We start from the raw sequence: 139,647 nt of genomic DNA on the forward strand, positions 1-139,647 counted from the left end.
TCAGCGAGTCCTCTGGCTGCGCAAAGCAGCGCATGTGACAAAATCCAACTGTCAACAGGCCCCCTCGTGTCCTCCTCCCCTCCCTATCCCAGGAAAAGGCCGGGGCCTCCACGGGCTCTCGCCCAAGTTCAGACAGGGCCCTTCCCCCGGGCTGGGCCCTGCAGGAGGCTCTGCTTCCGACTGAAAGGGAGACTGGGGGAGTGGCCAGACACCCCCCGCCCCCCCCCCCCCCCCCCCCCCGCTTCTACCCAGCAGGCCCACCCCGCCCCCCAGGCCACGAGCTGCACCAGCGCCCCTCCTCCCCTCATGGCCACTCACTGGCAGCCTCCCCAAGCATCTCCCCCTGGTCCACACAGGCCAGGCTCGGGTCCCCGCTCCAAGGCCAGTAGATGGACACTGGGGACTGCCTTTGGCCAGAGGTTCCGCACCATGTGTGCACACGTGACCAGGGCGGCCCCACAGATGGGCACTCCAGGACTTGCCAGGCCCCTGGCTACCCAGAAGGACAGCAAGGCCGACATCACAGCCATTCACACCCTCCTCCGGGAGGGTCTGCTGGGCCTCTGGCCCAGTGCTGCTCAATGAGGGGCGGACACCCTGGTCTTGCCCTTACTGGGAATGTGCCCACACCCACCAGCCGCTCCGGGCCCTCTGAAGCACATGGTTAGCCTGACGGAGCTGAGAAGAGGCCACCGGGCCCGTTAGAAGCGAAGGTCGTCAGGATTGAAGGGAGCCGAAGGCAGGTCCAAGGTGATGTCACAAATGCTTCCGGAAAACCCACCAGAGCCAAGCTTCCCATTCTGCAACCGCCCGGCACACAGGTTGCCCCACGCTGACTTTTAGATTGGCAAACTGGTTACCACGGGTCCCACTCATTAAAGGGCTGCCGGTCCCAGCCAGCTCTACAAGCAGAAACACCTCAAAGACGAGGCGGAAACCTTCAAGTGGATCCGGAACCCTCACTCGCCCTGTGGGTGGCCAGGTGGCTGGGTCAGGGCGGAAGCCCCTTCCTTTCCAGGCCTCGCCCGGAAATCCGGCACAGCCTCAGGGCCTCTCTGCCAAGGGAGGAGACGCCGGAGGAGGGAGAGGTGACGGGCCTGGGATGTCAGACCACCCGTCCCAGGCCCCCCTGCGGTGACCCCTCCGCTCCCTTTGAGTCCCCCACAGTCTGCTTTCCAGCTGGACCCCAACCCACAGACGCAGGACGAAGGACAGCGGGAGTTGGGCACGGGCCACGGGCCTCGGCCGAGCCCCTCAGGGGTCTAGTCATCTCTGCGCCCAGGCCCAGCAGGGTCCAGAACGTTCGTCAAGGGGATGAGCGAACGGCCTGAAAGCACTGCCTTGAGGACGGACTTCTGACCAGGAAACCGTACGATCGTGTGAACAGAGGGAGTCGGGACGGCACCACGGGGTGGCCCCGCGTGCCAAGGGGTGGCGGCTGCTACTATGGTAGTAACATCGGCATCCTTTCTGTGATTTCCTGGTGGCTTCCATCACCGACTTCAAGGACCGAGGGAGGCAGTAGCCTTCAAGCGTGGGCCTGTGGTCAGGGTGAGTGGGCCTGGGGCATCATGTAAAAGCCAAACACAAGGGCGCTGTCCCACTGACCCTGGGGGACCCCGCTGAGCAGGGTCCTCGCTGTGGGAAGGGAGAGGGTGTGAGGGTGAGCCACTCCATGTGACGCGGGTCGGTGCGGGACAGGGAGGAGGGTAGGACGAGGACACCCGTGAAGTTGTATAATCTGTCACGTAATTGTGGCGCCGGAGCCCTGCAAGGCCTTTAATACTAAGAAAGTTTAGGAGCGCCTGGGTAGCTCATTCGGTTGAGCGTCCAACTTTGGTTCAGGTCACAATCTCACAGTTGGTGAGTTCGAGCCCCGCGTCAGGCTCTGGGCTGACAGCTCGGAGCCTGGAGCTGGCTTCGGATTCTGTGTCTCCCTCTCTCTCTGCCCCTCCCCACTTGTGCTCTGTCTCTCTGTCTCTCAAAAATAAATACACGTAAAGAAAATTTTTTTAAATAATAAGAAGGAAGTTTATGTAAAAAAGGAGAGAACCAATCCACAAAAATTGAAAGCAAATTGGAACTAATGAACTTACCACACAGAAAAAAGAGTTACCTCTAGTGACAGTTAATGTACAGTATTTGTATTGATATGCCAAGCAAGACTTATTCTAAGGACAAACAAAAAAGAATAAAGAAATCTTGCATAAAGAAATCTTGAACGGCACTTGGGGATCCTATTGCTAACAGAAACACTGGCATTATTATTTTGAAATGATTGCAGACACATCATAGTAGGAAGCATGTGAGTAATTAAGTTACGGTCCTTAGGAAACAAGATTTTTAGCATGAGAGGAAAAATGAGGTGAAATTGCAAATCAAAGGAATAAGGTTTAAAACTGTAATCTGAATAAACCATCTAAAAATAAAGTTAAGAAGACAATTCCATTTACAGTAGCATCAAAGAGAATACAATACTTAGGAATAAATTTAACCAAAGAGGTGAAACACTGGTACACTGAGCACCACAAAAAAACTTACTGAAATTAAAGACCTAAATAAATGGAAAGATATCTTGTGTTCATGGAGTCAAAGACTAAATATTGTTTTAAGATGATAATACTCCCCAGACTAATCCTCAGATTCAGTCAACCCCTTTCAGAATCCAAGCTGGCTTCTTTGCACAAATTGACAAGCTGACTCTAAAATTCTCATGGAATTGCAAGAGACCCAGAGTGGCCAAAACAATCCTGAAAAAAGAAGAGTAAAATTTCAGAACTCACTACAAAGCGATGGTGATCAAGACAGTACAGAACTGGCGTGAGGGTTGACGGAGATCAATGGACTAGGACAGAGTCCAGAAATAGAACACGTGTCTATGGTCAACTGAGTTTTGACAAGCGTTCCCAAGACCATTCGATGGGCAAAAGATGGTCTTTTTAACGAGTGCTGCTGGGAAAACCAGTGTCCACATGCAAAAGAATGAAGCTTGACCCTCCCTTCAGACCATACACAAAAATTAACTCCAGATGGATCAAAGACCACGCAAGAACCAAAACTATAAAACTCTTAGGAAAAAACATAGGGGTAAACTTTCATGATCTCAGATTTGGTGGTAGTTTCTTAGTCATAAGGGTCATAAGGGTCGTAAGATCGAGCCCGTCATTGGGCTCCAAACTGAGTGTGGAGCCTGCTTAAGATTCTCTCTCTCTCTCCCTGTGCCCGTTTGCATTCTGTCTCTCTAAAATAATAAAAAAGAGAGAGATGAGATGAACAGGCAAGATAGTACAGTGTTAGACCCAAATCCAAACATATAAATAATTATATTAAATATCAATAATCTAAACCACCAATTAAAAGACAGAGATCATTACACCGGACTGAGAAAAATCCAACATGCTGTCTATACAAATCTGCTTTAAATATAACTGTATAGGTAAATTAAAAGTTAAAGGGTGTAAAAGGATAGACTGTGGAAACACTAATCGGAAGAGAGCTGAAGCGGCTACACTACCATCAGATGAAGGAAAATGACCAGGGGTAAGTGGACAGTACATAATGATAAAAGGATCAATTCACCAAGTAGACAGAAACCTAAATGTGGGCTGTCTGGGTGGCTCAGTTGGTTAAGCGCCTGACTCTGGATTTCGGCTCAGGTCATGATCTCACCGTTTGTGAGTTCAAGCCCCACCTCAGGTTTTGTGCTGACAGTGTGGAGCCTGCTTGGGATTCTCCTTCCCTCTCTCTTTGCCCCTCCCCTGCTTCAGCTCTCTCTCTCTCTCAAAATACATAAATAAACTTAAGAAAAACACACGTAAATGTGCATTCACCGAACAACAGACTTTCACAATACATGAAGCAAAAACGGATAGAACCGAAAGTTGAGATAAATTCACAATGATGGTTGTGACCTCAACCGTTCTCCCTCTGTGTCAACAGAACAAGCACAAGCAGATCAGCTCGGGAGGTAGAACTGAGCGCCAATAATGGACTGGTCCTAAATGATATTATCCTTTACACATGTGCACGGAACATTCTCCAGAAAGATCAGATCCCGGGTTATAAAACCAACCTAACAAACTTAAAAGAATTAAATGTACACAAAGTATGTGCCTGACCACAGTGGAATTAAAGTAGAAATCAATACAGAAGGGTGTCTTGAAAACCCTAGAGGCTCAGACGTTAATGCCCTTGTAAATCACACAGGGATCAAAGAAAATGCCTCCGGGGAAATTAGAAAACATTTGAAGTAAATGAAAAGTTTCAGTATCAAAATTATTTGTGGAATGCAGTTAAAGCAGGGTTTAGAGGGAAATTCATAGCATTAAATGTTTATACAGGAAGAGAATAATCCAAGCTTCCTCCTGAGTGAACTAGAAAAAGAAGAAACCCAAAACAACCAGAAAAAAAGTAAATCATAAGGATGAAGCCCAAATCAGTAAAATTAAAAACAGAAAAAATTTACACAAAATCAATGAAGTAAGAGATGGCTTTTTGGAAAAGTCTATTACAAAGATAAACCTGCAGCCAGGCTGATGAAGAAAAAAGAGAAGACACAAATTACCAACAACAGGAGTAAAGACAAGGTTATCACGACAGAGCCCATGGACATTAAAAGGAAGAGTAGGATCTACACAGATTCAGATTCCGCAATCTCAACGGATCGGCCAAGTCCCTGAAATCCACAAGCTATCAAAACTTGCCCAAGAAGAACTAACAACCCGACAACCATCTATCTACAAAAGCAATTGAGTTCACGGTAAATAACCTTTCAAGGAAGAAAACTCCAAACCCAGAGCGTTTCACTGGCAAATTGTAAAAAATAGTTAATAATTAGACAACAACAACAACAACTCTACATAATCTTTCCAAGAAAGTAGAAGAGGGGCCCCTTGGTGGTTCAGTCAGTTAAGTGTCCAACTTTGCCTCAGGTCACTATCTCACGATGCACGGGCTTGAGCCCCACGTCGGGCTCTGTCCTGACAGCTCGAGCCTGGAGCCTGCTTCGGATTCTGTGTCTCCCTCTCTGCCCCTCCCCTGCTTGCACTCTCTCTCTCTCTCTCTGAAAAATAAATAAACATTGGGGCGCCTGGGTGGCTCAGTCGGTTAAGCGGCCGACTTCGGCTCAGGTCATGATCTCGTGGTCTGTGAGTTCGAGCCCCGCGTTGGGGTCTGTGCTGACTGCTCAGAGCCTGGCGCCTGTTTCAGATTCTGACTCTCTCTCTGACCCTACCCCGTTCATACTCTGTCTCTCTCTGTCTCAAAAATAAATAAACGTTAAAAAAAATTTTTTTAATAAATAAATAAATAAACATTTTAAAAATCGGGGGGGGGGGGGGGACACCTGGGTGGCTCAGTAGGTTAAGCCTCCGGCTCTTGATTTCGGCTCAGGACGTGATTTGGTTTGTGAATTCGATCCCCACATCAGGCTCTGTGCTGACAGTGCAGAACCTGCTTGGGATTCTCTCTCTCCCTCCCTCCCTCCCCCTCCCCCACTCGCGCTGTCTCTCAAAAATAAACTTAAAAAAAAGGTTTTTAAAATGTTTTACTAAAACAGAGGAGATAATATTTTCCCATTTTATGAGGCCAGCGTTCTCTAACTCCAACAAGAAACAAAGATAGGACAAGATAAGAAGATACCGAACCATGAACATCTATGCAAAATCTTCAATAAAACGTTAGCAGATCGAATCCGGCAACATACAGAAAGAATAAAAACATCACGACCGAGCACCATTCCTTCCCACAATGCAAGAGGGGCCTGGCATTGCGTCACTGCCCGCCCTGCCCGCCACACTAACAGATGAAAGGAAACCACAGGACACTCAGGAGATGCAGAGAAAACACTTGATAAAATCATCTGTTCGTGATAAAAACTCTCAGAAAACCGGGATTAGGAAGGAACTTCCCGAACCTGGAAATATTGCAAAAAAAAAAAAAAAATTAATTAATTAATTTCAGCCTCAAGTGATCGATTGCTGGTACATAGGAATTCAACCTTTTGTAGGTCATCTGACCTCCCCAGGTGGCCCTGGGAACGGCTCCTAGGTCTGCACAGGGCAGGGGCGGTTTGAGTTTTTCCTTTCCAACCTGTACGCGCTTCATCTCCTTTCATCGACTGAAATGGTTACAGGCGAAGACACTTGGTGTGCGGAGATGCGCTTTAAAACGTCCCAGAGAGAGAAGTGGGGTCTCGTGACGCCTGCTGGGCACGAGCGCTGGGTGCCTCCGGCTCTTCTCTGCGCTTCTGTGTAGACTCGGCATAGTCTATAATAAAGGGTTTTTTAATCTATTACAACAACCCCAACACTTGGACGAATGGGAAAGGGACAAAGGCCATTAAACACACACATGACCAGCATTTCATCAAGGAAAACTGGCATCCTCACCAGCACATTCCGGCGAGCGGGTTTGCCCCCTGTGTGTGTGGAAGGGTTGGCTCGAAATGATGTGTGTCCCGGCTCGTTGAGTCGCTCCTGCCCGTGAACCCAGGGACTCACGTCTGTTTTCCCCTAAAGAGGGGAGGAAAGTCCAAACACGGGTCCACGCAGCCACGTGTTTAGAGTAGCAGGAAGCTAACTGAGGGGTGGCCAGCCCGGGCCCCTCGAGGTGAGCAGCCACGGCAAGTAGGGACGGTGTGCGAAGTGGGGTCGGGCAGCTGAGACCAAAGCTGCACGCGCAGCGCCCACGAGCACGTCTTCAAAGAGCAGGAAACACGGTAAAAGGGAAGCGGCGGGATGCACGCCGAGGTCCTGCTGTGCTGCGGGTTCCGGAACATGCTCTGGCTCCCTGCGCCTTCTCCAGGAGCGCGGCTTACTTTTGTCAGCAGAAAAGAACACGGGGGCAGCAGGATCCTTCCCGGGCCCCCGGGCGGGGCGGGTCTGGGTCCGCAGAGAGCCCACGTGGCATCCCTCCCACGGCCGGGGCCACAGCCCCCACGCCAGGGCTCCTGCCCCCTGCCACCCCGGCTGGCCTATGCCAGGTGCCGCCTGAGCTCCCGTGCTCACCAGGCCCTGGGGCTGTGTGGCTCTGGGGAGGCGGGACCTTTGAATGTCCCGCAAACGGTGCGGCCTCCGCCCGTGCCCAGTAAAGTGGGCGGCCGGTGGGGGACAGGAGCGGGGCCATCTGGGCAGAGCCGAGGGGCCAACTGACCGCAAAGGGGAGACACCGACTTGCAAAGGCAACAGCCCTGCAGAGGTCAGGAAGCTCACGGAGGGCCAAGGTACCCAGACTCCTTGCGGGTCCGAGGCCGCTGGACAGAGAACACCGGGCTCCGAGCCACAGCCTGACCCTGTTTCTGGGACACGTGTGGGCACCCAGCCGCACGCCTCCCGGGGCCACCCTCTCAGGGCCCGACGCCCGAGAACCAGCTCACTCTGTGGTTTTAGTGGAGCAGCCCGGTGGGGGAGGGCCGTGTCCCCCAGGGCTGACCGCCCAGAGCAAGGCTCCCCGCAGCACCAGAAGGCCAAGGAGAAGCAGCACATCGGCCAGCAGCTGCTGTGGGGGACGCACCCAGGCACGGGGCCTGCCGTCACCCTGCTGGAGCTCACTCCAGGCGACTGCCTCTGTCTTGGCTTTTCCCCGAAGGTCACTCCCCTCCGGAGCAGCAGAACCGGTGTCTGTCATACCTCCGTTCCGCCAGCAAACAAATACATCAAGCCCTTTGGGCGGTCTCGGGGAAGAGCTGAGCCGGGGCCTTTAGGGGGTGCTGCCGGAGCAGAAAGGAGTGTCGGTGCGAAGCCGGGCGGTCGGAACCAGGCGACCTCCGGTGCGGAGGCCGTGGCGAGCTCGGCTCGGGGCCCAGCAGCGGCCGGCGGCCTGACGGGGGTGTGCCGAGCCCAGAGAGGAGGGGGACGCGGGCCGACCCTCTGTGACCGAGGCCACGGGTTTGGGTTTTGTTCTCTGTGCGTCGTCTGGAAGACGCTGGAGCGGGTGAGGTGAGCCTTGGCATGCACGCCCTGGGTGTCGGGAAGCGGGGGGCCCTCACTGCAGAGAAAGATGGGAAGGCAGGTGGGGGGGGCGGGGACCAGGGTGCCCGCCTCCAGCAGGACGGGCAAACACCCCTCAGCTGCTGGGCCCTGGGGTCAGAGACCCCATCCTCCAACAGCCCCACTGCGCGTGACCCCGAGGACCCCTGGTTCTGAGGGAGCCGGCTGGCGGGGGGCAAGGCCAGCAGGACAGGCACGCGTCCCAGGCCCGCCCGGCCCTCCTAGCACCTGTCCCCAGATTAGATTTCTCTTTTCTCATTACCGCGGTAATAGGTCCTTCAGACCTCATTCCAGCCCTAGATATTATCTGACCCGTATAATTAATTAATTATAGCCCAAATATTATAGATTATTAAAAATAGCATAACTAATAGTGTAATATCTCAAGCTGTCGACTTTAATAGTCAACATTGTCTTGGCCGCGCTTATCAGCCCGGGACACCCGGTGAGAATATTGATTCCGGGTAATTTTAGCCGTCATCTGCCATCCTGACGGGGAATTGTCAGGGCCTCACCCAAGCCGGGGCTCATTTGAAATCGTTAAACCGCCGCACGGCTCACAGTGGATCTTAATGTTCCTTTTTCTCCCCTTCAATATGTTTCAGCAACAGAGAGGAAAATAAATAGAGAAGTGGAGGGGGAAAGGCGGGGGGAGGGGGCGAGTCCGCTCTCAAGGGGAGGGGAGGAACGACTGATTTGTCTCTCTCCCTGGGGACCCTGCACTCGCACCGCAGCCCCCCACCCCCACCCCTCTTTCCCGGAGACCGTCCAGCGCCGGGGAGGCTGCGGAGAAGATCCACGCGCGCTGCAGCTCGGCCCGGATCCCAAAGCCCTGACTTTGCCGGCAGCGTGGCCCCCACCCCCCACCCCCACCCCGGGCTGCGCCCCGGCGACCCCCGAGACCCACCCGCGGGCACAGGGCGCTCAGGCCACAGAGTCAGCCCCTCGCCGGGCACACGCGGCGCACAGACCCACACACGAGTGGGCACACGCACGCGGAGTCACGTGGACACCCCCCCACACCCCCCCACGGAGCAGACTCATGCAGGGCCACACGTGCGCATGAACACACGGGCACATGCGTGTGGAGCGCGCACACCGTCCACCGGCGCGTGCACTCACTGAGGGCCTCCCGGGGGCCGGGTTAGGTCCAGGGGCTCGGAATGCGCGGGGGTGCCCACGAGGAGCCAGGACCCCGTGGAGTGACCTTGGAGAGGGGGCCTGGGGTGCCGCACTGCCAAACGGCGTCGGCGAGGGGGGGCCTCCGGAGAAGAGGGAAAGTGGAACCGCGAGCCCCTCCCGCCCATCGCCCCCCCCTCCACCGCTGCAAACCCATCACCAACTTCGCTTGGGGAAGGAGGGCAACTGCCAGCAGGCAGGCCGCAGGGACCCTCTCACACGCAAAAGACCCCCAAGGGGCGGGGTTCGGTGGGGGGGAGCAGTTGGGGCGTGCCTGAGTCTCCCCCCAATCCTCCCCATCCGGGTCCCACGCAGTTCAGCGGCTCACCGGCACCGGGAGCGGGAGCGCGCTCAACACCCCACCTCGGGGCGTGCTCACCCCGCCCTCACCCTACTCGCCCCTCCCCCACTCCCCCTGCGGGGGGGGGGGGGAGCACCCCTTGGAGCGGGGAGGGCGCCGGGGCAGCGGAGCTCCAGAATCGCTCCTCGGAGGCTTCCCTTGGAGTGTTACTCAAACTTCTAATTAGGATTCACGCATGTGATAATAATTTAATAATCAGGGAGCCGTGCAGGAGGCATTAACCTCAATTAAGCTCATTACGCGGCGTGACTGCCCCCACCACATGCCCTCCCGACCCCAGTGCGTCCTGCGGGGGTGACTGTGGCGTATACGTGCTGGGCAGGAAGTTTCACTGCATGCATTTATTGAACTCTTTCTGTTTACCTTGCCTGGCCCTCTCCTCGCACCCCAGTTCCCGGTGCCCTCTCCCTTCTTCCTCCCTGGACCACCCGGCTCCCAGGACACTGTCCACTCTTCCTGACCAGGGAAGTGCCTGACCTTCCCACCCACCGTCACGACCTCCCGCCCCCTCTCAAGGCCTATCAGGTGGAAATTGAAGGACCGCTGGTGGCAGCCCGCTCTCCACGGTAACTGGATAACTGCCTACCCTCCTTGAGGCGGACCTGCCTACCTTGCCCATTTCCGCCCCCGTGCCCACCCCCGGACTCACCCTGTCAGAGGCGTGGCATGGAGAGTAGCCCAATGCATGGTGGGTGAAGGAATGAGCCCCCCATAGGATGGGGGGAGGGGGGAGAAACACTGGTACCTGGGTCTGGGTGACTGGAGAGATGTCGCCCCGTGCTCGTGGGATAGGCGAGCAGTGGATAGGTCAGCTGGTGGACATATGGAGGTCTGGTCACAGAAACTGAGGCAGGTAGGCCAGGCGAGATGGGAACTGAGCAGACAAGTGGGCGGGTACTCCTCAGGCCACATCTTCTCCACTCTAGGGTGCCATGGGTGGGTTAAGGGCCCCACTTGTATCAGTCCGGTTTCTGCTACAACACCGCCGTGTAACAAACAGCCCCAAAGCTCTCGGTGGCCCACAGCCGTTATCCCCATTTCCTGCCTGTGGACCATGATCAGCTGCCATTGGGTGCCCCCCCCCCCACTGGGCTCATCAGGTGGGGGTTTGGGTGGGCTCCAGACCTTGATTCCTGGTCCCAGCTGAGGGAACAACAGTGTCCAGAGCATGATCTCTTCACAGAGGACAGTGGATGCTGCAAGGGGCAGAAGCACAGATGCTCTTAAAGCCTGAGCTCAGAGCAGGCTCCTGGTCCCTTCTGCCCACTGCGGGTCATGTGGCCAAAGTATAATTTCAGTGGGTGGGAGGTATACTTTCCCCATTGAAAGGCCGTGACTGAGTAAGGCGATGAAGGGAAAGAAAAACTGGTTAAATTATCCAGGGGCACCTGGGTGGCTCAGTCGCTTAAGTGTCTGACTCTCGATTTTGGCTCAGGTCATGATCTCACGGTTTGTGATTTCGAGCCCCATGTCAGGCTCTGTGCTGACAGTGCAGAGCCTGCTTGGGATTCTCTCTCTCTCTCTCTCTCTCTCTCTCTCTCTCTCTTTCTCTCTCAAAATAAAAAAAAAAATGAACTTTTAAAAATTATCCAGTCTGTGATATTTCTGATTTAGTTAGAGTTTTTCCCATTGGATGGGGCTGGGGGCAGGGGGGAGGGGCAAGAACCATTACTGTGAGGCGCCCATGTGCACAGACGCATCTTGGGTCCAGAAGTAAGCTGTGCACTGAGACACACAGCACAGCAGGGGTAACAATTCCTTCCCTGGGCAGGGACTTCCCGTGTCGGTCTCCGTGCCATCCCAACCTGTCACCCTGGTGAGACCCAAGCAGAGCCCGGGAAGCATGGATTCGGGCACCTGGGATTTACTGAGGCAGGAGAAATCCAGGAGGCAGCGTAGGAAAGGCAGGGACAGAACACAGCAAGGATGCCTTCTGGAGAAGCCTCGTCTTGGCCTGATCTGCAGGGAGCCCTGGAGTGTAAATCCCGACAGCTGTCTAGCCTTGAAGGAGGGACAGTGTCCCCCCAGGTGTCTCTAGGAATGAGTCTCTTATCAGCCAAGGACAGTTCTGAGTAGCTCATGGGTCTGAGCTGGAACTCCTTACACTCCCAGCAGCAGGGGCAGGGATCCAGGTGGGAATCTGGGCAGAGATCTGGACAAGGATCTGGAAAAAGATCTACGCAGGGATCTGAGTGGGGATCTGGTCAGGGGTCTGGCGGGGGACACCACCTTCATCCACTACACCAAGGAGAAAGTTAATCAGCACCAGACCCGTCTGTTGGTGGAGGACAGAGCCAAGGCGGCCAGGGCCCTGACTCCCCAGCCAGGGCCATCTCCCTACTCACAGGGGCCAGAGATAGACCGGGAAGTCAGACCACGGCGGGGCTGAAAGTAGAGTGTGTGGGCTGAAGTGCTTGCCCCACCCCCTCAGCACCGTGCCTTCCGATTTTCCTCGTCACTTTTTGCATTTTGCATTCCGCCTTTACTTTGATGGGGGACACAGAGCTGAGTGAGACACACACAGTGTCCGGGAGCCCACAGTCTGAAGCCAGAGCCACATGTGAACAGATAAAGACCCCGTGATGTGTTAAAACACGACAGAGTGGAGCTCGGGTTTTGGAAGGACACTCAGGAAGGTGTCTGCCTCCACACAGGGAAATCAGACAGCTCCCAGGGGTGCTACCACTAAGGTAAGTGGGAATGATGCACGTGGCCAAGGGCACTGCTCAAAGAGGGAACTGCAGATGTAGGCACATGCCAGGTTGACCACTGGGCTCAGGAGCTCTGGGCACAGGGCACAGGTTTAGGGACTGTGCAGGACAGCCTACAGGGTCCAGGGAGGAAGTCCTTAATGCCGGGCTGCAGAGCCCAGAGGCCAGCCCTAGACCCTGGCAGCCTTCAGGTATTTCTGGAAGAGGCATGTGATTTGATTTGTGCTTCAGGATGATGGAGAACAGACCGGAGGGCTAGGCTGTGGCAAGGGCAGTGAGGGGTGAGGGTATTCATCAGCGGGAGACTCTGACACCACATGCCCAAGGCATCCCCAGACCCCCTGCTCACAAGGGGTCTTCTGACCGCCCACCTCAAACAGGGAGGCTTAGAGCATTCCCCCGGGTAAAAAATCTATAGAAAGCCCAAACTGCTGTGGTGATTACTGATGGCGAGAATGGCTGCGCTTGGAGCCCTGGGTACTAACAGAACTCTGTAGGTCAGGGACACAAGGTGGCTGTTCTGGGCAGGACTGAACCTGGACATCCTTGTCGCCCTTGTGAGGTGGACCAGTGGCAGGCAAGCAAAGCAGCTGGAAAGACCAAGGGCAAAAAGGGCCATTCTAGAGAGAGCCTGCAGTGGCAAGGACCCCTCGGGGCGCCCCACCTGGACTACCTTCCCTTTGGCATCTGGTAGCTGATTATGTCACTTTGCATCAGTAGGACTCGCATCCACATCAAAGTTCCACCACGTACCGGCTGGGTGACATTGGAGCATGTGATCAGTTGTCTTCATCCTCAGTTTGCCCATGTGTGAGGTGGTAATCCCCACTGCTGCCCTACCTTCTGGTCGGAAAACTCTCCGGAGCTAGGATGTCCTCCGTGGCCAAGGGAGGAAGCTGGCCACCACCTCCTCAGTGCTGATGTGGGAGTTGGGTGCCCTGCCCCCCCGGCCCCCCCCCCACACACAGCACCCTTGACTGCACAGCCCGAGAGCCACTTTCAGTTTTGATGATTCAGGATTTTGTCTTTGTTTTAAAGGGTTTAAACCTCACCTTTGCGTTTGACTGACTCCTTGCCATGATCCAGGCCCAGTGCTACGTGCTTTTCATCTTTGAACTCATGCAGCTTAGAAATAGAAGCATTCAAACCTGGACAGTGAAAACCTTGTAAAAATCCCTACCCTTTGGTTGGCCCCGGCTTGGCCAATGTGAATGGGCTGGGGGGTAGCACGCACTGTGCCCGGACGCCACACCACACACACAGCCTGCCGCCCTCCTCCTCCGGTGGGATATCCTAGAGTCCAGGGAAGCGAGCCAAGCTCGGGGCACAGATGTTACAGCAGGTGGACAACCGAGGAGAGCTTAGCGGTGGGTGGCACTTTTGCTCTGTCCGCGGTGCTGAACGCTCGAGCGCGCGGGGTGGGGGGGGGGGGGCGCCCGGCGGCGGGTGCGCTGTCCGTGGTGCTGACGTGCTTTGGCTCTGTCTGTGGGTCTGAAGACGCCCTTGGTGCCGCGGCTGCGCGGTCCGTAGGGCGCAGGCAAACGCCCGTGTTTCCATCTCTTCTCTGCTGTTGAGTGTGGCGTACCCTTGCTCGAGAAGTCAGGAGACCCCAGGAGAGGTATATCTTAAAGAAGATGAATAAAGAAATCAATAACTAGAAAGTTCCCCTCTCGTTTTTCAAACTCGGGGTGAGCAAAATTGTTCCCCGAGGAGCAGAGGGGGTGGAGAATCCTCTTACCTCTCGCCTCTCCACGAGGAGGGAGCTTAAAAGCCTCCTGTTCTCATCCTCCTCCTCTGCCTCCTGCATCCTCCCCACAGGCGCACAGGAGGTTGGCCTATTCAGAGACACCAGCTCATCAGCGGGACTCGGCATGGACTCGAGGAGTCAGAACACTAATGTGTAGATGGAGGTGATAATGCCTTCTCTGCATATTTCACAGCGATGTTGGGAGGGCCCTGGGCAGTCTGGGGTGGGGGTATGCTTTGCATGAAACATTGTACAAAGCAGGGGTTATCCATCCATGTGCCCCTGTAGACCCCTGAACGTTGCTGCCCCTCCATCCTGCCCGATAAAGCTTCTCCAGCAAGAGAAGGGAGGACCCCCCAACCCCATGTACACGAAGGCTGTGATTGTGTTGTTACTCGATTCCCAAGGGGAAGGTATACAAATCACATAGAATCCAACCCCCTACAAATGACAGGTGGAGACACTGAGTAGGGGGTTCATAGGCACATATGTTAGTGGTGGGGTGTCCCACCTGCTCTTGTGCACCCCAAAGTCCCAAAAACTCCGGTGTTGGGGAGAGGGTACGGCTGGAAGCTCAGCCCTCCCTGTACCTCTCCCTCCAACACCTCCCCTTCCTCTTCTGCATAACCTCAGTCCCCACCCACTACTGTTCCCTGGGCCACTTCTAAAACCTTTCAGCCCCAGTCCCTCCCCCAGATTTCTACACTTGTTCCGTGTCGGTCACTGTCTTGGTGCACACCCCCCACCCCAGCCTGCCAATGACCCCATCTGGTCCTGACTGATGTGCGGTGAGTGGAGGCTTAGCAACGAAGGGGTGTCTCCTGTCCACCGGGTAGGCAGAGGCATCCCTATCTCAGGCACTGATTTCACCTGTCAGTGCCCACCTGGGGCCCTGCAAGGGAAGCTGGTGGCTTGGAGATAACCCGATATGGCAGATGGGCAAAGATTGCACAAATGAGGGTCTAATTGACAATCAATTGTGATTAGGAGCAAAAGGACGTCTTTATAGCTAGCCCTAGACGCTCCGAGTTGAAGCTGGGGGGAGGGGAGGGTTGTTCCGGGTATCTGAGAGAGTAGGGTGGGTGGGTGCTGTGCATCCCCGTGAACGGGGTTATTTCTTAAGAGACGGGGGAGGGGGAGGGCAAGAGAGGATGCTAGGATCTCCCTGAGCCTTGTCCTCACACAGCAGCCCCCTTCGCATGGGAACGTGACCCGAGGTTGCCTACGGAGCTCTGGAGGCCTCCCCTCACACCCCATCGCCCTCCCCCTGCTCCCCTGGGCCAGACTTTGCAGTTCATTACTCAGACCACTGCAGCTCCCATTAGACTGTTGACAGCACGGAAGAGAGAGGGAGAGGAGGACCAAGGAGGGAGTCTTGGCACCTCCAGACTCCAGGACACTCACAGCACTTTTGTCCCAGTAACACTCAGCCCTGAGCCAGCCCTCGCCTCTGGGCAGGGAGCACTTCCTGCTGTGCTGAGTGTGTGGATGTGCTTGGTTGTATATTACAATATGTTATTTGATTATGCCTATTACATAGCATATTTCATATACTGTGTTCCCTCTACTATGCTTTAGTGATGCTCACCATACATTGTACTGCATCTCCAGGACATAAAACGTCATCTTACGTGTGTTTGTGTTGAATGAACGCTGTAGCGAGACGCCTCACATCTCTCTTCCTCACCTGCAGGTGTGCAGTGTGTATAACGGGGGTGAGAGCAGACCCACGTCCACACCCTGCCCACCCGGCAGGGTGTGGGGGTTGTGACAGCCATGTTTGTGCCTCCCTGGTGACCTGCAGTAGCTAGGGGACAGGTGCTGTGTGGCATGGAGTGTGAGCCCGCACATGAGGGGTAGAGCCAGGTCAGAGGTCTGTAGTTGGGACCCGCCCCTAGGGCACCTCATGCTGTGCCGGGGTGGGGGGGGGGTGTGGCGGGAGCAGTGGCAGCTCAGGGACTGGCCAGGCAGAGGCCCTGTGTGCCCTCCTCACGGAAAGCGTCAAAGAGGGGACCGAGACCAGTGCAGAGCTGGTGGGCACTGGTGAGGCTGGCTGCAGGGACGCGAGTGCATTAGTGGGTCATGCGCCTGAGATGGTGTGCCCAGGTGCTCATGAATGAATCTGCGACTGTATGCGGTGCCTGCTGCTGAATGAGTGTGTGTGTGTGTGTGTGTGTGTGTGTGTGTGTGTGAATGGGGTGTGCACATCTATATTCAAACTTAGCTGGGGGAGGGGTAGAGAGAGCCTAAGAGTCCCACCAGGAAGGTGGGGGCGGGAAGGAAATAATTACCTCCCTGTGATGAGAGATTATCCACCCTCCTTCCCCCAGAGGTGATTTATAATTTAAAGATAAAGAATAATCAAGTCCTGGCAAGGAAGGACACAGTGTTGTGGGTCTGATTAGAATCTCGGGATGGACCAGCACGCGGGGGAGGGGAGGGGAGGGAGGGGAGGGGGGAGCCCTTGCCTCCCCCCCAGTCCCAGCCTCCCTGAGGCTCAGCATGTCCGAGCTGGGCCCAAATTACAGCCGATTGGTCCCCCATTATTTCTCCCAACTTTTAATTTCTGCTTCCAAAGGATCATTGCCCGCGGTAATTGCAAAGGACCCGTCCTTGTGCGCGGAGCAGGCTCCGGGGACCGCAGTGTGAGGTGGCGCGCACACCGCTCGTGCACACGCCCGCGCGCACACTCACGCCCGTCACACACAGCCTCACACCCTGCAGACCCTCGCACGCGCGCTCCCACCGCCCGCTCCCACCTGGGTCCCACCGGCGACGCGACGGCGGCCGAGGAGCTCGCGGGCTCTGCGGCGGGAGGAGGGGGGAGGGCGCCGCCGAGGGGCAGCAGCGGTCTTACCCTCGGACGCCGACGCTGGCCGGTCCTTCCGAGGGCCGCGGGGCCCGGTGGTGCACACGTGGCAGCTGTGGGTGAATACGCGCAAATACAGCCCCGGCCCGCGGGGCTTCTGGTTTCTCCGGGCGCGGGGGTGGCGGAGTTTGCCGCACGATGCCCCCTTACTTGAAGGGTATCGATTCTTATGTAGGCCGCCTGCCGTTTGTACGATTCTTCCGTCCCCATTTGGCGGGGGCGGGGGCGGGAGAGCCGTCCGGCCTCCCTCATTTTCGATCCCACTTCTAATGAGCGACCCAGGGGCCGCCGGCCCCGCCCCTCGCGGGGACACGAGGCCGGGCCCTAGTTTGACGACGCGAAGGGGGCGGGAGCGGGAGGGGCCGGAGGGACAGAGACCCTGAGCCAGGGAGACCCAGAGACTCGAGAGGCGACCCCGAGACGAGCGGCCGGGAGAGGCGGGACCGAGGTCCACCGAAGGAGAGGGAGGGGGCTGGAGACGCGCGGAAGACGCCGAGAGTCTCCCTCCGAGGACACCCCCCATCCCCCCCCCCCCGCCACGACCCCACCCCCTGCCCCAGCCGCGGAGGGACGCCGGGGCCTCGGGGACCGCGGTTGCGCCGGGACTGCGCGCCCCGGAGCCGGACGAGAGGCCGCCTGCCCGCCGCGTCCCGCGCCGGGATGTCCCGGCCGAGTCTTCGCGCTCGCCCGCCCGCGCGCCCCGGGGCCTCCGCGGCCCCTCCGCCGACCGATCCCGCAATTATTTAAAAGCCAGGGCGGCTCCTCCCCCTTCGCCCAGGAGGCAGGCGCACCGTTTCTGGACGAGCGGAGGCGCGGCGACGCGCCGCTGACCGCGACAGCCGCTCGCGGCCCGCACTCGGGCTCCGGGCTGCGCGTCTGTCGGTCGGGCCCGGGGCTCCGTCCGTGTGTCCCGCGCGGGGCCCGCCTCCTCCGCCCGGGGCCGTTCGCAGCCAATTAGGCGCGCGCGCTAACGAGGGCGGCGGCGCCCCGCGGCCGCCTGCGGGCGCACGTGTGTGCGGCGTGTGGGCGCGTGGGCGCCGCCGGCGGGGTCGCCATAAATGCGCGGGCCGGGCGCGGCGGGCGCCTGAGGCGGCGGCGGAGGCAGCGCCGGGCGGCAGCGGCCGAGAGCCAGCCGAGCCGAGGCCGCCTGCGCCGGGCCGTGCGGCGGCGCCCGGGGCCGCCGGGGATGGGAGCCCAGTAGCCGGCGGGGCCCGAGCGGCCGGAGCGGCGGGAGGCCGGCATGAGCGCGAGCGGCCCGGCGGCTCCCGGGGACGGCCCGGCGCCGCCGCCGCCGCCGCCCGGGCCCGGCCCGGGGCCCGCACCGCCCGCCGCCACCGCCGCCGCCACCGCCCGGGACGCCATGGACGGGCGCGCCGAGCTGCCCGCCTTCGCCCGCGCGGGACCCCCGCCGCTCGCCGCCAGCGACACGGTGCCCGCGGCGCCCGAAGGGGCTGGGGCGGCCCGGCCCGGCCTGCCGCCGCGCCCCACGTCCTTCTCGGTGCTGGACATTCTGGACCCCAACAAGTTCAACAGCAGGAGACGCCGCTGTGTGCTTCTGGGCCCCGCCGCGTGCGCCCCGTGCGCCCCGGCCCCCTCCGCCCCGGCCCCCTCCGCCCCGGGGCGCCCGCCGCGCTCAGAGGACCTGGAGCGCCGCGCCCTCGCCGCCGCCGGAGGAGCTGGGGCCGCCACCGGAGCTGAGCCGCCGCGTGAGTAGGACGCGGCCCGCTCCGGGTGCGGGGAGGGGGGGGGGGCGGGGGGACGGGCCGCATCTACGCGTTCACGCTCCTGGGCCCCTCGGCGCGCCTGGCCGGCCGGGTGCCGGGGCGGTGTGCGAAGTTCGCAGCGCGCGGGGCTCCGTCCGACCCGGACTCCGGGGCCCGCGCCGCCCCGCGCCTCCCGGGATGGCTCCGCCAGCGGGTCCCGGGGCTGCGGGGCCGCGGGGCCGCGGGGCCGGCCTCGGAAGGTAGTTGGTGCCGGAGGAGGAGGGCGCCTGCGAGGCTGCGGGCCCGTGACCTCCCCGCCCCCACCACGGCCGCCCGGAGGCCTCCCTTCCTCCCCCTTTCCTCCTCCTCCTCCTTTTTTTTTTTTTTTTTTTTTTTGGGACAAATCAGACTAATTGTGACAAAACGCTGGTTATCTCTGGAAAAACAATTAAATCCCTTCGATTACAGTTAAGGGGAAATGTGCTTAGCGGCGGAAAGCGGCCGGTAATGGGGCGGCCCGCGCCCCCGGCCCGGTCGATATCCCATTACGGCAGCATGCATATCTCTTTCAAGCACCTTGCAAACTCCCCCCGAACATCTAAATTATAGGGTCAAAATTCGGATAATTACTCGATTAAAACCTATTACACTTATTAGGGGCCGCTATTGATCGAGAATTGCATTCGACCGGCTCCTGATTGCTTTTGGTTCCCCCTCCTCGGCCCTTTCTCCCTCCAACTTCCCAGCCCCTCGCCGAGCAGGGACGGGAGCGAGCGCAGGGCAGCCGGGGCTGGGGCCGCAGCCTTGGGGCATGGGGGCCTCGGGTACTTGGCTTTGCCGGTTCCAGGTGGGGTCTAGATGGAGGCGGAGCAAGCCCAGGCCGGCCGGAGGGAAACCCTCTGGGCTTTGGGCCTAGCCTGGGTTCTGGGAGTCTCCACCCCGAGCCTGCACCCGCATCGGGAGCCCATCCCAGCGGAAGGCCCTGGCTCTCGCGGCTTCAGGGAGGGAGCCAGGCCAGGCCCTCTCCCTCCTCAGATCTCCCCGGGGCAAGGCAGGGCTGTATGGCCAGGTGCTCTCAGGGTCCCCTAGGGGATAGCCCCTGCTCCCGCCAAGGGGTGTGGCTGGGGGGGTCAGGCCACCTGCCCTGCCGACTTCCACCTAACCGCTGCAGTTGCCCTGGAGAAGTCTGCTGGTACCGAATTTGACGTTTGTCTCCCAGGTTCTCCATGTCAACCTGACTCAACGGCAGGGGCCTCGGTGCCGACTGGGCCGCACTGTGTAGGGCACCCGCCTGGCTTTTCTCGCGGTCGGCCGGTCGGTGGTACCACCACCTGTGGGGGTGGAGTCTGCGCGGATGCCCTCCCAGGGCCTGCCCAGGACAGACCCTTTCTTGCAAATTTCCCCGACTCAAAATGCAGCCACCTCAGGGGCCTCTGCTGGGAGGAGCCGTGCTGCTGCGCAGACTGGGCCTAGCGGGGACACACCCCCGACTTAGCACCCGCTCCGGACCCCCACCGCCCAGGACCGGACCTCCTGGTCAGGACCCAGACCCCCCCGGGTTTCGGCGGCGGGGAGGACTGCTGCCACGTTCCAGGCCCGGGAGGCTTGAGGTGGAATCGGGGCCGGGGCGGCCGGTTCTGGTCCCCAGGAGCCCCCCCCCACTCCTTGCAGGCGGCCCCAACCCCACCGCCGCCTCTGGCCCGCTGGCTCTAAAATGCTGGGTAATTGGCTGGCCCTCGCCTCTCCGTAATTGGAGGGTAATCTACGCCGAAATAAATTAAATGGCCGTTAACTAGTTTGTACATTACACAAAATGAGTTTAATTAAGTTTGTATCTGCCCCGCGGATCGATCGGAGCCTTCACTCCGCGGTAAACCCCGCGCGCGGCACCGGCCCGGCGGGCCCGGCCGGGCCCGGCCCGGGAGGTTCGGCGCAGGGGAAGCTTCGAGAGAAGCAAGCGAGGAAGGGATAGCGAGGCGCCCCGGGCGCGCGGGAGGGGAGAGGGGGGAGAACGAAAGCGCCCAGGGGAAGAGGAGGGGGGGGGGGGGGAGCGGAGAGAAGGGGACCCTCCCCGGGGCGGGAGCGGGAGGGAGGGCGCCGCGTCCTGACTGTGCTGTGCTCCCCGCCCGCCCGCAGACGCCGGCGACCCCTACAAGGCGGACGAGGCCGAGGCCAGCGGCTACAGCAGCGGCGGCGGCGGCCGCAGCCCGAGCGCGGACAGCGGGGACGAGGCGCCCGACGACGACGACGACGACGACGACGGGGCGCCCGAGGCCGGGACTGCGCGCGGCGCGGAGGAGGCGCGGGGAGGCGGCGGCGGCGGCGGCCTCGCGGCCCGCGGGTCGGGCTGCCCGGGCGCGGCCGAGGCCGAGGCGCCCCCCGGCGCGGTGGACGAGGCTGCAGCCCCCGGCCCCCGCGGGACCTCGCCCGGAGCCCCGGGCCCGCCGGGGGTCGCGGCGGCGGCGGCGGCGGCGGCGGGGGGCGCGGGGACGACCCCGCAGGGCGCGGCCGCGGCCAAGCCCAAGCGGAAGCGCACGGGCTCGGACTCCAAGTCCGGGAAGCCGCGGCGCGCGCGCACCGCCTTCACCTACGAGCAGCTCGTGGCTCTGGAGAACAAATTCAAGGCGACGCGCTACCTGTCGGTGTGCGAGCGCCTCAACCTGGCGCTGTCGCTGAGCCTCACCGAGACGCAGGTGAAGATCTGGTTCCAGAACCGCCGCACCAAGTGGAAGAAGCAGAACCCCGGCGCCGACACGAGCGCGCCGACCGGCGGCGGCGGGGCCGCGGGGCCGGGCGCGGGGCCGGGCGCGGGGCTGCCGGGCGGCCTCAGCCCGCTCAGCCCGTCGCCGCCCATGGGCGCGCCGCTCGCCATGCACGGCCCGGCCGGGTACCCGGCGCACGGCCCCGGCGGCCTGGTGTGCGCCGCGCAGCTGCCCTTCCTGTCGAGCCCGGCGGTGCTGTCGCCCTTCGTGCTGGGCTCGCAGACCTACGGCGCGCCCGCCTTCTACGCGCCGCACCTGTGAGCGCGGCGGCGGACGGGGACCCGGAGGCGCCCGCCGCCGCCGCGCTCGTGCAAGGCCTCGGTCGTGGACTCTGTACATAGCCCGTTGCTACAGGAGAGTTTTAAATTTATAAACGACTGTTCGCGTCGGGGCCGGGCTCGGCCCGCTCGGAAGCACTTTGCTGAACTTGACTCAATCAATAAACCGCAGGAGGCCGAACCCGCGTCCCTCAGGCTCCCGCGCTGCCTTGCGCCGGTCCCGTCCGGTCCCGTCCGGTCCCGTCGGTGCGTACTTGGCGCGACCGAGGCGCCTCGGGGGCTGTTGCACCAGGCGCTGGGTTCAGGCCTCGGTTTCCCCGCGGGCGTGGTGTCCCGTGGCCAAAGTCTGCGGTCGGATGGCGTCTGGGTTCCGCCACACGCGCGCGCTTGGTGCTGGCCGACTGAGGCTACTGTCCAGGAGTCCCGCGTCCCCGCGTCTCCCCTTCCCCCACCCCGGATCCTCTAGCTTCAGGGACGCCCCCCTTCCACCTCCGTGGAGCCTTGGGGGGCGCTTAGGGGTGCGGGAAGCCCGGCGCCACGGAGCCGGGCGGGGCGGGGGCCGCGGGTGTTGGGCGCATCCTCCCCCGGCCCCGCAGGGACGAGCTCCCGTCGCTTCCCAGCGGAGGAAAGCTGGGGCGCGCCGGGCTCCAGACGCCTGCCCGAGAGCGCCGAGCTGGACCGCAAGCCCGGCCCGCACGAGTCCAGCGCTCCAGCCCGGCGCGGCCACCTCTCCTCCACCGACTGGCGGGTTCCCCTCCGGTCGCGGTCCCCACGCGGGTTCCTGGAGCCCCGGAGACGCGGGGAGGCTAGAGGCGGCGGCCCCCGGGGTGGGTGGCTGCCCGACGCGAGAGCCGAGGCTACGGGGCCGCAGGCCGCCGGCCCGCCTGGACTCCGAAAGAGCTCGCAGGGGCGGCAGGACCCGGGGCGCCGTGGGGCCCGCGGCCGCGTGTCTAGGCGAGCACCCCCCTGCGCGTGCGAGGAGTCGGCTGAGCTCTCGCAACTTTTCCCTGCGCCAGGCAGCCCGCCACCGTCCACTTTGGGTAGGGCTGGGGGCTGAGGCTGGAGCTGCGAGCCAGAAGGCGCTGTGGGGATGGGCGGCAGCGATCCCCCACCTGCCTGGGTAGGAGTGAGGAGAGCGCCCCCCCCACTGGCTTCACCGTCACTAGTGGGTAAAGGGCGGCCGAGGGGCAGCTGGGACCACCCTGCCCACCACGCCCCAGGCTCCACCCCACCTGCCACCCCCCGCCCCTGCTCCCCACCCGCACAGCGCCGGCACCAGGAGATTTTCTGCTAAGTAACCCTGCTGACTGACTCCGTCCGCCCCGAGAGGGGGGCTCTCCCACTGGCGGAGCTCAGCATGCCCCAGGAGTGGGGCTCAAATCTGCTGAATCTAACGGGAGTGGGGAGAGGAGGTGGGGACACCCCTGGTCTCTCCACTGAGGCCTGGGTACCCAGAGTGTAGGCAGCTGACAGAGGAGACCCAGAGCTCCAGAAAGTTCCAGAAGGCTCTTGGCCTAAAATCAAATCACAGCATTGCGGTGAACTTAGCCCAAGTGGGCTCAGGGGCTGCCAAAGCAGGAAGCCACAGCCTCCGCTTCTCCCGAGCCGGGAGGACAGGCCAGAGGAGGCAAGCCTATCAACCGAGAGGGTGTGGGGTCTGTGCTCCAGGGAGCCCCCGCGTCCCCTAAGCCCACCTGCTGAGCCCAGGGGAGTCTGCTGCTCCACCGCCCTCAGAGGGAGAGGACGAGGCAGACTCCCAGGTGCCCCGTCTCCAGCGCGCCCAGACTGAGCTAGAGGCAGAGGGGAGTGGTGGTTTTCCGGATTCCTCAGCACTGCCCCTGCCCCACGGGGGGCCGACCCCGCTGTTAGTGCCAGGAAGGGCTGTCTCAGTCCTGGGATCCGAGTGCACCGAGGGATGGCCCCTCCTCGAGCTCCGAGGGCCAGTCCTGGCTGCAGTCGCATCCATCTGTAATCCCAGAACACACCCGCGTGGTTTCCATCACCTGGGAGGAGTCTCCTGTCCAGCAAGGCACAGGCCCTGCAAGTATGAGCCCAGACGAATACAGGCCTCCCTGAGGGCCTTGCTGGGGAGGCTCTGCTCACCACACTGACCCCCAGGCTCCGGCCCAGGAACTGCCGAGCCCAGGCAGACACAGAGCTCCCTCCCCATGAGGCCGCTCCCCACCCACCCAGCCCTCCTCGTCTCCCTCCGTGCCCAGCCCACAGCTGGCGCTCTGTGGTCCCCTGCTAGTGGGATTGGCTTTGGCTGCATGAAAGAGAAAATCCAAAGAACACAAGTCGAAAGATTATTTTGTTTTGTGTGAGGAAAATCTGGCCGCTGGCAGCCCCAGGCAGCCATGACACCTACAAAGAGCCCTTGGAAACCCTATTCCATCCCACTATCTGCTACAGCTTCCCTGGGCTGGGTCCTCATCCTCAGAGATCCATATGGAGGGTGACGCTCCAGCCATCACATCCCCATTCCAGGCAGCAAACGGGAAGGAAAGGAGCAGAGGGGCACACCCCTTTTCCTTTTAAGGCGCTTTCCCAGAAGCCTATGTAACACGGCTGCTCACAACTCATTGGTCAGAGCTTGGTCACATGACCGCTCCTTGCCACGGGAGGCTGGGAAATGTAGTTTTTTAGAGCCGGTGGCAACTCCTAGTGAAAAGGGGAGAGTGGATAGGGGGCCGCTAGCCGACCGGCCACCGCCGCATAGCACCCTCTAGCGTTGCCCGATTCCTTGCCTGCCTGCCCAGCCCCTTTGCCCAGCTTTGTTCCGTCCCCCCCACCCCCCCCCACCCCCCCCCGCCGGCAGCTGGGCACGCGGGGGCCATGGGCTCACCCAGCTGTTGGCCACACCCTCCAGCGGGCACACCCCAGTGTGTTCACTTCCCTCTGTCCGTGACCCCCCACCGCCCCCTCACCCCCACTGCCGGCTCGGGCCACCCACCCATCCCGGCATGTGCCCTCCCCGCCCACCTCGGACTGACCCCTGCGCCCTCCCTCCTCACCCACTCTTTCTGCTAGGCGGCGTCCAAACCTGCTCTAGGGTCCGCACCCTCCTTCGAGCCGACCCTGTATTGCGTCCAGCTGCCCTCCCAAAGCCAGAGTTACCCAAAGAGCTGTCTCCACTCGCTGTCCGATTCGGTGTCTCCGTCCGCGTCTCCCCTTCAGCCCCGCGCGGCCCTGGCCCCACTGCCTGCCAGTTCTTCTGCTGGACCCCGGGCCCCACGCACCCCTGGTGCCCCACCTGCAGTCCCACAGAGGCGACCCTGAGCGCAGCTCCGCCCCCCCTCTGGGACCGTGCCTGCCCCGCCCCCCCACCGTCTTCCAGCAAACCCTGGTGGCCCTGCACCCTGACCCACCTCACTCCCCACCCTGCCGGCCCGGCCGTGGGGCCGCGGTGCCCTCGTCCACGTGGTCCCCTCCCCACACCGCAGCCCCGCAGCAGAGGGGCCATGTCTTCAGCCTCACAGGCCTCCCCGGTGTGTCTAGCGCTGTCACCGGACCAGTCGCAGTGCCCCTCCCGCCCTTCCTCCCTTGCCCGCGGTTAGTCACGTGTGACCACACGCCCCCGCTCCCAATCAGCCAGCCTCATCTGTCACATGGCCCGTCCCAAAGTGGCCCCCTGAGGGCCCAATGTGGAGTCCCCAGTTCTCTGCCCTGGGTCACTTGAGGTTCACAGGGCTCTGTGAAGTGTCACTCAGCTCAGAGGGGCCTCCCTAGGCTATTCGAGGGATGGGGGGGGGGAGGGAAGGCTGACAGACAGCCTGGGCACCAGGGGCACCAGCTGGGGGAGGGGGGAGGGAGGGGAGGGTCAAGCAGGTCACTCTCAGGGACGTAGGCACTGTCACGTGGAGGGACACGGGTCCATTCCAGGGCCCCACCCCCCACAGGCAGGTAACAACCACAGGATGGCACGTCCCACCCACACCTGTTGATGGCCCCTTCAGAGCAGCCCTACTGAGGGCAGATTCTCCCCCTTGCCGGACACGGGCCAATGGTAGCTGGAGGCTTATCCCCATTTCTTGCTTTCTGGGCAGCTAGGTGCTGCCATATGATCAAGTCTGGCCAAGGCCATGCAAGCAGTGTGTGTCTTCCCTTCCCAAGAGGGGTTCCCGGAAAGGCCCTTCACAGAAAATGGAGGCACACCCCACCGTGCCTCCTTCCTTCTCCAGACCCTGTGATGGCTGGAGCCCCAGCGGCCATCTTGGGCCAAGAGGTAGCCTGGGGAATGGAAGGCCTACGCACTGGTGCTGGGAAGAGACGAGGCTCCAATGGCACCGTGGGTGGCTTCTCACCAGCTTGGGGCGCTCACCTGAGAGGCACACATACAAGCCAGGGCCACTCGGGGGTTTCCCATTCTGCGCAGCCGGTTCTGTGACACACCGTTTCTGTAAGCTCCGTCCAACCCCAGTCCTGAGGCTGCGACCCTGCAATGATGCTCCCTGGGCCCTGCCGGTCGTCCCTCCTGCCATCCCTCTGCTGTTCCGCCGGCCTGCCCGGGCGGGGGCAGCAGTGCCCTTCAGGACCACGTTCCTGGGCTGAGGTATGCAGGTGCCACGGCCCCACCCTCGCTCCTCTGGGCTGGGAGCCCCTTCGCGGGGCCTGTCACCACAGGCCGGCTCCAAGCCGGCCATGGGCGTCTGCGCTGCACCAGGCCAGCGGGCCTGCTCTCCCACCAGCTAGAAACACACGAGCGCGCAGGCCTGTCCTTCAGGAAACTCCGGCAGAGGCAGCACCAGATGAGACACAGAGGCACTCAGGCCTGAGTTAAGTCTCACAAAATCCCTCCTCCTCCCTCAGCGCACCCCTCGTTTTCTAACTGCCTCAGAGCGGACAGAAAGACATCTCTGACGTAAAAACGCAGGACCAAGCTACAGTAATCAAAACAGCATGTACTACATAGACGGGCGGGCTGACGGGACAGAAGAAAGTTCTGTCTTCCCTGGGTGTCGACCTAAGAGAAAGGCGGTGTTCCACGTCTGCAGAAGAGGCAGCTTGTTAGAAATGGATGACACAAGCAGCCACCTATCGGGAATGAAAACTGGGTTTCCGGGCTCATATTTTGTATCAAAACCAATGATAGATCAGTGAGCAAAATGTGAAAATGAAGCCCAAAAAAGTACCGGGAAATGTGGGAACATTTTTTGACGTAATCCTTGAGTGGGGAAGGGACACAAAACACAAGAGGCAGGAGAGGTCGGGAAGATGCAAGGCACACAAAATCCACCTCGCCGAATGGCGATCGCAGAATCGGCAGACGGCAAATACTCGAGGCTCATCACACTGAGCTACTTTTGTTTAAAAACGTTTATTTATTTTTGAGACAGAGAGAGACAGAGCATGAACGGGGGAGGGCCAGAGAGAGAGGGAGGCACAGAATCCACAGCAGGCTCCAGGCTCCGAGCTGTCAGTACAGAGCCCGAAGCAATGAATGGCTTGAACCCACAAACCGTGAGATCATGACCTGGGCCGAAGTCGGACGTTCAACTGAGCCCTCCAGGTGCCCCAGCAGTCATGTTTTCTTTTTAAATTTTTTTTAATGTTTATTTATTTTTGAGAGACAGAGAGAGAGAGAGAGAGAGAGAGAGACAGAGAGACAGAGCATGAGTGGAGGAAGAGAAGAGAGAGAGCGAGACACAGAATCCAAAGCAGGGTCCAGGCTCCGAGCTGTCAGCACAGAGCCCGACGCGGGGCTCGAACTCACGGACCGTGAGATCACGACCTGAGCCGAAGTCGGACGCTCAAGCGACTGAGCCCCCCAGGCGCCCCTGAGCTACTTGTCTTAACCAGTAAAGAGCTCCTACAACACACAAGTTAGTAAGTCAACAGGAAAACGAGCAAAGGATATGGACATCCGGCTCCCAGAAAAGGAGAAACGACCAGGACTTTGCCACAGGAGAAATGCCCAGTAGCTCACCCCCCTAAGAGGCACATCAACCAGAACTCCAAGGTGCCACTGCTCCACGGGGCAAGCACCCGGCGCCGCCACCGCTGAGTGCCCGGGGCTCCGGGAGTCCGCGTCCTCGCAGGCTGCTGCCACTGGGAAAGCGAATGGAGCGGTCCCGCGGCAACTAGCACAGTGGCAGCTGCACAACCACTGGGCTCCGCGCTTGCGATCCCGGGGACCCAGACGGACACCCGTGGCTGTCGTGGATGCGTGTGTGCAAGCCGTGTGCTGGACCTCGGGGAACGGTCAAGGGCTAGGAAGGGCCTTCCTGCCCAAAATGCCACAGAACCCGAGGGAAACGGCCAAAACTAACATTTTCAAGACTCTGGAAATTAACCAGAGACCTGGACCGATAGGCTGAGTCATGGTGGGAGGTTGGCGATTCCCAGTCCCTCTCCTGCTTTGCAGTGTGACCTTGAAACCCAGCAGCCTCACAGCCACAGCGGCTGTGGAAATCAGTCCGGCAGTCACTGGGAGGTGAAGACGAGGTGTGGAGCCCCCCGAAGCCCTCCCCTCAGAGCACTGGCACCATTTGACCTGTCTGGCTGCTGCCTGGAAAAAATCCATTCGCCAGGCTGGTCTTTTTCTGGCCTGACTCAAGTGGCCGAGTGTGGGTTTGTTGCAAACAATCAGTGGCACTGTTTAATGAGGCGGCCGCCCACAGAGGCAACATGCGCTTGGGCAAACGAGAGGCTGGTCAAAAACCTCAGAAGACCTGAGGAGTACCTAGCTCTCACCTCCGGCTGAACTCGAGGCCCTGTGCAAGCAGGAAGTGTGAGTTCTCGGTGAGAACTCACTGGCTGAGCAAAGTGAGCCCCACATGCACACACAGCTTGTCTGCAAAACCACAAGACTTCTTGGGTCAAAGCATTTAAGGAAGTCTCTGTTCCATCATTAGCTGATCACTAAGCTAACCACAGAGACTCCAGTGACCAAGCGTAACAAAGAATACAGATTTACATAATTAGTCCAGAAAGGACATTAAACAAACAGTGACAACAAATTTGGGGGAGGGGGGAGGATCCGATTTGCAGAGTTGTCATGTTGTATTATCTGTCTAATTTTCAACAGAAAAATTATGACACATAAGGCATCAGGAAAGTGTGGCCCATACACAGGGACAGAAGCACTCAATGGAAACTGTCCCTGAATAAGCCCAGATGTGGAGCTTACTAGACAAATGTTGTAAATCGGTTATGATAAATATGTTCAAAGAATTAAAGGAAGACACGTATAAAGAATGAAAATGAGAATGGTGTTTCACCAAATAGAGAATATTGGTAAAAAGAAAGACATTATAGAAAAACCAAATGGAAATTCTGGGCTCAGAAAATATAGGTGAAATGAAAAATTCATTAGAGCAACTAAACATTAGATTTTTGTTGGAAAAAGAATCTGTGATCTTGAAAACAGATCAGTACGTTCATTCTGAGGAGCAGAAAAAAGAATGAAGAAAAATGAACAGGGCCTCAGGGACCAGAGAGACATCATCAACCAGCTGACATACACATAATGGGAGTCCAAGGACAGGCGAGAGAGAAAGAGGCAGGAGAAGAAAAAATGGCCCCACACCTCCCAAATTTGATGAAAAACTACCTCTAAATCCAAGAAGCTCAACAAATCTCAAAGACGACACAAGCAAAGACAATCAAACTGTCAAAAGTCAACGACAAGGAGTACCTTGGAAACAACAGGGAGAAGCCCCAACCTGTTGTGTACATGGCATCTTCTAGAAGGTGAACACTGGCTTCTTGTGAGAAACCATGGGTGCCAGAAGGCAGTGAGATGACACAGTCAAAGTGTTAGAAGAGAAAGACTATTACCAAGATTTCAAAATCCGGCAAAGCCATTCTTCAGAAGCGAAGAAGAAAACATTCCAGATAAACAAAAATGGGGAGAATTCACTGCTAGCAGACTTCTCCTACAGGAAATAACTGCAGGGAGCCCTTCAGGCTAAAGTGAGAGACACTAGTCAAATCCACAAGAAGAAACACAGAGTGCTGGTAAAGGCAACCACGCAGCCAAAGAGCAGACAGAATAAATGTATTTTTGATTGTAAACGTTTTCTTTTCCCATCTGAGTCAAAAGGGCCGCATAAAGCGATAATCACAAAACTATGTTGACGGGCTCACAATCTATTAACACGTAATCTGTATGACAAAAAACGGCACAAAGAAGCTGGGAGGGAACAGACTTATGTTAGAGCAAATGCTCCTGAAATCAAGTTGGTGCGAATCCAAACTAGACCATATTCAGTCGTTCACTCTGCAGGTTCCAGAGCAACCACTAAAAAATTGCCCCCAAAACAAAAACAAACACCCAGTGAAAGGCACAGGGGGATTAAGTGAACGTCCATCCAACATACAAGAAAAGGACAATGGGGAAAAGAGAGATAAAAAGATGTGTAGAGAAGCTGAAAGGTGACACATGTAAATCTTTCTTTTTGTAATTACATTAAAGGTAAATGGAGTAAACTGCACTGTAAGTGCAGAGATCGGCAGAACAGATGAAAAGCCACAATCAGCTACATGCCACCTATAAGGAGCACGTGAGAATCAGATAAAGATGTACCACGCAAACAACCACCAGAAGGCGTACGGTATCACGCAAAAAGAGACTTAGAGACAAAAGCTGTTAGAGACAGAGAAGGCTGTGTTACAAAAGGGTCGGTATATCAGGAAGAAATAATAGTATAAGCATATGTGCACTTAACAACACAGCCCCAAAACACATGAAGCAGAACCAACAGAAATGAAAGGAGAAACGACTGGACAGGAATGGCCGGAGCCCGCAATCCCCCACTCTCAATATGGGTAGAACAACTGGGCTGAAGGCCAACAAGGAGAGAGAGGAGGTAAGCAACGCTACGAACCAACTCAACCTAACGTGTGTCTACACGACACCCAACAACAGAATAGTTTCTCAAGTGCATGTGGAACATTCTCCAGGATAGCGCATACACAAAATAAGTCTTAGAGGACTGAAACCATACATGATGTGTTCTTTGGCTACGTGGAATGAAATCAGAAATTAAGTAACAGAAAAACACTGGGAAATTAACAAGTATGTGGAAATTAAGCCAACTCTTAAATCACAAGAAAAATGAGAAAATACTTGGAGATAAAGATGAGGCAGAGCACACACAACTTACACGATGAAGCTAAAGCAGCACTTAGATGGAAACTTCCAGATGTAGACACCTAATGAAAAAGAAGCTAGACCTCAAATCAGTAAGCTAATCACCTATCTCAAGTAACTAGAGAGAAAACTAAGCCCAAAGCAACCCGAAATAAATAACAGAGTAGAAAATAATGAAACAATGAAAAAATAAGAAAAATAATCAACAAAACCAAAAGCTGGGTTTTGAACAGATAGTAAAATTGGTAAGCCTTTAGCTAGACTGGCCAAGAAAATTTTAGAGAGAGAGAGGACAATTTTCTAAAATCAGGAATGAAAGAATAGATGTTACCACCAAACTTACAGAAATAAAAAGGGCTGTAAAGGAATAGTATGAACCACTGAGATCAACAAATTACAATAAAAAACCTATATGAAATGGACACATTCCTACGAATACAGAAGCTACTAAACTGGGGAGCCTGGGTGGCTCAGTCGGTTAAGCGTCTGACTCTGGTTCAGGTCACGATCTCACGGTTCCCGGGTTCGAGCCCCGCGTCGGGCTCTGTGCTGACAGCTCAGAGCCTGGACTTGCTTCAGATTCTGTGTCTCCCTCTCTCTGCCCCTCCCCTGCTCATGCTGTCTCTCGCTGTCTCTCAAAAATAAACGTTAAGGAAAAAAAAAAAAAAAAAGCTACTGAAACTGACTCAAGGAAGAACAGAAAATCTAAACAGATCTATAATAAATGAAGATAATCAGTTAATTAAGAAAAAACAGCTTCTCACAAGGAAAAGTCCAGGACCAAATGACTTTACTGGCGAATTCTACCAAATGCTTAACGAATTAACACAAATCTTCCATAAATTGTTCCCAAAAAAAGCAAGAGAGGAAGGAACACTTCCCAATTCAACCTATGAGGCGAGTAGTACTCTGGTACGAAAGCCAGACAAAGACAGCACAAGAAGAAATACACACTGATATCTCTTATGAATACAGACACAAAAGTCCTTAACAAAGTACTACACACCAGGTCAATGGAATCACAGAACACTAGCAAACCAAATGCAGCAATACATAAAAAGAATTATCACGACCAAGTGGGATTTATCCCATGAAAGCCAAGAGTGGTTCAATGTACAAAAACCAATTAACATAATAAACCATATCATCAGAATAAAGGACAAAAACCACATGATCGTTTCAGTAGAGACAGATGGATGGACATCTGACAGATGCAACGTTTTTTCAAGACAAAAACACTCAACAGAGTAGAATTAGAAGGTCACTTTCTCAGCCTGGCGAAAACCATCTTCAAAAGCCCATAGCCCACACCGTACCATGGGGTGAGACTCTGAAAACTTTCTCCCCAAGCCCAGGAACAAGGTGAGGATGTCCACTGTCGACACTGTACCCGAGGCTTCTACTTTGCCAAAGCAGTTAGGCAAAAGAAAAAAACGAAGGCATCCGAACTGAAAAGGAAGCATTGTTTGCAGATGATGTGACTGCGTGTTGAGAAAATCCTAAGAAGTCTGCACGCACGTGCTAATGTATTGGAATTAACCGAGTTAAGCAAAGTTTCAGGCTACAAAACCATACAAAAATCAGTTGAGTTTCTATAAATTGAGAACAATCTAAAATGAAATTCAGAAAAAGTTACATTTGCAACAGCATTAAAAAGAATAAAATAGGGCGCCTGGGTGGCTCAGTCAGTTAAGCGTCCGACTTCGGCTCAGGTCATGATCTCATGGTTCGTGGGTTTGAGCCCCGCGTCGGGCTCTGTGCTGACAGCTCAGAGCCTGGAGCCTGTTTCAGATTCTGTGTCTCCCTCTTTCTCTGACCCTCCCCTGTTCACACTCTGTCTCTCTCTGTCTCAAAAATAAATAAGTGTTAAAAAAAAAAAAAAAGAATAAAATACTTGAGAACACATTTAACAAAATGAGTGCAAAATGTGGACACCGACAAAACGTTGCTAAAAGAAGCTGGGGAAGAGTCTGACGATCATGAGACCCCGAGTGCATAAGCCACACAGCTAGGTATTAAGTATTTAGTGACCCCTACATCCAACAAAACCTCTATCAAAATCTCAGCTGCCTTTTTTTTTTGGCAGAAACTAACAAGCTGACCCTAAAACGCATTTGGAAATGCAAGGGACCCAGGCCAGCCAAACAGTCTTGAAAAAGAACAAAGCTGGAGGGAGGACTCACTTTCAGGTTTCAAAACTTACCACCAAGCTACATTAATCAAGACACTGCAGCACTGGCATAAGGACATATAGGTCAGTGGAACAGAACTGAGAATCCGGAAATAAATTCATACATTTATGGCCAACCGACAATCAGCAAAGGTGTTAAGATAATTCAGTGGGTCGGAAAGAATAATCTTCTCCACACACAAAAGGACAAAGTTGGGCCCCTACCTCACGCCATATACAAAACTAACTCAAAACAAAACTGACCTGAATTTAAGAGCTAACCCGATAAGGACACTTAGAAGAAAACATAGGGGTATATCATGACCTTGGATCAGACCATGCTGCTTAGCACACCAGAAGCACAAGAAACAAAAGAAAAAACAGATCCTGGATGTTATCAAAAGTAACAACTTAGTGCTTCCAAGGGCACTATTGAGGAAGTGAGACAGAATGGGAGAAGATATTGGCACACGATATAAGGATCCGGCATCCAGAATAGATAAAGAATTTTTACAACTCAAAACAGACAATCCGACTGAAAATGGTCAAAGGATCTGCACGGGTATTTCCATGGCCAACAAACACACGAAAAAATGATACCGCTGGTCATTAGGAAAATACAGACTAAAATACAAATCAAGACACCACTTTACGCCAATTACAGACAATAACAAGTGTGGACAAGCGCAGACAAGAAATTGGAACCTTCACGCGCTGCGGTGGGAATGTAAGTAAAATGGTCCGGCTGAGTTAAAATGGTCCAACTCTGAGTTGGAACAGTTCAGCAGTTCATCCAAAAGTCAGACAGAGTCGCCATATGACCCGGCAATTCCGTTTCTAGGTGTAAACTCAAAAGAAATGAAAATACATGTCCACACAAAAACCTGTACACAAACGTTCACGGAAGCATTATTTGTAATAGACGAGCGATGTGGAACGACCCACATGTCCGTGATGAACAGATAAACAGGGTGTGGCATCCACTCAATGGGGTATCATCACTAGGCCACAAAAGGGGCTGGAGTTCTGGCATATTCTATCACACGGAACAACCTTGGAGACATGGGGCTAAGCGGACGAAGCCGGATGCGAGAGGCATTGACGTGAAACGTCCAGAAAGGGCGCAAACCCGCAGACAAATCCAGAGGTGCTGCACGCGCCTGCCCACGGGGACAGGGCCGCTTCTGCGGTGACGCAAAGTTCTGGAATCAGGTGGTGTGGGTCGCACAACACTGTCAACGCACTTAGTGACACTAAGTTGTACGTCCTGAAAGGGTGAATGCTATGGTATGTGGGTTCTGTCTCAGTGACGCGGTCCTTGGAAGAACAAGCGCAGTGAGGTAGCCGTGGGCATTCTAACGCAGAGCCACCACCCCACACGTGTGCGTCGGAGGCACAAGGCACAGCGCCGTGAGCGCTTCCCTTCCGGCGTGTTCGTCTTAGAAACGGTGTGCGCGTACAAGTGTGGGTTTCCTGGAGCCCCTCCGAGCGATCACCGCCCAGGGAAGAGGCCGGGAAGCGGGGGCCGGGGGTCACACGTGGCCCATCGACTCCGAGCCACGTCGTAAGACGTACAGGCTTTGTAAGAGGCCCCACTGAGACACAGCTGCCCGTGTGTCCTCCAGGCTCTCGGGCCAGACGGAGCCCAGAGGACAGTGGCACCCCCGCGGGAGGGACAGTCCATAGCTCTGGGGCACTTTAATTAGAACACGCGCTAACTCCTCACACGAAGCACACACAGGAACGGTGGCTGTGGTGGCGACCCGGTCCCGTGCCCGCTCGCCCGTCCTCGAGCGCTGGCACAGGGCGAAGAGGAGCTGCGGCCAGAGGGGACCACACACGCCCAGTCTGGCCCTCTAATTCAGCGCGTAGTTAAACTGGTTTGCAAACTTCTCGTGTTTCTTGCGGTCCATCTGGTTCATGGCCGTGACGACCCTCTGCACGGCTGCCCTGTGGGGAAAGCAAAGCAGGGCGTGATCAGGGAGCCCCGGCTAGGGCTCTGGGCTCCGACTGCGGTCTGGCTGGGCTGAGGCACCGGTCGCAGGTGGCTGCCACACTCCGGCCACCCAGGCTCCCTGCAGCTCGAAGCAGCTGGGCCCTACCCGTGTAGAGCCTAACGACGACCTCGGCACCACCCCTGTGGGCTCCCTGAACCCCCAAAGCACCTCCCGGGACCCCGAATCTCGCCAGAGCCAGGCTGCACCCCGGAACCAAGCGCCAGAACCAAGCGCCAGAGCCAGCCCCCGCCCGGCCTGCTTCCCCCCCGCCCCGAGCCCCCTCCCCGCCCAGCCAGCCCCCACCTCAGGTGGGGCCGCAGGAGAACACCGCAAACGTGCGGCAGGAAGACGCGGAGTGGCGGATCGGGCGTGTCTCGCTGCCCAGCCCGGCTGCTGTGAGGCCGAGGGCCTGTGCCCGGTGCCCACGTGACTTTTGGGCGCGGCCCCAGGGGCGCTGCCACCCCGGCCCTCCAGCAAGACGAGCTCTAGGCCACCAAGCTGCTGCAAGGAGCCAGCCCGAAGGCTCTTCTGAGCGTGGCGGGAGGGTGCCGGGCGCAGAGGCCCCTTGGCCGGCACTCCTCTGGGCATCAGCACCCAGGGTGCCCTTTACCCGCGGCTGATCCACCAGAAGCCAGCTTCGTGCCCGGAGGCTGGGGGCCAAGCCCTCCTCAGGACGCCGACTCCTACGACGCGCCAGCAGTGAGGAGGTGCTGCACCCCCCCTGCCCCTCGGGGCTCCGTGCGGGCGCCGAGGAAGCCGTGCTCCCGTCCCCTCAGGCCAAGTACACGGCGACGCTGGCCAGGAGAGCAAGAAGGGCCTCCCTTGCCCAGGACACTGAGCCAAATGCCCTCCAGGGTCTACTGGAGGAGGCTGCCCCGCAGGCACGGTCTGAGGTGCCTGTTAAGACCTGTGCCTAAATCTGACCCAGGAAGTGACAGCCTCACAGGCTTCCTGAACAAGCCCCCCAATTCCTTCTGGCGGCACCTGTATAAGCACGGTGGCTCTGGCGAGCCACAGTGGCGAGCAGGCAATGACAGCGCTGGCTCGAGGCCCTGACCCACTTCCCCGTGGCACCGGCCAAGTGCTGGGGCGGAGACCTGCGTGGCAGGTCCCACCGGCCTTGGGAGCGACTCCCCTGCCCACGGTCACTAGGTGGACGTCCCCGGGCACTGACCTCGAGAGAGCCCAGCCCGGCCAGCGCCCGGCCCTTCTAGGTCAGCTGGGCAAGGAGACACAGGGCCGGCTCTGTGCCAGCAGCCCCCGCTGAGGCCTCAGCCCCTCACTGGGAAATGAGGATGTGCTGGCCGGCCGGTCCGCGAAGCCCCACCCCTAGGGGAACGGCTGACCGGTGACCCTCGGGGTGACCGGCTCCAGGCCCTGCCCCTGCTGGCTAGGAGCACCTGTCCCACCCAGGGGCGTGGTGGTCAGCGGGAGAAACGCGTGGTAGAGCGGAGTCGGGGCCCCAGGCTTGCCAGTGTCTTGGAGTCCAGTCACCCCCCTCCGGCACCCCCAGACGCAGGGGGTGGGGGCAAGGAAGCCGCCAGAAGCTCTTACTTAGCAAACACCTTCTTCGCGATGCGCGCACGGGCAGTGTCGGCCTGCTGCTTCAGGTCGGTGAGGCCACAGCGTCTCCTCCTCTTTCCTCTGCCTCTCCCGCTGGACCCAGACGAGCCAAGGTCTACTCCCGTGGCGGCCTCCACGTCTCTCATAAACTCGGGGTCCTGCCACTCTGCAAAGAGGCCTCGAGATTTAGGAGAACTCCCGACACTAACCAGAGCGTCCCTACTCAAGTCCCGATCCCTCCCTGCTGTAGGGGCCGGCTCGGCTGGGGATAGCGGGGCGGGGGGCAAGGCAGACCCTCCCCCCGCCACCGTCCTGTGCCCCGCAGGCCCCTGTGCCCACAGAGGCCAGGAGGGGGCTGGGACAGGACCCAGCAGCCTCTCCGGCTGCATCCACTGACCCCTCAGGCAGGAAGGCAGCTGAGGCTGGTGGCTGGGGGACAGTGCCATCTGCAGGCTGCTTCCCAGCCTCCAGCTGGACTGTGCCCCGCCAGGCCCCCAAATATGGCTGCCAGGCCCGTCTGCTGGCTGGTGGGGGCGTGCGGCAGCGGTGGCCACAGCCAAGGGGTCAGCGCGGGCACAGCCTTCTTTCTTATCGGTCCAAAAAGAACCGGACGCGGGCTTCAGCAACACGGGGGTCAGTTCACCCAGACAGCTCTGAGTTTCCTGCCACGTGCCTTCTGGCACGGCCCAGCCACACAATGAGGTGGGGGACAGCGCTCCGAGGGGAAACACGCGTCACCCGGTCCCAGAGCCCAGCCTCACCAGCCCTGAGCTGCACCGAGGCCAGGTCGGCGCGCTCACCTGCCAGAACCGAGGGGAGCTTTTGCTGTCCGATGGTGGGGGCTCCCGGCCTCGGCTTCCAAAGGCCCGGCTACCGCCCACCTCACTCTCGGCTTCCCGGTCCCAGTGGGGGCTGCTCTGCCCATGCTGGCCGTCCCAGGAAGGCCATCCCGGGCAGGAGCGGGACGGCACGATGTCCCTCCTGTGCCCAGACCTGTGGCCGCCGACCCTGGCCCGCAGGAGGGTGCCGGACGCCCTGCCCACAGAGCCGACGGGAACCCCAGGGCCCAGGGTCAGAGGGCTGGGCTGTGCGCCCCAGACAGACAGATGGCCAGGCCTCCCCAAGTTGATTTTTTGAAGTGAAGGAATACAGGGCCGCACAATTCAGGCCCAGGAACGATTAATCCGAGATTAAGGAAAAGTGTCTAAACAGTTTATCTCCCGTAATAAGAAGGCGCCACAGTTTAGGAGCCCGGTGAATGGAGCAATTGTTTAAACACAACAGAAAATGCCGGCGCCCGGTGGAGATGGAATGAGCATCTCAGTAAAATGAAGGACCAATTTAAAAGCCTTTGAAGAAAATCAATAGAAGCCGGGGCCGCGCGGCCTTCCTGTGCGCTGACGGGCCCTGGAGCTCGGCGCGCATTGTCACCAAGGTTAGCGCCAGGGAAAAGAAAATTGCCCCGCGTGCGAGGGAGGCGGGGATCGATACTGTAGTTAGTAAAGAGATGCTATTTCACATCTGACTGGCCAGCGCCGGCCCGCGGCCGCAGCCCCGATACCTGTTGTTAACAAGTCGCCGAGGGCTGGAGAACCACCCGCTCTTCGGGGCTGACACAAAAAATAGGCACTTAATTTGCTCCTGAGTGTGAGCCACCAGGGAAGGCCTCACCCTGCGGATTAGCAGGTCAGGGGCCCCTCCCCGCCGCCATCCACTGCCCCGGGTGTCAGCCTGAAATCTAACATCTGTCAAAGGGAGAAACCCCACTAATGACGACAAACACAGCCTGGCTGGGACCCTCACGTGCAGGCCAGCGCTGCCCCCCGCGCACGCGGCCGCCTTCCCTTCGTCGGGGCTCTGGGTCTGCGACAGGGCTTTCTCAGGTGAGCGAGAGCCCCAGGCAGTCCCGGGGCCTTCAGACACTGGCCCGGGCTGGACAAACCACGGAGACACGGAGACAGATCAGGGGCCTGGGGAGTGTGCCCGTGCGCTGCCCCGTGACGGCCACTTCTGGTGACGCCCCCTGGCCCTGCTCCTCAGGGGTCCTGGGAAGCCGGGAGGCAGCCAGCACATGGCATGTGCCCAGCACAGGGCATGGACACCCGTACTGGGATGAGACAAGTTCCCTGGGTTGTCCTGAAAACGGTGCCTACATGGCTCAAGTCCACCGTCCTGTCTGAATCTAGCCTACGGGACGGGACCCTGAGACGGCCTCTGTGGAGACCTAGCCTCCCGAGGCCTGAGGCCTCAGGACCCGCCCGGGACCCACTCGCTCCTGCCCAGACGGGCACAGACGCACGCACCTGCACGTGCCCGCAGCTCGCCCCGATGCAGAGAGCGAGCCGGTCGTGCGGGGTGGCAGGGGGCACAAGGTCCGCACGGGGGACACGTGGGCAAGGGGACGTGGGCAAGTGCGTCTGCCTGGCGGGAAGCAAACTGCTCTCCTCCCTGGAGCCCGGGCTTCAGCCAATTAACTCTTCTTGCCTCCATTTCTTCACCTCCTTAAAACTGATTCAGGGGCGCCTGGGTGGCTCAGTCGGTCAAGCGCCCGACTTCGGCTCAGGTCACCATCTCACGGTTCGTGAGTTCGAGCCCCGCGTCCGGCTCTGGGCTGACGGCTCGGAGCCTGGAGCCTGCTTCGGATTCTGTGTCTCCCTCTGTCTGCCCCTCCACTGCCTGCACTCTCTCTCGCATTGTCTCAAAAATAAATAAACGTTAAAAAATATTTTAAAAAAACAAAACAAAAAAACTGATTCAGAGCCCAGAAGCCAAACAACCGACCAGCCAACAACGCGGCCTTCTCCGGCCGTGAGCACATCCACGTCTCCAGGTGGCAGCTGTGCGAAAGCACCACCCCGCTGTGTCCCAGTTGTGCCGCCGTGAGCCGGGACCACGCTGGTGGCAGGTGGCCACAAAGACCCCATGGGGAGGGTCCCGGCCGTCCCCACGCAGCCCCCAGACCTACCCGGGCGCCCTGCCTGCTGCTGCTGCTGCTGCTGCTGCAGCCGCCTCTGCTCCCAGGCCCTGTCCTCCGGGCGGAGGGGCCGCCCCGCGTCATCTCTCGGGACGATCTTCCCGTGGAAAGGACACTGTGGCAGAGAACAGAGCAGTTCGGATGGCGGGACAGGAATGCCCCTTCCTTCGCACACCCCGAAAAGGAGGGGCTCTTGGGGTACGTCTGTGAAGGCGGGTGGGCCGAGGGAGGGGGGAGGCTGGGGCCCACGGCAGTCCGGCACCCGCCGCCCGCCCGGCGTGTTCCGTATGGACCGGGCTCAGGAGGTGCGGTGTTAAGCAAGCGAGGGCGCCGGAAAAAGTGCGGAGCGCCCCAGCTCCCAACCCCGGCACAAGTCCCCACCTGAGCGACGTGTGACAGCCACAGGCAAGCCCTCCCTGGGGCGGCAGCGGCCAGCGCGGCAGTGGGAGGCTGGAGCCGGGCACTGCACCCCCTCCCCCGCCCCCCGCCCCGCCCCTCCCGGCCTCGGTCCCCGCCTCGCCTTCAGCCGGTCCTGGCGCTCGCAGAGCCGGCCGTCGGGCCTCGGGGCGCGGCAGCGGTGCCGCACGGGCTCAAACTTCCCCGCGAAGGTGATGTAGCGGCTCTGGAGCATCTCTGAGACGTTGGCGTTGTCCACTTCCACGTGCGATTCACTGGGCTTCCAGAAGCGGTGCTCAGAGGGACACCTGCAACACCAGACTCTCAGCGCTGCCGCAGGGAGGCCGTCGGCCGGCCCGGCCGGCGAGGGCACGCCGCAGAGACCCTGGGACCCGACCACAGGTGCCACAAGCTGAAGGCCAGCAGCCCTGAGGCAGAGCAGAGACCTCAGGGGCGATCCCGGCCCGGCGGGAGTGGGACTAGCCCGGGGAACACGCAGATGGAAATCGTGCCCCTTCCAGTCGGCGGCCCCCAGACGGAAAGTGAAGGCCAGCACGGCCAGGGGGCAGCTTCCCAGAAATTCCTGGCAGAACCCCAGGCCTGGCCCGTGGGGGGGGGGGGGGGGGGGGGCGTCTGAGAGCACCGGGCAAGGGGTGGGTGGGGTGGCCGTGACAAGGGGCTGGGGTGCAGAAGCACTGAAGGAGCGCGAGGGGTCACAAAGGGCCCGGCAGCCCATCCTTCGTTCCCGGGGTGATGCCAGACCACGCAGCACGACGAGCGACAGGGCACCTCAGACAGAGTGCAGACACGCACTGCACACGGTTCCACGGCCGCCACACACCCGTGCCATGTGGTGGGCGTCCCCACGCCCTCCTGGCATCCACAGGGACTGCGGGGCAAGGGAGCGAGAGTCGCGGCCGGGCGAGGGCGGTGGGGTGGGTGCCCGACACACACACACTCACTCACTTGAAGATCTTCCCGGCCGGCGGCTGCTCCTGGCCCCAGTAGCACAGATCCACCCCAAAGGGCACGACAGGCGCCCGGGCCCTCTCTGCGGCCAGCTTCCCAGCCTCCTCTGGTCCCACAGGTGCCCTGGAGAGGCCCCGAGAACAGGACACACCGACGGTGCACGCCTGGAGCCGGCCACAGCCACCCGCCTCTCCCTCGTGTCCTCCACCCCCCCCGGGCACAGACACGGGCCCCCACGTCAGCACACTCGGGCCCGGGCTCCCGGGCGGACACCTGGGCCTGCGGGAAGCCCAGCATCGGGCCCCAGCCGTCCCCGGGGAGCTGTGCAAGGAGCTGAACGCCCCACGGCCACAAGGTGGCTATGGTACGGCCCTCCGCGAGCCCCTGTACACCTCATGACCCCTGGCCCGGGCGCACGCCGGGGACCGCCTCCCAGGGGCCAAAGGGGCCTCAACAGCTCGAGGACAACGGCCCGCGCTCTGGGGAGAGGCGGGGCACCCGGGGGTCACCTGGGGCTCGGGGGCGGGGGCAAGCGTCCGTGCAGCGCGTGCAGCTGGGCGGCAGCACAGGTGGGGTCCTGCGCCTCCTCATCCCTCCTCATCCTCTTCCGGGCCTGTGAGCCCCGTGCCGCCGGGTCCCTCTCCAGCCCTGGAACAGAGAGGTGTTGTTCCCCACCACCCTTCCCACGACCCCGGACAGACCCCTGGGGCCACCACGCCCCCACCTCACGGTGACAACACGCTAGTGACCGCACGTGTTAGTGCCAAACCCTCCAACTGCCAAACCCTCGGCCACGTTCCACAGACAGCCTGGTCTGCCGCCAGCAGGATGAGGCCACCGCGCTGGGGTCTCCCGACACCTCAACGGGACGCGGGCAGAAGAGAGGCTAATAGGCCACCGACCTCTGCGGGCCGGCATCCATCCCCAGATCCCCCAAGTCCCCAGGGCAGGGTGAGAGATTCCTCAACGCTACCGAGCCCTGCCTTGACCCCTGCTGCCCCTCTCCGCTGGGTGCAGAGGCCACCCTTCCCAGTCGCCGTGCGGGCCGGCGCCCCAGGGCGCACGGGGCGGAGTGTGGATTCGGACACCAGGGGCGCTCCACCCCAAGCACATCGCACCCCCCCTAACTCGCTGTGGGAGCCAGGGGCCTGGACTGAGCACTCTCCCCGCCGAAGGGCTGAGGGCCCGCGGGCCGAGCATGGCTCACACCGTGAGGACCGTGAGCTGCCAGGAAAGGAAGGAAACGAGCTGAGTGATGTGTCCCAGGCAGAGGACGAGAGGTCGAGGTCGAGCAGGCTGCACAGTCCTCCGGGGCCGAGGAGCTCGGGACTTGGAGGGGCACACATGAACGGCGGGCACCCCCAGGCGGCACGCGGGCATGAAGCCGGGGTGGCGGGGGGGGGCTCTCCCAGGTGGGGAGAGCAGACGCACGGACACCAGCACCCTCGCTCCTGGACCCAGGAGGACAGAAAGACAACTGGAGGGTGAGAGACCCGAGAAGGAGGCAGCGCTATTTTGCTGGAAAACGTGGGAAAGATCGGAAGGGCCTGCCGGGTGTCAGGAAGGAGAGAGTGGGGGAAACCCAGCTGTTAGAGTTACAGGGACTGCAGGAGACCCACAAAGCTTCTGAACAGAAGAGGCGGGTGCTCGGAAAGACCTACTCGAAGACCCACGCTCCCTGTGACGTGACAGCGAGCAGGCAGGGGCGAGGCCTCAGGAGACTGAAGGAAAAGCCAATCACACTTCCAGCGTTTTCTCCTATTAGCTTTTGCAGCCAGCCTGAGGGGCAGCCTCCCACCAAGACCCCTTGGCAGGGGGGGGGTTGGGGGGAGCACACAGGAAGGTCTGCCTTGAAAACACTCCGGAAGCAGCAGCCAATCGGCCGGGAGGGAGGGGAGGGAGCTCTGGGCTGGGCCGGCCGGCGGGGTTGGGGGGGGGGGGGGGGATGTGACTGGCTCTGTAAAAGTCAGGGGACCACGGGGCTGGCCAGCAGACCAAGGCCCAGGACAGACATTCGAGCGTGGTGACGAGGGCAGTGCATGGGACAGAGGATGAATCTTTCAAAACGGCCCTCAGAAAAATTAACATCCTTACCATTTCACTAACATTTAACGAATACTTCCAAAACCAGAAGACACGTCATCCTACCGCATAAAAGGTGGAAGAAAGAAAACAACAGAAACTGGGCACAGGCAGCAAAGTAGTAACAACTCGCTAAACGGATCACCATCAGCCGAGAGGCAGACCGACCGGCCTTAAAACACGGAGCGACCTGCTGTCTACACCAGACCCACCTAAAACCACCGGTCAGCAGAAAGCGGGAACGAGGACGTGAGGGAGGACTCACTCTGCAGGCGGCAAGGAGCGCGGACCGCTGACAGTCGGCACGGGGGCTCTGCGGACCCTCGCAGGGCAGACCAAAAGGGCCCACGCGGCGGGCCGGCGGGACGCTGTATCCCAGGGGCCCTTCCGGGCACACGGGCCCCGGACAGGAGCAGCGTCCCCAGACCACGTCCCGGGGCCACGGAGCGGTCAGAGGGTGCACAGCAACGGGCAGTGGAGACCCCAGACGTCAGAAACGGACACGGACACGAGGTATTTAGCGCACAGGCGTGCGCACTTCCCGAGCCCACAGACTGGTGGTGTAGACAGTCCCACTGAACACTCCACTCCGCACCGCCCCCTCCCCCACGAACTCACGACTACCGACTCAGCCCAGCCACTCTGCTAGGGAGCCAGGGCCCCTGGGGAGGGCGCCAGGGAGGGCCTCGCTGGGCCAGCACCACCAGGAGGGGCCGCGCCCGCCTCAGGTGGCCTCGGGCTCTCTGCGGCAGGATCCGAGGGACTCGGCCCGGAGGCGGCTGCCCGCCCTCTGCAGCTTGGTGGGCGGCGGCAGACGGCTTTGGCCGTCGCACGGCTGGTTTCTCGGGGCCCCCGGAGGCCGCAGGCCCTCCGCGGGAAACATCTGCCCGCGCTCGCTCCAGAAGACCAGCGAGCCCGCCCGCTGCCCTTTCTCAGGCTCCCGTGGCTGAGAGCAAAGGACAGAGCCGTTCGGGCGTGCTGGGTCCCCCGAGGCTGGGGACCCCAAGCAGGCTCCCTCATCACCACGACACCCTAGCTCCAGCTCCCCAAACCCCCCCAGCGCCCCCACTCGGGACGTGGACGAGGTGGACCGCTAACCGCCACAGGGCCCGTCGCGGTGGCCCGGCGAGCGTGCCCGCGACACACGCGCACGCCTGGTGCAGGGGGGTGGCGGTGGGCAAGACCGGTAAGTGGGCACTGTGGCATTTAGATGGATACAATCACAGCCCAAGGATCGATACGAGAATTCCTAAGAGTTACAAGAATGAAATATATTTTTCATTGATTTGTTGTTTTAAACCATTAAAAAGATGGGTAAGCGTGTTAAGGCAGAGTAAATACTCAGGGCACGAAAAAAAACACTACCACTTTCACGTCGTTGTAGAAAATCAATCTTGCTGACACACTTTCAAAGGAAAACCCCAAAAAGCAGACGGCATTCCTCAGGCCCGGGAGCGCGCATCTGCCAGGAGAGCGAGGCCGCGGCCGCCCCGCCCCGCCAGCTGCGCCCGCCCGTCCCAGGGGCGTGCGACTCGAGTACGGGAGCGGGAGCGTGGCTCAAAGGTACTCCCACGGTCGCCTTCAGAAAGCGTCAGAAAAACGCCCAAATCCCCGTTTTTGTTTAAATTGACCAAGTGGCACCCATTTGCCTGGAGCGCGAAGGCAGACAGGGCGGGAGAGATGAATCGATAGCAGGAAATGGAGAGGCTGCGGCTTCGCGCGGAGTTAGGCCGCCGAGCTTGACACTATTGATTTTACCTGGTTCAGCTGGCCTTGTAATTAAAATGTAAATTTGAGAAAGAGATTATGTCCTGACAGAAATGGTAGGATTAAGGGGAAGATAAAAGCCCCTTGGTGAAAATTCAGAGAGAGGACTGAGAAAGAAAGAGCGCCAGCGTCCTCAGCCGTGTGGATTTAGACGAATCTACTGCAGGGTTCGCCTGCGTTTAATTGAAAAAACAGTGACGGAATATAAAGCAGCGTTATGAACTGCCGCGCCCTGGCACACTTCTGTCCGGAAACCCCCAGGGCCCTGGAGGCCCGCAAGGGCTCGCCGCGTGCTTGAGGGTGGGGTCGCCCGGGCGCACAGCCGTCTCGGCAGCCGATCCCAGGTCACGAGCGCCCCCGCCCCAGCCCCAAGCTCACTGGGACTCTCACCGCCCCTGGGACCCTGTGCCCGCGCCCCCCCCCCCCCCGCCCCAGCTGGGCTGTATGGGGCTGGCCTCGTCCCCGGGGCCCCTGCTCCATCGCCGGCCAGGCCCTCGGCAGCCCACCTGTCCGGGAAGGGACTCAGTTTAGCAAACACAGACGGACGGACAGCACCGGGCCCTGACCCGCGTCGGCCATTAGCATTCCCTTCCGGGTCACAGACAGCATGTCGTGAGCCTTCCACAGAAAAGGGGTGAGCCAGTGGCAGCAAGACCGGCGGGGTCTCTCCCAACACGGGCCCCGCGGGCCTCATGAGGAAGCGGGTGTCAGGTGCAGGTGACAGGAGGCGGCATTCTGCTAACCTGCTCCTCCTGCAGGGCAAACGCTCCGGGGCTCAGCGGAGGGACGGGGCACGCTGTAGGCCTGTGGGTTTTTCTGGGCCAGAAATACCTCAGTGGGAACAGCTGATCTGTCTTGCCGGGGCCTCGGCCGGGGAGACGAGCGGACAGAACCCCTGGAGGTGCGCTCGCCCTCTGTGGTCACCTGGGGAACCCGGGAGCAGGACTCAGCTGGGCTCGGTGCTCAACTGCTCTTGCCGGTGGGGCCGGGGCTTTCTTGTCACACAGCGGCAGGGCAGGATCCCATCGAGTGTCCTGTGAGCGGCACCGTGACACCCAGTCCCCCCCTCTGCCACTCTTGATTAGCAGGATAACAGGGAGGCTCACCACCCGGCCAGTGGGAGTGGCGGGAGCTCCCCCACCCCCGCCGGAGGCTGGCAAGGCCAGACCACGTGCCAGCCCCTCGGTGGTAAGGCAGATCCACGGGCCACGGCTGTGGTCACTGCTCTCCTCACAACCGGCCACCAAGCACAAGCCACAGGCCAGAGGGAAGCTCTCCCTCCCGCGGGAAGGGCTCAGGGCCCTCAAAGCGAGACTGCAGAGGGCCCAGGACAAGCAGCTGCGGCACTAAGAGCTCAGCGGAGGACGAGCCGAGGGTCAGCGTGGGCTCCCAGGCCCCAGAGGCAGGGCCAAGGGGCTCGCGGCCCGACCACTGCCGGGCACCCTGCCCAGGCATGGGAAGCAAGAACAGGGTGGCGGGCACGCCCCAGGAGGCGCTCGGGCACGGGCTGCAGAGGCCCGGAGAAGTGACCGGACTGGGGGGGGCGGGGGGGGGGGGGGGGCCGTTCCCCGGGGGTCCCGTCGCTACCGCCCACCGTCCCAGCCCGGGCACGAGCGGCCTCCAGTGCGGCCGGGCCTCTGCTGGGCTCTGGCCTGGCCACGGGTGAGGCCTTTGGCCACGGGGAGCCCCCGCTCCGGTGGGAGGACAGCAGAACCCAGGGACGGCAGAAGAACACACAAGACCAAAGGGCAGGAGGGCCCCCCAGTGGTCGGTGGGGGGGGCCCAAAAAGCCACGAACGGAAGGTCAGCACGGCCAGAGCAGAGGGCGGGACGCACGTGCAGGCCGGCGCCTGGGGAGAGGTCACCTGGCTGGCAGACGGCAGGCGTCGGGTCTGGCTGTGCTGCTCGGGTCGTGAGGCCCCTAACGGGCCACAGCACCACCCCTGAGCGGCTGCCAACCACCCACACTCTTCACACACCTGCGCTTTGCCTCACAGCCTCGGGCAGACATCCACCTGTTTTGCGGTTATTTGGCTCCTCTGGACATGAGGGGTCGGCCCCGTGCGCCATCACCCTGGGCCGCTGGCAAGGAAACCACAGGGCGACACTGCCCAGGAGCAACCTTGCTCTGCCCCACGGCAAACAGGTGTCCTGGGCCTGACGTGCCGCCACCGTCCGCGGCTCCACAGTCAGGAAGGAGGGAAGGGCGCTCCGCCACGCGGGGCCCGGGGACCAGGGAGGAGGCAGCAGTCTCTGTCGCCCGGTGCCCCTGCCGCAAGCGGGAATCGAGCCCCTGGACGTGGGAGCCGCCCCCCCCCCCGCCCCGGATTCGTGTGTCCCCAGCAGGGCTGCCCCTCGTGCGGAGCTGGCCTGACTGTGCCCCCAGAAGGGGCGGTGGCACCTGCCCGACTCGGGGACGGCAGGAGCCCAGCACAGGGCCGGCCTGGGAGAGGGGCCCTGGGCACGAGGGGGAAGATGGCATGATTTTTGGTGACAGATCTGCAGCGTCACCAGGCAGGGCGCACACGAGGGCTGGCTCCCCTGCTCAGGGGGCCCCAGACCCCAGACGAGAGGTCATGCCCGAGGCCCAGCATCCTTGGCTCCTGCCACCCCACCGCCGGCCGCACTCACCACACTCGGGCTGCAGGTGCTCGGGGACGCAAGCCTCATAGCCCTCCTTCTCTGGGACCTCTATGAAGTCGTCGTCCTCGTCCTCGTCCTCGTCCTCGTCCCTGACCGCTGGGCCCGTCTGTGGAAACACACCTGTGTGTGAGAACAGCCCAGGGGCCCGGAGGCTCCCGATCCTGCCGGGGGAGACCTCGCTCCGGGCTGGGTTTCGGCGACGGGCTCGAGGCAGCACCAAACACCAAAGATGGCCTCCAGGCCCTGCGCCTCAGCTCAGGCCAGCCCCGTGGCTCCTCCACCGGCCAGCCACCTGGGGTCCACGTCCAGCCACACGTAAACCTGCCCCACTACCTCGTTCCCTTTGAAACTCATGCAAGAAACCCGGCTTCAAGGTCTCACGGAGCAGACGTGCTCTCAGGGCCCCGTGAGACACGTCTCCCCCAGCGAGAGGCAAGATGCCCCCGGTTCCGGGCCGAGCTGAGGGTGGCGTCCAGCTCAAGCCAGGCCCCCCGGGGACAGTGGTGTGCCTGTGCTGCTGGAATAACCTGCCCTTAAGAGTCACTCGTGACAGAGCCACCGAAGAGCCCATTCCCTTTGGGCGGGGCCACCTGCTCCCTAGCCCGCCCGGAGGGCCTGCTTCGCTCCTGGGGCACCGGGACCCTCTGCAGCACCCAGTCCGTGGCAGAGCAGAGGCGGAGGCTGCCGCACACCCAGGAATCGGGCTTCTGAGGCTGGTCCTGTGCAGCCCCCTCCTCGCCCCCCTTCTCAGTGACCCCTGTGGCCCTAGGACAGGACGCGAGGGAGAGGATCCCAGCAGGAGCCCGGCCTACTCCGCACGACGGCCGCAGCCGATTTCAGACCAAGTGGAGGAGACTTCCAGAACGGAGGCCCCCGTCGCGCGAATGCAGACTGCCAGGCCTCTGAAGGTACAAAGCAGCAGCCTTGGAAGAACGGCCCTGTGACACACGCCTGCACCACCAAAACCTCTCTCAATAGCACACCTCAGAGGCACAGCGGAGGCCTGAGCAGGGGACGGAGAGCCTGAGTGACCCAGGGGACAGGAGGCCTCGGGCTGGCCCCACACCAGGCCCGGCCAAGTCACAGACGCCGGCAGCGCCCACCTGCCCGCACAGCTGGGCCTGGTGGCGGCCCCGGCAGCGACCCGGTGACCCGGCCGTACCTGCGGGCCCGGGACGCCCATGCAGGAGCCACCGCCCGCCCGGAGAGGCATAATCAGATGCAAATGCACTTTGTTTAGGTACAACCCACGGCTGTGCATCTGGGAAGCACGGGAGACATTAATCACTGGAAACTGTAATTTTTGTTATCAGTCTAACACTGATCAAAAGGGAAGCCTGTCTCCACCACTGACCTGTGAAACGTCCCAATTATGCTCTTTGGAAATGACAGGGGCACTTAACTCCCGAGCTGGGCAAATGACGACGATCAATCACGTTTGAATAACAATGAGCCGCGGACCTGAAAATTATTTTTGTATAGAATCTACCCAGGAATTTATGAAAGGTGGAAAGCAGCCCAAGGTTTTAGGGCATTACGGTTCTCGGCTAGTGCAGCGCGTATCAAACACTAAACAGAATTTATGTGTTTTAATTTTCTAAAAGGTAGATGTGCACTGGGTGCTACAATGCATAACATATAGTGCTGGGTTTTAAATACGGGGTCATTTTCATAAAATATTATGCTTATTGTTCACACCCTTGAATTTCACCAGGGGCTTTTATTAAATTTTCATTTCTTAAAAAATATTCGGCTGCTTAGCTAACTATTAGGAATTATGCCCTCTTTCTCCCCAACTAAAATTGTTTATTCCTGTGAAGAAACACGGAGCCCTGAGCTGCTCTTTGTTCTTAAATTAGCACTGATCAGGCCGCACCAGGCAGCACACACACCACCTCCAGAACGCCGCCCCCTGGGTCTGTGCAGCCAGGTCCCCCGGAAGAACGCGGCTGACTCGACCGCAGGGTGCTCACCTCCGGTCCGCTGGTGGCGGGTGGCCCACTCAAACCACAGCGACGCAGAGTCAGACACGGACTTTGCCGCCAATATCGAAGCCACGCTTGAAAGCTTCCACTTCCTTTTGATTCGCGGTGTTCGCTCGGCTGTCTGAACCCCCTGGAGCTCAGAGTGACCCTGGATGTCGGGCCCTGAGCACATCAGCAAAGGGCAGTGACATCTGGTGTCCAGAGGTGGAGGGGGCGCCACGTCCAGGACAGTCACTGCGGCTGTGACACCTGTGTGACCTGCCCAGGGGCCTCACACAAACGCCTGTTCAGAGAGCAGGAGCACCGCCACCAGGCAGGCCAGAAAACCCTCTCCACGAGACGTTGGCGAAACAGCATGGCTTGGGGAAACTGAGGCCGGCAGGCAGGAGCCCATGGGAGCCAGTCCCGGGACAGGACTTCCCCTCAAAGTCAAAGGTCACAGGCTGGTAAGAAACCAGCACTGGATGAGGCAAGGGGAGGCACTGGGAGCAGGAGGCAGAGGAGGGGAGCCCGCTGGGATCGTCCTGTAAGGAGGCATCCGGTTGAAAGTGGGTGGTCCTCAAAACCGAGTGGGCTCATAAGCTGTTCTGTGTTTGCCAGAAGCTGAGTTTCCCTGTCGCAATAAACCCCACGAACGCTCTCGAGAAACCAGCCCCCGCGTCCCCCCCACCTTCCCTAACGGAGAACCCCTGGGCAGGTGGACAGAGCCCTGCGGCCCCTGGGACGCCCCCTCCCGCACCGCGTCGCCCTTTTGGGGAGAGGCCAGACCCGAGGGACGAGGGATGGGGGATAGACACCTCCCGGGCACAGCCTGTCCGCAGCCACGGGGAGGCGCAGAGGAGGGCCTCGGGCCTTCCGCGGGTCTTATACAAATGGATTCGCACCCACGGTTAAAAGGATTTAGAAAAATGAGCCTCTGGGATCGTAATTAAACAAGCAATAAAACAGCTAAAATATACAACGCAATCAGCTTACAGCAGTGGGGGTATCGGGGTTACTGATTATTTGAGGAGGAACAGAACGAGCGACCTGGCTCCGGGAGCGGGTCTGCCCGCCAAACGCGCGCCCGAGATGCAGCTGGGACCGTTAAATAAATTTTGTACGATCTAATTAACTTGGTGCGCAATCTCAATTACTTTTCACCCAAGAAATCACTTTTGTTCAGTTTTATGTGTGTCTGTTTCCCTTTTTAAAAAAAAAATGATGTAAGGCCTCGTCAGACAAGTGAGCTCCAACCTGCATTTGTCTTTCGGCGGCTTGATGGCCATGCATTTAAAACCCCATTCTATCTTATAAACTAAAAATTAAACGTGCTCAGCTGTGATGGCCGTCATCGCATCTGCTATTTATATGCTAATGCCCTCCCTGGAAGGCCGTGCAAATTGCCCAGCCAGGCCAATATCTCATGCACATCTCCAGCTGCTGGGGACGCACGCTCACAGGGCAGAGGACAGCGGGGCGTGGGACTGGCCAGGGCAAGAGTGAGGACACAGGGACCCTCGGCGACACCACTCGGGCCGCAGAGCGCACGGTCCCCGCTCAGCGAGAGCAGAGCTGGTGAAGTGCGTCACCGGGTTCTAGGACGGCCACGGGCCCGCCCCCCCGTCTGGTCTGATCCAGCCCTGCGTCCAGCCTGCTGGCAGTGCAAGAAACCGCGCCGTGGGTCCACAGGACACGGGCAGGCCCGCTGCCAGGGCGAGGCTGGGGCGCGAGGCCCTGCAGGGTCACCAGGAGACCCGGGTGGGTAACTCGGGTCTGTGCCACGGTCCACGTGGGCACCCTCCCCTCGGCCGCCACGCTGGGGCTCGCCGCTAGACTCAGCAGGCCGCGAGACGCGCTCCCCTGGGCTACCTGACAGCACATCTGGCGGAGGGCGCAGCTTGCTGGTTAGACCGGGCAGTTCCCACCGCCCGAAGGAGCCGTGTCCACACGGGAAGAGGAGAACCTTCAGCGCGCGCCCTCCTCCCTCAGCCCAAACTTCGCAGGCAAAACGGCAGGCGGCCGGCACCCTCAAAGGCCGAGGCTCACGCAACTCCCCCCAGACTCCGTCTTCTCATCTGTGAAATGGGGCGGTACCATCATCTACCTCAGAGCGTGCTCGGGGACTCAAGGGCTGGTACCTGAAGGTGTTCCGGAGGAAGGGGTGTGCGGTGTAGACACACAGGAGGGGCCAGGCACCGCGGGGCTGGGCCCCAGGGCCCCCAGGAGACGGCTGGCCCTGAGCAGGGGGGCGCTTGAGCGGGAGCTCCAGTCCTCGTGAGAAAGGCAGGAGGCGTCCAGAACCCTCCCCCGGCCTGCAGCCCCTTGCTGCGGCGGCTCGGCCTTCAGCGTGATGGAGGGGACCGCGTCACCAGGAAGGCTGTTTACTGGCCCTGCCGAGCACAAGGTCCCCACCGCCGGCTGATTTAGTTTCCCTGCCTCCCTGGGGTGCCTGACTCGTTCAACATTTCATTCCCTGGGTTCCCTGCTCTGTCCTTTTCACCTACAGGAAGCCAGCACTCACGTGCCTCCAGCAGCAGAGAAAACCTGTCCGACACCAGAGCAGCAGGAGCCCCAGGCCGAGGGGCCTCCTCCCTCAGACAGGTCTGCTGGGGACGCTGGCACAGAGCCACGGGGCCCCATCTGCTTTTAGAACGAGTGACGATGCGCCCGCCGCTCAGACCATGTGGCTGCCACTGGTGAGCGGTGAGAAAACATAACCCAGGCATTCTTAAAAACCATACCGCGGATAGTCTGTATAAACGGGTGCTTGAAATTCATTTTTTCAGACATATCGGTTGGTGGGAAATTAATATTTTGTTAATTACACAACAGAATAATTGGTGATCTCGGCCACATAATTAAACCGCAGGCAATTTAAAAGTTTATAAAGGATTTTTATCAGTTTAACAAATGTAGCAGCCACGGATTATTACACCTCTCCTACGACAGCAGAGCCGGAGACTAAATCTACCCGACGACGCTCCACATTGATCCGTTCAGGATTTATCCCCGGCCTGCTTCCCGCAGGACGGAGATACGCTCTATAGAACAAACACTTACACGTATTAAAGGTGGAACTACGTCAAAAGGAAAACAGTCTGTAGAACCAACAGCAACACAAAAAACAACCGGAGGATGGCTTCTGACATGCAGAACCTCCGCCGGGCTTCCCGGTCGGGCTTCCGCAGTCACAGGCTCCTGGCCGGCTCGCTCGCTCGCTCTCTCTCTCTAGCGTCCATTCTGGCCCTCCCACACACCGGTCGTTAGTTCGGAGACACTCGGATCCCTGTCACCGAATCGGCGTCCCCGGCTCGGCCACTGTGCAGGCGGTCGCCAGGGCGAGCCCCGGCTGAGTGGGGGACGTGGGGGACGGCCCAGGCCAGTGACTCAAAGTCTCAGATGTTTTACTTGGGACCGGGCGGAGCGCGCCTGGCTCCTAATTCCCCGGAGGCCGGCGCCGCTGCGGGAGCAGATGTGCAGATACGGCCGCGGCTACTCCGGGAAGCGGCGCTCACCTGAGCGGGGCGCTGCCACTCAGCCCCCACCCTCCCCAGCCCCGAGCGCTTCGGCCTCCGGGCGCCACGGCCCACCAGCCGGCGCGGACGACCGTCCCCGAGGATTCCCGGAGCGGTGCCTTTTTGACATCAGTTCGTGGAGAAGCGTCTGCCAAGTGTCCTTCCGGCTGACAGAGGCGGTGAAGCTCCCTTGCCTCCGAAGTCACCTTCCCACACTCAGCTCCACCCTCCGGGGCCATCCTGAGCCTCGGCGCCCTGCTGTCCCCCCGCCGGAGGAACAGTGTCCTGTTCGGAGGACACCCACAGCCCCTCCTCCGGCGGGGCCCCCACCTCGCCGGCCCCCCAGCCTTCAGAACGCAAGCCGGCGCCTCTGACTGAGGGCCTCCCATCCCCCAACCTGCTGGGCCACAAGCGGCGTACCTGCCCCCACCAGACACTCCCTCGGATTGCCTGGGGACAGTGCCCGGGATGGGGGGGCTACATCAGCGAGGGTGTGAGTCCTGCCTGAGCGAGGGAACCATCAAGGCTCTGACTGGATCGCGGGTGGGGGGGGGAGGGGGCACAGCCCCAGCCCAGCACCCACAGGGCACCCAGGGCAGGGCTCCTTCCACACGGTGAGCCTGAGCCCTTCAGTCTCCACCGGCCTGGGGCCTCTGCTGGAGAAAGGACCCGTCCTGGCTGCTGTCCGCAGCCTGCCCTCAGATTTGAGCCCCGTGGGCCCCCAGGCCTAGGACGGAGCGGCGGCCTCTCCTCCCCTGGGGGCCCTAGAGCCTCGAGGCGAGGGTGGTGCCTGCCAGCTTCAGGCACCTGGGTGGCTCCGCCCGCCCCCGCCAGGCTCCGCTGCCCCCGAGGGCGGGCGAGGGCACCTGCTACAGGGAAAGCGGGAGCCAGCCCAGCTGGGCCTCCGGCAGGAAAGAGGCGGGCCCCAGAGCACCGCGAAGGGGGCACGCGGGGAAGCCCCACGGCCCCCGCACCCCTCCCTGCTCTCAGGCCAGCCTGCGCTCTGGCACCGTGACCCCGGGTCACCTCACGTTCAAAAAGAAATCCCTCTGCACGTGTGGGAACGAGCTGACCACATCACCTCCTTCCCGACAACATAAAACCACCTTCTTTCGTTGCAAGAAGAGTATCTTTTTTCACAAAACTAACTTCTTACCCAGGGCACACACCCGAGCAGGGTCCTCCGTGGAATGCCGTACCCACAGAAGCCGGGCTGGGATCTCAGCGCCAGGTCAGGAACTTTCCTCACCCTCTTGAGGCCTTGCGGGAGAAAGGCGAGATCGCCCTCTGCCGGTCCCTGGGGGCCGCTGCGCAGTCACCCCTCTCCCGGGCCCCTCCCACACGAAGGGCGGCGGCCTGGAGGGCGTCTAGTGGCCCTGGAGGGGGCAAGGTCACTAGGTGCTGAGACCGGGGGTGTCGGCCACTGTCTGTCCGAGGTCTCGGTGGCTCTGGACTTGCTGTTCCCAGCCCGGCAACGCCATTCTTCCCACCCTAGAGCTTCCTCCAGCAACAGCTGTGTCCCCCCTGGAGCGCAGCCCCGCCCTCCTCCCTCCGGGGTCCTGGGGTTGCAGGTGAAGCTGGTGTCCGGCTCCCAGGCTGGAGCCCAGGTTCGGGGTCCCGGCACCCGGCGGAGAAGGACACTCTGGGGCCTGCCTTCTCGCTTCTGAGGTAGCGGTGCTGTGCTCGCCCCACCGTGGTCTGGCTACGGCTGCCTCTCCCTGCTGGCCCGCGGCCAGTCTCTGAGGACACCCGCAGAGGACACGGCTCTCAAATCCCTCTCGGATGTTAAGTCCCGGGTCCTGGCCCAGACCCACCGGAGGGGGGGCCCGGAAGTCACGGTCTTTAAGGCTCAGGGTTGCTGCATGATGCCTGCTGTCTCAGGGGCTGGCGGCCTTCACTCGGGCACCATCACCAAGTGCGGGCCTGTCCCTGCTGCCTGGGGACACGGCGCTCAAGAGCACCAGCTTCCCCCGCCCAAACCACACAGTATCTGTGAGGCGCCACGACCAGCCACACCCGGCCTCGACCACCCTCCCCAAATTAGGCACCAGCCGCACGTGCAGCCTGCCCTGTGGCCAGGGAGCTCCTCCGTGGGGCACTACCGGGGACACCGCCCTCTGCACAAGCCTGGAGCCAAAGTCCTGATTTTCTATCTGCCGCAGGCATCCTAACTGTGTGTGTTCTTGGCTACGACGCAGGCGACAGGATGAGACCCCGAAGCCTGGAAGGTTGTTACCAGCTCACGGGAGGCTCCGCTGGGGCGCTCGGGGAGGTTCAGGGGACAGCAGGGCTGGCCTAGGTCTCAGCTCAGCCCTTGGCCTCCTCCTCCTCTTCTTCCGGGGCCCTGGGACCTCCCTCCCGACCAGAACCTTCTGACTGTTCCCCGAGCTCGCCTGCCACGCCCTCCTGCCCCAGACCCCGTCCCAGCCCTCCAGCGGCCAGGGGGCCTCAGCTGCGCCCTCTGACCTTCCAAACCAAAGTTTCCATTTCGGGAACTGAGCACCCGATGAGGCGAGAACCAGAACATCTCTGAGCCCCAGTCATTCCCGCTCAGATAACCGAGCACAGGCCAAAGAGGAGATCTCCTTGTTGTCGCCTCTGCCCCAGCCCGCGGGCAGCACTCACCTCCCCCCTGCGCCCCTCCTCAGGTCCGATGTCCAGCTCCCCAGATCTCCTCAGGGCAGTTTCCAGTTCCGCCTTCAGGTTGATGGCGGCTTCCAAGTGCCTGCCACGAATCCCCGCGCGGGTGAACAGCTGCCGACAAGGAGGCACATCACTGGGGCAGGCCAAGGCGCCCTCCCCTTCCACCCCGGGGGTCAGCCGCTGCAGGTCAACCCTGACCCTGGCCTGCACCTGAGCACGTGTGCGCGGTGGAGACGGGCCTCACCTGTACCCAGGAGCGCACGGCCGGCAGGAACTTGTTTCGGATAAGCTTGAGCGCGTCCCGGGCAGACTGGATGACGGCGTGGTTGTCCTCGTCCTCGCGCACCCTCAGGCCGTCTGGATCAAAGCACACGGGGTCACCGGAGGAAGCAGGGCAGGTCACCCAGCACCACGGAGGGACCACCCGCACTTCTGTGCGTCGCCCAGGACCCCACGCCTGATGCCACAGAAAGACGTTCACTACTTTAAGATTTTGGCGGAAATCATTTCAGCCCGACCCCAACGCCCGGCCCGGTGTCCTCACAGACACACGCGCCCCAGCCCATGCGCCCGGCCCGTGGCGGCCCTGAAGCCCCTCCCCTGACGGCTCTCAGGACGGAGGCCCCAGCCTCAGCTCGGCCCCAGGGTCCTCCCTCCGTGTCCTGCCCCCTAGCCCTTCTGCGGCCGGGTACCCTCCTCGTGCTCCCCCAGGCCCGGCCAGACAGCAGGCAGCTCCTTGGGGCTGGTGGGGCTCAAGATGCCTGGCGTGTGGGGTGTTCACACAGCTCCGTGCCCTGACTGCCCTTCCTCTGTAAACACCCCCGAGGGGCTCTCAACCCACCCAGCACTCCGCACAGGGGGCCAGGCCACAGCGGGTCCCGTGCAGCACACCTGTGTCGTCGCCAACGTGGCGAGAAGCCGCTCTGCAAACACGTTTCCTCCAGACCAGGGCGGACAGCCACCCTCTGATCCCGACGGGCCCGGGACCAGGCCCCACAGCCTCCCGCAGGGCTCCAGGCCACTTGTGGCAGCAGCCCCGCCCTTGCCGCCGCATCAGCCCCTCTCGAGGAGCACCCCGGGTGGAGCGTGGGACCCAGAGCCTCAAGTCACCCGGGACCCCAACCTTGGAGGACCGGCCCTGCCACGTCCCGAGAAGTCTGAGCTCTTGCCAGCACCCCTAGGGCCCACGCCAGCCCAGGGGAGCCGGTGGTTACCTGAGGAGAGCTCCACGTCTAGCGTGTACTTGTGGGAGCCCAGTCCGTGGCGCCGCACAAACCCTTCCTCGTCACCGTCGCTGTCCTCATGCCGGTCCTCGTCGTCCTCGTCGTCCTCCCCTGAGTCCCCTGCGGTCCAGGGAGGGGGAGACGGAGGGCGGGCACAGGCGAGCAGGCTCTTGCTGCAACAGGGCTCCTCGTCCCCAGGCCTCACGGCACCGGCCAGGCAAGGGGCGCCCCCTTCAGACGCACCGAAGGCCACGGTGGGCAAGGCGGCTCCCGGGCCCTCGGCCAAGTCCAGCGGCACCAGCAGCCTGAAGCAGCTCTCCACCTCCGTGAGGCAGCACCGGATCTCCTCAGACGTTTCTGCAAAGATGCGGGAACTGCCTGTTGGGTCGCGATGACAAGCAGCAGCACCTCCCCTCAGGCAGAGCCCAGGGTCAGAGGGAGGGCCGCCCGCCCCTCCTTCCTGCCCCAGACAGAGGCCAGCCCTGGGCGTACGGAGGCTCTGTCGTCTCTTAGAAACCACCCGACTGTGCGGCACCCCACCACCCGCCCCGTGACGTCCTCAGTAACACCCTCACGCCTGGACTTCTGGGAGGCTCACGGGCGCCCCGTGAGTACCAAGCGGGGTAGACCACCGTGGGCGGAACTTCCGGAAGAGAGCGGCCAGCTGAGAGCCGTGGGGACGCACACCCTTCCCAGCCCTCCAGCCGGACGGCACTCCAGCCAGCACCTGCCTTGGGGCCCAGAAGTGCCTCCAGCTGGGGCCTTCCTCTCGAGCTCCTCTCACCCTGGCTGCCCCTCGTGGAAAGGGCCAGCTGCACAGAAAAGGGTCAGGTTTCAGAAGTAGGGGTGCCAGCAAGAGCTGTCCCCTGCCCCACCTAAGGGACCTTTATGGGGAGCATCGTTCTCAGACAACACCACCAGGGGGCGCGGGAGAGGCGGGCCCACCCGGAGCTTCCTGGGGAGGGGCCGGGGGCTGCCGCCAAGGTCAGGCCGGCGGTCTACCCACCTGCAGCCCCACGGGGTGGGGAGAACTCACCCTCCATGTCCCTGACGGCCCGCTCACACCTCTCCCTGTAGATTCTGTCCAAGCGTTTCTGCTTCTCCTCCTCCCGCTTTCTTTCTGCCAGGGTCCGAGCGCTCACGTCCTCAAAATCCACCTGAGGAATTAGAGGTTAGGCTGGACTACACGAGACACGTGGAAAACACAGTAAGTCAGACAGAAGCCCAGAAGGAGGCGTGTCGGCACCGGCACACGACCCTCCGTGCCCCTGGGGCCCCGTGTCTCAGCACTTCAGCGCTCATCAGCAACGACTGGCCCCCGACGGGATCAGGGCCAGCAGCACTTCCGGCGAAGCACATGCCACGTGGGAAAGCAGCATGGCCCCCGGGGCCCCGGACGAGCAGCACCACGTTCAGGCTGCAGGGGGACTGGCCAGCGGCCCTGGCCGAGGCGGGAGCTGCCGGGGAGGAGGGCCCGGCCCGGCGGGTTTCACGCAGCCAGGACCGCCAGAGCCCACAGCAGACCCAGGCGGGACTCAAGCTCGGGGCCACAGAACAGGGCCGCGTCCGAGAAGCTGACCCGTTTCCCTCGTTTCCGCTTCCTGTGGAAGTCAGGACCGGAGGCTCCGCTCCGTCCACACGTCCCCCTCTTAGAGCTGCCGTCCCCTCCCGGGAGCCCCTCCGCCACGCTGGCCGGCAGGAGACGCCAGGCAGGCCGCCCCACCTGTTTGCTGTGTCTCAGGAAGTGGTAGCCCAAGGCGAGCTTCTTGTAGGCCGCGCCGTACTTCCCGTTCCATCCTTGGACAGCCCTGGCGGCCGCCTGCCTCAGCCTCTGGGCCGCCTCCCTGGGGGGCGGCAGGGGCTGCTCGTGGTCGGTGCCCAGCGTGAGCTCCAGAAACTCCTGGAAGTCGGAGACGACCAGCACCCGGAACTGATGAGACCGGGCGAAGAGCTGATCTATGACCTGGAAGGCGGAGAGGCGGACCTCGGCGTGCTCTCGGCTCAGCTGGGCCATGAGCAGGTGGTAGGCGCGGCGGAGCTGCTCCTCCGAAGACCTGGGGAGAGCAGCCGTGCTGGCCTGCCGGGCGCCCACTCCCCGGGGACGCTTCGCTAAGTGCTCTGCGTGGGGACACACCCTCTCCCGACCCCCCCCCCCCCCCCCCCCCCCCCCCCCCCCCCCCCCCCCCCCCCCCCCCCCCGTCCACAGCAGGGCGGACGGATGCTGCCTCGGGCCTCTGCCTGTTTCTGCGGGCCCCACGAGCCAAGAACGGTTTTTACGCTACTTAACGGCTGAAACAAATCAAAAGAATAATACTTGATGACATGTGAAAATCACAAGATCCAGCGTCAGTGCCCATAAAGTTTTACTGGGACACGACCGCGGCCGCACCTTCACCTCATTCGCCGCTACCGCCCACAGCTGAGTGGTCACGGCAGAGACTTTATGGGCCGCAGAGCCTACCGTATTCACCACCTGGCCCGTTACACAAAGTCCGAGCTGACATCTCCAGGGGACACCACCGCCCCCGGCCTCCCCTGCAGGTGCAGCCACGTGACTGGAACAAAAGGGAAAGGTCACGGGGCTTCTGGGGCCCGCCCTCCTGTCGCTCTTCCCAGTTAGTTCCCCTGCAGAAAAACCCACTGCCGTTTTGGAGTTTTGTGGGACGTACAGCGAGACCTGAGCCGAAAATCCTGTCAACGTGCAAAGACTTCGCTACTTAAAGCCACTTCAACTTTCCCGTTTTGTAAATACAAGATAAGGACGATAGGCGAGTTTTGACTTAAGCTCTCAGCGGATCCCAACCGGCAGTCTTTGGAAAGCGTTTGTGCCGCACTCCCCCACCCTGGGGCCGCTGCCCCACAAAGTGACCGCCTGCCAGACCTGGACGCTGCAGGGTCCTGGGGACACAGCCTCCGGAGAGGTGATGGTTGGGGGGCAGGGAAGGGCTGAGACGCGCGGGTGGCGGAAGGCCTGACCGACCCAGGGGAAGCCCCACGATCCCCCGGGTGTCACCGGCTGCAGGAGCCAGCAATCGATCGGCACGACATCCTGAGCCTGAAGACATACTTGCAAATTTTCTTCAGTTCCTTCATTTTCTCAGGACTCGGTTGGGGTTCTCCTGAAGTCGTGAGCTCTTCTACCAACTTTGAAAGTGTTTGATCCATGTCTAGAAATAGGTACGGGAGAGGCGAGAAATGACCCCCTAGCACTTCACGGTTCTCTAGGTCATTAAACGTTTACTGGGCTCCACCGGTTCCTGGGCATTCCGGGGGGGGGGGGGGGGGCTGCAAGGCTGGGCTCCCCACGCCCTTGCCTCTGGTACATGGCCTCGATGCTGAAACGTAACAATTCGAGGTGATATTCCGGGCACGGCCAACGAGACCTCTTCGATGGTAAATTAGGAAAAGCGCAACAACAAAATACTAATTCTGGAGCTCTACAGTCACACAGATCAGAGCTCAGCGATGGATGCTCAGCAACACGTGTTAGCGACAGAACATAACCGTGCAAATAAAATTTAGATTAGCTTTTCCCAAACGTGACAGGCGTTTTTTCCCTTTCCAACTATTCACTCCCAAGCCACGAGGCAGCCTCTCGCTACAGACTTCGGTAACGAAAGACCCACTCAGGGGCCAGCCTAATGGCTAGGAGCAAGCCAGCAGAGGTGCACCTACCTAGCACTCCAATGCTAAGCACCTAGCAGGTGTGCACAAAGAAGAGGGAAGGGTGGGGGTGAGGGGAGAATGCGGGCTGGGAGGAGGAAGGCCCGGGGAAGGCAGCCACTAAGCGTGGACAGAGACTGGGGGCAGCAAGGATGCCAGGCTTGCCCCAGGCTGTTTAATTCAGAGGGGGGAGGCCAGCAGGTGTACAGGGAGCCAGGAGGAGCTCTCGAAAAGTAACGTTTGTCAGGGACACTGACTCCACTCAATGCACACTTGGCAGGAGCAAGGAGTCGCTCACCTGAGCGCCCTACCAGCACCTCCCACTGATCATGGATCCCTCCGGGGGGACTTTGCCAGTGTTTCTAAGCCCAGCGCACCACAGCCAAGGACAGAAGAGGGGGCATCCCAGAAGAGAGCAGTGTTCAGGGAGGAAGAGGGAATGTCCTGGAAGGAAAAGGGGGGGCGGGGGAGGAATGGAGTCCCAGGGAGGAGGAGGACCACGGGAAGGTGTTCCAGGGGAGGGGAAGAGGAGGAGGAAATGGTGTGCGGGGAGGAGGAAGGCATGGCATCCCCATCCCGACGAGGAAGAGGAGGGAAGGGTGTCCGTGGAGAAGGAAGGGGAAGAGGAGGGATTGGTGTGCGGGGAGGAGAAAAGGGCGACCCTGGGAGGGAGGAAGAGAAGAGGACGGTGTGCGGAGAGGAGGGAATGGTGTCCCCGGGAGGAGGAGGGAGGGGAGAGAAGGAGGAGATGGCATCACGAGGACGGGTTGGGAAGGGCGTCCCAGAGAGGAAGGAGAGAAAGAGGAAAGGACGGTGTCCCAGGGAGAAGGCGGGCGGGGCGGGGAGGCGGGGGAGGACGCAGACGGGGAGGCCGGAGGAGGTCCAGGGGAGGAGGGAGAGGGAAGGGCGTCCCAGGGAGGAAGAAGAGAAAGAGGAGAGGACGGTGTCCCGGGAAGAAAGCAGGGGGACGGGGAGTCCCGGGGTGGAAGGGCATGTCCCGGGGAGAAGGAGGGAAAACGCCCCGCGGGGCGTGGAGGTCTGTGGCGGGGGGGAAATGGGCCTGCCCTCCGAACCCCGGCTGGGCCGCAGCCCCTCGCCGGCATTGCGACGACCGCGACACGTACCGCGAAACCAGGCCGCTCGCCTCGCTCCTCCCCTTCCGGCGGAGAACCCGCCCCTGTCACGTGCCGCAGATCACCACAGTCATTGGCTCGCCCTGGCACAGGCGGCGCGGGGACGAAGGTCAGCGCCGCGACGACCGCACCTACAGCGCCAGCGGACCAGTCACCTTAGCCCGCCCCTTCCGGCGGAGGCCCAACCCGCCTCCTGTCACGTGCCCCCGAGCTCGGCAGCCAATGGCTCTCCCTGACCCTGGAGGCGCGAGCGCCAGGGAGGGGCCGAGGCCTGCGCGGTGACGCAGGCGCGCTCCCGGCAGGTCGGGACGGCTTAGGAGAGAGAGAAAAAGGAAGCGGGCGGGCGCAGCAAGTCCTTAAAGGGGCCGTGTGCCCGGCTGCCAGGGCGACGCGGAGCGGGCCCGAGGGGTGCGAGCTCGGTCTCCATGCCGCGGTAGCCTAGGGGTTTGCGATAACCAGTCCTTGCCATCGCGACGGGATGGCCCGGGTGGGAGCCGGTGCACGTTTCTCCCGGGGGCGCCGGAGACTACCCCCCCCCCCGCCCCCGCTTCCCACGTGCTGCCCAGAGGGGTCGAGGGGCGGGGGGTCCCCCGGGGCCGGGGTCCGGCCGGGGCTTTTCCTGGTGCTGAGGTGGGGGGTCGGCGGCGTGGAAAGGGGCGGTCCCCGGAGGAGCGTGTGCAGCCGCGGGAGGGGCGGCACGACCCGGCCCCGGGAACCTGCCGGCGCACGGGTCCCTAGTCCCCCGCCCTGTGGTCGGACGCCGCGCGGGTGCCCGCACCCCTAGTGGAGGCGCTGGCCTGGGCCCCTGCCGGGCTCCGTCCTTCCCCAGGACACCCCTCGCCCCTGTCCCTGAGCAGTGCAGGCTGCGGCTGGCCTCGCGGGGGCCCCTCACTCAGTCTGGGGACACCTCGGGTTTGCGACTCGCTCCTCGCGCGGCCCGAGCCCGGAGCCACCGGGCCTGTGCGCACCTGGGGTTCCGCGGGCTCCGCGGCTGTGGGCTCGGGGGCCAGCGGGCCGACCAGGGCCCTGGGGGTCTGCTCCTGACACGTTCCCGGCCCTGGTGAGCTGCTTCCTCCTCACCTGTGCGGCCTGCTGCACCCCAGGGTCCTCTAGGGGCCAGGCTGGTGGCCTCACTCGCCCCTGCTTAGAGCCTGTGCGCTGTGTGTCCCCCACCCCAGGGCTGAGGGGCCATCACCCCTTTTGGCTCCTGTCTCGCCCTTTCTTCAGGAAGGCCTGCCTCACCCCAGGTACTGGGCCCCCACCCCCGTGCTTTGGGCTCTTTGAGGGGGTCTCCACCGGTGCACAGCGAGCTGGTTGGATGTTTCTAGGCTCTCCGGTGCTTGCAGAACGGGAGGAAAGCACCAAAGACAGGGCCCACTGGAACAGGACCGTCTGGACCTGAAGGCCCACAGCAGTGGGGGTCTCAGTGGCAAAGGTGGGAACGGCTCAGATGTCCATCAGTAGACGGTAGGGTCTGTCCTTCACACCACAACGTGGATGAACCTTAAAAGCAGGGCACTGAAAGAAGCCAGACAAAAGGGCCAAATATTGTGATGCCACCTACGTAAAACGTCCAGAAAGGGCAGATGCGTGGAGACGGGGGCGCGTGACTGTTACAAAACACTGAGTTGTATGTTTTCAAACGGTGGCATTTATGGTACATGAATTCTCTCTCAAAAAAGCGGCCGTCGGAAGAGAAAAGGAAAGCGGAAAGCACGCCGGCCCTCCCGGGGCGCCTGACCCCGGCCCGCGGTCCACTCCGAGCAAGCCTCCCTCCGTGTCTGCTGTGGTTTGGTGTTCCTGCACCACTAGACTGTTCTCAGCGGCAGGAGAGCAGTTTCTCCTGTCCTAACTAACCAAAGCCTTGTGTGCATGCCGCCCCTCCCCCAGCCGTTCCGGGTTTGGGGCTCTCTTGCAGCAGGACTCCTGGAGACAGCTATCTGTGCTTTGCCCCGCGCCCCATCCTCTTCCTGCGACACCCGCGTCCACCCCAGTGCCCTGTGATGTTTGCAAGGCCCGGTCCCGTCTCCTGCCCACCGCCCTCATCTTAGCTGATGGGATGTCAGTCCTTCTGCTTCCGCGGCCCGGCAGCCGCCTCCTGTCCCCCCACTTCTGTCCTCACACCCCTCGAGTCCACTCACCTCGCCCAGCCAGGGTGGAACTCAGTGCTGCCCCCAGCTGGCTGCTTTGCTCCAGGGGGCTGGCTTCTGGGGGGCCAGCCCCTCGGCCTGGAAGGCCGCTCCCAGCCGGGGCCCTCGCTGGCTGTGTAACAAGCCTCCTGCCGTTTCCTCGGGCAACTCTGCTTTAGCAGCACTCAAAGCACTGAGACTTCCTGTCACATGAGGTTTGTAATCTTAGTACCTTCTCTGCTCTGAAAACATGCTCCACGAGAACAGGCATCTTTGTTTTGTTTCACGATATCAGGCACCCAACAGGCGCCAGTATTGAAGGCCTAATACATAGAATTAGCTCAGGTGAATATGTTGAGGCCTGGAAGATATTGTAGAACCAACTGGGACTTTCAGAGACGAACCCCAGCAGAAGGAACGCGAGCCCACCCAAGGCCGTCACGATCAAAGTGTGGGAAGGCAGCGACGAACAGCAGTGGAAGAGAAGGGGCCTCGTACGAAGGTACAAACAGCAAGCAGCGGTTCTTGGCCAGAACACCACAGGCATAAAGAGAATGGCATGAAACCTAGAGTGAAAAGAAACACTGTCGCCCCAGAACTGCGTATGCCACGAAATACCCCTCCAAACATGAACTAAGCTGAAATAGAGCACTTTCAGACAAAGAAAGGCCGAGTGAATTCCTCGTCTGCAGGTCGACTGAGGGAGCGTTGGTACAGTAAGCTCTTCAGATGAAAGGCAAACGCAGACGCCAACCTACATGTACAAAAGCTGGGGGGAGCACTGGGATCGGTAAATATGGATAAATAGAAGATCTGTCTTGTTCTAAATTTCTTTTCTAAATCATTGGCTGCTCGTTGAAAGCGTAACAGTGTATCATAGGGTGCAGAATGTCCGTAGAGGGAAAATATGCCATAGTTGGGGCAAAGGACAGAGGAGGGAGAAAGGCAGTCAGTTTCTCAGATCCTTGTGTTTACATGAAGTTATACAGTATCTGAAGGCCCTTGTGGGAAGTTCAAGATGTACACTGAACTACAGAGGTGTAGCTAAAAAGTCAAAGATTAAAAGGAACAACGTGGGGGCACCTGGGTGGCTGGGTCAGTTGAGCGTCCGACTTCGGCTCAGGCCATGATCTCGCGGTCCGTGAGTTCGAGCCCCGCGTCGGGCTCTGTGCTGACAGCTCGGAGCCTGGAGCCTGCTTTGGATTCTGTGTCTCCCTCTGTCTCTGCCCCTCCCCCACTCAAGCTCTGTCTCACTCTCTCAAAAATAAACATTAAAACAATATTTTTTTTTAAAAAAGGAATAATGTTTAAATAGTCTAGAGGTGTCAAATAAAGACAAAAAAGGGAACAGAAAACAGACTGGACAAATAGAAAGGCCACAGATTTAAATCCAGCAATAATAATAATTACATTAAATGTCAATGGTCTAGACACCTCAATTGAAAGGCAGTGGTTGTCCAACTGAATTAAAAAAGACTCGAGTGTATAATGTCTACAAGAAACTCACTTCAAATTTGACTTGGATTGGAGGCAAAAGAATCAAGAAAGATGTAACATACTAACACTAAGTAGATGAGGGCCAGAGTGGCTGGACCCTCATCAGACAAAGTGGACTTTATAAGAGATATTGGCAGCTAGGGTGCTTGCTCCTAATAACAAGTTACAAATAAATGAAGCAAAGGCTTGCAGACGTAAAGGGGATGTAGACAAATTCATCTGTAAGCTTTAAGAACCAGCAGGGAGGAGATCAGGAAGGGTAGGAGACACTAACCGCCCATCGTGGACTTGACCTGGTTTGCACTTGGCAGGACGCTCCACCCGATGGCAGACGATATTGTTTAGAAGTGCACACAGAACATTTATCAGGGCAGACATAAAACAAATCGCTACAAATTTAAGAGGGTCGAAACCATACACAGTAGATTTTCTAACAGAATTACATTAGAACTTAATAACAAAAAGATTTGGAAAGTCTCCAAGCATTTGAAAATTAGCTAACAGACTTGTGTAATCCATGGGTCAAAGGAAAAAAAAATCACAATGAAATTATAAAATATTTTGAAATGCACGAAAATGAAAACAACATAAGAATGTACGGGAGGTTTATAGTAGAAATGAAAGGCCCAAAGCAGTTCTCTAATCTTCCCCTTAAGCCAGAAAAAGAGGGGCACCTGGGTGGCTCAGTTGGTTGAGCAGCTGGGTTTGGCTCAGGTCATGATCTCACGGTTCATGAGTTCGAGCCCCACATCGGGTTCTGTGCTGACAGCTCGGAGCCTGGAGCCTGCTTCAGATTCTGTGTCTCCCTCTCTCTCTGTCTCTCCCCACTCACACTCTGTCTGTCACTCAAAAACAAATAAATGTTAAAAAAAAATTTTAAAGAAGCCATTAAACCCAAAATGAGCAGGAAGAAGAAAACAGTAAAGAAGAGCAATCAATTAAATGGAAAACAGGGAAACAATAGAGGGAAAAAAATCAAACAGGTGTTTGTTTGAAATGATCTGCAAAATTGATAAGCCTCTGGGTAGACATCAAGAAAAAAGAAGAAACAAATGACCAGTATCGGGAATGAGAGGAAGCATCACTACTTATCTTACAGACATTAAAAGAATAATAGAGTGCACGTTATGGACACTTTGTTCAGCAAAGTACCAGCAAGTCAGATCCAGCAATATGTAAAACTACACCATGACCCAGTGATGCTTGTCTCAGGGAGGGGAGGCTTGGTCCACCACTCAAGGTCCATCGTGTAGTCCTCCCTGTCTCCTTTATTGTCAACGCAAAGGAGAAGAATCCTGTAGGAATTTCATTAGATGAAGAAAATAACATTTGGTAAAATTCAAAATGCCCTCATGATGATAACTCAGGGAACAAGGAGTGAACTTCCTTACCTGATAACTGCACCCATGAAAACGTACAGCAGACATCGTCTTTCGCGTCCTTCCCGGCAGGAGACCACACTTCCCCCTGAGATCTCAAACAAGTCCAGGACTTCCTTCTTCCCTTCCTAGTTCACACTGTGCTGGAGGCTTTACCCACACGGGAAGGGGAGAAAGAGATATAAAGACCGTAGAGATGAGAAAGGAAAAGGCAAAATGGCCTTTATTTGCCGGTGATACAATCGCGCACATAGAAAATGCTTTATAACCTACCAAAGAGCGCCTAGAACAAATGAGCTTAGAAAGGTCACAGGATACGAGATCGATAAACAAAATCAGTGCTACATATACGTTAACCACACTGGAACACATGGGAAGTTAAATCTAAAGATGACAGTGACAACAGCAGTAAAGTCACGAAACACTTAGGATAAGCAAGAGAACTGAGAACTGTAACGTGGTGAGGTCTGGACACAGACAGCCCGTGTTCACAGGCCGGTGGCCTCAGTATTGTCGAGATTTTAAAGTCTCCACTGTGGACTGAACTGTCCCCCTCACCCAAACTCGTGTTGAAGCCCTGACCACCCCCCCCCCCCCAATGGTGACTGTATTTGGAGGTGACTAAGGTCATGTGGCATCATGAGACGGACCCTGGTCCGGCAGGATTGGTGTCCCCCTAGTAGGCAGGGGTCTCTGTCCATGTACACACAGAGGGAAGGCCATGGAGCCCACGAGAGGTGGCTTCTTGCCGTCCACAAGCCAGGAAGAGGCTGGCAACCAGATCTGACTTCTGGCTTCTGGAACTGCAAGGAAATGATTTTCTGTTGTTGAAGCACCCAGTCTGTGGTGGTGTTGTGGCAGCTTGAAAATCCCCAGGTTGATCAATAGATTCAATGCAATTCTAGTTAAAATCTCAGCAGACTTTTTTAGGGGTAGACTTTTACAAGCTGACTCTAAAACTAAAGCGAACAGTCAAAACAATTTTATTTTGAAAAAGTAGAAAATATGCAGAACAAAAGGGACTTGTTTGTATTGTACTTTAAGCCACAGTGAAATGACAGGATGCTGGGGTGATAGATTGAGGGCCACCCCAAGAAACAGACCCAGAGAGACACAGCCAGGGGATTTATCATCTGATGGACAGAAAAAAGCCTTCAACAAATGGTGTCTGAAGAACAGGATGAACACATGGGGGGGATGGCCGTCAGCCTCTTCCTCACACCGCAGACAGAAGCTCATTGTGACGGGTTACAGAGCCAAACAAAAGGTAAAACTGAATCTTCCAGAAGACAGAAGAGAAGATCATTGGGACCTTGGGGTGGGCAAATGTTTCAAAGAACACGAAAAGCCACAAACCATAAAAGAAAAAATTAATTGAATGTTACCTGCTGGTCAGGGGCGCCTGGGTGGCTCGGTCGGTTGAGCGTCCGCCTTCATGATCTCACAGTTTGTGAGTTCAAGCCCCGCATCAGGCTCTGTGCTGACAGCTCTGAGCCTGGAGCCTGCCTCAGATTCTGTGTCTCCCTTTCTCTCTCTGCCCCTTCCCTGCTCATGCTCTGTCTCTCTCTCTCAAGAAGAAACATTAAAAAAAAAAAAATTAAAAAAAAAAAAAACAACCCTGCTCGTCAGATGACAGGCAACCAAGTGCACTCAGGTGTGTCAGAGGGGCTGTGTCGCAATATGTACTGCATTCCTGCAAATCAAGAGAGGCCATCCAATACAAAATGGGGAGAAGACTTGAACAGGCACGTGACCGACCACTCGGCACCTGAGAAGGGGCTCAGCATCCTTAGGCATCAGGGAAATGCAAATGAAACCCAGGGGGAGGTGCGAGTACACACCCATCCGAGCGGCTCACGGGAAGAATGACCCCAGCAGATGCCAGCAAAGATGTGGACAAACTGGAACCCTCACGCACTGCCAACGGGCATGAACGCTGTTATCACCACTTTGGGAAAAGTCTTGGCAGTTGTCAAGTTAAGTACACAACACCATGGCGCAGGTACCGTATGTCCAGACGTTTACCCACGAGAAATGAAAATAATGTCCACGAAGAATTGTCCAGCAATGTTCGTGGCAGCTTTATTCAGAGTAAGAATGATGCAAACGCAAAGGTCTATCAAGAGAATGGACAACCTATGGGGTCTGTGGACTGGTTAACTCCTCAGCGATGCTCAGAGGACCACCAACGCCCGGGAGGAGCACCAATGTGGGAGCACCGTGGACACCGGGAGGACTGCCGACGCCGGAGGACCATGGATGCCCGGGAGCACTGCCGACGCCGGGAGGAGTGAAGATGCCCGGGAGGAACACCAATGCTGGAGCACCACCGACACCGGGAGGAGCACCAATGCTAGAGGACTGCCAATGCGGGGAGGACCACGGATGCCCGGAGCACTGCCGACGGCTGGAGGAGCGCAGACGCCGGAAGATCGCCGACGCCAGGAGGAGCTCAGATGCCCAGGAACATCGCTGATGCCGGGAGCATCGCGGACACCAGGAGGGGCGCCGATGCCAGGATGACCGCAGATGCCCGGGAGCAACCCCACCGCCCGGGAGGAGCGCCGATACACGCAGGCATGTGGACGCACCTCAGGCACCTGCTGAAACGAGCACGGCACAAAGGAGCACATCGTCTGTCTCCATATAACCCGAAGGCAAACCTAATCCTTGGTGGTCAAAGCCCAAGTGCTCGTTGCACGCAGGCAAACGGTGTGGATAGCCTGGAAGAAGGCGGAGGTGCGGCTTCCTGGGGTCTGGGGGTGAATGTTGGCCGCCTGGGCCCGGGGGTTACACCTGCACACACGGTTATCAAACCTGCTCACACCGCTTCCTGAAGATCGCCGTGTTTCAACGGATGCGATTCGTACCTCAGTTAAAACTCCCGTGAGCACAAGGCCGCAAGCCTAGGACTCTGGGGAGGACGAGGAGCAGGTGGGGCGGCCTCGAGGCGGGTGGGTGCGGGCTGGCACCGGCGCCTCCTGCATTAATGAGCAGGCCGGCAGCTCCACAGAGCACCTGAGCGTGTTTGCGTGGCATCACCCATCACAGCCTGTACGTCCCAGCGTAGCGAGGACCAGCCACCCTGCTCCACCCACCCTGTGGCTGCCCCATGGCTGAGCCGCTCTCGCCGTGGATGCGGTCGCTGGAGTGGACCGGAAGGGGCTCCCGGGGTGCGTGGCCACACGCGTGCGTACACACGCCTTTGGGAAGAAGGAAAAGGGGAGGCGGCACAGGTGGTGGTCAGAGTGCGGCTGGAGGACTGGAGGGCGCGGCAGGGAGGAGCCTCCACCCCACGACTTCGACCCTGAGCTCCGAGCAGGGGCTCTGGAAGAGGCCGCCCACGGCCACACGTGTGTGCCTGGCGCTCACTGGCAGCATGCCGCCAACGTGTGCCGGCGACTCAGGAGACCCCGCTCGGATGGCCCTGCCACCCTTGCCTCCCCGAGCAGAGCAGGGCGACCACCTGCGTGCCGGAGCGGGACTCTGGGATGTGGGCACAAGCGGGCCAGAGCCGCGGGGGCTGCTCCCGGGACCCCGGCCCCACCGGCAGTGCGGCCGCAGACTGGGGGGCGGGGGGGGGGGGGGGGCCTGGGGTGAGCAGAAACGAGCAAAGGTCCTGGACCGGGGGTGGCCCGGGGTGAGCAGACAGGAGTGAGGGTACCGGGGTGCACAGCGGCTTCTACCTCACACAGACGTAAGAAATAGAAAACCCTTTTATTAACATGTTTTACATTTACAGTTTATTAGCTAATCAACATCAACATGCAAAAATAAGCGCTAAGTACAAACCTCTACGGTATGGTTTCGTGTAAACTACAATGGTTCATTGGATTTGGAAAGTCACCGGCGGTTACTTCAACTGAACTACTAGCTTCTGTAACGAACAGCGTTACGTCTACAGTTACGGAGCCATCGGCAAGGCCTCTGCAGAACTCGGTCCAGTGGATCTCCACGTGAATACATTCTCAAGCAGGAAATAAGGCGGCACGAATGACGTGACATTGAACCTAGCACACCCTAACCCCGCCCCGGCGCGCGGTCCTGGGGCCGCAGTGCGGTCCTGGCGCCTCCGGGCACCTCTCCCGGCCCAGGCTCAGGCCCCGGGGCTCGGCGGGCGGAGACAGGGTCCGGGGCGCGGAAAAACAACCGACTCCTGTTTCCGAAGCGGCCGAGAAGGTCTCTCTCTTTGTAAGGGGAAGGCGGCCAGGAGCTCGCGCGCGCTCCGGAGTCCTACCAGCGGAGAGGCTGTCCCCAAGCACACGCGTGCTGATTCGACTCCTCTCCTCTTAGGGGGCCCATCGTCGCTCACTGATCTTTGGTCGCAAGAAACAGAAACGCAGGCGGGCAGGGGCGCAGGGGCGCGGGGGCCCGGGGGCCCGGGGCGCGGGGCGGCCCGGCCTACATGATGTACACTTTCTCGGCTTGTGAGAAGTGGAACACTTCTTTGGTCCTCGGACACACGACTTTGTCATCTTGACGGATAGACAGCAGAGACTGAAAGACAACGGGCCGCACGCGAGCATGTAGACGGGCGCGCCCACCACCGCCAACGGCTGCGGGAGAGCTCCGCTCCCCTTGAGCCCTGCCCGCGAACCCCTGACCCTGCAGCTTCTCCGGGGGCAGCGCGGGGCCGAGACGTCCGCACCTGGCGCAGAGCACCTGGCGCAGAGCACCTGGCGCAGAGCACCTGGCGCAGAGCACCTGGCGCAGAGCACCTGGCGCAGAGCACCTGGCGCAGAGCACCTGGCGCAGAGCAGGCGGAAGGCCAGGCGCGCCGCCGCCCCTAGCCCCTTCCAGGCCCCATGCCTCCCACTTCCGGCGCCACCTCGACCCTCCCGCGGCCCCTCCAGGCCCCGCTCCTCCACTTCCCGAGCCCCTTTCCAGGGCCCTCCCCCCTTCCCGCCCCCCACCCCCTCCCTGCCCCTTACCCACTCCCCTTCCCAGGCTCCCCCTCCTCCGGGGCCCTTCCCCCTCCAGGGCCCTTCCCCTTCCCACCCCCTCCCAGGCCCTCCCCTGGACCTCTTGCCTCCCCAGCTTCCAGGGCCCTCCCCTCCACACCCCACCCCAGCCCCGCCCCTCGGCCCCGCCCCTCACGTTGTAGCCGTAGACGTAGCCGTTGGGCAGCATCATGGGCGGGTTGTTCTCGTTCATCACGTCGCCCGAGATCTTGCAGACCAGGCGGGAGTTGGCGCAGTGCGCCATGGGCAGCGGCTGCGCCAGCTTGTTCAGGGAGCGGCTGCACACGGGGCAGTCGGGGCTCTTGGAGCTGCCGTCCTCCTTGTAGCACTGTCTGTGCTCGGGTTAAGGAAGGGGCGCGGGGCAGGAAACAAGCCCAGAGCTCTCTCTCACGGCAGAGGAAACACGGCATCTGGCGGGGAAGTGGCCCCACGGAGGCGGCCGGAGCACGTCCCGGCCACCCCAGCACGTTCCCACTCACGGCCCTCAGGGCAGGTCCCCTCACACGCTAAAGCAAACAGCCCGGGGTCCCAGGAGGCCCACGTGCTGCACTCGAGAGGGGCCCTCCGGCCTTGGGGTGGGAACCGCGTGAAGAAAGACGAAGCGCTCGGCCGCAGCCTGGGCCCAGACCCGCAGAAGTTGGGAGGGGATGCTCAGGAATCACACGGGGCAACGACGGTTCCGCATGGTGAGGGTCCCAGCCGCCAGAAGGCTGCGCACACTGGCGGCCGTCCGGTCGGCGTGCGGCGTGCCAGGCAGCGTTTGGGGGCGAGAGAACACGAAGTGTGGCTCTGTGACCGGGTCCCCACAGACCAAGCGGGGCCCCGGGCACGCCCGCACCACCACCCGACTACCTAAGCGGGGGGCCCCCACAACACAAGCCAAGAGCACGGGGCTCGGGTTGGGAGGGCCACAGCCCCCCGGCTTTTCCCGGGGGGAGGCAAGGGCACGGGAACCCCAGGCTCAGAAGGGCGGAGCTGGCGCGGGGCCCCCTGCCTGCCAGAAGGATACGGTGTCTTTATCGCCGAGAGGCCAGCCTGCAGCGTCAGGGTGAACACAGAGTTGTTCCCCAGCTGGTGCAGCCGGTAGTTGTCGTACCGGAACTGCTGGATCAGCATTCGCCACCGGGCAGGGTCCAGCAGGTCCTGGAAGAGACAGGGCAGAGCGGTGCTGGGGGCACCCCGGGGCCCACTGCAGTCCCTGGCAACAGAAGGCGGGCCCCCACGAGCCCACGGCCACCAGCCGGAGAGCGGCACAGCGCGCCCGAAGCCCGGACCCCACGTCTGCCCACGGGACCGCCAGTGTGTTCTGTGCGGACGGATGGTAGAGGGTGCGGGTCCCGTGGCCTCGCGGCAAGAAGGGGACTCAGTGGGTCTAAAGACAGCTGGGCACGGATAAAGGCACTGAGGTTCCAGAGGGAAAGTCTCGTTCCAGAAAGGGACTTGCTGGCATGGGACCCAGCAGCCCAGCTCAGGGTGGAGAATCGCAGAACAGAACACCGGGCCCGATGAGCCCGTCTCCAGAGCTTTCCAAGTTCAGAGCCTACAAGAGCAGGGAGGGGAGGGCACACACCAACAGGAGGGAAACCCTGGACGTCAAGTACAAGGGTCAGGGGCCCCGCGTCAAGGCAGAGGCACAGGCAACCGCTGGGTGGGAGCCCCACGGGGAGCCCAAGTCCGGGGCAAATAGCACACTTCACTCCAATGTTAAAAACACGTGTCTTTAATGTTATTTTTACCACAGCAAAGCCCACAGGGGACCAAGCCCACAGTCCAGAGGCTCTGCAAACCCCTCTCTCAACAGACCCTTGGCCTCGGGCCACTGGTGTGGCCACCTCTCCGAGACCAGAGCACTTCATCCTGCCTCTCATGTGACCCACTTAGACCTGTGACTTCCTGCCACAAGGGGTCAGGGCTGTGCCCCCTCGACACGGACCCCAGGGCACGCCACCGCCTCGGCACTTCCCTTGACGGCCCGCGCCCCTCCGCCGAGACTGTGCAGGTCCCGGCCTTCCTCTCTTGTGCCGCCCAGCCTCCCTGACCCCCAGCCGGCCTTGGCTGTGCACTGGCTGCCGTGGTTTCTCTTCCACGCCGCCAGGATGCCTCCCAGACGGTCAGCCCTCCGGTCCTCCGGCTGCGATGGCAGCACTGGCCCTGCTCCTTCCTGCCGCCGTGAGGCCTCTCCAGGGAGGAGAGTGGGCATGGGCCCCACGGATGCCATCCCGAGCAGGCCTTCTCACGCACTAAGGGCAGGCCCCTTCTGCACTTCTCGCAAACCTTCTCCAGAGCAGGGAAGAGACATGCGATCACGCCCAAGATCTCTGTGAACAGAGGCTGTATCACAGGACATGCCTGACACCTCGGGACTGTGTGCACCCAGTCGGGACAAAGAAGCAGCTTCCAGCAGCCCGGAGAAGGCCTGCGGCCAAGCACTTCAGTAAGTGGGGGCGAGGTCTGCTCTGCTGTGCCCGGGACAGGCGCTGGCGGCCCACAAAACCACATGGGGCACGTGGGACCTCAGAGCCCAACGTCCAGGCTCAGAGAACAAGGCGGGTTCAGCCCACGGGGAAGGCAGTTCACTTCCCTCCCTCCTGGGGACAGGCTGACAACAGCGAGAGGAACACCAGGGTCGAGTGCCGTGTCCCTCGCCGTGACAGTGTCGGCAGGTGGACCTCCAGGAGCCATAGGCTCAGGAAGGGGGTGGAGGCAGGGAGCCTCACCGGACCCTGCTGGTGCCACGATCCAGGGCTCCCAGGCTCGAGACTGTGAGGGCTAAGCCGCCAAGCCTGTGGGATTGTCACAGAGCCCAGACAGACGACGACGGAAAACCGAGGGAGGAGCCGTGCAACGAACACCCAGAACTGGGGCCACAGCTGGGACAGTGTGGACGCGTGACCACACAGAGTCCATGCTGCGGCGACGGGACTGGTCCCACACGGAGAGCCCCAGTCTTCATGGAGGGCGAGCGGCTAGGGGGTCAGGAGCGGGACGGCGGCAGGGAGGCCGAGGAAAGGCCAGCCCTGTCAGAGGCGGCAGAGAGTGCGGCGGCTTTGTGCTGCTGTCCCGGAGACCCCGGAGGACGGAGATGTGCGAGGACACTGAGAGTCCGACCGAGGTGGTCTCTAAGCAAAGTCCCGTTTACAGTAACACACGTGAAGACAAAAATGACTTAAGGGCGGAACTGCCCACCAAAAGAAAGCAGAACTTTATGATCTGGAAACTTCTGTCCGTGTTGCAAAACACGAGAAGGCTGCTCAGAAAGAGCACTAAGGGTCCAGCCAAGCGGCCTTTATAAGGACACTCGTGTGGGCGTGACCGGACTGATGGCCAAGGGACCCCGACGGGGAGCAGCCACAGGAACGGGGGAAAGTTGCTGGAATCCCCAGATCTTCCAAGACGGGACCGTGAGCGACTCAGCTGTGAACACGTTGATGTTTTTCGAGACAAGAGAAGGAGGAACCCAAAGGTGGATCAAAGATCGCCAGGGCTGCTCCTAGGCTTTGGGGGGTGGGGGTGGGGGGCACTGCCTGATTTCAAGAGGCCAGACACCCTGCCCCAGCACCCAGCAAAGCCAAGGGGACTGGTTAGCGATGCTGCATGACCACGCCCCGCCCGGACCCCACGTGGACCCACAGAGACCCCGAAGAGAGGACGGAGGTCAGGAAGGACACTGGCAGTGAGGGAGAAAGGTGAGGGGCGCAGGTGACGCACTCAGAGCAGAAGGGCCTTCTAGGCTGAGACCCCCGTGAGTCGTTCCGATCCAAACTTCTCCCCGGCCAAACAGGAACAAGATGGGAAGGGGCCTGTCTGGGGTGCTGGCCACACTCCGAACGTGGAAGTGACCACAGACGAAGTCCTCCCAAGCCCTGAGGGCCCACGGGCACGTGTTACCTTGTAGGGCGAGATGTGCGTGTCTGGTGGGAAGGCCAGCATGCCCATGACCTGGCGGACCTCGTCCAGCTGGCTCCCCTCGGCCTGACTGAAATGCTTTCTCGCGTGTCTAGAAAACAACATTTGGGGCCGTCTAAGTTTGCAGCTTTACCTTTAAGAGTCTGCGCTCACAGCGTATGCCAGAGCCTCAGTGCCGAAGAAGCCCCCTCCTCGTGTGCCCTGGGCCAGGGTCTGCTGGGAGCGCGGCTCAGCAGGGCCCCCTCCTCACGGACACAGGGTCGGAGGTGAGGTTCGAGGCACCGAGCGTAGAATCCCACTCAGGGAACACCCAGAGGCAGCGACCCAGCTGAGAAGGGCACCTGCCCAAGCTCTTGCAAGTGACCCTGGCATACACGGACCCAAAGCCCAGCAACACTAACTGCGCCAGAACGCCCACCGGTCCCCCCCGCCCCCGGCACGGCCCCGGGAGGCCCCGGAGACAGTCCGTCCCCCCCGGGTCCTGACTCTCGGGAGACACAGAGCCCACGGGTCGGGCCCCAGGGCAGTGCCTTCCCGCACAGGCCGCACCTGGGGACCCCACGTCCCCGTGCCCGCGTGTCAGCCTCCTTCCCAGAGGCCCCCCCCTCTGCCCTCACGCATGCCCTCAGTCCACCCCCTAAACGGCACATCGCTGTGCCTGGAGTGTCCTCCAGCCCAGGGCCGGCAGCGTCCCAGGACAGGTGGACACAGCAGAACCCGCGGCCCTGCGCCCACGCGGCAAGTCGGCCTCATGGTGTCAGAACGGTCGTGTGCACCAGACAGAAGGAGCCTGGGTGCCCAGCCCCAGCGTCCTGCTTGGGGACGGGGAGAGAGGCCTCTAGTCACAGGCAGGGCCCAGCCAGTCAGGGCAGGCCTGCTGGACACTCCACGCCTCACCCCCCAGAGCCCAGAAGGCCTGCCCCGTGAAGTCAGGGAGGGAGTCCGCCCTCTGCGGAGAACCGGGAGACCACCGCCACGTACCTCACGGCGTCCAGTCTCTTGTTCTGCCGGATGAGTTCAATGAACTCCTGAATCCTGAGGCTGAATTCCAGGCAGCTCTGGGGGCAAAGACGAGACAAGGCCTGGGTAGCGTCCCCACACAGCCACGCCCACGGGCCGGCCCCGCCACACGGGCCGCACACCGCACGCCCTGCCGAGGGAGCTTCGAGCCAGCAGGGAGGTGGGACGGATGCCAAAGCTGTAGTTTCAGCTGCAGCCCATGCCTCCCCAGCACGGCGGGAGCAGCCCTGCACCCAGGGGGCCGGGGCCTTGCGTGTGCACCCGTGGGCCAGGCTCGGGGATGGCGGGACAGGCACCCCCTGAGGGCGAGGATGCCAGAGGCTGAGGGTTCGGAGGGCCCGTGGCACGACTTCCCGTGTGTGTGAAGCGACCCCACGAAGACAAGTTTCCAGCCCCTTCACGATCCCGGCTGCTTCATCCGCACAAAGGCGTCAGCGTGTGGACACGCTGTCACAGCCTTCTCCTAGCCCAGCTGCACTTCCCGGCCTCGGCCCCGGGGACCTGGCCTCAGGATCCCGTGTGGCACTGTCCACCTCAACCTGCTCCCCACGTGAGGCCCCGACACCCGGTTGGGAGAGGCTGGGAGGTGGTGTCTCGCAGGGGAGCAGAAGCAGGAGCGCCAAGCGGGGAGCAGGGGAGAGAACCCAGGTCCCCGAGCAGGGACACGGGTGAGGACCCTTGGGGTGGGGTGGGGGTGGGGACAGTGCACAGGGACGCCAGGGACATGTGTTCCAGGCAGAGAAAGAGCCAGTTCAAAGGCCCTGGGGAGGGCGGGGGTGCCGGGATTTGCAGAGGGCACAGGGGGCGCAAGGTCTGGGGCAGCACTGGCCGGTGGGCCTCGTGGGGCAGTGAGGGGCAGCCGACAGGGTGCGGCACCAGCACGGTCATTTGTGTGGAAGCCCAAACGCTAACTCTGAAATCTCAACAATGCCGGTCCAATTTGGGTTCAAACTCTATGACTGGGGATGGGCGAAGGCAGGCAAAATTAACTTCTGTGATCTAAGATGAAAAGCTGGATTATTCTACAAAAGTAGTAATTTAGACTATAGTATCTTTGTGGTTTCAGAAAACACTCAGTATTTCCAACCAGAAACAGAGTAAGTGGAGTTAACGGAATAGGAAAATCTCTGGGTTTTCCACGATTTGTCACTCCGTCTTCTGTAGCACCTGGATCGCAGGGTGGTGTGGACAGAGTTCTACGTGGTGAGTCAGTCAGCCAGCCCCAAGTGGCTCAACTGTAACTCGAGTCTACCAATCACGTGGACTTTTCCCACCCGGGCCTCCGAACGTGCACACGGACATTCTGACGAAGGGTCTCAGCCGGACCCCTGCGAGGGCGCCTCCAGGGACACGAGGGCAGAGCACCGGCTGACGGGACCTACCTTGGGGCCCGCCAGGCCGTCGGAGGCAAAGGTGCCGAGAACCACCTACCTGGTGCCCGACACGTCCACAACACAGGTGCTCAGGGCAAGCGGTTTCCCCGCCCTCACCCCACCTCCCCTGCCCTCTGCACCAAGGCAGCGGTCTGTCCTGGCCCCCAAATGGATGGAGCAGATGCCACGTGCTGAGTGGCGGGCCCGGCACCAACTGTAAACGGAAAGGAGGTCCCACCCGCAATGACGCGCTCCCTTCCAAGGTCAGACCAGCAGAAGCCAAGGGGGGGAAGCCCGGGGGTGGGGAGATGCCCTGCCTGCCTCCCCAGGGCGGCCGACGATCGCCGCTCTGGGCTCAGGGGACGCCAGGAGCTCTAACAACAGGGGGGAGCCACCAGGCGGATGTCCCAGGTGAGAGTGCCACGGCGCGTTCCACGACAGCTCCTATGACTGCACTGCGGACGCGTTCGAGGATTTTTAACGGCTCTGCTCTCGCAGCTCACCTTCCAGTCTCATCGGCAAATACAAACGAACTGGAAGTCGGGTGCCCAGAGTCCAGCACAATTCTAGGCGATCGTGCCAAGCACCCACGGCTGAATAACGTCCCTCGTGTGCTACCTGGGGGGGGGGTGGGGCCTGGCGCCTTCACGGTTGTGACTCCACTGGCTTTCCGGACACGCAGCCCGTGCGCGGCCGCTCCGATCGCCCTGAAGCGTCTGGACACCAGAGTCAACAGACGCCCACTCGGCACACCCATCGGGAAACTCGGGTCTCAGATCTGTTTTCTCCCCTAGGGTCTCTGACTGCTCCGAGGGCTTTGCTGTGGTCCAGCACGGCCCCTCCCCGGCCTGTGCGTGCGCGTACGCGCGTACCCACACATACGGGCGCTGCGGGTACTTCGCCGTTCTACCCTGTTCGGCCGGCACTTCGTACCAAGCCTATCTTCACGCCCCACGCGCTTCGGGGTGGCTGTCCGCGTGCTTTCCAGCGCACGGGCCGGTGACAAGAAGCTGCCAGCCGCGGACTCGGCCGCCTGCCCCCCCGCCCTCCCCCACAGTGGCCGTGAGGCCCCGCCTGAGACCCGGCCCAGGGGGACGTGCCCTGGCCAAGCAGCAGTGTTGTCTGGAGGCATCGGGGCTTGCAGAAACTGGCTGTCGGGACGGGAAGCCTACGTTCCTTCTGGCCTGGTTCCCACCGCGTGGCACAGCTGTGGGGGCTGGAGCAGGAGCGCAGGGTAAGTGTTACATACCAATTCTGGCTTTCCTTTTATGGTTTCCATACCAAGATCCTCACTCTCTTTAGGGGAGCCACTGGCCACTCTACTTTTCCGTCCCGTCTTCGCGTCGTGCTCGCTTTGGCGGCCCTGAGTGGCAGAGAGCGTCACCCTTGGCTGGTGACTATGTGCACACGACAAGCTCAACCGGGGAGAGGTTAAAGGCGCTCGGTTTAGAAAACAGAAAACAAACAGTTTTTCTAACGGAGGCAGGGGAAGGTTAATAGAAGTTAAACATTTCTGCAAGCCCCATGGTGACAACACCTTTCAGTAAGCACGTTTAAATTCTGCAATTTAAGTGTCCCTTTTTTAAGCTGCTTGTATTGTAGCTCTCAAGAAAACCTAGCACTTAGCACCTTGGCAGGTGGACAACGCTTCCCGGCGGGGCTCTCCTGTACCGGTGACTGAGGGGCTGGGCGAGCCGGAGGGACCCGGCACACGCAGGCAGTCGGCACCTCGCCCCTTCAGAACCTCATGCTCAGGCCATTTGTCAAACCGTAATGCAGAGGGGGCGCACTTTTCAGGGATTTTACCCAAAACCCAAACACCGTGACCAAAACCCAAACCCCACACCCCCACCCTACCAACCGGAAGCACAGAACTCTGAACCAACAGGTGAAGAAGCGCTGGTTCCCGCCGGTGCTCGCCCGCAAGCCCCGCCCCGTGCCCGCAAGCCCCGCCCCGCGCCCGCACACCTTCATCTTGCGCAGCCGGGACTTGTTGTCGTGGCACCAGGCCAGGCAGGTGGCGGTCTCGCGCCTCTCCAGGGACTCCTCCACTTCTTTGGCAGTCAGGAACATCTCGATGTTCACTAAGTCCTTAGGGGAGGGTAGCAGCGTGAGCTCAGTGCGCTGGGCTCTGGGACCCCCGCACCCAGGCCCATGTGCTCTGTGCTCCCTCCGGTTCGGCGGGGCCCAGCCTGGCACAAGGGCTCGGGCGGAGCACACCAGCCCCAGCCTCGGCTGAGCACAGCGGCCAGAGCACAGCGGCCCCAGCACGCCAACCCCAGGACTGGGCCGAGCACAGCGGCCCGAACACACCGCCCAAGGCCTGTTCTGCGCCCACATACGGTCTCCCAAGAGCAGCTGTGGGCCCCAAACCAAAGCCCCAGTTTAGAACCTTCCCCCTCCCGGCGGGAACATAGGCCTGACCCCATTTCACCCCTTCACAATTAGATCCGGGAATCCATACCCTCATTTTCTGGGCTTTTTTTTTCCCTCTGAAGATTTATTTGAATGAGATTTTAAAGAAGGGGCAGTGAGGGTGGATGAGTAGGGCGGTCTGTGTGTCACGTTTGCTCTTTCCCCTTCTCTGGTGCCTGTGCAATTGGGGAAGCAGCCTACACAGCCGCATCTGCTGCACTCTGGCGGATCTAGGCAGGCCTAGGGACTCGGGGTAAGGACAGCCACTAGCCCCGTCACATGTCTGCCAGAGTGAAGGAGCCCACGGGGTGCCTGGGGCCTGCACGTCCCCAGCAAGGGGCTGGAGCACCGCCAACAACAAGGATGTGGCCATGCAGGCTGGGAAGGGACAGTGGATGCTTGCACATCACCAAAGGGACAAGCGTGAGGAAAATGAATGTCAAGCGGGAAGTTTCTCCCCCTTCTGGAACGACCGGAGCAAACGCCGTTACTGAAGATCAGTGTCTCGCTAAGCGGAGGGGAAGCGTCCAGCACGAACCCCCTTGAACTCTTGGGGGAACCGTGCTGCTCTGCATGCCAGTGTCCTGTGGCCAGCAGGCGAGCGTTGGCTGCACACACATCCCGGTGTCCTCAGGCAGGCCTCACACGGAGCCACTTGGCACGGCAAAGTGTGGGACAAGTCCGCTTTCTTGCCATGCTGTCTCCACGTAAGGTCTGCCCTGGGGCCAACCAAGTCAGGAGCTCACCACCGAGCTTCCCAGCCTCGGCAGCCAGGGCCGCGGCCTGCTTCTCGCACAAGCGGTGTCTGGAGAAGGGAGGACTGTGGTAGAAGACGGGAACTTTCAAGTAAACGTGACCAAAGCGAAAGCCAGAAACTTTCCTTTCTTTCTGCACGTTAAGAAGTACATCCTGGACAGGGGCCCGGGTGGCTCAGTCGGTGGTTAAGCGTCCGACTCGGTTTTGGCTCAGGTCATGATCTCACAGTGTGTGAATTTGAGCCCCGCCTCGGGATTCTTTCTGACAGTGCAGAGCCTGCTTGGGATTCTCCTGTTCCTCCTCTCTGCTCCTCCCCTGCTCATGCGTGGGCACTCTCTCTCAAAAACAGATAAACTTAAAAAAAAAAAACAGTACGTTACAGCTAACGATGCTCAGTATCGTTAACACCAGATGTTTATCGCAAAAGTAACCAGAAAACATACTAATCAGAGTGCCACCACACAGCGACCCTTGGGCTCAGCCACACCAGGGCCGAGGCCAGCACAGGGACTGCTGGGGCGTGTCGCCGTGGAAGGCAATAGCTAGGCTCGGGCAGAAGAGTAGCTGACCTAAGGGCAGGGGTTGTGCCACTGCCGGGGTCGGCGCCCTGGACACGGCCCGTGAGCTCTGCGGGTTTCCGAACGGCAGCTTAACGGAGGGCAGTCTGGGGTGGGTCACCCCAGGGCCGCTTCACCCAAATCGTCAGGAGCCACCGGATGGATCCCCAAGCTCACACGGCCGGAGACCCAACCGTGGCTCCCCTGCCCCACGTCCTGACTGCCAAGTTTGGGGTGAGGGCAGGAGCAAGCAGCAGGACAGCAAGCTCGGAGGAGGGCCGGCCCAGTGAGAGAGGGCTCCGTCCTCACGCAGGGGCGGTGGGGGGCAGCTAAGACTCCCGCAGTGCTCCCAGGTTCCCGCCCCGCCCACACCTCGCCCTCCCGACGCGAGCTGACGGGTAAGCGCCGCACGCACACACACGCCTCGCACGCCGGTGTTCCTACTTATTAAGCGGGGCGAGGGCCAGCACAGCGTCTCAGAGGTTGGCTGTCTTCTTGAGCCACTCCTTCCGCCGTTTCTCTGGCATTTTCTTCTCTCTTTTCTAGGACCTCCCTAACGGGCAAACGCTGGGTCTCCTACACGAGGATCGTCTTTGTCTACTTCCGTCTCTGGTTGCGAGCTTCGCTCTGAATTCAGAGGCGGTCTCCCTGCTCGCGTGTCAGGGTCCACCTGTGTGTTTGACCGGTGCAGCCTCTGAGTCTGGATCCTTCGCATCTTTCTCCTTCCTGCCCACGGGGTCTCCGAGGTCCACGCGTGGCCCCTGGGTTGGGGGAGTCACACCAGAGGCGCCACGCCAGACGGTGGAGGTGGGCCAGCACGCGCAACACGCGTGGAAGCTGGAAACCGTCCCAGACGATCAGGTGCTGGCCCCGCGTGAGAAGCCAGACGGCGCACAGAGACAGCCCTGGGGCTGTGCCTCTCCTCCAACACCGAGGCTCCGCGTGGGGCCCCGGAGCTCTCTCTCCACGGCGTCTTGGGATGGACGGAAGTTAAACGTTAAGGAACCTTGATACACCAGCGTCTTCGCCGGTGACGGCACCCCACTCTGCTGGGAGCCCTCCCCCCACCCAAGGGCATGAGGGTCCTCCTACACTTCCCGCTGCAAACAGCTGCGAGCCTGGGTTCCACCTGGAAATGCTGCAGGGCCCCCTTCATAGGATGTCCACTGTCTGACCACCGCCATCACCGTGAATCACAGTACGGTCCCCCTCTGCCGCCCACAGTCTGTTCTCACAGAGCAACCAGGGTGAGCCTATTAAAGCAATGCCTCCAGGGGCGCCTGGGTGGCTCAGTCGGTTGAGCGTCCGGCTTCGGCTCAGGTCATGATCTCACGGTCTGTGAGTTCAAGCCCTGCATTGGGCTCTGTGCTGATGGCTCGGAGCTTGGAGCCCGCTTCGCATTCTGTGTCTCCCTCTCTCTCTGCCCCTCCCCCACTCACGCTCTGTCTCTGTCTCAAAAATAAGCAAACGTTAAAAAAAAAGCAATGCCTCCAACTCAACCCCCACCCCCCCACCATGCACACATTTCAGTTGAGGGGAAACCCCAATCGATGAGTTCCGCATACGCTCAGACACCCGCCCCAAATATATGGCAGCTCCCGGGCCTGGGACCCTCCCCTCATCTCTGCAAGCCCACCCCAACCAACTTTTTTTTTTTTTTTTTTTTTTACTTAATGTTTACTTATTTTGAGGGGGAGCAGGGGAGGAGCAGAGAGAATACCAAGCAGGCTCCACCCCGTCAGCACAGAGCCGCACACAAGGCTCAAACCCACCACCGTGAGAGCCTGACCCGGGCAGAAATCAGGAGCTGGACTGAGCCACTCAGGTGCCCCCCGAAACCAACCTTCTGAAAATCACCAGTCCTCCTGCCCCTGTGCCCTGTGCGCCCCGTACACATCCTGTTTGACTCATGCCTCTCTCCCCGTCAAAGCACACGTTCGGGGCCAGGAGCGTTCGGCCACTCCCTCGCGGGGCAGGAAGACGGAGGGCGGGGTGTCTGTGAGAAGCCCAACGACCACCGCGCGTGCACAGGCCGTGCCAGGCAAACAGGAGGACAGGACGCCCCGACAGTCAGGCACGAGCCGGCTGTACTGGGCAGGGAAGGTCAGGGAAAGAAAAGCGTGGGAGGAACAGGCTTGAGGCACCACTGGGTGCTGCGCAGAGACTGGTGGGTGGGGAGGCGGGTGTGCTATGGACCCCCCGCCACGGTAGACGCTGCCCTCAGGAGACCAGAGGGACCGCCGCCCAACGGCAGAGGGGCAGCCCCCAGCTGAACCGGCCCGGAGGCCAGAGAAACGTGCACACGGCTCCGTGAGGCCCCGGAAAGGGAGCAAGGGCCCTGCGTGCCAACCTAGATGGCTGCACGCACGTCCCGGGGTCCTCGGCAGGCCTCCCCCGGAGCCGCCTGTCACTTCAGGAGCCACCGGAGGGGGAGCGCGTGTGCGTGCGGGTGGCGGCCTCTCTACCCGGAGGACCTGCCCCAGGGAGCTGGCCCTGCGGCCCCGCGGCCCCGCCCCGCGCCCAGGCCCACCTCGATGCCGCTCTGGCGGGCCAGCTTCACGGCCGTGTTGTAGTAGCCGCAGCGCAGCAGGTGCTCCACCATCATGCGGTCCATGCGCTTCCTCTTCCACATGCTGGCCGCCGCGGGCTGGTCGCTGCTGTGCTCCTTGAGGTGCTCGATCCTGCGCTTGCACAGCTTGGCGCTCTCGTCCTCCGCCTGGATGGACTCCACCGCCTGCGACACGACACGCAACGCAGAGGCGCTCGGGACGGGGCGGCGGCCAGCCTGCCCCGCCCCCAACACCCGCAGACGGGAGGCAAGAACAAGAACAAATCTGAGGACGGCAGGGGACGGCCCCGGCCCGGTGACGGGGCCAAAGGGAGGGTCCCACACACGCCCCGGAGGCAGGTGCGGCTGCATCCGTCATCCCGAGGAGGCAAGTCAACACCCACGGCTCTGCGGCCCCCACCTGCTCTTCCGCGACGCGACTTTCTGCTCAACGTGCTCTGCTGCTGTGCTGCCAGACGCGTAGTTTTGAACTCGCTTCCCGGTTAAGTAAACCACCTGTTATGTCACGACTACCTCTCGTGACACTTTGTGCGGCTCCCCGGAAGCGTTACGTGCCGGCGCCGTCCGCGACGGCAGCCGGCTCTTGAGCACCTGACGTGCGGGGCGCCGGTGTCACAGCCGGCTGGCGCTCGTCGGGCCCGCGTTCTCCTCGGGCACGGTCCGCTCCTCTGCGGCTCCCGCCTGCTGCCAGGGTAGCTGCTAACCCTTTGGAAGTGGTTTTCTTCCTCCTGCTGCTTTTCAGATTTTTCTGTCTCTCTTTTCACTTTCACAATGTGAAATCCTAGGTAGGTCTATTTTTATTTGTCCCATTTAGGACTCTGACCTGGCGACTCCCGCAGTTCTGAAAATCTCAGCCATTCCCCCTGCACCGTCCCTTGGCTCTGGTCAAAGTCTTTGCTCTATTCTCCCAGGCCTCCTACCCTCTTATGCATTTTCGCGTTCTCCTGCTCTCTGTGCTGCATTCTAGATAATTTCTCCACACCTACCTTCCAGTTCACAAATTCTCTCTTTAGCTTGGTCTGACTGTTAAATGTTGAAAAGTCTGTTACAAGCAAACACTTGCGTCTTTCGTCTCAGTTATTATACTTTTAATCTCTCGAAGTTCTGTTTGGTTCGCTTTAAACCCACTCACACTGTATATTTCCTGTCCCCTGTGTCCCCCGCGGATGGTCTCAGCTGTCTGTTCTTCAGACGCGGCAGAGTCGGGCGGGGCCTGACAGCCTCCACACCGTACCCCCGAAGACCGCGCGGCGTCCACCGTTTCTGCCGTGCCTCGGCCACACGTCTCGTGTGCCCGGTCATCTTACTCGACAGATGTGACGCCCTGACAGAAGCTGTCTCCCGCCCGAGAAGCGCTGCGGTCCGCCTGGCGCCTGGAGGTACCACCGGCGGGGCCCGCTGGCACCAAGTTGAAGAGGAGGGGTCGTGGCTCACCTGGCTGTCCCGAAACCGGCCGCGATGTCTGCCCCTGGGGCACCCTCACCTGACAAGCAGTGCTAGCGGGCCCCGGCCCCGGGAAGCAAGGCCCTCAGAGGGCTCACCTGTGTGATGCAGTCCCCAGGGCGGCAGGGGGTCCCGCCCTTCTCTCCTCTTGTCCCCTGCCCTCCGATTCTGGCGATAAACTTTGTCTCGTGAGCCCTTTGACACGTTCAGCGAGATGTTTTACAATAGCTTCTGGTATTTTCCAGGTTGCTCTCGCTGGGCGTAGCGTACACCCTTCCTAGCTCTCCCAGCTTCGTGAGAAACCCGACACAAAGTTCTGAGGTGAGACTCTGGAAGCAAGAAGTCATCTGTCTCCCCATCTGCACCTGGGACACTCTGGTGCCAGGACGACCCGGCCTCACAGGATGGGGAGCGTGGAACTGGAAGCCGGCCTGCCACTCCCACAGAGGGCGCGGGGCACGCACGGCGTGGAGTGGCTCGCCCCTCCCGCACCCTGGCCCTGAAAGCCCACCTCCCCACCTCAGGGCTGCCTGGCCTCTGCCGTGGCCCCGATCCCACAGAAGACGGCCCCTTTTTGGGACAGCCCGGGCACACGGTGAGGCCGGGGCCACGGACCCACGCCGCAGCCCGAGCACCGGGGGGGGCAGACGGGACGGTCCGGAAGCAACTCTCACCTTCCTCTTGAGGACGCTGAGCTTCTCCACCACGCCATCCAGAAGGCTGACCACAGAGTCCACGGCGGGGCAGCCGCTCAACGTCTTCTCCAGCTCGGCCACCACCATGGTGACGTGGCTCGTCTCTCGGTCAATGTTTTTCTGAGCAGCCCGGAAGCGTTTATTCAGTGTTTCATAGGGCACCTAGGGAAGAGAGGCAGCTGGCGTGTGAGCACCCGCCGTCCTACGTGCGGGACCCCAGACCTCCTTCCTGGTACTTCGTCAGGCAGAAGTCCTGGGCTTCCAGGGGTCTAAACACACGTCTACTACCCACAAAGGGCCTGTGCGAACCGAGGACCATTCGTGTTCCTGGACGAGGACACCAATGTGAGGATGTGTCCTGTCCCCAAATCCACAGAGGTAGTGCAGCTGCACTCTTTCTGGAGAACGTTTACGGGTGCATTGTGACAAAGTAATCCCCAAGTTCATCCAGAATGACAAACAGTTAAGGAAACGACCGCAAACGCGTAGTGCTGGGGGCTGCAGAGGGCCCACGATGGGCCCGGTGGGGGCAGCGGGGACGTAACAGCGGGGGGTCACGCGGGACGAGGGGGAGGGCGCGCCAGCACCTACGGGAAATCGCGAGCGCACGTTTAACTACTACGTGAACCGCCTTCCCCTAATACCCACCAAGGATGGCGTGTCCTTCCAGAGAGAACACCCCTCCCAGCCCTCCTCCCGGCTGCGGGCCCAGCACTTCCCACCCACCAAGGGCCAGCAGTCACTGCAGAAGTCTGTGACAAGCCGCGCCAAGTGCACACCTTCCCTACGGTGGTGCCCGACCACGGGGAAGGATCCGCTCCCAAGGGGCACCGCGCTCGGTGGGGAGGAGCCGGGATTCCCAGGGGCGAAGACACCAAGGTGACAGCATAAACCAGAAGGGCCCGGACCCGGCCAAGGAGGGCCATGGCAACAGGACTCTTGCCCGGGACCCGGCGAGGCCACTGCCGTCCTGTCCCAGCTGCCACTCCCACCTCGCCTCCCTTGGGCACACAGTGGCAATGGGCAAACACTCCTGTCCACACCTTGGGTCTTATCTGCCCAAGAGGCGGAACACCACTAGACAAGCCACGGGCGCCACACGGGGAGGGCTCGTCCCCTGCAGCCTCCACGCTGGGTCCGGCACGAGCAAGACGCGAGAGTCTCTGAGAGGAAACAGAGCAGGGCCGTCCCCAACGTGGGGTGACACACGACCGCCCACGGCACCTGCGCCTCTTCGGCTGCGTGAGGTCGACGCCAACCAGGTCTGTCCTGATCTCACGGTCCCTGACGGGCGTGGACGAGGGGGAAGCTGCAGGCGGCCGGCCGGCCGCAGACATGCACCCGTCCCCGCACCCAGGGGAAGAGACACCCCGCGCCGAGCCTCAGTTCTGCCACGCGTACCTCGCAAGAGAGTAACAAGCACAGCACAGAGACCTGGGTGCTCGCGCTCGCTCGACTCCGGTCAACCTCAGAGGAGGCGCCGAAGCCGGGTGCTGCTGGGATGCTGCCGCGAGCAGACTCCCTTTCAGATTCCCGGGCTGTTCTTAGAGCCTCCACCCACCCCAGCGGCCCCGCAGACCGACCGTGTGAGGACAGGTGTGTGTCTAACCTGACCCGGCCGGCACTCTCGTGAGACACAGTAAACACGATTACTGCAAAACGTACTGAGACAAGTCCCGTGACGCAGAGTAACAAACGCTTCGAAGTTTTACTCTCAGATTCAGACGTTAAAACTACACTTCAATGAACGCGGTCAAAAGGAAAAGAGAAAAAGTCACACATCCGCACACACGGTCAGTCCGAGCACGCGCCAGGTGACGGTAGCGTCCCCGCTCCACGCGGCTGTAAGGCAGGTGAGCACCACCGTGCTCTGTCACCCACGCCGGACACGGTCGTGCTCCTAAGTGCCAGCAAGACTGCGTGGTCGACATACCCGCGCTCGGCGGGTGACAGCACGGGACTCACAGGAGTGACGTGTCTCAGCATCCCGCCTTCCGCTCGGGACACCCGGCCCGAGGCTCGTCCCACGGGGCCAAAGGGGACACAAGAGGAGGGTCCCAAGCAGGTGCCACAGGCTCGAGCCCTCCACTTGTAACTTGTATCCAAAAAGGAAGCCGGCAACGCCCTGACATTCACCTTCAGTGCGTCATCAACATCCAGACCCGACCACGCGTGTTGTGAGGTGACGAAGCGAATTACTCTCTCGACGTCCTGATGCGCTTCCGGGTGCCGCTAACAAAACCACGTGACAGCACTGCTGGTGGCGCCGAGCCCGGCCGTGCTCCTCTCCTGCCCGCCGTGTGACCCGACCCGAGCCAGCCCCTCAGCCGCCGCTCCCGGCTCCGACCTCCGGATGGCCCTGCCGCGTGCCTCCTGCGCCACTCCTCCCACCCGAGGACGGGCCTCCCGCCCTCCGTGCTCCGGCCCCTGTGAGGGCCTCCCCTTCTGCTGCCCACGCCCCCATCTGCCCAACCCCCCACCAGCCGGGCCGCACCCGGAGGTCGGCGTGGGACCAAGGCCAGGGACGTGAGCGCCCGCCACCGCCCCTCCGCAAACACGCAGCAGGAGCTCCCGGAGCACGGAGCCGCCTCCTGGGCCAACTTCCGGCCCGAGGACACAGGGCAGCTGACCCCGGAAAGCTCCTCAGCCTCTGCCCGCAGGGCCCGCAGCCTGGGCTCCCTGCCTTTCCCCAGCTGCCCCCTGCCGCTCCGTCACCAACGGCTCCTTCACAGGCTCCTTCCAAAAGGCCTTTGGCCAAACGAAGGAATGGAATTTCAGAAATGCTGAAGATTCTGAACCAAGCAACCATCATTCAAGAAGGAGGGCAAAATTAAGACACTTTCAAACACGGAGACACTGCCAAGTTGAGCACCCACAGCCTTTTCTCGGAGGGAAACGACTCAGAGAGTCCTCCACGAAGCAAGAATAACCACATGAATGCGAAGAAATAACAAGATACAAGAAAGAGCTGAGAGGAAAGAAATGAGTAAAAAATACAATCAAACCAAGAGGGGAAAAAAACAGGTAGTTAGTTTAAAAGGAAAAAGAAAATCCATGGCCTAAGTAACGTGGATATGGGGACGATAAGTTTCAGAGATTTTGAAAGAATCCCAAAATAAGAGGCAAATACTAAAAACGTACTCTTAAATGTATAGGCAACAAAACAAAAGTAGACAAATGGGGACCACACCAGGCTGACAGCACCCAAGGAAAAGGGCTGGAGCAGACATTTCTCCAAAGAAGACACCGTGGCCGACCCATGAACGGAAAGGTGCTCGGCGTCACCGAGCCTCAGGGAAAGGCAGAGCGGAACCAGGAGACCCCACGCCACACCCCGGGGGAAGACGGCCCTCAGAAAAGCGGGTCCACGGGCCTTGGCGAGGGTGTGGGGAAACTGGGAGCCTGCGCTCTGTCGGTGGGACGTAAACTGGTGCCGCCGCTGCGGAAACAATGTGGCGGGTCCCCCAAAAATCAAACAGGGAGCCCCTGTGATCCGGTAAGCCCACACCCGCCTCTCCCTGCGACCCAGTAAGCCCACGCCCGCCTCCCACTGCCATCCAGTAAGCCCACGCCCACCTCCCCCTGCGACCCAGTAAGCCCACGCCTTCCTCCCCCTGCCATCAAGCAAGCCCACGCCTTCCTCCCCCTGCCATCCAGCAAGCCCACACCTTCCTCCCCCTGCCATCCAGCAAGCCCACGCCCACCTCCCCCTGCCATCCAGTAAGCCCACGCCCGCCTCCCCCTGCCATCCAGTAAGCGCACGCCCACCTCCCCCTGCCATCCAGCAAGCCCACGCCCGCCTCCCCCTGCCATCCAGTAAGCCCACGCCCGCCTCCCCCTGCCATCCAGCAAGCCCACGCCCGCCTCCCCCTGCCATCCAGCAAGCCCACGCCCGCCTCCCCCTGCCATCCAGTAAGCCCACGCCCGCCTCCCCCTGTGACCCAGTAAGCCCACGCCCGCCTCCCCCTGTGACCCAGTAAGCCCACGCCCGCCTCCCCCGCCATCCAGTAAGCCCACGCCCGCCTCCCCTGCCATCCAGTAAGCCCACGCCCGCTCCCCCCTGCCATCCAGCAAGCCCACGCCCGCCTCCCCCTGCCATCCAGCAAGCCCACACCTTCCTCCCCCTGCCATCCAGCAAGCCCATGCCCGCCTCCCCCTGACATCCAGCAAGCCCACGCCCGCCTCCCCCTGCCATCCAGTAAGCCCACGTCTGGCCCGGGTGTGCACCCAGAAGAACTGAGAGCAGGGTCTCCAAGAGGTGCGTGCACCCCACGTTCACAGCAGCACTGTTCACATCAGCTAAGACGAGCAAGAACCCAGAGTCCGTCGACAGACGCGCGGGTGAGAAAACGTGGTCCACCCGACGAGAGGAAGTCCTGACAACTGGTGTGACACGGGTGACCCTGCAGGACACTGTGCCAAGTGGCATAGCCAGGCACAGAAAGACTAAGCTGTGTGATTCTTCCTACATGAGACAGAGGAGCCATGTGATCAGAAGCACAACACAGAAGAGCGGCTGCCAGGGGCTGGGGGGCAGGGGGAGCTGTTTAATGTGCAACCGGGACTGAATGTGTCCCCCATAGTTTGTGCATTGAAATACCACCCCCACTGGGATGGCGTATGGAGACGGGAGCTCTGGGAAGTGACTGGGTTACCCGGGTGGGGTCCTCAAGACTGGAATCAGCGTCCTTACAACAGGGACCATTCACTCTTCACCACACGCAATGCAGACAGACGGTGGCCATCGGCAACCCGGAGGAGGCTCTCACCAGAACCACACCGGCCCAATGCCCTAGCCTCCAGAGTTTGGAGAATACCCTCCTGTGGCTTACAAGCACGCGGTCCACAGCACTTTGGATTGACTGAGACAAACGGGTACATAGTTCCAGTTGTGCAAGGCAAAAAGGTCTGGACGCCTGCCGCACACTTAAAAAGGCCTGAGATGGCTAGTTCGCGTCACGTTTCACCACAATGAAAACGATATTCCTGATACTGATGCTACATGACAATGCTATCTGATTTCAAGACTTAACCGTGAAGCTATAGCGATCAAGACAGTGTGGCCTTCGTGCAGCAACACAGGGACCGGCGGAGTGTGGAGAACCCCGAAATGGACCCTCATCGTGTTCTGTCCAAGGAGACAAGCAATCCAGGGCGGAGAGGACCATCTAGACAGTGACATGGGAGGGGGAGGGCTTCAGTCTATACCTCAGGTGGTCCATAAACCCCCCCTTAAAAGATCATGGACTCAGGGACCGAAAGAAAAGCTACAACTAAGAACTTCTAGATGGGCACATAGAAGAAAATCTTCATAACCCTAAGACAAGCAAAGTTTCCTAAAGGGATATAGAATGAAAGAAAAATTGATCAATTACACCTTATCAGAACAAAATTCTGCTCTTTGAAAGACAATTTAAGAATAAAGACAACTATGGCAAGACTAGGAGAGAACATTTACCATATGGAAATCTGACAAAGGACCTGTACCTAGAACATACTTAGAACTCTTACGACTCAAGACCAAGACAATCCCATTTTTAAAAATATTTATTTTGAGACAGAGAGAGAGAGAGAGAGAGAGAGCGCGCGCGCACACATGCAGGGGAGGAGCAGAGAGAGTGAACCCCAAGCAGGCTCTGTGCCACCAGGGCAGAGCTCCACGCGGAGCTTGAACTCACAACCGTGAGATCATGATGTGAGCTGAAGTCAAGAACCAGACACTCAACCGGATGCACAACTGACTGAGTCACCCAGGCGCCCCTGGGAGGGTTAATTTTATGTGTTGCCAACCTGACTGGGCTACGAGGTGCGCAGACACTGGGGGAGACACGGCTCTCGGTACGAATGGACATCGGCATTTGGGTGATGGGCTGAGTGAGTAGAGCAGGCGGATTCCCCAGCGGGGTGGGCCTCCTCCAATCCACCCAGACCTGGAGGGAGCAAGAGGCTGGGAGGAGGGACTCTCCCCGCTCAACGGCAGAGCTAGGACGTCAGCTGTTCCGGGCCCCCAGGCGCTTTCGACTTTTTGACCCCGGCTGCTCCATCGGCTCTCCAGGGGCTCCAGCTTGCGCACTGCAGACCTCAGCCTCCGTAATCCCACGAGCCAATTCCTTCCGGTCGGTCTCAATCTCTCTTCACCTCCCCTGTCCGTTTCTCCCTCCCTTACTGGCTCTGTCTCTCTGGAGAGCCCCAAGACTTCACACCACCTGCTGGCCAGGCCGAGGACACCTGGATGCCATCGCTGGCACCTGGGAAGACAGTCTGGCTGTTTAGTACGACTAAACACACGCGTGTCACTCAGCAACTGCAATCCCAAGAGAAATGAACACACAGTATTCACAAAGACAGTTGTGCACAAATGCTCATAGTTTTATTCTTAAGCCCGAGACCGGAACCAACTTGAACGCCCACCCACGGGGATGGTAACCTGGTGCCCGCTGATGTGGGGTGCAGCACGCTGAAGCTCCGACACAGGTGAGGGACAAGCGAGACCCAGAAGGTGATGTTCTAACACCGGGACCAGTGGGAGGGGGGCTTCTCCACCAGGTCGACTACCCCCTCCCCCCCCACTCGGCAACAGTGTCTGGAGACTTTTTTTGATCTGTCACGACTGGGGTGTGGTTGTGAGCCTGCCAAACCACAAGAGGAAATTAAATGGAACAAAGAAAACCTTATCAATTTACAAAAAGGAAACAGAAGACACACAAAAGCACAGGAGACAGAAAACAGAGTAAGGGGTGAGGATACGCCCACAGTATTAGTAATCACTGTGAATTGGAAGGCCGTGGGAAGAAACACCGGAGCAAGGCTTTTTTCTTTTTAAAACACCTCTCAGAAACAGAGTAAGTAGACAGACAAAAGACAAATGGAAAGGAGAAAGCCACAGAGCGGGGCCGCCCAACGCAACTCTGAGTCGCACATGCGTGCAATTTTAAGTTTTCTAGTAGTTCACCCAGACTGCTAGACAGAGCCCACCCAGTCACCTGCTGAAAAGAGCGGGATGAAACGGATTTTTAGTGGATCTTATTTAATCCAACACCCCCCAAATATTTACAGACATTTTGCATTACTTTTTTTCTTTGTGCTAAATCTTTACGAGTGAGTGTACGTTCTATTTCACACTTACAGCACGTATTTGGACCAGCAGCCCTGCGAGCACTCACTGCCACGCGGGGCTCAGGGCGGCTGCGCTGGATTGTGCCGCCACGGAAAACCCGGGGTGAGGTCTGGGGAAACTCGGACCCCATTCGCGGCTGGCGGGGAGTGCAGATGGACGGCGGGGGGGACTTGACAGTCGCCACCCAAACCGTGCCGAACCTTTGACCCGGCCGTTCTAATTCTGTGGGTCCATCCGAAAGGCCGACCAGCACACGTATGTGGACCCACGGGCCACCGGCACCAGCCCGAGCCTGGTGGTGCCGTGCAGGAGGGCTCCCTGATCGTCTGTTGAGATGGGCTGTACAAAATGCTGACAGGCTGCCATTAACTTCCCAATTCTTAGTTGAAATACAACTCAGATATCATAAAACTCACCCTCTGACAGTGTACAACTTAGCTTTTAATGTTATCTCAAGGTTGTACAACTATCACCACAAACACTTCCAGAACATCTCAAGCCAGAGAGAAATCCCTTACCTACTGAAGTCCTCCCCTTAGCGAGGCGACCAAGCACCAGTAGCCAGCTTCCTACCTACACGGATCTGCCCGCCCTAGATACGTCACATAAATGGAATCATACATTCTACGGCCTTTTGTCTGGCTTTTTCTTTTTTTTAATGTTTTTATTTATTTTTGAGACAGAGAGACAGAGCATGAGCAGGGTAGGGGCAGAGAGAGGGAGAGACACAGAATCCGATGCAGACTCCAGGCTCTGAGCTGTCAGCAGAGCCCGACACGGGGCTCGAACTCACGGACCGTGAGATTATGACCTGAGCTGAAGTCGGACGCTTAACCGACTGTGCCACCCAGGCACCCCTGGCTTTTTTTCCTTTATTTAGCAAGTTCCCAAGGCTCCACACCATGATGTAAGTACTTCAATCCTTTTTATGGCTGAATAGTATTCCACCACACGAATTCACCATTTATTTACACACTCATAAGTTGATGGACATCTCGATGGCTTCCACATTTTGGCTATTATGGATAATATGGCTACAAAGATTCCCATACAGGTTTTTGTGTGGACATCTCTTCATTTCTTCGGGGGCAATATCTAGAAGTGGAATTGCTGGTAACTCTATGTTTAACTTTTTTTTTTTTTAATGTTTATTTATTTTTGAGACAGAGAGAGACAGAGCATGAATGGGGGAGGGTCAGAGAGAGGGGGACACAGAATCTGAAACAGGCTCCAGGCTCCGAGCTGTCAGCACAGAACCCGACGCGGGGCTCGAACTCACGGACCGCGAGATCATGACCTGAGCCGAAGTCGGCCGCTTAACCGACTGAGCCACCCAGGCGCCCCTCTATGTTTAACTTTTTAAAGAACTGCCAGATTGCTTTCCAAAGTGTCTTTTATGCTCCCCAGAAGTCCGTGAAGAGTTCCGGTTCGTTCACATCATCATCCAACACTTGGTACCGTCCATCTTGCCAATTACAGTCGTTTCAGTGTACATAAAGTGGCATCTCACTGTGGTTTTCAATTTGCATTTCATTAATGACTAATAATATAGAGCATTTTCTCACGTACTTATTAGCCATTTGTATATCTTCTCTGGAGAAGTCTATTCAAATCATTTGTTCATTTTAAACCTGGGTTGTCTTTATGTTATTGAACTATAAGAGTTCTTTGTAGATTCTGGATACTACTAGATTCTTATCAGATGTGATATGAAAACATTTCTCACCATTCTGTCCTTGGAGGCACAAGCTTTTCACTTAAAAACATCTTTTTAATGTTTATTTTTGAGAGAAAGAGAGAGAGACAGATAGAGCACAAGTAGGGCAGGGGCAGAGATAGAGGGAGACACAGAATCGGAAGCAGGCTCCAGGCTCTGAGCTGTCAGCACAGAGCCCAACATGGGGCTCAAACTTCCGGACTGTGAGATTATGACCTGAGCCGAAGTTGGATTCTAAACCGACTGAGTCACCCAGACGCCCCAAGCTTTTCACTTTTGAAGTCCAACCTTCAACAACCAAGAATTCTGTTTTGGTTTCTTGTGCTTTAGATGTTCTTACTCTCACATTTAGCTTTCTGATCCATTTGGAGTTAGTGCTTGCATATGGTGTGAAGGAAGAATTCAACTTCATTCTTTTGCAAGTGGATCTCCAGTTGTCTTAGAACCATTTGTTGAAAACCCTCTCCCTTCCCTATGGAACCCTCTTGGCACCCTTATTGAGAATTACGTACGGACTTATGTCTGGACTTTCAGTTGTAGCCCACTAATCTATTTTTAGCCATTTAGCCAATAAGCAAGAAGTGTAATTTGGGGGCACCTGGGTGGTTCAGTCAGTCAAGCGTCCAACTTCAGCTCAGGTCACGGTCTCATGGTTTGTGAGTTCAGCTTAGAGCCTGCAGCCTGCTTTGGATCCTGTGTCTCCCGCTCTCTCTGTCCCTCCCCCACTCACACTTGCTCCCTCTGTCTCAGAAATAAACATAAAAAAAATTTTTTTTCAAAAGTGTAATTTGTACTAAGTTTCAAAACCCGGAAATGTGAGTCCTACAACTTTGTTCTTTTTCAAGATCATTATTGGCTGAATGTTTGGGTCTCCACCCATTTCCTATGTTGAAGCCCTAATCCCCAATGTGATGGTATTTGGCGTTGGGGCCTTTAGACATAATTAGCTTTAGACGAGGTCACAAGTGTGAGGCCTCTATAATGGGATCAATGTCCTCGTGAAAGGAAAAGACCAGCATGCATCTTCTCTCATGTGAGCACACAGTGACAAGACAACCATCTGCAAACCAAAGAGGGTCACCGGGAACGTGAATGTACTGGCACCTTGATCTGAGACCTCCCAGCCTCCAGAACTGTAAGAAATAAATGTCTGTTGTTTAAGCCACTCCAGTCTATGATCTCTTGTTATAGCAGCTTGACTGGACTCAGATAATTAACTGTCCTGGCTATTCTGGATTCCTTGCATTTCCATATGAATTTTTGGATTGGCTTCTCAATTTCTGCAAAAGAGCCAGCTAGTATTTTGATATTTGATACGGACTGGGTCGAATCTGTAGATGAATCTACTGCTGTCTTAACGGTGAAGTCTTATTCCTAAGTACTTTATTGTCTTTCATGCTCTTATAAAAATTTTTTCCATCCCTTTTTGATTGCTCGTTTCCAGGGTGTAGAAGTATAACTTGTCTTTGTATACTTATCTTGTGTCCTGCAACCCGGCTCTAGCTCTAGTTTATCAGTTCTAATGAGTTGTGTGGGTATGTATGTGTATTCCTCATGACTTTTCATATACGAGATCATTTCATCTGCAAATAAAGTTTTGTTTCTTCCTTTCCAATGTGAGTGCCTGATATTTCTTTTTCTTGCCCAACTGCTCTGCTTACAACCTCCAGGACAAATTTGAATGGGAAGTGGCCAGAATGGACATCCTTACCTCTGTCTTAGGGGGAAAGTTTTCAGTCTTTTACCACTAAGCATGACATTAGCTGTGGTTTTTGCATAGATGCTCTTCATTAAGTTGAGGAAGTTCTCTCCTTTTCCTATAAATGGAGGGTTTTTATCATGAAAAAGTGTTGGATTCTGTCATGTGCTTTTTCCCCTGTGTCTATGGAGATGATCACATGGCTTGTGCCCTTTATCTGTTAACGTGGTATGTTACGTTGATTTTTGTATGTTGAACCAACCTTGCATTCCTGGGGTAAATCCCATTTAGTCATGGTACATAAACCTTTTTGTATGTTGTCAAATATAGTTTGCTAGCATGTGGTTGTGGATTTTAACACCTATATTCATTCATAAGAAATACTGGTTTATAGTTTTCTTGGATATCTATGTCTGATTTTGCTATCAGGGTAATACTGATCTCACAGAATGAGTTGGGAAAGGTTCGTTTTTATTTTTTTAGAAAGAGTTTAAGGATCAGTGTTAATTCTTTTTTAAACATTTACTAGAATTCACTAGTGAAGCCATATGATCCTGGGCTTTTTTCTTTATGGTAAGTTTTTTGTTTTTTTTTTAACCTCTTTTCAGGTCATAGCCTGTTCAGCCATCGTTTTTTAACCTACAAAATAGCAATTTTACATGGTTCAACCCGATCCATTTTCCCTTTGTGCTCCTTACCCAACATTCAACAAGAAAAAGAGGTTTTGGATCTTTCTCATCAATGTGAATCAGTTCTTTATGGTTCATATTTGGTAAATTTTTAAAAAATTGTTATTTGCTTTTATTTTCTTAAGCTTTTTTATTTAGTGTTTATTCATTTTTTGAGGGGGGCGGAGGGGCGGAGAGGGAGACACAGAATCGGAAGCAGGCTCCGGGCTCTGAGCTGTCAGCACAGACCCCAATGCAGGGCTCAAACCCACGAACCGCGAGGTCAAGACCTGAGCCGAAGTCGGATGCTCAACCAACCGAGCCACCCAGCACCCAAATAAAATTGTTATTTGCTTTTAAATTCTGGTTCTATTTTTATCTGGGTATCCCCAGGATTTAAATTTGTATTAATCAAATGTACTCAGTCTTTCCTTGTTAATATGTTGCATGACAACTTCTAAGATCACAGGATTTCTGTTTAGTTAGCTGATGTTAAATTATACTTCCTCCAGTACATTTTTCCCCTTCAGTGACTCATAAAAAGTATCCTTCCTGTTTTCATGATTGAAACAGAATCTGGCAAACACCGTAAGTTAAGTTTTGTAGAAAACATCTGTACTTCCCTCCAGCTCTATAGCGATCCTCCTACACCATGTCATCTGCCTGAGTGTGTGTTTGTTCAAACCTTCTCCAGTGTTTGCTCTGGGATTGCTGACAGTATTTGCTGACAAAGAAACGCACTTTAGTTTGTCATCATAACGTCTGCAGCCATTTTTACCAGCACAGGAAGGAAGTATTTCCCCAACGGCACAGGACTTATCTTTCACAATGAAGAAACCTCACGAGGGGTCTCGACGTATTTATTCCAAAGCTAGTGACACCTTCTAAAGTGTTCGACTGAGCCCTGGATGGCGGGAGACATCTCTCTACATCCCAGAGATCTCTGTCTCACGTTCCTGCGCGTGGCATGAGACGTCTCCCCAATCACAGCAGCTCCCTGCTTCCCTGGGCTGACCTCCCGAGCGCAGCACACACCCAGGGGGAGGCTCGTCCGGTTTCCGGTGGGTTTCTTGAAAACAGACGTTTGCCGTCAGCTTCCGGGGGCCATCGCGGGGAAGGGGGAAGAGCACAGCCAGCGCCCCCATGACCTCTTCTCCGGGTGCGCGACCGTCTCACCTGCCGCCCGCTGGGCACTCGCAGAGATCTCTTCCCGCGCCGGCCCGTTTTAGAAAGGGAGGTACGAGGAAAGCGGCGCGAGCTCCAGATCGAGTCAGACGAGTCAGCCGGCGCGCACGGCGCAGCCCAGCAGCACCACTGCGGTGGGAGCACCGGGGCCGCGCTCCACGTGGTCGAGCGCCCGCGGCCCTCAGGACGGGCTCGCCCACCCAAGGCGACGCCCCCCGCCGGCAGGCCCCGCCATCCGCTCGCGTCGGTGGCTCCAGCAGCGCGGGCCTCCCGGCTGGTTAGCTGCGACGGGGACCCGGAAGCAGCTCTGCACGAGGCCCGCACGTGCCTCGGCGTCGGGCAGGCCCGGCCCGACGGGCGCCTCCGATCACAAGTAAGAAGTACGCGATCGGGGGCATCTTCAGCCGTCAGCGTCCTTCCGACAGACACGACGTTCCCTGCCGGTGCCAAGGTCGTCCTCTAGGCCTTTCCTGAGAAACCACGTGGTGTCTCCTCGGTGTCCATCACCGGCAAAGCTCACCGTGAGACTGTATCTCTGTTGCCGTTTTGTTATCGTGAACAACATTCCCCACGAGGCGCTTCTCCACGAGGCGCTTTCACGGGTTATTGCTGACACAGAAAAGTGACTGCTTTGGGGGTATTTTTCGTGTGCCCGTTACTGTGTGAAACATTCTCATTAACTGGAGTAGTAATTTTCCAGTTAGTTTGCTTGTGTTTTCTGAGTACATAAACACGTCTCATCCATTTGGAGTTACATTTACTCGTGTTTCAGTTTTTACTTCTTTGGACAGAAATGCCAAAATAATGTTTAATAGTTCATTTCCTTTTTTGTTTGTTTTTATTTAGAAACATTTTTTTAATGTCTTACTTATCTTTTTAAAAAATGTTCATAATGTTTATTTATTTTTGACAAGGAGCACGAGTGGGGGAAGAGCAGACAGTCACACACAGCATCCGAAACAGGCTCCAGGCTCTGAGCTATGAGCACAGAGCCCAACGTGGGACTCGAACCCACGAAACGTGATACCATGACCTGAGCCGAACGAAGTCAGATGCTTAACCGACTGAGCCACCCAGACGCCCCTGTTTGTTTTTATTTTTGAGACAGCGCAAGTGAGCGAGGGGCAGAGAGAGGGGGAAAGAGAGAGAGCATCCCATGGGGGCAGAGAGAGGGTGGGGGAGGGAGGGAAGGAGAGAGAGAGGGAGGGAGGGAGGCAGAGGGAGAGAGAGAGAGGGAGGCAGAGGGAGAGAGAGAGGGAGGGAGAGAGAGACCGTCCCACAAGGGGCAGAGAGAGGAAGAGACAGTGAATCCTGAAGAGGGATTCAAGCTCCACCTGACACGGGGCTCAAACTCATGAACCACGAAACCATGACCCGAGCCAAAGCTGGATGCTTAAGTGACTGAGCCACCCAGGTGCCCCTAATGGTTCACTTGTTAAATGAATTATTTCTTCTCTGCCCTCCACAAAGTTTACAATCCCAGGGTCAGAAACAGACAGAAGCAAAATACAGAATGTCTCAGATGCCAGTAATGGCGAAGAAGAAAAACAGAGAGGGAGATGATGAGGCTCCCAGTTGAAATAAGGTGATCCCACCTTGAGGGAGATCCCGAAGCAAAGATCCGAGACCGTGAGGGAGGAAGACAGATGACCCCCTGGAGGAAGAGGGTTCCGGGCAAAGCAAACGGGTACAGAGGCTCTGAGGAGCCACCAGCACCTCTTCTAGCAGCAGGGAGGCCACCGTGGCAAATGCCCAGGGGAGCAGAGGAGGGTGAGGAAGAGGAGGTGGGGGCAGAGGCAGGGGTCGGGGCCCAAACCCACGCTGGACCCACGGAGAACAGGGAAGGTGCTGTCTGGGGCGGCCTTGTGGTAGCTGTGCCGGGCTCGGGCAGAGCAGGGACCGGTTAGGAGGCCACCTCAACCCACAGACACAATGGGGGCTGCGGCCACGGTGGCAGGAGGAAGGCAGTGAGCTGCGGGAGATTCTGAGACGCTGGGGAGCCACAGAACGACATACAGATGTTAAGCTGTGAGGACAGAGGGGTCACGGCCCTAGCCTGAGACCGGGAAGACGGGGAGGAGGCAGACAAGTTAAGAAGTTCAGATCTACTCCTGCTGAGCTACGTCACAGAGATCCAGGTGACCCTGGACCCTGGGCTCCGGGGTGGGGGAGATGACCTTTTGGCAGTGACTGGTACGCACGGAGCGTCCTCGGAGCGCACGAGATCACACACGATCACCAAGACGGCGCATGGTCACAGCCGGGAGGAGGGGGCAGCTGTGAGCTGGGGAGGAACCTGGCCAGGGTGCAGTCCTGGGGGCCCAACAGGACCCTGTGCAGGGAGGAGGGGCCGTCAGTGGGTGCTCCCTGGGAGACACCATCAGGATCACGGGAGGCCCGGCCAGAGCGCCGGCGGGCAGCATGGCTTCTAACGGGGCCTCCGACAAAAGCAAGCAGACAGAGGTAGTTCCGTCAGGCTGTGATTAAAGCCATAAAGAAAGCAAAACAGAGGAAGGGACAGATCACAGCAGGAGCCACAAACCCCAATTTCATTCAGGCCCAGGGCGGCAACAAGCCCACAGCCAGGCTGTTTTTTTTAAGGTCCCTTTGAAGCTAGACACAGCCAAGCCCAAGCCCTGGCCTCCGAGCTTAAGCACAAATGCTGAACAGCACTTCTGGGAGGCCCCATGGAGGGAGCTGGCACCTTCTCCCCTCCTCTCCCTCTCTGTGCTGCCCGCGACACGGCGGCCGCGGTCCCACAGCCAGGGCAGAACAGCAGGGGATCACAAGGATCGTGGGAAACACAGGCGTCAGGAACACCCCCAGGTTTTGAAGGGACCCTGAACGAGCGGCAGGAGAGCGCGGGCTCCACATGGGATGGGCCGGCCGGGGGCCAAGGAGCAGGGCAGGGCATGGTTTTGCGGGCCGTGTCCTCCAGGCCTTGCCCAGATGTACGAAGAGACCCAGCAGGCGGGAGTCCAGGGGAGGCGAGGGGGGAGTGGCAGGCCGCGGCACAGAGACCTCCCCAGGGCTGGCGGCTGCCACGGTCACCCCGGGCCGGAGGATGCCAAGGGAAGAGCAAAGGCATCTGCAGAAGACAAACCGTGAGAGGAAGCGAGAGAATGGCGCCCCGGGGGCCGAGAGGAGGAGGCAACCGCCTGGCGACTGGCACTTATACCGAAGGCGAGGGGACTGTGACCTAGGGGCACTTCTGACTCAGACCGAACAGACATGCGGGAGGAGGGGGCAGAGAGAGGAAGCAGCCGCTGGAGGGCACGGGGCGACCAGAGCCGTGTGCACGCTGGTGGAGCGAGCCAGCGAAAAGGGGAAACAGAGGCAGGAGGGAAGAGACGAGAGTGCGGGAGCCACGGGCCAGGAGGGCGAGCGGACCACGAGGGGAGGGCGGCAACCGTCGTGTGGGAGGAGCTGGGAGGAACGTGCGGGAAGCGGGGGGCACAACGAGGAGGGGACAGTCAGCGAGGCCATCTGCACAGCTGGGTGTGTTCCTCCCTTAGCCACATTCGGCCACACTTCAGTTATTAAACTACTTAACAACACTTAGTTACTATGACTTAGTTGTTATCCAAACAGCGAATACATCGGTTTCCTCAGAAAGCTCTCAAGAGTGGCCCCCAAGTGTAAAGACTAAAACAACGCACAGCCGTGAAAACCAGCAGCTACCTCTGGAGACCGTGCCCTGCCCTGATTAGGTCAGCACCAAGCGGCCCCACTCATCCAAAGCCCCAAGGGGGGTGCCGCGCCGCACACACCGGCCGGCCTCCTCCTTCCTCTAGTGCTCGGGGGTCTTCCCGGCTTGCTCCCCACTCCTGCTGAGCCGCACACGCGGTCCGTGGGGAGGTCTGGGCCCTCGGGGCCCCGCTGTCACAACCTCCGTGAGGCTCTGGGGACATCCTGGGCCCTACGGCTCCGGTGGGACTGGACGCCAATGGTGCCAGGGTCCGCCTAGGCTCCAACACAGCCCGCGGAGCTTTTCCCCCAAGTGCGCGTGCCCTGGCCGCCCCCGGAGGGCCATCGCACCCCCCACGGCCCCACGCTCGCCTGACTCCACGCGCGGTTCCGGGATCCGAAAGGCTGGCACCTACTTGTTTAACAGCTCCCTCCCGCCAAGCCCGGTGGCACCAGGATGGGGACAGAGTTCTCCGGGAGCAGCAAGGAGTGCGGGCCGAAGGAGCTGGCACCTCTGCCCTGGGGTGCCTCGCGGGGGCTCCGAGAGGGGGGCGGTACCAGCAAGCCCCGCCTTCGGACCTCACGCCCAGGACCTCTGGCTGCTGCCTGCCTGGCGCCGGGCTTCCCATGCCTCCAGCTGCCACAGCCCTTCCTCTCCCAGCACGAGGCTGCTTCCAAGCATCATGAGCAGAGCGGGCACGTCGACCTGTGCCCCCAAGTGTCTTGTCTGTGGTCAAGGATCTGAGCAGCGGTGCAGAGACCAGAGCGGAAGGCCGGGAGGATTTCGACCACGCTCTAGCTCTGGGGGGTTCTGGAAGGCGAAGGCAACACGGGGCTCTTGCAGGGAAGAGCAGATGGGACTCCGGAAGGCTCTGGAGGTCCCACCAGAGGAAGGGAACCAGGCCCCAGGCCGGATTCAAGTAATACAACCACCTTCTGGGGGAGGGAAGGGCTCATTCAGTCAACCAAATGATCTCAAGGGAAAGGAAGTAAAGACCCAGCCGACTGCCACTCTCTAGGGCTCAGCACAATCAGGATATCTGTCCCTTAAGACCAAACGCTCGTGCTGACCACCCATCCTCAAACTTGAGAACCCGCAGTCCCTAAATCCCCAGCTGAGTCTGGGAAAGTTCACCGAAACCTGGAACTCTGGGCCTCGCGCTGGCACAAGCCCGGGACGCTGAAACACTGCCATAGAGGACCCGGGACCCAGGAGGTAGGCCCACAGACCCCACTGGGAGCACTGCCCCAGGCCCCAGCCTGTCACGAGTTAGGGAGAGGGGCCAGCTGGGAGGGGGCACTGAACCGGCTCAGGTGGGGGACCCCCTGGCTGGGAGGGCCCGGACGAGGTCCCAGGCGAGACTCCAGATGAGGAATCAGGGTCCGGAGCCAGGTCTCCCAAGGACCGATTCTAGACCCCTTCTCCTGGGCTGTGATGAAAACCCCGCCTAACTTGGGTAGCGGTAAAGGTCTCTAAAAAATTATCGTAGTTCAGCTCTCTGAGGGGAAAAAAAAAATAGAATGCGCCAAAATATTAACAGGATGATCAGAATGATTTGGAAAATAAACATAAGGTACTCTTATGAGAGAACGCTTTTTAAAATGCAATTACAGCAGGGCCTCTGGTTCAGGGCGCTGACAGGAAAAGCCTCCACCAGGCCCAGGACACAGGGCTCGTGTCCCACCGACCCCCCTCTCCCTGCTGTGGTCAGAACATAAAAACAGGTTCCGCAGAGCAAACTCCCGGCCGGTGGCTCTCACTGGGGCGCTTCTGCCCCCCCCCCCGGGGACGTCTGGCAGTACCTGGAGGCATCCTGCGGGCATGCCGCTGGCATCTGGTGGGCAGAAGCTAGAGGCGCTGCCGGGCCCCCGCTACGCCGTCGCCCAGCCCGAACGCGCCTGTGCTGGCCACGTCGCCCGCCGCACACCGGAGGGCTCCCGAAGGAGCGGGTGCCCGGGTGGGCACGTGTGGGCAGCAGCGCCTCACGGCCATGCCACTCTCGCCCCGCTTCGCCAGCGGATGAGCGCGGTGCCCACCAGGGCCCACGAGCCCCCTCCCGGCCCCGAGGCTGTGAGGAACCTGGCCCGACTGGCCGATGTTCTGAATCGCGAAGACCCCTGTCCCGTCACGTGTGAGGAGGAACGGCTGTCGGGACGGCAACGGGGGGGGGCTCGGCCCTGCTCCCCCCACCCTGCTGCACAACGCACCCTTGAACCGGAGAAGCGAGCACCGGCCTCTCAGAACACCAGCCCCTCAGCCCTCACTCCCCCCGCCCTGGCGCGGATTCGGCGTCCCTCCCGCCCGCGGCACCTGCATCTGTGACCGGCACAGCTCCGAAGTGTCAGGCCTTCCAGCGTTCTGTGCAATTCTGTGGAATTCTGTATTAGCGTGCGTTCCTAAGGCAAGGGTCCCTAGCTTCCCGGTGAAACTTCCTCATCGTGCACTAGGAATCACTCCCGAAAACTTCTAGAAAAAAATGTTAACTCTCAACAGGGACACACGTGTCAACAGAAAATTTGTCATAGGTGATCTAAATCTGTGAGAGGATATGGTGGAAATAGCTTCTCTGATCGCAAAAATTCATCTAAAAGCTTTCTAGGGGCGCCCGGGCGGCTCAGTCGGTTAAGCATCCAACTTCAGCTCAGGTCACGATCTCGCGGTTTGTGGGTTCGAGTCCCGCGTTAGGCTCCGTGCTGCAGCGTGGAGCCCGGAGCCCGCTTCGGATTCTGTGTCTCCTCCTCTCTCTGTCCCTCCCCCGCTCATGCTCTGTCTCTCTCGGTTTCTCAATAATAAATAAACGTTAAAAAAAATTTCAAAGCTTTCTAAAGCTGGGTGCCCGGGTGGCTCAGTCGGTTACGTGTCCGACTCTGGATTTCAGCTCAGGTCGTGATCTCCTGGCTGGTGAGACCGAGCCCGGTGTGGGACTCTGTGTTGTCAGCGCAGGATCCTGCTTGGGATTCTCTCTCTCTCTCTCTCTCTCTGCCCCTCCCCCTCTCACCTGCCCACATGCTCTCTTTTGCGTGCGTGTGCGTGCTCTCAAAAACATTTGAAAAATCCTTTTTTTTTAAGTTTATTTATTTTGAGAGAAAGAAAAAACATGGGTGGGGCAGAGACAGGGAGAGAGGGAATCCCAAGCAGGTTCTGCGCTGCCAGCACAGAGCCCCATGGGGGCTCAAACTCACAAACCATGAGGTCACGCCCGAGCCTAACTCGAGATTCAGAGGCTTAATTGACCGAGCCCCACAAGCGCACCCGAAAAAAATCCATCTAAAGCAGAAGTAAAACTCTTTTCAATCTGGCGAGCTCACTCGAAATGACACTACAATATTTCTTTACCTGTATGAATACCTGCAGGACTATTTTTAATCAAAGACTATTTAATAATTCTAGAAATCAAATCACATTCACGGCTGTGAAACAACAGAAAGAACTCGAAAGGGAAATCCCTTCCTGCCTGATGTTGCCCACACTCACCAGCCAGCACCACAAATGACGAACTCTGCCACAATTCTGTCAGCCCCACGACAGGCCTGGTGGTGGACTGAGTGAGACAACAGGCCAGCAATCAACAGCTCCCCAAATAAAGCCTTTTTTTTTTGTTTTTGGTGGAGGGAGATAAACATCAACCCAAATGATGCCTGGTGGGGGCCTCAGGTGGCACGATGTGAGCCACAGGGCCTTCAAGGAGTTGGAGATACCACCGCCCAGCACCTAATCTCGAAAGGGCCTGGCGAACAGGCAGCTGGTTCGTGTCAACAGCGCTCTCCTGTCCTCCTGGGTCAGACAAGGCGCCGAGAAACACCACCGCTCCACAGCCGGTTAAAGAAAAGCAACAAAGCCTCACTTCTGCTTTCTGGTGAGGACTGTGCAGGACCCTCCGACGAACAGCGACAGCTATCCCATGTACCTTCCAAAGAGTGCCGGCACCACTGCAAGCATTGCGGGGTCCCTCAATTCACCCAAGGTGACGCTGCTGCCATCACGTCTCTGACATGAGTAAAGGATCTCAGAGTGGTCTCTCAGTAAGTGACGGGCAAGGCGGGGCAGTATTCAAACCCAGCCCCCCTCCCCCGCCCCCCTCCCCGGGCTCAGCTCTCACCGCACCCATCGCCGCCACCTGTCACCACTGAGGTGGATGGGGACACTGGGCTCTGGGCTCTGCCACGAGGAGGAAAAAGCTACCCGGCCTCTCAGGAAAGGAATTTGGAATCACAAATGCCTAGCCACCGTTCTCCTGGGAATGTCGCGGCCTTCGTCTCCTAAGGAACTTGTTTCCTGATGCTTTGTTCTCATCAACTCCTCTGCGAACTAGGTAAGGAGCCAGTGCAGCCCCTCCTATGAGAGCCGCGGGCTTCAGGCTCAAGGAAGGCGACTTGGCTAAGTGGCCATCCAAGGTCACACAACCGACAACCGAGTGGCAAGGGCTGTCTTTCAGGTTTGGTGACGCCCCACAAGATGGGTTCCCATTAGGTCGTTAGGTCTCTCCCTGTAGGCTCCTAATTAGCGACTGGAAGCCAACATACCAACACCCTCTGACGTTAAGCTTCCGGGACACCCACCGCGAGCCACATCGGGCACTCTTGCGCCCGCGACCCCACACCCTGGAAACGCCGGCCTCCACCCCGGCCCTCAAAGTCACCAGCCTGCCTACCGCCGGAAATGTCACTGGGGCAGTTCATGCTTTTTTTGTGGTTTTTTTTGTTTGTTTGTTTTTTTCTTTAGGATGAAGGGGCCACAATCGGACTCCAGAGGGCGAAGCGGGGCGCCAGACAGACGCGCTCCACGCCCTGCCACGAAGTCCTCTAAGGCCGGGCAGGGGCATGGGCGGCCACACGCCACACCCGCCGGGCCTGCAGGACCCCAGACCCCACCGGCCCTAGGGAGCCCGGGAGGCCGGTCTCGCGGGTCCCCAGACCCGGGGGAGGCCGGCCCTGCAGACCCCCACACCCGGGGGAGCCCAGCCCCGCAGACCACCCCCAGACCCCGGGGAGGCCGGCCCTGCAGACCCCCAGGCCCCGGGGAGCCCGGAAGACCAGCTCCGCAGACCCCGAGACCTCGGAAGCCCGGACGCGCAGACCCCCAGACCCCGCCCGGTGCCCCAGGCCGCGCCCCGGCCCCCACCCTGCCCCACCTCCCTCTCCTCGGAACCCCTGCGGCCCGCGGGCCCCGGCCAAGCGCGGCCGCTACCCCGGCCCGCAGACCCCACCTTGAGGGTCGGGTACTCCTGCACCTTCAGGGTCATGGAAAGCTGAGCAGCTGACTCCTGCACCGCCATCTTGAATCGGCCAAAACATTAGCGGGTGGGGGAAGCGCCGCGCACGGCACGCCGGGTAGTGACGTCGCGCTCTCCGGCGGGGGCGGGGCGCGCCCGGGCGGGCCGACGCGCCTGCTCCAATCGCGTCCGCCCACCAGACTGTGGCGGCGGAAGAAGGCGCGACCGCGGCGTGCGCGCGGAGAGGCGTCCGGCCGGACCAATCACCTCTGGCCCTCCTCGCGTTCGGCCAATCAGCGGGAAGCCTGTCTGGGCGGGTTCCTCCTTGAACTCGCGGCCGGGGACGCTCCCGCCGGTCCCAGCCTCGGGGCGCGGGCGGTCCGGGGCGCTCCCTGGGGTCGGGAGGCTGAGGCTCGTCGAGTGGCGCAGCCGTGGGCGCGACTGGGCTCCCGCGGGGGCGGCCCCCGAAACAGTGACCCTCTGCATGGGACAGTGACCCTCGCCGTCGTGACCCCTTACGGTAGTAGCCGAGAGGTCTGCAGGCCACCGTGCGTGTCAGGCGACTGCTTTCCATTGGGCTGCATTTCCGCAGAGTGGCAGCTGCTGGAGTCCTGACGTTTCCTATCGGAAAAGGAAAGGAAATTTTTGTTAACTGATTTTCAGGAAAGAAGCGCCCAAAGTAGAACAAGGGCCTGTGTGCCTTTGTGTCCTCACCAATGTCACACGGCCCTGGCACCTAGCAAGGTACTCCAGTTCCCTTTCAACCATTCCACATTCTATCCTTTCAAAATAACTAGTCCTTTCATTCCCCTTTTTAAATAGAAATGAAATTAGTTTTCATTAATTAGAAGGCTTCCCAATTAAACCGTTTCTCGTGTTGCACACTTATTCCTGAAACGATTTTTTTGAAACTTAAGCTTAGCGTTGAAAAAAACACCTAAGGTTTGACACAAGGGAGGCCGATACTGTGGGAGTGGGAGCCGCGGGGAGAAGCAGCTTCCTGTCCAGGCTCACACCAAGTTCCTTGTACCTGAGGCCATCCGCGTGGGTGAGTTCATCAGGATCATCGGAAGGGGCCGACTGCTCAATACTAATCAAGCCTTCCCACCGTTGTGAATCGATGTAGCACGGTGAGTGTGTCTGATGCCGATTTCCGAAGCTTGTGAAAGTGAGAAGGAGGGAGATCGATTCCTGTGCATGGCATATGCCTCTAGGAGACATTTGGAGTGAAATTGGGGTAAGACTAGAAGAATGCACTATTCTAGAATTTTAAAAACCCTTACCAAGGAGAAACAAGGATGTTACCAACTGTGATTGATCACAGATCTAATCACAGATCATCAGAGTAGTAGTGCCCCCGTCTAGGAGTTTTAGGAAGTTGTTTCTGTATTTCAGGGCAAAAAATTGAGCTTGAAATGAGCATGCGCAGCTTTGGAAAACTGTATTATTTAACTAGGTTGTCTTGTTCTCAAGTTTCAGAAGTTTAAAAATAAAATACTGTTAGGGGCGCCTGGGTGGCTCAGTCGGTTAAGCGGCCGACTTCGGCTCAGGTCATGATCTCGCGGTCCGTGAGTTCGAGCCCCGCGTCCAGCTCTGTGCTGACCGCTCAGAGCCTGGAGCCTGTTTCGGATTCTGTGTCTCCCTCTCTCTGACCCTCCCCCATTCATGCTCTGTCTCTCTCTGTCTCAAAAATAAATAAACGTTAAAAAAAAAAGAATTTTTAAAAAATAAAATACTGTTAAAGTTGAAAGGAAACGTGGTTTAGAGTGGAATCGGGTGGCCAGCAGGGGGAGCTCTCAGCCCTACCACTCCGGTCAGTTGCAGCCCCAACAGGAAGGGACGCACCTTGCAGGTGGATTCCACTGCAGCTACCGCTTTACTAACCCGGTGGGAGGAGGGAAGGTTTCTGCCTCCCCCAGCAACAACCCAGGCAATGAGAGCCAGCCACGGCCCAGCCAGGGAGAGACTGCCGTGGATCAGCCAATGAAAAGCCATCACACTTCCAGGTCCCAGTTTCCTCCAGTGGACTTTCTGTTTACAACAGCCCTCCTTTTCTCTATAAGAGAGCCTCCTGGGGGCATCTGGGTAGCTCAGTCGGTTCAGTGTCCCACTTTGGCTCAGGTCGTGATCTTGGGGCTAGTGGGTTCGAGCCCCGCATGGGACTCTGTGCTACAGCTCAGAGCCTGGAGCCTGCTTCTGATTCTGTGTCTCCCTCTCTCTCTCTGCCCCTTCCCTGCTCACACTTTCTTTCTCTCTCAAAATAAATAGACATATAAAAATTAAAAAAAAAACTAGAAAAGAGTCTCCCGTACCTTATTCTCACTTGTCTATGGTTTTTCCTTGGATCACTTGTCCTGGATTGTAGATTTCTGCTATTCCCGAATAAACCCAGTTTTGCTAGTAAAATAGCTGGTGGTTTTGGTTTTAAGGTTCATGCGTTGCATTCTAAGTTGTCAGTGAAATAAGTCCTCATTATCTTTATGCTTTTTCCCAACAGGAAACGCCTTTTAAACATTCAGAGAGACATGAAGTCTTTCCTAGAGTAACAGAACCCCCCGACGTTTTTTTGTAGAGATATTTGACAAACAACATTGTGTGTAAGTTTAAGGTGTACAATGTATTGATTTGACACACTTATATTGTAATACGACTGCCATTTTAGAATTAGGAACACCTCTATGGGTCACATAACTATCATTTCTTCTAGTGTTGGGAGCAATTCAGGTCCAATCACCTAGCAGGTTTAATGCTCATGATACATTTTTGTTGTCTATAATCACTGCACTGTGCAGTAGGTCTCTGGGACATACTTACTTCCAAGCTCCAAGTATGTACCTTTAAACAATCTCTCTCCCATTCCCCCACCCTGCAACCCCTGGTAACCATTTTACTCTCCGCTTTCGTGATTTCAGCTTTTTTAGTTTCCGCACATAAAAGACATGAATCATGACGTATTTGACTTATTTCATTTAGCATAATGTCCTCAAGGTCCATCCATTGTTGACAATGGCAGAGTTTCCTCTTCTCTCATGGCCAAATAGTAGTCCACTGTGTGTGTGTGTGTGTGTGTGTGTGTGTGTGTGTGCGCGTGCGCGCGCGCGCACACACAACATCTTCTCATCATCCATTGACGGACACTTAGGTTATTTCATATCCTGACTATTGTGACTCAACTGTCCCTCCACAAGGGCATGTGTGTTTCTCTTGGGTATCCTGTTTTCATTTCCTTTGGATGTATACCCATAAGTAGGATTGCTGAATCATGTAATAGCTCTGTTTTTAATTTTTGGAGCCACCTCATACTATTCTCAATGGTGGCTGAACCAGTTTACAGTCCCACAACAGTGCACGTCCTCACCATCGCTTGTTATCCCTTGTCTTTTTGATGATGGCCATTCTGACAGGTATGAGGAAATATCTCATCATGCTTTTGATTTGCATTTCTCTGGTGATGTGCCTGTCAGTTGTTTGGAAGTCTTCTTTGGAAAATTCAGTTATAGTCCATTTAGTTTCTCTGTCCATTTTTTTTTTTTAAGTTTATTTATTTCGAGAGACATAGAGTCAGTGCGAGTGGGGGAAGAGCAAAGAGGGAGGGAGAGAGGGAATCCCAAGCAGGCTCTGTGCTGTCAGCGCGGGGCTCGATGTGGGGCTCGAGCCCACAAAACTGTGAGATCGTGACCTGAGCCGAAACCAAGAGTCGGACGCCCAAGTGACTTAGCCACCCCGGTGCCCTCCTCTGGCCATTTTTAAGTTGGATGGTTTGGGGCTTTTTGTGGTTGAGTTTATGATTTCATTACGTATTTTGGATATTAACTGCAAATGTATGGTTTACAAAATTGTCTTCCATTCTGCATATTGTCTTTGCATTTCGTTGATGGTTTTTTGCTGTGCAGAAGCTTTTCAGTTTGGTGTTGTCCCACTTGTTGATTTTTTTTCCTTTTGTTGTTTGTGCGTTTGGTGTCATAAAACAAAATCGTTGCCAAACCCATGTTGAGCAACTTCTTCCCTGTTTCCTTTTAGGAATGTTAGAGTATCAGGTCTTATGTTTAAATCTGAGGCATTTTGAGTTACTATTTGTGAGTGGTGTAAGGAGGAGACCCTATTTCATGCTGCTGCCTGTGCTCATCCAGTTTTCCCATGTTCTGAGTAGACTGCCCTTCCCTTCCTGTATGTTCTTGGCTCCTTATCAAATATTAGTTGACTGTATATGTGAGGTTTATTTCTGGTCTCTATTCTGTTCCGTTGGTCTATGCGCCTATTTTTATGCCACTACTACACTATTTTAACTACTATAGCTTTGTAGTATAGCTTCAAATCACAGCCAACTTTTATAGAAGGATTTCTACTCAACTGGAGAACTCTCCATAAAAGGATCTTTAAGTCTCAGTTGTGAAGCATGGCCTCCAAAATGCACTGGTCATAATAGCTGGCAAAAAGCAGGGTAATGGAGGTGTATCAGAAAACTCTGAACTGCTATTCAAGGCTCCCAATTTGTTTTTTTTTTTTAATTTTTAAATATTTATTTTTGAGAGAGAAAAAGAGAGTGCGAGCCTGGGAGGGGCAGAGAGGGAGACACAGAATCCAAAGCAGGCTCCAGGCTCAGAGCTGTCAGCACAGAGCCCGACAAGGGGCTTAAACCCACAAACCATGAGATCATGACCTGAGCCAAAGTCGAATGCTTAACTGGCTGATCCACCCAGGTGCCCCAAGTCTTAGTGGATTTTTTTAGAAGATAGATATAATACAAGGTATCTTTCCGACCATAACAGAATGAAGATTGAAATCAGTAATGGAAGGAAAACTAGAAACTTCACAAAATTATGGAAACTAAACAACCCACTTTTATTTTTTATATATCTTTACATATACATATATATTATATATATATATATGTATATATATATATATATATAACTTAAATACAAACTCAGATTTTAGAAATTGTACAAAGAAAGCTAAAAACATTTCACATATTTATGATTAGTTTTGATATTTAACATCTCCTTTTACTGTACCGACTTAAAATGTTTCCATTTACTGATGAGGACCAGATATGCCCATCACCATCTGAGCAACTTGCAGGGGATTTATGATTTCTTCCATGTTCTCTCGTCTCAAAACTCAACTGGTTTAAGTCTTGAAGCTATTCTGGTTCTCACAGGTATTTCTGGAATAAAAGGAATGCTTATGGCTGAATTCTTCATTTTATGCTTATAAGCTGTAAGTTTGTAGAGGCTATAAATATAGTCAACAACTTTGGACTTTAAACACCGGAGGCTCAATGTGTTGTCCAAACAGCACACTTTTAAACAACCAATGAATCAAAGAATAAATCATGAAGAAAATTAGAAAATAATCAAAGATGAATGGAAAAGAAAACACAACTTACCCAAACTAATGAATTCGTTGACAGTGGTGCTTAGGGAAAATTTATAATTCTAAGCACATTAAAAAGATGAGTGATCTCAAGTCAATGACCTTAACTTCACAACTTAAGGAATTAGAGAAAGAACAGACTAAGCACAGAGCTAGCAGAAGAAAGGAAATAGTAAGGATGAGAGCAGAGAAAAATGAAATGGAGGATAGAAAAACAACAGAGAAAATCAAAACAAAATTTGGCTCTTTGGAAAGACCAACATAATTGACAAAACTGCAGCTGGATGGACTAATCAAAAAAGACAAGTTACTAATATCAGAAATGAAAGTGGAAACATTCAAACAAATGTGACAGAAATAAAAAGGATCATAAGACAGTACTATGAATGATTGTACACCGAGAAACTGGATAACCTAAATGGAATGGACAGATTCTTAGAAACACAAAACCCACCAAGAATAAATCATGAAGAGACAGAAAGTCTGATTGACATAATTAGTAAGTAAATTGAATGAATAGTAAAAAGTCTCTTGACAAAGAAAAGCCCTAGAACTGATGGCTTCACTGGTGAATTCTACCAAACATCTAAAGAGCTAACACTGGGGTGCCTGGGTGGCTCACTCAGTAGAACACGGGACTCTTGATCTTGGGGTTGTGAATTTTAGTCCCACATTGGGTGTCGAGATTATTTGAAAATAAAATCATAAGGAGCACCCGGGTGGCTCAGTCAGTTAAGCTTCCAACTGTTGATTTCAGCTCAGGTCACGATCTCATGGTTCATGGGATCAAGGCCATGTCAGGCTCCAAGCTGACAGCACGGAGCCTGCTTGGAATTCTCTCTCCGTCTCTCTCTGCCTCTCCCCTGCTTATGTGCTCTAAATAATAAATAAAGTCATAAAGAAACACAATAAAATATTTTAAAAAATTAAATGAAGAAAGAACTAATACCAATTATTTTCAAACTCTCAAAACATTGAAAATGAGGGAACATTTCCTAACTCATTCTAAGGTTCCGGGGAAACTGCACATCCACAAGCAGAAGAATGACATTGGAGCCTTACCTCATATGAAAAAATTAACTCAATACGGATCAGAGACCTAAATGTAAGACCTAATACCACAAAACTCTTAGAGGAAAACATAGGACTAAAGCTTCCCAACATTTGGCAATGATTTCTATTTTTTAAAAAATTTTTTTAATGTTTATTTCTGAGAGAGACAGAGCATGAGCAGGAGAGGGATAGAGAGCGAGCGAGACACAGAATCCGAAGCAGGCTCCAGGCTCTGAGCTGTCAGCACCGAGCCCGACACGGGGCTTGAACTCACGGACCGCGAGATCATGCCCTGAGCCGAAGGTGGACGCTTCACCGACTGAGCCACCCAGGCGCCCTGACAATGATTTCTTGGGTAGAATAGCAAAGGCACAGACAAAAACAAAACAAAACAAAACAAAACAAATTACATTTCATGAAAAACTTTATGTGCATCAAAAGACACTCTCAACAGAGTAAAAAGGCACCCCGCAGAATGGGAGAAAATATTTGCAGATCACATTTCTCATAAGGGGTGAAGATGCGGAACATGTAGAGAACCCCTAAAGCCCAACAACAAGGAACTTGACTCAAAAATGGGTAAAGAACTTGAACAGACCTTCCTCACAGAAGTTATGCAAATGGCCAACAAGCCATGAAAAGATGCTTAACAGCGACAAACGTCAGGGAAACGCAAGTCAAAACCACAATGAGGTCCCACCTCACACGTGGTGGAGTGACTGCTACCCGAAAATAGCAATCGTTGACGGGTGTGGGGACTGGAACCCTGCACACGGTCGGCGGGGATATCAATGGTGCAGCCGTGTGGAAAACGGTGTTGGGGTTACTCGAAGAATTAAAGATGGTCTGTCGCGTGTTCCAGCAGTTCCACTTCCAGGCATTTGCCTGAAAGAATTCCGAGCAGGGTCTTGAGGAGACGTCTGCACCCGCTGTTCACCGCAGCATTATTCACGATAGCTAAGAAGCAGACGCAACCCAAGCGCGCGTGGACAGATGAACGCGTGACGACAAATGGCATGTCATTCAGCCTCAAATGAGAAACGTTCTGACACCTGCTGCAACACGGATGAGCCTGGAGGACGCGATGCTCAATGGAATGAGCCAGTCGCAGAAAGACAAATCACGCACGACTCCACTGGTATGAGGCCACTAGGGAAGTCAGATCGTAGGGACAGAAAGCAGAATGCTGAGTACTAAGGGCTGGGAGAGGGGGTTGGAGTCAGTGTTCAACGGGGACAGAGTGTCCGTTTTACAGGTGGAAAAGAGCTCTGGACGTGGAGGATGGGACACTAGGAATGTATTAAATGCTACTGAACCATGTAGTTAACAATGGTTAAGACGGTAAGTTTCATGGGATTTATATCGCATTATAATAAAAAATTGAGGGGGGAGGGGAGGCAGGCAAAACGGGGGAGGGTGGGAGGTGGAGGCTCCTGGGTATGGAAGGAACCGGCAGAAGGGATGAAAGGTGCCGCATAGAGGATACGGTCGGCGGTGCTGTGATGGCGTGGTGTGGTGACAGGTGGTGGCCACGCCTGTGAGCACGGCGGGACTGAGACGGGTGGTGGGTCACCGTCATGCACCTGCACCTAATGCCACGTGGGTGTCGGCTGTACTTCGCTTTTTAATGAGAGCAAAGGGACAGGCTCTGGCGCCAGGCCCTGGGGTCTGAGCTCCGGTGAGACCGTGCGGGTCTCTGGGCTTTCCAGCTGGACGCCAGCTTTCTGAGCCGTGGGATCTCTCTCTCTGCCAGGCGGCACTCTTGTCCCGCCCCCAGCTCTTCCCATCAGGATGTCCCTCTGCGCCCTTTGTGCTGCCCCCAACTTTGCAAGCGCTCGGCACAGCCCTTGTCCGGGAGGGTGCTCTCCGGCCTCGGCTCCGCAGGCCCTGAGGGGGAGCCCGAGGGGTGCAGGCCCCACCTGGGTGAGCGGGCTCCCCGCGCGCTAATGCCCACACCAGCCACGTACCGTCCTCACCTGTCAGCTCCAAGTTCTGCCGGCGCCGTCCTGCTCCTGACCGCGGCGGTCTCACCGCCTCCCTGCGGAAGTGAGAAGCAGCCGCGGGTCTCTTCTCTCCCACAACAGCCACGTTCCTCTCCAGAATCTACTTTATCGTCACATCCTTAGCTCTTGGCAAAGTTCAGAACAAACAGACAAACAAAGGACATTGATGTGACACCGTTGTGCCAAATCTGGCGAAATCTCAGTGGCAGGGTTGGAGCAACGGTCCCTGCAACCGTCTACACCTTATGTGGAGGCGGAAGTCCTCTCTGAAGGTCAGTGTCAATGCCCAAGGAGAGACGGGTAACGTGGTCAAACCTGTGATCGCACCTGCTGCGTGCTGTGATCCCGTCCGACACATTTAGTGGGGATGATACTCCGACTCCTTCAGCTCATTGGGATTTACTGGCTCTTTACTACAATAAAAGTGGCTGTGTCACTGTCGCTAGCCGAGAGCCCCTTCTGCATTCTAAGGGTAATGACTCCTTCTAGATTTTCCACAATTTCACATGGTCGCTCTTTGAATTCTGATTTTATTTCCATGCTAAACCGCTAATGCACCTTGACGGGTTTATTTCGTTCACTTCAGTTCACAGGCAGAGTAGTAGTTACGTAGCCCCTTTCGAGCAGGTTGACGAGACAGCCTCCGAGGACCCTCTCCCCGGTGGAGCTGTGGACACTCCCACATTTACGGTTGGCGTGTTCGTGCGTGGAGCCCTCTTCCTCACGGGGGATCAAAGCCGCGTGGCACTGCCTTGCAATGTGCATGTGTCTGTGGACACCAGACCCAGTACTTCCCTCGGTGTCCGTCTGGGGTTACGCTTGTCTCCATGAAAAAGGAGTCTTCAAGGCCAAGGGGCCATGCCCATCCACATGCCCTCTCCTTTGCTAGAACCTGCTCCAGACGCCTGTGGCTGTAGAGCCCCACTTAACCAGTCTGGAGCCTGCTTCTGGGGCCCATGAGGGCTGACCCTGACCGCTCACCTGAGGGTGGACGGCACAGTGAGTGGGCCCACTCCTGAATTTTAGAGCTGGCTAAGGAATTGGAGAAGTGCAGGGGTGGCCACGTTAAGCAGAGCCAACCGGGAAAGAATGGACAGGTCCTGGACGTCATTATGGAGGCCACCACGCGGGCAGAGCGCGTGGAGACGGAAGGTGCAGCAGCACCAGTGACAGGTGAGGACAGAGATGCCAGGGCAAGACTGCACTCAAGAAATCTAGGCCTCAGTTTGGTGTTGGATTCTTAGCTGTGACACCAAAAGCACTAGTAACAAAGTTAAAAAAAAAATAGATTGTACTTCACTAAAATTAAAAACTTTTGTGCATCAAAGGACATTATCAAGAGAAGGCAACCTACAGAGGGGAGAAAATGTTTGCAGATCATACATCTGACACAGATAGATAAGGAACTCTTACAACTCAGTGACAAAAGGACAGACAACCTCATTAAGAAGTGGACAAAGCACTTGGACAGATGTTTCTCCAAAGAAGATTCACAGGTGGCTGGTAAGTACATGACAAGATGCTCAACGTCATCAGTGAAGCTGCTCAGGACAGCTGCTCCAAAAGATGTCACTTCCGCATATTGGTCATTTGCACCAAAGGCACTTGAAAAACAGCAGGTGCAAGAAAGGCTGTGACCCCCCCAATAAGGCTCTGACACCCCAAACAAGCCTCTGACCCCCCAAACAAGGCTGTGACGCCCCCAATAAGGCTCTGACCTCCCCAAAACAAGGCTCTGACCCCCCCAACAAGGCTATGACCCCCCAACAAGGCTGTGACCCCCTAAACAAGGCTGTGACCCCCCAATAAGGCTATGACCCCCCAAAAAGGCTCTGACCTCCCCCCAACAAGGCTCTGACCCCCCCAAACAAGGCTCTGACCCCCCAATAAGGCTCTGACCGCCCCAACAAGGCTCTGACTCCCTAACAAGGCTCTGACCTCCCCCAAACAAGACTCTGACCCCCCAACAAGGCTCTGACCCCCTAACAAGGCTCTAACCTCCCCCAAACAAGACTCTGACCTCCCCCCAAACATTTCCTCCTGAAAGCAGGAGTGGGGACTCCATGTGGAAGGCAGCCTCCCCCCCCCCCCCACCCCCCCCCCCCCCCCCCCCCCGCACCAAATGGAAAGAAACGTTCTTGTCACCGGAAACGAGGAGTCAAGGTGAGGGGATTCTGTGTGGATAGACCTTGTTAAAAGCTTTCCTCTGCCTTCACCCTCTGCACACCTTTTAGCTACGTTCCCACAGTCGCTTCTCTTTGTTTACCTGCTTTATAAACACCTAGGCCTCATCACTTCTTTGGATCTTTATTTTCCTGTGAGGACTCCCATGGACATGTAAATTTTAATTAAGTCAAACATATATGCTTTTCTTCTGCTACTCTGGCTCAGGTCAGTCCTAGTCACAAACCCTAAGAGGGTGATGCATACATTCTACCTCCCATACCTTAGTCACTGGGGAAATGCAAATCAAAACCATAATAGAATGTCACTTCACACCCACTAGGACATCCATAATCCCCAAAGGGCAAATAACAAAATAATCCCAAGCCAGAAAACAACAAGTGTTAGTGACAGAGTGGAAAGCAGGACCCTCCCACTATGCTGGCTGAAATGTAAAATGGTGTGCTGTTTTGTGGAAAACTGTGGAGGTTCCTCAAAGATTCAAACATAGAATTACATGATCCAGCAATTCCACGATAGCCAGAAGGTGGAAACAATCCAAGTATCAGCTGATGGATAAACAAAATGTGGCCCATCCCTACAACGGAAAATTATTCAGCCGCTCAAAGGAACCAAGTACTGACACCTGCTATACACACACAGCATGATGCACCTTGGAAACATGCCGAGTGGAAGGGGCCAGACACAAAAGGTCACATACTATATGGTTCCATTGATGTGAAACGTCCACATAGGCAGATCCAGAGAGACAGCAAGTAGATTAGTGGAAAGTACAAGTTTAGCTTATTGACATAGATATTTATAGAACACTGCACTCAACAACAGCAAAGTTCCTACTGTTTTCAAGTGCCCACAGAACATATAACAATATGGGACATATCTTGGGTCATAAAACAAATCTCAACAAATTTAAAATAATTGAAATCATACAGAGTATGTTCTCCATCTACAATGGAATCATACTAAGAAATAATAGAAAGATTACAAAACAATCTCCAAGAACTTGGGAACTGAACAACACACTTATGTATGATACATGGGTCAAAAAGCAAGTCCCCAGGGGCTCCTGGGTGGCTCAGTCGATTAAACATCCAACTTAGGCTCAGGCCACGATCTCACAGTTCATGAATTCAAGCCCCGCATCGGGCTCTGTGCTAACAGCTCAACGCCTGGAGCCTGCTTCCGATTCTGTGTCTCCCTCTCTCTCTATGTCCCTCCCCTGCTCACACTCTGTCTGTCTCTCTCTCAAAAATGAATGAACATTAAAATCAAGTCTCCAGGGAAATTAAAATTGATGAATTAAATTATAATAAAATATGTTATTAAAATTTGTGGGACACAGTTAAAGCGGTGTTATGAGGGATAGTTACAGCATTAAATGCTTACTTTAAAAAAGAGGAAAAGTCTTAAATCAATCCTCTAAAATTGCACCTAAAGTAATAGGAAAAAGAAGAGCAAAATAAACCCAAGACCAGCAGAAGGAAACAATAAAAATAAGCAGAAATCAATAAAATTGAAAAAAGAAACAGAATCAATGAAACAGCAGGCAATAAAGTGGACAAACCTCTAGCAAAATTGATACAGAAAAAGAGAAGAAACAAATGATCGATATCAGGGTTGAACCAGGGGTATCGGCTCAGACTCTGCAAACATCAAAAGAATGAGGAGGAAATATTCCGCCTACACAAATTTTACACCTTAGGTGAAATGGACCAAGTTCTCAAAAAAAGCACAAACTACTTTTGAAATAGGTATTGTGAATACCCCTATAACAAAGAAATTCAATATATAATTTTTAAGCTCAAACAAACAAACAAAAAGATATCTCCAGGCCTAGGTTGTTTCACTGGAGAATTCTTCTAAACATTTGAGGAAGAGTTACCATTAGTTTTACATAATATTTTCCAGGAAATGGAAGGAAAACAAGGGAGAAATTCCTAATTTGTTTGATGAAGCTGGTATCACCCTGAAACTCAACTTGTCAGATAGTATAGAAAAGGAGACCTCAGATGAATATCCTTCGTTAATAGAGATGCCAAAATCCCCACCAGAACGTTATCAAATAGAACTCAACACTGTATAAAAACAATCAGGTACCATGACCACATGGGGCTTATTCCAGATGTGAGAAAGTTTTCATACTTGAAAATCAATCAATATTAATCCACTCTATCAACAGGCTAAAAAGGAAAAATCACAAATGCACATCAGTTGATGCAGAAAAAGCATTTCTTGCAATTCTAAATTCAGCAGTCATTTAGGATAAAAACTTAGAACACATCAGAATAGAGGGGAATTCCCGACCTTGATGAAAACCCTCTATAAACCCCCAGGTACCATTATACAGAATAATGAGAGACTGATGCTTTTTCTCTAAGATCAGGAACAAGGCACAGAAGTCTTCTGAACTCACCACTCTTATTCAACATAGTGCTTGAAGTTCCAGCCAGTGCAGTAAGGCAAGGAAAGGGGGTCAGGGAGTCATACAGACTGGGGGAAAAAAATCCTCTTTAGAATACATGAGTTCAGCAAGGTTTCAGGAAACAAGATAAACATACAAACATCAACCTTATTTCTATCTATTAGCAATGAACACATGGAAACCAAAATCACAATCTTTAAAAATTTATAATCATTAAAACACTTAGGTACAAATCTAAAAAACATGTACAAGACTTACCTGCTGAAATTTACACAGCACTGATGAAAGAAATCAAACATCTAAGTGAAGGAGAGACACCATGCTCGTGGGTTGGAAGACACAACACTGTAAAGATGTCAGGTCTCCCTAGATCGATATACTGGCTTCACACATTTCCTAAAGAAACTCCAGCAGTATTTATTTTATAGATATAGACAAGATTATTCTAAAGTCTATATGGAAATGCAAAGGAACTAGGAGAGCTAAAACAGTTTTGAAAGGGAATAAAATGGGAGGAATCAGTATGCTGCATCTCGAGACCATGTGCTGGTGGTGGAGGAAAAGATACAGATGAGCGGAAGAGAAGGGAGGACCCAGAAGCAGGCCTCTGCCAGTGTGACTCACTGAATTTTGACAAAGGTGAATAATCCACTTCATGAGAAGGATAAGCTTTTCAACAAATGGCGCCAGAGCCATTGGACATCCATTGGCAAAGAAACAACATCAAAGCAAATAAACAAAAATACCTTGACCTAAACTTCGTTCCTTATACAAACGTGAACTCAAACTGATCACAGTATAGATTCAAAGTAAAATGTGCAACTGTAATGCTTTCAAAGGGAAGTGCAGGAGAAAATCTTCAGGACCTGGAGACTGGTGGCTTCTAAACATGGTACTAAAAGCACAACCTACAACAGAAAACACTTGATAAACTGGAATTTACCAAAGTTAAAAAGTGTCGCTCTGGTAAAGATCCTGTTAGGAGGATGAAAAGACAAGCTACAGACTAGGAAAACATTGTTTGCAAACCACATATCTGAAAAGAGGACTTGTATCTAGAATATATAAAGAACTCTCAAAAGTCAACAGGAAAACTGCAAACTGGCCAAATAGAAAATCTTCAAAAGACAGACTTTTCACCAAAGACGATATCCAGATGGCAATTAAGCACACACACGAAAGTGTTCAACATCACGAGCCATTAGGAAAATGCAGACGAAAACCTGAATGAGATATCACCACCCACCTGTCAGCTGGGTAAAATAAGGGAAAAATGTCAAATGTTGGGGAAAATGCAGCTCTCTTGTATACTGCTGGTGGGAAAGTACACGGCACAGCCCCCCTGGTCAGACAGTTTGATAGGCTCTTCAAAAGCTAAACACGAACCCTACGGCCCAGCAATCACACTCATGAACATTTAGCCCAGAGAATGAAAACGATATCCCACAAAACACTGTGCGCAGATGTTCACTGTGGGCCTATTGGTAATGGCAAAGACTGGAAACTTGAAAGGTGACCGGATGAACAAACTGTGGCCCATCCACACAAGGGTACCCTCCTCAGTGATAAAGAAGCCACTGCACGTTGCTGAAGCATACAACACATACAACTTGGATAGATTTCAGGGGCAAGTGTTGAGTGAAAAGAACAGCCAACCTCAAGGTCCCAGCTACAGGACCCCGCTCAGGGGACACTCTCCAAAGGGCAAAGCTTCTGAGGTGGAGAACGCATCGGCGACTGCCACAGGCAGGGATCACAGGGGCAGGAGTGGGTGGCCTGAGGGAGATCTCTGTGCTGATGGAACTGTCCACACCTGGATCGTGTCGTTGGCTACCTGAGTGTACGCGATAAACCGACAGCCGGACACGCCCAATGAGCCAGCGTTGGTTTCCTTGCATTATTGACGTTCTGCAGTGATGTGAGATGTGACGCTGCGGCAAAATGAATGAAGGATGCCTTCTGAAGGGAGCTCCCTGTACTTTCTGCAGCTTCCTGTGACTCTATAAATACATCACAATATACACACTACTTGCATGGCCGTCAACACAGCCCAGAAGAGTTCCCTGAAGCGAGCGGTCCCGTCGCTGCTCCCTGGAGCTCAAAGCTTCCCCACGGGTCCAAGGACTCTGACCTGCTGGTGCCAAGCAACAGTGGAGGAAGCAGGAGAGGTCTGGTGCTGTGGCCCATGACCCGCGAGCCATGACCAAGATGGCAGAGGAGGCCCCCGGGAGCCGGTGGGGAGGCTGGTGGAGTGAGACACCAGCCGTGTGAGACAAAGGCAGCACCCAGGGTGCTCTCCTCCCAGACCTGTTGCTCCGGCTTCAGCAAGGAAGGGCCGGGACCCTCCCTCCGTGCCTCCTTCCTCGGGTCTCCATCTGTGTCCTGCCCCTGCCAGTCCCCTCCCACCTCCGCCATCTCCTGCCTCCCGCCCACCCCATCCAGAGTTGTTTGCATTTTACAGATGAAGGAACTGGGGACTCACGGGGTGAACAGCTCTGGGTCACACCCCCAAGGTGAGGTGCCGGCCCCGGCCCCAGGACCCGGGGTACGGTGAGCAGGGTCAGATCAGCTGAGCAGAGGAGACCCCCAGCCCTGGGATCACACAAACTTTCCACTGTCCTCTCAGGCTGGAGTGATCTGGACTCCACCAGCCTCCCCACCGGCTCCCGAGACCAGCCGCCCTCAAATCAGCTCAGACACCATCCATCCTGGAGGCAAGCCTCCTTCGTCCCACATCCATCTCGAGTTCGCCTCACCCCAAAAAGCCAGCTTCCTCATGGCTCCCATCAGTTCGTGCCCAGGTCCCCCGAGCGTGCTGCCTCCAGCTCTGCCTAGGGGCCCCAGTGCTGGGCTGTCCTCCTCCTCTTCGGTTGCAGCCACAGACGGCCCTGGCTGTCAGGGACCCGCACGTCCTCTCAGCTCCCACCGCACATCCCTGGAGCTAAGAGGACATCTTCCACGTCCACAGGCACCCTACAGTCTCTGAGATGCACCCATTCCCACCTGTCCCCTGCTCTGCCTTACTCCGCCCACCCACCCCTGCACCTAGAGCAGCTGGCATAAATCCCATGTGTCTCCTCCAATCCCACAGTGCTTCCTTGTCAGGGCAAAGCCACCCTCCAGCCCCTCACTCCCATGTCTGCCTGCTGCCCTGAGCCCACAACCCCTGGCCCAGAGGCAGGGAGGGCCCCAGGCCTGCAGCTGAGATGCTCCTACTCTTGTGGCCAGAGTTTGGAGCTGTAACGTCTGGGTCCAAACCCAAGTTTTACCACGATCCAGCTGGGAGGTCTCGGGCAAGAAATGGTTCATGCAGAAACACCTGCTTTCCTTTCCTATCAGGATGGTGCTGACCTCAGCGGTGGCCTGTGTTCCACAGGAGTCAATGGGTGTGAAAGGGTTGACAGGACAGACAGATCGTGCTCAGTGTCAGCTCCCCACACTTTCTCAGAGCAGGTCTCAGGCCTGGGTCTCTGGCCCGGAGGCCCCTGTCCCCCATCCGGAGGAGGCGGGGACGCATGAGGTGTGGTGGTGACCGCAGTCCTGGGCTACCCCGGGACTGTTTATCTTAAATTATTTTGAAATGATTATGTGAAATTCTTTATTTAAAAGTCATATACATCCCAGAGGTGGCCCTCACCCAGCCCCGGCTCCCCCTCTATGCCCTCCTGGTTGGGGGTGTGCAGGTCTCACCCCTCTGAGGACTTTCCCTGGAAGGCAGACTTCCAGGAAAGCCCTGTGTGTTGCCAAGGAAGCCGTCCAGCTCCCGGCATGGGGCCTGCCTCTGCCCGTGCTGCCGGCCCGTCCTAAGACCTCATCCTCTTCTCCAGGAGGAGCTTAGCCAGGACTCCTCCCCCAAGCTCAGGGCCTGGGTCTCCACAGCTCACTCCCAGTCCCTTTCCTCATCTCGTGCTGCGTCCGGGGAGGCCTGGGTCTCTGGCAAGGCCTTTAAACTGTGTCCCCCTTGTGACACCAAGTGACAAAGCAGATTTCTCAACTTGATTTTCTTCTTCACACGTGAGAAGTGAAACCTCTAGCTTAGACTCCTTCTGAAAGAGACATCGATTCCTTTCCCTGCTTGTATTAAAAGCCGCTTTCTGGGGCACCTGGGTGGCTCAGTCGGTGAAGCGTCCGACTTTGGCTCAGGTCATGATCTCACGGTTCGTGAGTTCAAGCCCCACATCTGGCTCCATGCTGACAGCTCGGAGCCTGGAGCCTGCTTCGGATCCTGTGTCTCCCTCTCTCTCTGCCCTGGCTCCCTGGCTCACTCTCTGTCTCTGTCTCTGTCTTTCAAAATAAATGAACATTTAAAAAAATTTTTAAAAAGCTGTTTTCATAAATTCAAGCTTTCTGCCAAAATTGGTCAGAGATGTATCAACGAGTTTCATTCCCGTGGACGGCTCTTCCAACTTCTGCTCTGTCTCTTAGTTTATGGCTGGTACCCTTTGCTTCCTCTGAAGACAACTCCCCAAAAGATAAAGGCTCCCGAAATGGCATGGCACCGGGACACCAGGTTGAAGTCGGTCCCAGGCCGAGGACTACTGGCCATGTGCCCACCAGCAAGTCCACACAGCAACCCAACAGGACTGCGCTTGAAAGGGCTCCAACAGCCAGGCCTTGGCATCCAGCCATGACTGAGTGACACATGGGAGCCAGCCTCCAACAGAGGAAGGAACCTCTGCCTTCATAGACGGCGCCTGACCTGGCTCCTCCATGGGAACACAGAGGTTCACGGGACTCCTATGCCCTGCACTAAGCTGTGTTGAAGGGCTCCTGGTTGGCCAGGCGTCCAGCAGAATCTTTGGCCCTGCGCTATGCTGGGTCAAATTCCTGATCAGTAGAGGGTCTGGGAGACACATCCACTCCATGTTGAGCTGCCTCAGAGGGCTCTCAGACAGCCACGTATCCTGTGCATGCATTCGCCCTGTGCTGAGTTGGGTCGGAGGGTTCCCTGTCAGCCATGTTTCCTGGGCACTCGTTCAACCTGTACTGAGCCGGGTCAGAGGGCTCCGGCTGGCCAGGTGTCCTGTGGATGCATTCTACCTTTGCTGAGCTGGGTTGCAGGGTGCCTGGTCTGGGAGTCCTTGAGACTCATTTTCCCTGAACTGAGCTGTGTTGGAGGCTCCTGGCCAGCTGGGGGTCCCGGAGACTTGTTCTCCTTGGGCTGGGCTGGGTCAGAGGGCTCCCAGCCGGAGGATTCCTGATTAGCTGGACGTCAATGGGACTCTTCACCCTGTGCTGATCTGGGTGGTAGGTGTCGAGTCCCCTAGGGGACTCGTTCACCCTGTGCTGAGCCAGGTTGTGGCCTTGGAAATCAAGAAGGGCTCTCCCTGGATGGGTGAGGGTCCCTTGTACTCTGATTTTCAGTGCCCTACTCCCAACTCTGAATGACAACACGTAACTGAGCAATCTGGCCAGCCCCTTGTTGGGCTTGGGTCCAGGAGGTGCCAGGTGTAGGTATGTGGGACTGCAAGGCGGCATGAAGGTGGGCACCAGCCTTGAGGTGGAGCACAGAGTCCGTGAGAAGCCGGGGGCGGGACGAGTGGGCGGGGCCTCGCCATCAGGGACAGGAACAGAGAAGCAAGGAGGAGCTAAGAGAAACTGCAGGAAACGTGCCATCTCTCTCTTCAGTGCGGCTTTGCAGGTGACTGGCTTTTCTAACAGCCAGGGTTTCACAACGCCTCCTCCTGATGTCTCCACAGCACCCTCCACAATCACCAGGGGTCTCTCACTGGGTCTTGTCTGGGAGGCCCAATTGCCAGGCAGCTTTCACCCAGGCCCTCCTTCCCTCATCACCTGGACGCCATCCTGGGTCCCCTACCAGCTGGACCAGCGCCCACGCTGGCCTTTTCTCCGGGCAGCACCACCCCCGGGCACGGGGTGTAGCAGGGACTTGCCCACGTGAAAATTAGTGAGAGGAAACCTCATTTAGAATGGAGTCGGGTGGCCAGCAGGGGGAGCTCTCAGCCCTACCGCTCCCGGTCAATTGCAGACCCAACAGGAAGGGACGCACCTTGCGGGTGGATTCCATTGTAGCTACCACTTTACAAGCTCAGCAGGAGGATGGAAGGTTTCCTCCTCCCCCAGCAACAATCCAGCCAATGAGAGACTGCCACAGCCCAGCCAGTGAGAGATCATCACATCTCAGCCAATGAGAGACTGCCACAGCCCAGCCAATGAGAAGGCACCACACTTCCAGCTCAGAGTTTGCTCCAATGAACTTTCTGTTTACAACAGCCCTCCTGCCCACTCCACCCTCCCTTCCTTATAAACGAGCCTCCTGAACCATATCGTCGTGGCCCGTCTAGGGTTTTTCTTCCTAGAGTTGCTTGGCCTGTGTTGGCCTCTGCTGTTCCCGAATAAAGCCAGTCTTGCTGGGGAAGTAACTGGCAGTTTTGTTTTTGAAGTTAACGCCCAGGCGGGGCAGCTGGGGAGTGTGTGAGAAGGGGCTGGACTGAGATCCTCCCAGTTCTGGCCAAGGGGACCTGAAGGACACCTGCTGGTGGGGGCAGGTGGTGTCCGCGGAAGTCTTCTTCACCCAGGGAAGGCGGCCGGTAGGAGGCGGTCCAAGCTCTTGCCCCGGCTGGGTGATTTCGTGATGCCTTCCCAGAGGAGCTGCTGCAAAGGCCTGCCCTGTGACCGGATGCGCTCCGCACCCCTGCAGCCTTGTGACCTCCGACCCCTGTGGGCGAGGCACCTGCACTGAAGCCACCTCGGGCAGAGATTCCGTCACAGGAAGCCGAAGTCACCCTCGCGGGTCCGTTTCGGAACAACCTAAATATCTCACCCGAGTCTCCCCTCCCGTGGAGCCACGCACCCGTCCCACGGGGACCGGTTTTTGGCTTCCGCGGCCGCTGTGTTCCTGTGACTCCGGGCTGGGAAGAAGGGCCTCGTGGGATTTCTGAAGGGGTCGGGAGGTGATGTAGCAGCGCCTCGGCCGATGTGGAGGGCACATGTGATGGCCGGATCCCTCCGGGGCACCTCCAGGATGGAAACCTCCGGAAGGCCAGGGAGCAGAAAGGGGGACACAAAGCCCTAATCTTGTGGAGAATCCAGGCTTGTTTACATGAGAGAATTTCATTTTCCTTTTTCCCAGTCCCTACGGTGGCATTTTGTTCGTAGCGGATTCACCGATCCCCACCTGATCGGGGGTACACGCCGGCTGCACAGCTGCCCTGGGAAGGGGTCCCGGACACTTGTAGCCCCCGCCCCCCACAGCTGCCGACCCAGGAGTGGGGCTCCTCACCTGCCCACGCTGACCCCTTCTCCGGCTCCCTCCGCGTCGACTGCGCAGACTCCCCAGTTCCCAGAGCTGGTCAGGGTCCTCAGGCCCCGGGGCCTCTGCCCGTGCCCCTCCGTCCCGGAGTGTCGGCTGCCGGGCGTCGCTGCCTCCGGGGTGCCCTCCCGCCCGCTAGCCGAGACCCCCTGACTTCACTGTCCCCCACGGTTGCCGTCGCGTCTGGGCCCGGTCGCCCTTCCCCATGACGCTGAGCTGCCCGAAGCGAGCGGCCGCGTTCGTGCTCCCGCCACCAGCAGCGCCGAGCAGAGGCCCCTTCCGCCGTGTGATCTCAGGCGGGCGCCGCGGCCACCACCAAAGCGGGGGAGACGGGACACGCAGCTGGCAGAGCCGCAGGGGACCCTCCTGAAGAGCACGGAGATCGCTCGGGCCCCTGCCGGCGCGTGGCCTCCTCATTGTCACAGCCCCGAGGCGGGTACACCAGTAACACCGGACTCTCTCCGCCTCTGTCCTCGCCGGCGGCTGGAGGACATTCTCCCGCTTGGGACGTTCTCGGAGGTGGCGGGTGGCAGAGCTTGCGGGTGGTGCCCCAGCCCGTCCGGTGTCCAGCGGGGGTCGGGATGCGCCCCCCTGGCCGCCCCCCTCCCTGGCCGCTGGCTGGAGAAGCCCTTCCCCCCCGGAGAGGAACAGGTGGGGGTCCTGTGCGGCTGGAGCCCAGGGTGAGGTTGTCCGGAAGGCCGCAGGGGGAGGGGGCAGTGGTCAGGGTGGCTCAGTGGACGGACTGTGGGCACAGTCTGAGATGTACCTCAGGGGTCTGAGCCCGGCCCCGGAGGTCTTTTCCACGGCAAGGGGGACGGACGTCAGGGGTTGGTAGGTGGTTCCCAGATGCTGCTGGTGTGGGTAGACCCCGAGAGAGACACGGGGTCACTGGGAAGACTGGAGGCGCAGAGCGGGAGCCCTGGGGCACAGCCGGGCCTGAGCAGAAGGCAGAAGAGGGGCTGCCCGGCCCGGCCACCTGATGGTGTAGGCGGGGTTCTCCTTGGCATTACAGGCCTTCCTGTGTCTGGCCCGGAGGACGCCTGCTGCTCTTTGGGACCCCGCAGCCCTCCCAGCCGTGCACACTCCGGGTGCGTCACTGCCCTGTTCAGACGCCCCTCGGGGCCTCGCACGGTGACGAGAACACGTTTTCTCACGGGGGCCACTCCCTGGCCTCGAGCACCCGGCTGGTGAGCCAGGCGTGGGGACCCCCAGCCCCGGGCTCTGGGGCCCGTGCCCCACAGCCTCCCGGGAGTTCTGCGCGGGGCACTCAAGGAATGGGTGCGGATGTGCTGCCAGAAATGCCCGATAATCATCCGGAGAAGAAGGTGGGAAATTATCCGAGCAAACCTTGGAGCTGGGGGCGGGAGCAGAAATGGGAGGTAACCTGTTTCTAAGGACCTCACGGTGGCATGGGGACACCCAGAGGACAGAACGCTCCGAGGATGCCGTCTGGACACAGGCTCAGGTGAGGGAGGCTGTGTCATCTGCTGACGTCATCTGCTGGCTGTGCCCCGCCCCCCCCTCGCGTTGACAAGGTGAAGGAAGGACCCTCTGCCTGAAGAAAGGGGGTGGGAACAGGTCCCACCCACACGGTGCCACAGCCCCGGCCTTCCTCTTCCTCTGCTGGTGCCAGGCCCCGTGTTCCTGTGATCCGGGGCCCTTCCCCTGTCGCTGCGTCCCTTCCAGCACCTTCCCTTCGTGTCTCTCCGGGTGGCGGTCACCGCCTGGCGCTGCCTGGTAGTTGGTTTGGCTCCTTTGTCTGTGCCCCTGGCTGGTCAGGTCGAGGAGCAGGGCTTTGCCCGCCCTGTTCACCTACGTGCTCAGCGCCTGGAGCCGTCCATACGATGGATGCCAAAAAGTAATTCCTAATGAATGAATTGTCGCTTCACGTTCAGCCTAAGAAGCTGCTGGAGACCGAAGTTTCACGGCCCGCAAAGGAACACCGATCCCGCTGACCACAGGCTTCCGACCTGGATGCTGGCCGCGGCGTGAGAGCGGTGTTCCCACGTGCTGGGGGCCGGACTGCTGTGACCGCCCACGTGGCCATCCAGGGGACGCCTGGTCCCCGCACGCACGGATTCTGGCAGATTATCCACATGCTCTCTGAAAGGTCGAGAAAGGGGCAGTCGGACAGAAGGAAACCGAATCCGGGCCCACGAAGCAGTGGTGAGCAGAGAAGTCACTGAAGTTTGCGGTCGGGTTTAGGGCACATGGGTGACTTGGAGGGTTTTAAAAGTAAGGTTTTCGAACAGCCATCTATAACTTTAACGGTCACGATTTTGGTTTAACCACTATCCTGATGGATCCCACACAGAAGGGGCCCAACGGCGGCGGAGCCCTTTCTTGACCCCTGTGGTGGCGAGGTGCCTGGAAGTCGGGGTGCCCACCAGTGTGCCCCCTAGACCTCTCCACACCCCTGTTCGCAGGCTGGGGGCCTGCAGCCTGTCCGCCAGCTCTGACAGGAGCTCTGGGGGGAGACGGGCGAGCTGTGGAAGCTAGAAGCCTCTGGCACGTCTCACCTCAAACCGAGGGTGCGGGACTGGACTCTGTCCCACAGTCTGTGGACATTATAACTCCCGGGGTCTCAGCGACCTTATGGGAGACAGGGTCATCGCAGCTGTAATTAGTCAAGGTAGGGTCCCGCTGGTACAGGGCGGGCCGTGACCCAGCGTGGCTGGTGTCCTCAAGAGAAGGTGAGACGCAGGAGGCCCGGCCCTGGGCCTCAGATCCGGGCCTGGGGGGCACTCTGCCTCCAGCGGGGTCTGAGGGGACCCTTGGGTGCTTGCGGTGGGGCGGGGACTGGGGGGGCGCGCTTTGAAAGGCAGAGCACCAGAAACTCGCCAGGCTCTGGGAAGAGGTCCTCCCCACCTCGGGCTGCCGTGGCCCGATGTCCTGTGTGCGGTTTTCCTTGTGTAGACTGCCCCAAACATCTCCGCTGAGCTGTTTCGATTTGTCCTGCTGGGGGAGACAGCAAATCGTTGTCGTCGTGATGGTTCAAGGTTCACGGTCATAGTCTGTCCGCCCCCCAGGGGTCTGCCACACTTTGACCCCCGCCATGTGGGTGCCCGCCAAATTGTGTTTCCAGAGACCGTGCTGGGGGGCTCTCACCTCCCAAACTCCTGCCACGGGGCAGTGGGGGGAGGAGGAAGAGGAGGAAGGGGTGGGGGACGGGCCGGGGGCGGGGGAGCGGCGACCCTGGGGGCTTGGCTCTGGCCTCCATCCATTTCTTGCTGGGCTGTCTGTCCTGGACTCCAGCCACCCTTCGTGGGTCCAGATTCGATGCGCAATGACTGAGGGGTGCCGCCAGAGGTCCCCCGTGCTCCCCTCCCCCGCGTTGCCCGCGGCCCCGGAGGGCCCTGGGGGAGCTGGACCCAGAGGACCCCCCACAGGCACCGGGTGAGGTGAAGGCATCCAGTGCCCTGCCCTTGCTGCTGGGTCCCGCTGGGTCACCTTGGGTGGCTGGTTCTCATCCTCCGACAAAGGCCTGAGCCTCTCTCTGTCCAGGCAGCCGTCCCTCCAGCCATGGGCACCCCGCCCCCCCCCCCCCCCCCCCCCCCCCGCCATCGCCGGCCCTGTAAGCTGTGCGTTGAAGGTCATTTATCATTGGAAAGTGATCAGTGCTAATAGGCCAGGTTACGTTGTGGTCACCAAAGCCCCGGCGGCCGTGGCTCAAAACCACAGGCCGGGCGTCTTGCTGTTATGCCCGTATGCCCTCACCACCGTCCTGGGTGAGCATGAGATTTTAATGCCCACCTAGCGAAACGAGTCTCCAGCATGGAGGGCCAGCATCCTCTCTGTCACCACTGCACGTACTTACAGCGTGTGACAGTATTGCCACAGACTCAGGGACCTGAAACAACACCTATTTTGGCACGTGATTCTGACGGTTTCTGTGGGTCAGGAGTGGCCCGGCCGCGTCCCCCTCGGAGGACAGGCTGGAAAGGACCCAGTTCCAAGCTCTCGTGACAGCATCCTGCCCCGGCTAGAGCGAGGGCCTGTCTCTTGCTGGCCATCGTCTGGAGGCCACCCTTGGCGACCTGCCACATGCAGGGGGGAGAGTCGCTTCGCCAGGTGGGCGTTAAAATCTCATTACGATAATTGTGGAAATGGCATCCCATCGAGTTTGCGTGTTCTGCCGGTTCACGCACATCGCAAGCTCCCCCTCGTGCTCAGGGAGGGGGGCGTGCGCGGGCACGGGAGGTGGGGACGTGCGGTGTGGCAGCCCCGGTCTGGCACCGCCACGGCGAGTGGCCCCGGGACCGCCTCGGTGGAAGAGGGCGCTGGGGCAGCTGCGCCGGCGGCTCTGTGTTGTGCCTCCGAAGCGACCCGTCACCCGCGTCCAGCTCTCCGGCCGGGACTTCTCTCTCGGGCCGGCCCGGACACAAGGAGTTTGTGGAAGCGTAATCCTCCGTGCGATGGAAAGCAGGGAGAGATGGAAGGCAAATTTGTGGTTGTCAGGGTCTGAGGGGAGGGGAAGAGGGGAGGGGCTGCCCTATAGGATGGGGTTTCTTTGGGGGGTGATGGAGATGGTCTGGAATTGCCTAGTGGTGATGTTGCACGACACAGAGGATATCTACGTCTACGTCTATATCTGCATCTGTGCCCATGTTCATATCTATATTGCCTACATCTACATCTGTATCTATATCTATCTGTATCTGTATCTATATCTGTATACTGGAAGCCACCGAACTGTACACTTTAAAATGGTTAAATTTGATGTTATGTCAATTTTGCCTCAATGAAAAAACAGCGTGCCAAGGAAAAGTGAGAATTTCCAGCAAGAAGAGGAGGGGGGACCATAGCCCCGCACATACCTTCATTTAGACTTCTAGCCTCCAAACGAGTGAGGCCCCATTCTGTTGCTTCGAGCCATCTAGTCTGTGGTACTTTGTTTACAGTGGCCTTAGTAAACAAATACATGTATAATCCTAATTTAAAAGAAAAAAAAATAGTGTGCACTAGATTTTATCAAGTAATGTTTCTTGTATACATTGTGATGATTCTGTGGACAAGTTCCACCAGTAATGTGTTAAATGTTCATTTGTCTTCCTTTTTTCTTTTTTTGAATGTTTATTATTCTTGAGAGAGAGAGAGAGAGAGAGCGCATGAGCAGAAAGGGGCAGAGAGAGGAGGACGATCTGAAGCAGGCTCTGTGTGGACAGCAGTGAGCCCACCACGGGGCTTGAACTCACGAACCGTGCGATCATAACCTGAGCTAAAATCAGACACTCAACCGGCTGAGCCCCCCAGGTGCCCCGAATCATGTGTTTTCTGATGATTCCTGGAATAAACCTAATTTGGCATAATTACTATTTTTGTGCATGTTGATGGATTCCGTTTGCTCATATTTTATAACTTTGTATTTCTGTTTCTAAATATATTAGGCTATACTTTTTTTAATGTTTTTTTTTTTAACGTTTGTTTATTTTTGAGACAGAGAGAGACAGAGCATGAACGGGGGAGGATCAGAGAGAAGGAGACACAGAATCTGAAACAGGCTCCAGGCTCTGAGCTGTCAGCACAGAGCCCGACGCGGGGCTCGAACTCACGGACCGCGAGATCGTGACCTGAGCCACCCAGGCGCCCCTAGGCTATACATTTTTTTAAATTTCATTTTCGCATTCTCTGGGTTTGATCTCTCAAGATTACCTAGGTAGCTTTCCTACTTCTTACTCATATAAAACACTTTTTATTAGATTTGGATTTCCTGTTCTTTAAATAGTTGGTGGAACTTTTCTTTAAACCATCTGCATCCGTTTTGGGGGTAGGGTACTTCTATAAACTACTGATTCATTTTCTTCGTGGTTACCGAGCTGCTTGGGTATTCTATTTTTTTCTTGAGTGATTTTGATAAGTTTAATTTCTAAAAATTCTTTTTAATGTTTATTTTTGAGAGAGAGGGAGAGAGAGAGACACACACACAGAGAGAGCACAAGCAGGGGAGGGGCAGAGAGAGAGGAAGACACAGAATCCGAAGCAGGCTCCAGGCTCCGAGCTGTCAGCACAGAGCCCGATGCGGGGCTCGAACTCACGAACCGCGAGGTCATGACCGGAGCCGAAGTCCGACGCTTCGGCGATGGAGCCACCCAGGCGCCCCGATAAGTTTAATTTTTAATCAAATATTGCTTATTTTACTTAAGCTTTGAATTTATTGACAAAAATTGGCTATAATCTTGTTTTTTAATTTAAAATCTCTGTTCCATCTGTGGTTGTGTCACCGATACTGTTCAGTGGCGAGTTCTTCCCCCGTGTCTCCTTCAGTCTTGCCACGTCGTGACCCTTCTAGCTTATTTGTGACGATTACCTGTTGCTGTGCCGCACAGGACATCACAGCCCAGCGGCCCGAACGGCGAACACGTGTTAGCTGGCACTTTCTGCGCAGCCTGATCCGGTGCCTTTTCTTGGGTCTTCGAGGCCGTGCAGCGGTGGCTGGGATGCAGCGTGGGGCCGGCCGGGGCGGGGTCGCCTCCAAGCTCATTCACACGGCCAGCCGCCCCCCCCACCCCCACCCTGGTTCTGCCACGCGGGCTTCTGCACGGGGCAGCTTACGGCGTGCCAGCTGGTGTCCCCAGAGCAGGGGGGACGCAGAAGCCACAGTGACCTTCTTGTCGCCCACTCTCGGCAGGGGCGTCCCGTCACTTCTGCTGTGTCTTGTTCTTTGGAAGGGCCGGCCAGCCCCGCGCTGGCTCTGGAAGGGCCGTCCTGGCGAGCGGGCGCCCGCAGGCGGGGTTAGAAGCTTCCTGCCGCGCAGTCGTTGCAGGGAGCCAGCTGGGACTCTGTTCGATCCGCCTCACGTCCGCTCTTGTTTCCAGTTCTCAATCCCACAGGTCACTGCTTTATCGTTCGCCGTGCTGCCCGGGTCTCCCTCTAGCCCTTCTCCGCCTTTGCTTCCTCGTGCCCACGCTTCCGGATAGGGACTGCCTCCAAGGTCGAGGGGAGCTGCACCCTAAAGAGGCGTGGTCTTTCTTCGTGGCGGGGTTCTCCCTGTCTTAAGGCCCCACTCTGATTCGTTCCCTGAACCATCAGTCACATGTTATTTTACGGTTTTACGTTTCCAAATGTTTGGTGATAGTTTCTCTGTACTATTGTCGTTGCGTCCCCTTGGGTGTTCTGTTGTGATTTGGCTTTGTGGCCCTGCGGTGCGTCCCTTGCTGGTAAACATCCCACGTGCGCTTGAAGGTAAGGGATCCTGTGGTTGCGCGTCTTGCTCGTGACCGTGTCCCCCGGGTTTTTGTGAGCGGGTTAATTCTAGGCCTGGTCCGTCGTCACCGTCCCTTCTGAACGCAGAGCTGATGGTTCTGGGGCTCTGCCGATGTCCGCCTTACGTATTCTCAAGCCGTGTGTTTGCTACCTGCGAGTTCAGAGTCGTTCAACCCCCCCAGCGACCCGCTTCAGCGTGCCCGGCGTGCTCTCCGCGCATGACCGCGGTCTTCGGGTGGATTCCAGCTGCGCCGATAACGTGGTAACGGTTTTCTTGTGGTTCACACTTGCGGATACGTCTCCTTCCTTATTGCTTTGACTCTGCCCTTAGAATCAGGACACAGCTGCATTTTGATCACCCAGTTTGATAAGCGATCGTTAAAAACTGGCTAGTTTAAATCCGTGGCACTTTACTGGGATGATGGTTACGGTTTGAGCTTTTCCCCATTTTAGTTTTTCTCTTTACCATACTTCATCCTTGCCTTTTTTCTCTCTTCCCGACTCCTATGAGATCGATCAGTGTTTTCCTTGCCCCCCACCGCGGACTTGGAAGCTCTCAGTATTATTTCAGTGGCTGACTTCACTCTTCGAGCACACATATCTGGGGGCACCTGGGGGCTCAGTCGGTTGAGCCTCCAACTTCAGCTCGGAGATCATGATCTCACAGCTCGTGGGTTCAAGCCCCCGATCGGGCTCTGTGCTGACACCTCAGGGCCTGGAGCCTGCTGCCGATTGCGTGTCTCCCTCTCCTCTGCCCTCCCCCGCTCACACTCTGTCTCTGTGTCTCAAAAATGAATAAAACGTTAACAAATTTTTTTAAACGCACGTACTTAAGGGCAGGGATGTACCCGGCACCGCTGGCCTCCGCTGGGTAGTGCAAGGCCCCGAGCCACTCTGCTTTCCTGCCACCTCGTCTGCCCGCTACCTCGGCTCCGCTGGGTTTGTTCCTCGACCGCTTGTGTCACTGTTACTGTTTAACACGGGCAGTCCTCTTCGTTGCTTCTTGCTTGCACCTTCTCCCTCAGCCCCTTGTTTCCTCCTGAAGCCCTTCCTCAAGGAGAGACTCCAACGTGGACGTGATGCTGATAACGTTTAGTCTCGTGTGTTTGAAGGTGGCTTTGTTACGGCCCCCACTGGGGAGTGACGGTGTGTGGGGTCGGGCGGATGCCCGACCCTCCCTCCTCGTGTGAGCCCCCGGTGCCTGCCGGGAGCGGGACCTACACCCGCCACTTCCCCGACCGCGCCTCCCGTCTTGCTAGAAGATTCCCTGTAGCCTTTCTGGCTCGTGTCCTCTGATGAGGCCATTTGCCGCCTGGGAGAGGCCCACGAGGCACCGGAGCACGGGGCCTCTGCCTCGCGGTCGGGGGAACCGAGACCCCCCGGGCGAGCCTTCGGATGAGGACGCAGACCCAGCGCCGTGACTGCAGCCGTGTGACAGACAGTGGGGCAGAGGGCCCGGCTGAGCCACGCCTGGGTTCTGACCCGCAGAAGCTGTGAGGACCAAAGTGTTTTGTTTTGAGCTGCTGAGTCTTGGGGTAACTTTTTACACCAAAACAGATAATAACGTCCTAAGGTAATAGTTATTTTATCTTGAGACTTCGAAAAAAAGCAGAGCTACCACTATTGTTTGACTTTTACCACCGTCACCGACAAGTCAGCTGTCGTCATGACTGCTTTCGAGGTGATTCGGGGCTTTCTTTTCCTCTTAAGTTTTACGTCTTGTGTATTCTATGGTTTCACCCTCAAATGTAGAAATGCAGGTTTGGGTTTTTTCCGGCTTAACACTCATAGTATTCCTGAATCTGAGGACTCGAGTCGTTCTCGTGACCACTGCTTTCTCCTCCGAATGTCGGTCCCCTCCCCTGGAATCCCACCTGCCGTCATTCCCCTGTCCTCTCACTCCATCGGCCCTTTCACCGTGTTAGCCGTGGTAGCTGATGCCCGCTTGTCGGACTCACTCTGGGTCGTTCTTTGCCGGGCGGCCTGCTGTTCGTGTATCTGACGCCCCCGTGGTGGCTCCTTCTTGCTGTGATTTGCACTCCCGGAGGTGAACTCGTCTTTTACCGGCAGGAACCACGTGGGCTGGGTCAAGAGCTTGTCCCCCGTGGCGATCGTGCATTTCTTCTGCCCTGGTCCCCGTGGGCATCACTGGCCCCGGTCCGGGTTTTATGTCCCTTCATCCGCTGGGGGGGGGTGACGGGGCCTGGACTGCGACGGCTCCACAGGGCAGGATCTACACTGCGTGAGGCTCTGGGCCCTGGCTGTGTCACAGCTGCCCGGGCCCGCAGGCCTCCTTAGTGCCCTGTCCCTGCGAGTAAGGTCTCCTTGTTCACGTCCCTCCCAAGAGGTGGAGTGTGCTGTGCAGCCCTGGCCTTGGATGGGCCCGGGAGGCCTCTCTCTCCTCCCCTGGGTGGGTGTTGAACCCCTCCCGGGCCTCCGCCCTTCAGCGCCCTGCTCTGCTCTGTCCCCGTAACACTCCCAACCTTCTTGTGAGCTCAGCTCCACAGGAAAAGGCTGCCGTTTCGTTCTTTATTTTTTTTTTAACGTTTATTTATTTTTGAAAGAGAGACACAGTGAGTGTGGGAGGGACAGAGAGAGAGGGAGACACAGAATCTGAAACGGGCTCCAGGCTCCGAGCTGTCAGCACAGAGCCCGAGATGGGGCTCGGACCCACGAATTACGAGATCACGACCTGAGCCGAAGTCGGACGCTGCACCGACTGAGCCACCTGTCGCCGCAAGGCTGCTGTTTCCATCTCGTACTTGCAAGTTCTGGGGGGGCAGGGGGGGCGTCTTGGGTTATGCCAGAGGTGGAAGTCTACTTCCGAATATCTGCTCTTCCCCCTGCATCGGTCTTCCGTGGCTACCGTGAGGACGCCCCACAAACCGGTGGCTTTATTAAAACAGAAACCTATCGCCTCTTGGTTCGTGATGCCAGAAGTCCAAGATCAATCTGTTGGCAAGGTGTTTCCTTTTGGAGGCTCTAAGGATCTGGTCCCTGCCTCTCCCCTCGCACACGGGGCTTTGCTGACAATCTTTGGTGTCCTTTGGCTTGTAGATATGTCCGTCTATGTTTCTGTCTCAGGGCCTCTGTCCTCCTTAGAAGGACACCAGTCGTTGAAGTAGGCCCACCCAAATGATCTCATTTTAACTCGACATCTGCAAAGACCCTGTTTCTAAATAAGGTCATGTTCCGAGATCCTGGGGGTTAGGCCTCCAACGAATGCATTTGAGGGGGACACAATTTAGCCCATTGACATCCTCTCTTACCTAAAACTCAGTGAATGACTCATAAGGTGTGACCTGTCTCAGGAGGGGCTCTGGACCGGCTGGGACACTTTCTCCCTGAACATGTGAGGCCACACCCTGTGCTAACTGGTGGGGGAAGCTGGGTGCAGGGGGCTTTCTGTGGCCAGGACCTCCGTGCCTTCCTCGGTCCGGCACACCGGGCAAGGAGGCAGCCTTCAGTCACCGTGACTTGTCTCGCCAGGTCCTCGCGAGCCTGCCAGACAGGTGACCCTTCGTTCCCACTTGCCGACAGAGGAGGCTGGGACCGGAGTGGTAAAGCAGCAGGGTGGACAGGCGAGCCCCCAGTGAGGACAGGCGAGCCCCCAGTGCCTCTCGCCCTCCTTAACCCGCTGCAGGTGGACACTCGTGTCCCCCATCTTGCGGCTGAAAACCCAAGTCTCTCAGAAGTGCCGTGACTCGCGTGGCGGCTGCAGTGTCTGGGTGGCGGGTGCTGCAGGTTTCACCCGCCGGCGATGTCTTTATCCCACCGCTTGAACCGTGCGCACTGGCCAGCGGCCCGGCCCCGCTTCGTTCCAACTTTGCCGGGTGTCTGTAGACCAGAACGCGGTGCTCCGGGTTATCGGCGAGCACACAGGCCCTGGGGGAGGCGTGGCTGCCCCTCGGCCTCCACGCCGGGGTCGCGGATGCCAGCGGGAGCAGCGGACGCCCCGGCCTTCCCGGTTACGGCAGGTGTGGACGCCTGAAGTGGGGTTTTGCTTCCACACGTGGCTGCCACGAGAGACTGTCACGGGTGTTTAAGTGGGATTCAAGGCCATGAACACGGAGCCTCACGAAGAAGCAGTTACTCATCTAAATGTCAGAGGTTCTTCGTGGACGTGGTTCCCCCCAGGAGCAGGTCCTCCCATGGGGTCTGGGGCTGGCACTGTCACGCCCAGAGCCTGGGACCCAGGAGCTCCGGGGACACTTGGGTCCTTTGCAGAGCAGTGGGCACTGAGTGCCTGCCACGTGCAGGCCCAGGACGGGCCCCGGGCACACGAGCAGGCAAGCAGGCCCGAAGGCTCCGGCCGGAAGGTGGGGTGGAGGCGGAGGGAAGAGAGGCGGGCGGGCCTCCGTAGATCCAGTAACAGTGACGGGAGGCTCAGGGCCGGTGGGTCGGGGGTTGGGTCCACAGAGGAGCCAGGATAAGGCACCGAGAAGGCCTCCACAGGGAGACCATGGAGGGGGTGCCAGGGCAGATGCTGGAGCTCTGGGCCACCCTCACTTTCAGCTGCAGCTGTGAAGCTCCCTGACTTTCTGCTCCAGCTATAAAACGAGGGTGGGGGTGAAACAGACCCTAGACGGACGCCTTAATTCTGGCCCGAGACCCGCTGCCTTTCGGTAGCCCACTGCCGGTGTCCACGGTCCAACTCCCGAGTGTCTTAGACAGCCCTATCCCCTTCAGCAAGTCCGAGCCAGGGCTGTGGTTGGCTCCCTGGCGACCCCGCCTGCCCTCACCGTCCCGG

The 139,647-nt window shown here is 57.8% G+C and overlaps 3 protein-coding genes and 1 long non-coding RNA gene across 11 annotated transcripts; 1 reads left to right on the forward strand and 3 right to left on the reverse strand.

Annotated features, from left to right (window-relative positions):
• Nucleotides 1-5,971: 5,971 nt before the first annotated feature.
• Nucleotides 5,972-13,606, reverse strand: LOC122217275. 2 transcript variants are annotated; one of them, XR_006201377.1, is made up of 4 exons: nt 13,292-13,606; nt 10,654-10,724; nt 10,274-10,450; nt 5,972-6,267 (listed from the first exon to the last, which is right to left on the reverse strand). It is a non-coding gene; the product is annotated as an uncharacterized LOC122217275 (long non-coding RNA). The 2 variants fall into 2 exon arrangements; XR_006201378.1 differs by lacking the exon at nt 5,972-6,267 and adding an exon at nt 7,915-7,986.
• A 4,489-nt stretch (nt 13,607-18,095) lies between these two features.
• Nucleotides 18,096-21,581, forward strand: NKX1-1 (NK1 homeobox 1). Its single transcript, XM_042934081.1, has 2 exons — nt 18,096-18,561; nt 20,695-21,581. The coding sequence occupies exons 1-2, from the start codon at nt 18,096-18,098 to the stop codon at nt 21,579-21,581; spliced, it is 1,353 nt and encodes a 450-aa protein (XP_042790015.1).
• Nucleotides 21,582-32,530: 10,949 nt separating this feature from the next.
• On the reverse strand, nt 32,531-61,588 carry UVSSA (UV stimulated scaffold protein A). 2 transcript variants are annotated; one of them, XM_042937132.1, is made up of 14 exons: nt 61,389-61,588; nt 59,669-59,768; nt 58,325-58,655; nt 57,638-57,758; nt 56,593-56,958; nt 55,623-55,735; nt 55,361-55,489; nt 47,242-47,359; nt 41,271-41,409; nt 40,759-40,884; nt 39,917-40,100; nt 39,388-39,511; nt 36,414-36,588; nt 32,531-34,812 (listed from the first exon to the last, which is right to left on the reverse strand). In XM_042937132.1, the coding sequence occupies exons 2-14, from the start codon at nt 59,764-59,766 to the stop codon at nt 34,719-34,721; spliced, it is 2,118 nt and encodes a 705-aa protein (XP_042793066.1). In that variant the 5' UTR covers nt 59,767-59,768; nt 61,389-61,588; the 3' UTR covers nt 32,531-34,718. The 2 variants fall into 2 exon arrangements, with proteins under 2 accessions (XP_042793066.1, XP_042793067.1); XM_042937133.1 differs by lacking the exon at nt 61,389-61,588 and adding an exon at nt 60,563-60,722.
• Nucleotides 61,589-70,100: 8,512 nt separating this feature from the next.
• Nucleotides 70,101-107,502, reverse strand: MAEA (macrophage erythroblast attacher, E3 ubiquitin ligase). Of its 6 annotated transcripts, XM_042937135.1 has the most exons (11): nt 107,378-107,463; nt 104,482-104,637; nt 86,077-86,259; nt 83,921-84,124; nt 79,631-79,753; nt 78,912-79,025; nt 76,251-76,327; nt 75,252-75,360; nt 72,373-72,506; nt 71,500-71,695; nt 70,101-70,899 (listed from the first exon to the last, which is right to left on the reverse strand). In XM_042937135.1, exons 2-11 carry the CDS (start codon nt 104,485-104,487, stop codon nt 70,804-70,806), a joined length of 1,242 nt encoding a protein of 413 aa, XP_042793069.1. In that variant the 5' UTR covers nt 104,488-104,637; nt 107,378-107,463; the 3' UTR covers nt 70,101-70,803. The 6 variants fall into 6 exon arrangements, with proteins under 6 accessions (XP_042793069.1, XP_042793068.1, XP_042793071.1 ...); XM_042937134.1 differs by lacking the exon at nt 104,482-104,637 and having other exon boundaries at nt 107,378-107,493; XM_042937137.1 differs by lacking the exons at nt 104,482-104,637; nt 107,378-107,463 and adding an exon at nt 88,234-88,387.
• Between the last annotated feature and the right edge of the window lie 32,145 nt (nt 107,503-139,647).

Source organism: Panthera leo, chromosome B1 (genome assembly GCF_018350215.1).
Source record: "Panthera leo isolate Ple1 chromosome B1, P.leo_Ple1_pat1.1, whole genome shotgun sequence".
NCBI lineage: Eukaryota > Metazoa > Chordata > Mammalia > Carnivora > Felidae > Panthera > Panthera leo.

Bases quoted from the DNA above. Each gene is read 5' to 3' on its own strand.
- NKX1-1 (XM_042934081.1), top strand. From the start codon at position 18,096: ATGAGCGCGAGCGGCCCGGCGGCTCCCGGGGACGGCCCGGCGCCGCCG. The intron at 18,562-20,694 runs GTGAGTAGGACG...GCCCGCCCGCAG, and splicing joins CACCGGAGCTGAGCCGCCGC to ACGCCGGCGACCCCTACAAG.
- UVSSA (XM_042937132.1), bottom strand. From the start codon at position 59,766: ATGGATCAAACACTTTCAAAGTTGGTAGAAGAGCTCACGACTTCAGGA. The intron at 55,490-55,622 runs GTGAGGCCCGTC...CCTTGTCGGCAG, and splicing joins CCGTGCGCTCCTGGGTACAG to CTGTTCACCCGCGCGGGGAT. The intron at 39,512-39,916 runs GCGAGGCGGGGA...TCTCTGCCACAG, and splicing joins AGCGCCAGGACCGGCTGAAG to TGTCCTTTCCACGGGAAGAT.
- MAEA (XM_042937134.1), bottom strand. From the start codon at position 107,446: ATGGCGGTGCAGGAGTCAGCTGCTCAGCTTTCCATGACCCTGAAGGTG. The intron at 86,260-107,377 runs GTGGGGTCTGCG...TCTCTTCCCTAG, and splicing joins AGGAGTACCCGACCCTCAAG to GTGCCCTATGAAACACTGAA. The intron at 72,507-75,251 runs GTAACACGTGCC...TGTCTCTTCCAG, and splicing joins CGCACATCTCGCCCTACAAG to GACCTGCTGGACCCTGCCCG.